At 22.9% G+C, this 143,333-nt stretch overlaps 8 protein-coding genes and 1 long non-coding RNA gene across 19 annotated transcripts in view; 4 read left to right on the top strand and 5 right to left on the bottom strand.

Annotated features, from left to right (window-relative positions):
• The first annotated feature begins 2,660 nt into the window (after positions 1 to 2,660).
• RpIIIC53 (RNA polymerase III subunit C53) lies at positions 2,661 to 4,671 on the top strand. The gene is made up of 7 exons (XM_011502867.1): positions 2,661 to 2,997; positions 3,073 to 3,184; positions 3,342 to 3,609; positions 3,686 to 3,763; positions 4,010 to 4,134; positions 4,214 to 4,450; positions 4,530 to 4,671. Exons 1-7 carry the CDS (start codon positions 2,708 to 2,710, stop codon positions 4,647 to 4,649), a joined length of 1,230 nt encoding a protein of 409 aa, XP_011501169.1. The 5' UTR covers positions 2,661 to 2,707; the 3' UTR covers positions 4,650 to 4,671.
• Positions 4,672 to 5,895: 1,224 nt separating this feature from the next.
• Positions 5,896 to 19,100, bottom strand: Srrm1 (Serine-arginine repetitive matrix 1). Its single transcript, XM_011502691.1, has 15 exons — positions 18,511 to 19,100; positions 18,244 to 18,333; positions 17,068 to 17,190; positions 14,890 to 15,060; positions 14,438 to 14,601; positions 14,000 to 14,188; positions 12,587 to 13,672; positions 12,242 to 12,379; positions 11,126 to 11,707; positions 7,793 to 8,015; positions 7,594 to 7,682; positions 7,276 to 7,514; positions 7,032 to 7,193; positions 6,439 to 6,938; positions 5,896 to 6,378 (listed from the first exon to the last, which is right to left on the bottom strand). Exons 1-15 carry the CDS (start codon positions 18,520 to 18,522, stop codon positions 6,166 to 6,168), a joined length of 3,981 nt encoding a protein of 1,326 aa, XP_011500993.1. The 5' UTR covers positions 18,523 to 19,100; the 3' UTR covers positions 5,896 to 6,165.
• On the bottom strand, positions 15,603 to 16,865 carry LOC105364698 (uncharacterized). The gene is made up of 2 exons (XM_011502690.1): positions 16,814 to 16,865; positions 15,603 to 16,259 (listed from the first exon to the last, which is right to left on the bottom strand). Exons 1-2 carry the CDS (start codon positions 16,840 to 16,842, stop codon positions 15,983 to 15,985), a joined length of 306 nt encoding a protein of 101 aa, XP_011500992.1. The 5' UTR covers positions 16,843 to 16,865; the 3' UTR covers positions 15,603 to 15,982.
• Positions 19,101 to 25,460: 6,360 nt separating the features above from the next.
• Positions 25,461 to 39,844, bottom strand: LOC105364700 (uncharacterized). 2 transcript variants are annotated; one of them, XM_011502692.1, is made up of 6 exons: positions 39,754 to 39,844; positions 39,442 to 39,531; positions 33,509 to 33,672; positions 32,394 to 32,557; positions 27,854 to 28,022; positions 25,463 to 26,074 (listed from the first exon to the last, which is right to left on the bottom strand). In XM_011502692.1, exons 1-6 carry the CDS (start codon positions 39,808 to 39,810, stop codon positions 25,879 to 25,881), a joined length of 840 nt encoding a protein of 279 aa, XP_011500994.1. In that variant the 5' UTR covers positions 39,811 to 39,844; the 3' UTR covers positions 25,463 to 25,878. The 2 variants fall into 2 exon arrangements, with proteins under 2 accessions (XP_011500995.1, XP_011500994.1); XM_011502693.1 differs by lacking the exon at positions 39,754 to 39,844 and having other exon boundaries at positions 25,461 to 26,074; positions 33,509 to 33,682; positions 39,442 to 39,516.
• Positions 39,845 to 43,008: 3,164 nt separating this feature from the next.
• Positions 43,009 to 47,521, bottom strand: Nopp140 (nucleolar and coiled-body phosphoprotein 1). Of its 2 annotated transcripts, none has more exons than XM_011502695.1 (5): positions 47,258 to 47,521; positions 45,503 to 46,972; positions 45,208 to 45,369; positions 44,926 to 45,006; positions 43,009 to 43,207 (listed from the first exon to the last, which is right to left on the bottom strand). In XM_011502695.1, the coding sequence occupies exons 1-5, from the start codon at positions 47,357 to 47,359 to the stop codon at positions 43,052 to 43,054; spliced, it is 1,971 nt and encodes a 656-aa protein (XP_011500997.1). In that variant the 5' UTR covers positions 47,360 to 47,521; the 3' UTR covers positions 43,009 to 43,051. The 2 variants fall into 2 exon arrangements, with proteins under 2 accessions (XP_011500997.1, XP_011500996.1); XM_011502694.1 differs by lacking the exon at positions 44,926 to 45,006 and adding an exon at positions 44,158 to 44,602 and having other exon boundaries at positions 43,135 to 43,207; positions 47,258 to 47,520.
• Positions 47,522 to 51,502: 3,981 nt separating this feature from the next.
• Positions 51,503 to 55,139, top strand: LOC105364704 (uncharacterized). Its single transcript, XR_912959.1, has 3 exons — positions 51,503 to 51,575; positions 54,843 to 54,935; positions 55,018 to 55,139. It is a non-coding gene; the product is annotated as an uncharacterized LOC105364704 (long non-coding RNA).
• Positions 55,140 to 60,336: 5,197 nt separating this feature from the next.
• Positions 60,337 to 70,578, top strand: LOC105364839 (patronin-like). Its single transcript, XM_011502868.1, has 4 exons — positions 60,337 to 60,548; positions 69,435 to 69,530; positions 70,257 to 70,472; positions 70,555 to 70,578. Exons 1-4 carry the CDS (start codon positions 60,456 to 60,458, stop codon positions 70,576 to 70,578), a joined length of 429 nt encoding a protein of 142 aa, XP_011501170.1. The 5' UTR covers positions 60,337 to 60,455.
• Positions 70,579 to 71,121: 543 nt separating this feature from the next.
• LOC105364703 (calmodulin-regulated spectrin-associated protein patronin) lies at positions 71,122 to 91,079 on the top strand. Of its 9 annotated transcripts, none has more exons than XM_011502696.1 (24): positions 71,122 to 71,574; positions 72,155 to 72,270; positions 73,394 to 73,507; positions 75,068 to 75,149; positions 75,727 to 75,952; positions 77,510 to 78,068; positions 78,328 to 78,494; positions 79,474 to 79,659; positions 81,477 to 81,607; positions 81,738 to 81,891; positions 82,087 to 82,279; positions 82,755 to 82,981; positions 83,967 to 84,117; positions 84,196 to 84,473; positions 84,897 to 85,181; positions 85,284 to 85,520; positions 85,929 to 86,106; positions 86,915 to 87,034; positions 87,598 to 87,693; positions 87,803 to 87,820; positions 88,288 to 88,386; positions 89,530 to 89,721; positions 90,198 to 90,480; positions 90,688 to 91,079. In XM_011502696.1, the coding sequence occupies exons 1-24, from the start codon at positions 71,126 to 71,128 to the stop codon at positions 90,830 to 90,832; spliced, it is 4,686 nt and encodes a 1,561-aa protein (XP_011500998.1). In that variant the 5' UTR covers positions 71,122 to 71,125; the 3' UTR covers positions 90,833 to 91,079. The 9 variants fall into 9 exon arrangements, with proteins under 9 accessions (XP_011500998.1, XP_011500999.1, XP_011501000.1 ...); XM_011502697.1 differs by having other exon boundaries at positions 87,610 to 87,693; XM_011502698.1 differs by lacking the exon at positions 87,803 to 87,820.
• An 8,241-nt stretch (positions 91,080 to 99,320) lies between these two features.
• Positions 99,321 to 143,333, bottom strand: part of wb (wing blister) — a 78,431-nt gene continuing 34,418 nt past the window's right edge. Inside the window, exons 8-43 of the mRNA XM_011502869.1 lie at positions 143,130 to 143,329; positions 142,829 to 143,063; positions 142,105 to 142,331; positions 141,831 to 142,018; positions 136,599 to 136,880; positions 119,533 to 119,667; positions 113,459 to 113,565; positions 113,028 to 113,211; positions 111,362 to 111,705; positions 110,907 to 111,104; positions 110,189 to 110,359; positions 109,959 to 110,119; positions 109,731 to 109,865; positions 108,802 to 109,057; positions 107,930 to 108,101; positions 107,267 to 107,488; positions 106,686 to 106,939; positions 106,498 to 106,609; positions 106,271 to 106,415; positions 105,891 to 106,192; positions 105,569 to 105,617; positions 105,363 to 105,501; positions 104,717 to 104,957; positions 104,398 to 104,571; positions 104,151 to 104,317; positions 103,917 to 104,075; positions 103,515 to 103,663; positions 103,123 to 103,410; positions 102,820 to 102,988; positions 102,323 to 102,745; positions 102,042 to 102,183; positions 101,580 to 101,907; positions 101,111 to 101,417; positions 100,549 to 100,987; positions 100,015 to 100,383; positions 99,321 to 99,484 (exon numbers count right to left, since the gene is read on the bottom strand). Of these exons, the coding sequence (XP_011501171.1) occupies positions 99,342 to 99,484; positions 100,015 to 100,383; positions 100,549 to 100,987; positions 101,111 to 101,417; positions 101,580 to 101,907; positions 102,042 to 102,183; positions 102,323 to 102,745; positions 102,820 to 102,988; positions 103,123 to 103,410; positions 103,515 to 103,663; positions 103,917 to 104,075; positions 104,151 to 104,317; positions 104,398 to 104,571; positions 104,717 to 104,957; positions 105,363 to 105,501; positions 105,569 to 105,617; positions 105,891 to 106,192; positions 106,271 to 106,415; positions 106,498 to 106,609; positions 106,686 to 106,939; positions 107,267 to 107,488; positions 107,930 to 108,101; positions 108,802 to 109,057; positions 109,731 to 109,865; positions 109,959 to 110,119; positions 110,189 to 110,359; positions 110,907 to 111,104; positions 111,362 to 111,705; positions 113,028 to 113,211; positions 113,459 to 113,565; positions 119,533 to 119,667; positions 136,599 to 136,880; positions 141,831 to 142,018; positions 142,105 to 142,331; positions 142,829 to 143,063; positions 143,130 to 143,329 (7,716 nt within the window). The 3' untranslated portion in view covers positions 99,321 to 99,341. The remainder of the gene's footprint in view (positions 99,485 to 100,014; positions 100,384 to 100,548; positions 100,988 to 101,110; positions 101,418 to 101,579; positions 101,908 to 102,041; positions 102,184 to 102,322; positions 102,746 to 102,819; positions 102,989 to 103,122; positions 103,411 to 103,514; positions 103,664 to 103,916; positions 104,076 to 104,150; positions 104,318 to 104,397; positions 104,572 to 104,716; positions 104,958 to 105,362; positions 105,502 to 105,568; positions 105,618 to 105,890; positions 106,193 to 106,270; positions 106,416 to 106,497; positions 106,610 to 106,685; positions 106,940 to 107,266; positions 107,489 to 107,929; positions 108,102 to 108,801; positions 109,058 to 109,730; positions 109,866 to 109,958; positions 110,120 to 110,188; positions 110,360 to 110,906; positions 111,105 to 111,361; positions 111,706 to 113,027; positions 113,212 to 113,458; positions 113,566 to 119,532; positions 119,668 to 136,598; positions 136,881 to 141,830; positions 142,019 to 142,104; positions 142,332 to 142,828; positions 143,064 to 143,129; positions 143,330 to 143,333) is intronic.

A 143,333-nucleotide genomic window follows, 5' to 3' on the forward strand; every position in this document is an offset into this window, starting at 1 on the left:
GAATTTATGAATTGTATAATATTTTACATATTAAAATTAGTCACATATTATACAGTATTATTGTTAACATCTTTATAAAATTTTATTGCTGTTTTGAATGATAAGCTTATTAAAAAAACATTGAATAATAAATTTATAAATACTTTTATTGCAACATTTAAAGCTAATAATAAAACAAAAATTATTCTTTAATAATTCTTATCAAATTACAAAATAAATTTGCTTGTTAATACACAATTATTGGTTTCACAAAATTTGGTATCGTATATTTTATTGAAATTGATAATTTTATTTCATAAAATTATTTAGAATAAAATAATAATTCTGTCAATTGTATTTAAGATTTAACCAATAGCATTCTATTTAAAATTTTATTATGAATTTTGTATTGTTTCATATTTCATACAAATTGATTGACGTTTAATTATTTGTTTTTGCCTTTTCTATTGTTTATAGTATAATATTAAGTCATATTTATTACAAATATATTTGTTTACCAAAATAGTTATCAATATTTGGCTTGGTATAATATTTTGTAAGAAATTGAATAAATTTATCAAATTAAAAAAATTTATAATTATTATAAATATTAATATTATTAATGTAACTATTATTTCATTTCATTTTAATAACAAATAAATATCGTCTGAATTAGTATGTTGTATAGTTTTCATTAATTTTAGTAATAAATTTTAAGTTACATAATTTATTTTATTCTGTAATAATTAATAAGTAATTTCAATATACATATCAATATATGAACTATAATTTACTTTAGTATATATGTTATAATATTGATTATTAAGTTTTATTTATGTATAATCATTTTAAATTCTCTTTGTTTTTCCTTTTTTCTTTATCATAATTACTTGTAAATCTTTTAAAAATTACAAAATATATTCTTTAGTAAATATTATTTTTTTAATTCGTCAATTTTGTTGGAATATCAAGAATTTATACTTAATTTTGTGTATATATATATATCATACAAACTATATATATATATATATATATTTATTTATTTATTTATTCATTTGTGAAAAAGTTGAATTTGTACATTTGCTGATAAAAATTTATTTTGTACTTAATTCATAAGTATGAAATCATATTATTATGTCTAAAATTTTAAAGTTGCATATATTAAATATTTAAATATTTTCGGAAATGTTTTTCTTCCATTGAATTTTACATATTAATATTTTTTAATGATACGAAATGTGGTAAAAATATTCATAAATGTTAAAAATAAAATTTTAGCAGTCTATAAATATTTTTTAAAATATGAAAAAATGATTTTTAATATTCAATAAATTCATGATATTAGATTAATGGAAAACACTTCTCCAAATATATATATTAATCAATTTAAAGTTCAAGTGTATTTATTCATATATTTATTTTAAAGTAAATATTATTATGTATAATAATTATAATAGTATAATTTTGTTTATTACATTACGTTTTTGGAAATATTAAAATTACAAAAAATTTTTTAAAATTATACTTTTTTGAAATTATTAAAATTGTGCAATTTTATATTTATCACTTGAATTTCTATATAAATATTTTATATTTAAATACACAAAAAAGAAATTGTATTGTATTTAGTATAATTTACATTGTAAACATAATATTTAAAGTTTATATGAATATAAGCTATTTAATGAGTAAAAAAAGTATTTTAATACAAACGAAGATGTCGAAACATAAATGTAGCTAATACTTAATTATTTAATATTCTTATATATAAAAAGAACTTTTTTTTAAATATATAAAATTTTGAAATCAGACATATTCCGAATATATTCTTATAGATGGAATGAATATTTTATAAAAAATTTTTTAATGTTTTCAAAATAATAGTTGCTTCTAAATGTAATTTAAGCGATGCATTTATAAACGAAAATCAAATTGTATGAATATTAATCGAATATATAAAATAGTTAATTAAGCTAATTCGAAAAAAGAAATAATTACAAAATATGTTTGAGGTATTAAAAATTTACTTATAAAAATTTTATTCTTTTTCTGATAAAACATATTCATTAATCATTTTTTTATTATTTTTAATCAGGGATTGTTAGAAAGAAATTGAAACTATACAATACAAACACGCTTTAAGAATAATAATACTCAACAAATAAAAGCATATTAAAAATGAAATTAATATTATGTTTTTTAATTATGATTATTGATTATTTGAAAACTATACAAATTAATCCTTATTACATAGACTTGTATATTTAAAAATAATTTTAGTAAATCAAAATTTTTAAATATTAATTTATATAATTCAGTTGATTAATATAAAAAAAAAATATATATATATATATATATGTATATTATAATTGTAAAAAATCAAATAATTTAAATATGAATAATACTTTGGAGTATATGAACTTTGTCATGCTACTTAGTAATGATTTTGGCTTTCGGAAGTTAAATATGTTTGTTGGTTATTTAACCTATAATTAAAAAATAAAGTTTTATAGTAAGACACATGCATTGAAAAATTTTGTAAATATATTATTAAAGTAAATTATTATTTTATCCAGTAAATAATTTAAAAAGATAATAGTTTTTATTAAATAACTAATTGTAGAAATATAAGTGTAATAATAATTACAATAAATTTATTAACATTTAATTGATTATTTATTTTATGTTATTTTAAAAAAAAAGTACAAAATCTTGTGGTAAATGTAAAATGATGATGTCTTCAAATGGCTCAAATATACCTTCTGAATATAATCCTAATATAAAGATTAAAGAAGAAATTGGAACAGTATCTACACCTTCTACATCAACTTCACCAATTACATTGAATGCAATGAAAACCGTTAAAACGGAATTTAGTTTTCCTTCTACATTAACACCAACTAGATTACCTTCATTTCGGGTCCCAAGAGATTTAACTTTAGGTGGAAATGTTAAATTTGAGAGGTCTAAAAAAGTATATGTACCAAACTTAAATGCTCAGAGAAATAAAAATAGAGAGTATATAATCATTCAAATTAAAATGGTAAAATTTTTATAAATTAAGAAACTTTATCTTTTTTATAATTATTTTAGAGATCAAAATATAGCTAATAAAAATGAATCTAATCCTAAAGTTAATAAAGGACGTCATGATAGAGGAAAATCGTATACAAGCAAAGGAATAGAAAGAAATAATTTATATCAAGTAATTTTTTACTATAGAAATTTACATAATTAATATAATATTTTTCTATTATCCTAAAAATATTTATTATTGTAAAAAAGTATTGACATATATTTATATATTAAATACATTTTTTCATTAATAATTTCATTAAATATTAATTATTGATTCTATATAGTCAACTGGAATATTTTCTGAAGGTATTTCTGATAAATCTACTAAAAGACATATTGGCGTTGTTAGTAGTATTTTTAGAGATAAAAGTTTTGGAAATGGTAAAGAAGCTGGAATAACTCTAGAAAGACCAAAGTTATGTATACCACAAAAAATTAATAAAGCTGAAGAAGCAGAAAAGTTAAAAGAATTATTAAGAGATGATTTTATAGATGATCGAGTAGATTTCGATTTAGAAAATGCTCCTGTAGGATTACCTATGATTAATGAAGGTTTAAGTTAAAATATAAATGTATGTACAATATAAATGCAATACATAAATTTTAATACATTCAATTACTTTATTAGGCAAAGTATTTAAAACTGAATCCAATCAATCAGTTTCGATATCTAAATATCAAAATAGTATTAATTTACAAAATGGAGGTTAGTATGCAGTTTAATTATGAAAATATTTTTAAAAAATGTTTTAAAATAATTTGATAATTGAGTTATTTAAAATTATTTTTAATTTATTACTTTTGTATTATGTACATTAAATATGGGATGAAATATAAAATCTATCATGTCTTGAATCTATCATATCTATGAATCATGTTGGAATTTTTTGTTTTAATTTTATATTGATATTATTAAAAAAATTTTTTTGAATATACACATTAATACACATTTTCTTAGTAAAGACAGGTAACAAAATAAAATTAATTACACCCAAACGACATATAAATGAAGGGCAAGTGCCTCTTAATGTAGTTCAAGTAATGGAAAATAAATCAAGTACCTTTATTTTGATGCAGGTTATTCAATTATTATTTGTATCATTTAATAAATCCTTATTAATATTTTTTATGATATTGATTATCAATGCTTTTCTAGTTACCAGATTGTTTACCTGGATTACAAACTGATAAACAAAATAATTCAAGATTGAAGGGAGTACCTGAATCCAATTCAAAAAGTGAGATGGAGAAATCAAATAAATTTTGTACTTTAAATAATTTAAAAGAAGGAATACTTGGTAAACTACAAGTTTTAAGATCTGGCAAAACAAGACTATTATTAGGTGAAAATGATCTTATAATTGATGTTGGCTCAAATCTTAGTTTTAGACAGGTAGAATTATATTATATGAGCAATAATTGTAATTAAATAAAACGTCAAAATTTTAAATTTAATTTAAAATAATTTACAGGATTTAATTGCTGTAAAAATAAGTGGTGATAAACAAAGTGGAAATTTAGTAAATCTGGGACCAGTAAATAGCACGTTAATTTGTTCTCCTGATTGGGAAAATATGTTAAAAAATATATAATTATAAATATTGTACAAAGATAGATGTGCATCATTTTAATTTTTTTCCAGATTTATAATTTATTTTTTTATATTTTATTTAATATAAATCTTACATTGAAGAATGAATATTATTTTATTGGTTGATGTAATTACATAGTATTGTGTATTGAAAATGTTTTAATTACAAAGCTAAATCCTTTTTTAAATTTTATATACAATTTCCAAATTCTTAAAATTACAAATTATTTTTTAAAAGGCATTTAGTTAATAAAACATGTTTTACTAGAGGTAAAAGTAAATTTAAATTTTATTATTTAATTTTAGTTATAAAAAATTAAATTTCAGCAATCTATTGTTCTAAGAAAAATTAAGTAAAAATCCAAGTTATTTTTGTGGTGTGAATAGATATAAATGTAGTAAATATATTTATGATTAAATTGTTTTCTATTTTAGTGAGCATTTTACTTTAAGGTAAACTATTATAATAATATATTTATAATTATAACTCAATTTGAATTTTTTAGTTGGAAAATATGTGTATTTATGTTTAAATTACAAAAAAAAACTAAAATTTGTTTGAAATTTTAAAATTACATCTTAAAAATTTAATAAAAATTGAATTTACTTTTTAATTCTTAAATATATTTATTTTATAGTATTTTTAAAATTTCTTTAGAAAAAAAGAAATGATAATTCTATCTTACAATAGTGGGCTTCCTTGAAAAAACAATTTTCCCTTTAATATCTAAATTTAACAATAGGTGCAGTTCTACATTTGTTTATTACAGAAATTATCAAATTTCAATTAAGTCTGTATTGAATTCTGTTTAATTTTTTAAAGTTTTAAATGTATTTTGAATCAAGATATTATTAAATATAAAATTTAATTTTTATTTCAATTGACCTTTTTCTGTATCTTTAATTTGTTTTCAAATCTGTATTTGAATTGAATGTGGTCTTTTTTTGTAATTAAATTATTACAGGTATAAATATTTTAATGAAAATAAAATTTATATAATATATATAATCTTTATAAAATATATATTTTATCATAATTACTTAAAATCTTTATTTTTAATTTAATAAAGTAAAACAATTGTAAAAATTGACTTTATAAAAGTATTAATATGAAAAATTTATAATTTTTATTTTGAGCAAAATTTTTAAATAAAAGTAAAAAACTGAAAAGATAATATTGAATGAAGAAATACCCTAATTTCAAAGTAAGAAGTGAAGTAAGGGTGAGGAATCAGTAAACTAAGAAGTATTGAAGAAATAAACTCTACATTTATTTTTATTACTACTAAATAAAAGCATTTACTCATTTGTGTATTTACGAGTAGTTACAGAAAAAAATTCATGTTTCGCACACAAGTCACATGTTTCTATGAAGCTACAATCATTTGTACAAAGCTTTAAACTTTGTATATCTGTCAGTAATAATAGATATCAAAGTATTAGTTATACACTTACAGAACTTTAGAGTAAATTACATATTCGAGTTAAATTTTTTTACAATTCAATTGTGTAAAACTTTAATCACTTCGTTCAACACTGTGTCCTTTTTTCATAGATTTAAGTGCTTTTTCTCTAAGTTTTTTTTCTAATTCTTCTGTATTTCCTTCACTAGCATCAGACTCTTCTGATTCAATTACTTTTTTTTTCTTATGTTTCCTATGCTTCTTGTGTTTTTTATGTTTTTTATGTTTTTTATCTTTTTTCTTCTTCTTTTCTTCGACTTCGCTTTCCTGAAAAAATTGATTTTTAGTTAAGAAATTATATTTTTAATAGATCTAATTAATCAATACCTCTGATTCACTTGTACTTGTCTTAGTTTTCTTTTTTCGTTTCTTTTTTATTTTCTCTTCATCAGTACTATCATCATTTTTTCTCTTTCGTCTTACTTCTTTTTCTCTTTCAGTTTCGTCCTCATCCGAACTTGAATCTCGTTTAGATTTTTTGGCCTTCACTTTTCCTTCATCATCGCTACTTGATTCTTTTTTTGATCTTTTTCCTCTAGGACGTTCATCTTCTGAAGAACTATCTTTTCGTTTACGAGACTTCTTTGGTTCTTCATCAGAACTGGAATCCCTCTTGACTTTTTTTGATCGTAATTTATCTTCATCTGTTTTACTTGATTTTTTAGATCTTAACTCATCGTCTGGTGAAGAAGATGGTTTTCGAGATTTCCGCAATTTCTTAGAGTCGTCTTCCTTTTGATCTTTTGATCGTTTCTTTAAATCATTTTCATTATAATCTCGTTTTTTCAGATCTTTTGAACGATCTTTTAATCGAATATCTTTAGAAGCTGTACCAATTTATAAAGTAAAAATTTCATTATTCATGATAAATGCAGTGATTACATTTTATTATGATTTAATATAAATATAATTAATGATACCTGAACGACTAGAGTCTCTAGCTTTTTTATTTTTATCTCCATTTTTTTTTTCATCCTCGGATCCAGAAGTTGATTCTATTCTACTCTTTTCTGATTTATCATCATCTGTAGAAGTTTTTCTGGATTTTCTCATTTTTTCAATCTTTTTAGTTTTTTTTTTATCTACACATATATATTTTTTTATAATAAAAATTTGTTAATGTATAAAACTTATTCAAGAAATTAAAAATTTTTATGCACATACCATCATTACTTTCATCAGAATCCGAAGATTCATTTCGTTTATCACGTTTTATTTTCTTATTGCTATCAGCAGCTTTTTTTACTGAAATGATTTCCGTATTTTTTTGCGGATTAATTTTTTTATCTTCTGTTACAGATTTAGTGGTGGATTTTGTAATTTTCTCATCTTTTTTTAACGGAAAAATTTCTGATGGTGCAACTGTAATTTCATTGCTTTTCGGAGATGCTATTTTATCATCTCTAAATATTGTTCAGTTTTTGTTATTGATACTTTTATTAATTATTATATGAATTTTTTTTATTTTAAACAATGTTTTACCTTATAGTATTCGGATGTTTAAGTTTATCTGCAATGATATCCTCAGTTTTTTTGAATGGAGATGGAGTACGAGATAAGCTTCGAGAAAACTAAAAATTCATTTATTAAATATTAAAAAAAAAATATATATATATATTTATTGAAATTTATTATTATAAATTATTATAAACGAAAATTAATGTAAATAATTTATTATTACTCTGTGTCTAGAAATAGGAAGAGCAGAAGTTGGAATTTTTTTGGGTGAAATAATACTCTCAGTCTTCTTTGAAACTAGAATCTCAGATTTTTTAATTTCTTTCTCAATGGTAGTTCGTTTAGAAGTTTCTTCTTTAGCTAATCTTTCTTTTTCTTTACGCTTCAATTCTTCAGCTAATTCACGTTCTTTTTTCTCTTGCATTAACTTCTGTTCAAGTGCTTTCCTGCAAATGTAGCGAAATATGCCACAATTTTTGTTATTATTATTAACACATTAATCTTGATTTTATAATTTTAAAATAACATTGAAACAGATTCTATATGTTAATATTTATAAATTATAATATTAATTTTATATTAGTTAGAAGATAATGATATCAATACAAATTTTGAAAAAAAATATTTTAATAAATTGTTAATTGATCACTTATAAAAGTTAATTAACAATTTTATATTTTTTTGAGAAATAATATCCTTACTTTACTTTTTTATAAAAAAATATTTTTTTATAAACATACATGCTACACTTACCCTACTGTATTAAAATGATTCGAATGGTACAGCAATAGCACATTTCTATTCGAAACATTAAAACAAATTTTTAATTTGACATTTTTAATTTATCTTAATTGAAACAGTGCAGAACTACTAATTACATTGTTTATATAATAAATATAAAGATTTTAATTATAAATATATTATATTGTTAATATATATTCTTGGTTGTTTTCAATAAATAGATTAGTTTTATATCCAATTAAAATTGATTTACAATTTACAAATTAAAAATTTATAGAAATAAGAAAACACAATTATTTATTTATTTTAGCTTTATATTTAAATTAATAAACGTTAAATTTATAGTTCAAAAATATTTTCAAATCGAATTTGAATCTGGTAATTCAGATATCGAACAATGTCAAGCAATTTCTTCACGGTTTCAAATAAGGTAAACAAAAAGAGGAGTATAAAAATTAGAATTTCCAACTAGAAATTTACAAAAGTAGAATTTTAAAATTACAATGCCCTTTTTATTTTTCATATTTTATACCCAGTTTTTAATTAATATGTACAATATAACTTCTTTTTGAAATTTGTCAAAATTTAAATGTTTTTAAATTAGTAATTGAACATAATATATACTACACATTATATATTATACCTTTGTGGAATAAAAACATATGTAACTTTATGGTTGAACAAAAAAGGAGAGAACAAAAAAGAATTTCAAAAATTAGAAAACAAAAATTTCGAAAAATAAAATTCATATAAAAAATTTGCCTCAATATAAATAATTTTACCAAAAATACGGTTTCGAAATTTAGGTTAACAAGGCGTATGCCCTAACTTTTGAAATTCTTATTTTTGACCTTTTTAAAATTTAAATAAATTAGAATTTATTTATATTTTACATAATTCCAATTATTAAAATTAATTTTTAATAATTACTAGATTTATTAAATATACAATTTATTGATTAGAATATACTTCTAAATGGTTACTCTAATATGTTATACTCGCCCACAAAAATTGTCGAATTAAAAATTGAAACGAACGATCAATCTAGATTATTGATGTAATAAATATAGATTTAATTGTATGCTTTAAAATTATTCCGATTGCAGCACTTTTATCTTAAGTTATATGTGACTCTGCGATCTCAAATTTCAATAACAACATGAAAGAAAGGTCAAAAATTAGAACATAAAATTTATATTTTATTTTTAATAAAAATGAATTAAAACTTAAAGACCAAAAATTTCGAAAAGACCAAATAAAAATAAAATTTATTTAAACAGATATTTAAAACATTAAAATTTTGAGTTTTCGAAATACTGGTCATTCCAAATTTTGATGGATTTTTATTTCATACATAAATAATATTTTACAATTTATTGTGGCATCGAAAGTTTAAAATTTTAGAAAAGTAAATACATTAATTTTTATTTTTATTACAGAAAACATTAATTTTTTAAAAACAACATTATATTTTAATGAATTATTAACCAACATGATTAATTACAATATATATATATATATATATATATATATATATATATATATACACACACACACACACATACACATTATATATACATTATTTAAATAAATAATTTTTTAACTACATTATTATTCATCAAAATTTATTTTTAAAATGATTACTTTTTATTATATATATATATATATAATATACATAGTATAACACAAATAAGTAAAAGTATTAATCAGTAATGGAAAATAATAAAATAAAATTATTAGCTTTATATCATAAATAAAATGTTTTTTATGAATATTAATTACAAAATATTAACATGACATTAAAAATTGGTATTTTCAAACATGCTAATACAATTTCAATAATTGAATATATCATTTTTAATTATATGTTCATTAAAGATATAAAAATTATGATTTGTTAAACTGATTTCTTTTAATTAATTATAAATTTTGAATGAATAAAAACATTAAAAATTATATTAATAAAATATTTTAAATTCTATAACAGAAATAATTTAAATTCAAGTAAGTTGACTCAGCCAATAATTGGTTAATCAAATATTTCTTAAACAGATAAATACGTATAGTATTTATAAATAATACTACTTGTTATCAATATTGAATCAAAATAAATTATATATTTTACTACAAATTGTTTTTTTGAACATTCAAAAGTTTAGCTCATAAATATCCATAAGTTCATTATGTCTAGATTCGCTTATATGTAATTATAATAAAATAATGTATGTATCATTATATAAATATAACATATTCATTTTATATAAAACTGAAATTTAGTTAATTGATTGTTAATTCAAATAATGAAAATTATTAATTACTTTTACTACGTAGGTACATTATACTTAGTGTTAATTGAAAAACATGATTGTAGACATTAAAAGAAAATACAAAAGATATAAAAAATACCCTAAGCTCTTTAAATTATTGTGTATTAAAATTGTTCTAGTTTGGCAACATTTTGAAAAAATTAGAATCCTATACAAATTTTTTATAACTTTTAATTTGTATTCTTAAAAGAATATAAAATATATTAACAAATCGTAAGATAATATCAATTTTTAAACTTTCTAAAGTGTGAGAGTTGGATGTTACATTGTTATTATATGATTAAATCTATTACAAATTGTGGATTTTTTTAATTGAATTTTTGATTTTCTAAATAGATAGTTTAATAAAGAGATTTAAATTAATAATTGAACTTATTTGAAATCTTCACTATTTGATAGACAACTTATTATTAGAGCTAGTGGAGACTCCAATACTTCAAATAATCAATTGGATCACTCGCATGCATATAAGCTTCAAGAAATCTTACCTAGCTATTTCGTCATCGTCATCAGTAGAGGAGGAGTCGCCGCTGCTGTGTTCGAATATAAAGCGTGAGCTGCTATTGGACCTTGACCTACCATTTCTGGCATCCTTCCTCTGAAGTTGTCCTGCTGCAGCCTGTGCTGCGGCAACTACAACCTGAGCGGCTGCCTGTGGAGGCATGGACAATATATTCGAACCTGGAGGCACGACCATGTCTATTAAACTTGATGATTTTTTGGGTTTGTCCTCCGAGTCAGCACGTTGCCGTTTATCTCTTGATGATGACGTTTCTTTATTGCTACTGCGTGAGCGCCGCCGACGATCTCGGGAGCGAGCACGGCGACTAGAACGATCCCGCGATGAAGATCTATCACGGTAGCGAGATCGGTCTCGATCAGACGAACGTCGTCGGGAATTCCGTCGGCTATCGCGTTCTCTATCACGATCACGGTCTCGGTCTGGTGAACGTCGCCGAGAGCGACGCTCGGATGATCGACGGCGACGATCAAGGGAACGACGACGCCGGCGATCACTTGGACTTGGTGAGCGTCTACGATAACGAACTGGTGATCTGCGTGCAGGACTCCTATAGATAAAAATTAGAATATAGATAGACCAATTTTGTTATAACAAAGAAATAAATTAATTTAATGATTAATAGTTTGAAAGCCGGCTGTGATTACTAAATATTGACATTTTTGATATTTTGCTATTAATATACTATACCATTTTATTTATTCAATTGTTATTTGATTGTTGGTCAAATGAAACAACGAAGTTCTTATTTACTTACAGATTACTAAATGTATATAAAATGTTTTTTATGTTAATGGCTATTGAATACTATAATAATTCAATTACATTAAAAAAAAATATATTTCTACACTTTTCAAAATTAATTATTTTATACCATATATATATTCTATTGTACTATATATTTTTATATGATTAAATAATTTGATTTTTCAAATTAATCTGAATTTGATATTAGATGAGAAACTAACGAGACTATACATCAAATGTAACGATTATAATATACACATTTAATTTAGATATTAAGACTTTTAATTTTATTTTTTAAAGTAACTCGTTCATTAAATAAACAAAAATTTTAAAATACCTTCGCCTACTAGGGGCTCTACGCACTGATGGCGGTCTCATACTACGACTACCGCTGTATCTGTCTCGACGATCACGATCTCTGTCTCTGTCTCTATCCCGATCTCGCCTTCTATCACGATCTCTATCCAAAGATCGCCTTTAAGAGAATAATTAGTGTTATATATAAATTGCACTAAAATATTAAAAATTGTTTTATATGCTTTGTATATTTAACGAAAATATAATTTGAAAATGATTTGTAATTTCCATAATTAAATCAATACAATTTATTTAAATATTTTTTGAAAAATAAATTTTTACTTTTAAATATTTCGTATCTAATATGTAATAAAGATTATAATACCTCCTATGTCTATCACGAGATCTTTCGCGTGATCTATCTCTGTCTCTGTCTTTTGATCGATCCCTGTCTTTTCTTGGAGAAGGGCTACCGCGCCTCTTAATTGTTGATTTTCTCTCTCTGCTTGAATCACTATCACTTGCACTATCGTTCTTGTTTGTCTTTCGATATGACCTTTTCGATTGAACACTATCCTTCTTTTTTCTAATCTCAAAGTCATTCTTATCTTTTTCTCTTTTATCTTCATCTGACTCCGAACTACTACTGCTTCCACTGCTTGCACTTAGAACTTTTCTATTCGTTTCTAAATCGATTTTGATTTTATCCAAAGATTTTGAACGCGATTTGCTTTTAGAATGACTCTTAGAAATGGACTTAGAACGTGACTTAGATGATCTTGAATCGCTGGATAACGTTCTCGATTTTCTCGATTTGCTTCTATCAATGCTCTTAGATCTTGATTTTTTTAGACGTGAGCAAGAAGTGGAACGAGATGAACGTTTTCCCGATTTTAGTGATCTTGATTTCGATCTTCGTGATCTCGAACGATCCAATGATCTCGTCTTCGATCTTCTTAATTTAGATTTAGATCTAGACCTTCGTAACTTTGATTTAGATCTTGATCTTCGACACTTGGATTTAGACCTCGATCTTCGTGATTTGGATCGCGATCTCCTTAATTTCGGGTTAGAATTAGATCTTGATCGCCTAGACTTTGATCGTGATCTTCGAGATTTTGAATTGGATCTCGATCTCCGTGATTTTGACTTTGATCTAGAGCGTCTCGTCGATTTTGAAGTAGATCGTGAACGACGTGATTTGGATCTAGATCTGCGAGATCTGGACTTGGAACGTGAACGTCGAGATTTGGAAGCAGGTGAACGCGAACGATGCTTATAAGATGGAGACTTGGAACGCGATTTCTTTGAACGCACGGAAGGGGACTTTGATCTTGACTTTTTTGTAACTTTATTATTAGTTTCCAGCGTTACTGCGATTTCAGGCGAAGGTGAACGATTATTTTTCTTCTTTCCATCTGCGATGCTCATCAGCTTTGCTTGTAACCGGGATATTGCTACTACGGCTTCTCTGTTTGGAAATTCAAACAATGCATGTGTAAATGCATGCCTATATTTATTTTATTAGTAAGTGTCGACACCATGGTTGTTTAGAAAAACTATTAAAACAATTAAAATACAATTAAGAAAATTGAAGATTAAAATTTTTGTATTTATTTATGCAAACATATTCGAGATCTGCATATGCAAATATTTGAATATCTGCATCAAATAAAGTATGACTATAGATTATATTTAGTTAGAAAAATGAGTTGCTTCGGATAATTGTATTTTCTTTAATAAAATTAATACAAACAATACAATACATCCATAATAAAAAATATTTTGCTTGACTTACGGTTTAGTTTTTAAAGGCATCATTGCAATTGTATTGTCAATTTGTGGTGTATCGTCACACTCAGTTTTCATTTCAATCATATCTTTGCTGTCTTTTACTGAACCTTTGCTTGGCGATCTTGAAGTAGATCTGCGTTTTCGATTAGATCGATCACGATCTCTATGTCGATCTCTTGATCTGCTTCTTTTTCTTAAACAAATTTTTAACAACTTTAATAAAAATTTAATAATCTTAATGATTAACTTAGAATTGTAATTTATTATTAATATAAATTTAAAAGCATTATAAATACCTATTTATACAAAACAATTTCAAGTACAAATTTGTACATTAATTTTTTTTTTAATTGTTATAAATGAAAATTTTTTTTTTCATTCATATAAAAATATCAAATAATATCAGGTTCAAAATTATTTATTATGTTATATAAGAACTAACCGATCTCTTTCGCGCTCTCTGCTGCGTTCTCTTCGATTTTCTTTGAAAGAGGTACAGTCTTTTTCTTCTTTTTTCATTTTGTTATCACTCTCATTATTGTCTTTATCTTTATCCTTATCCTTTTCTTTTTCTGCTAAAGATGCCTGAAGTTTTTCTTGTTCTTCCTATTTTGAAAAATTAAAAGTTCAAATGAATAATTATCGACTATTTTTAGTTGAAACACATTTAAAGTTCACGTAAACCATAGAATATTATAATAGTAAAACATTTTGTTAAATATTAATAAATTAAGTGTCTTGTTTAAAAGAATTGGCTTGTAAACACATATAAGTATCAATTTATTTTGTTTTTATTTAGTCCTTATTATTTACGTAATTAATTTACAAACTTTTAACCTTTTCTCATTTTCATAGGATTTATAAATAAAAATTATAATTCAATAAAATATTTACCAAACGTTTTTTAATTTGGTCTTTCTTTTGTTGTAAAAAAGCTTCTGGGATTCCAGTATCATTATCTTGTGCAGATACGAGTAAGTCCCACAATTCGCCCATAAATGAACGGGCATTTCTCCCATTTAAAAATCCCGTAAGATTGATCTGCATTTTTCGAGGATCAGGAAACTGTAAAAAAGGTTTAAAAACTAATTTGTAGTGAATAAGGACACGGTAATATTGTTGATTTCAAATGCGGTAGAATATCTCATGCAATTTATTCTGCTATTGCTTATTTAACTCAATTTTTTATAAAAATAATTAAATTTTATTTCGTTAACTGCTTTTCCCCCTCGAAAAGACAGTTTTTTTTATAATCATCTTATCAATAACAAGATCATAACTTACTGTGAAAACTGATCAAATACATAATCTCACTACAAATATTTGGCAGTGAATAAGGCATTGTTGACAAATTTGTTTTGTCTCCAGTTTACTGATTACCTTAATCACTGCATCATTAAATGTTGATTTGCTGTGCAATGCAAGAAGAGCAAACTACTTGCCTAATCGCACTCTGAAACCAAGGCATTAGTATAAAAAAAAGAAAAAATAATTTAATAAGATAGAGTGTAGTCAAGTTCCGTTGTCTTCATTGAATCATAAATAAGTAAGCGAACGATTATTGTCGTTCAGGAGCCAATAATCACGCAAAGTTTAACAGTACCTCCTGTTACGAAAAGTGTTTCCATTGCTCTTTCCCCGCGTTTAGCCAACTTCCCGATCACGGCGAAAGCCACGACAGTCTGTGTTCCCCCGGTAACAAGTTGCTGCACGGCTGCTCATGTGCGAGTCTGACAAGATGTATTGAAGGTAATCTCCAACTCTAATCCATGACCGCTACACTGGCTGATCACGGTCATCCGGTGTCGAAGCTTGCTGCCGCTGATTAAAGCAGCATTGGAACTGCCATGGGTGTTGAGAAACAGCATACCAATGATTTGGCATGCTGTTGCATGCACTGCTTTTGCAGTTAATTAGCAATGACGAAGCAGCCAATGTAGCTAGTGTAGCTACGAACTCGATGCAAAGTTGAAGTGATGCAGGAGCCTCACATGAGACTGTAGTTGTAGTAGCAGTATATGATGTGGTCGATGCAACGCGAATCACGTTTGAAGGTGACAGAAGTCGACGAAGAGCAGGAAACAGGTGAAATCGCGAGCACGGCGAGGAGTCGAAGCAGCGGCAGCTGGAGGAAGATGATTCGACGGCACGAATTGCTGACAGCTGATAGAAAGGCGGCCAATCGGATGTAGAGGAGTGCACATCCGAATGCCATTTGGACAAAAGGGTCGAGAACCAACAGCCACCAATGGTCTCTACTTATACTAACGGGGAATTCAAATACATAAGATAAGATTTTGCTGACATTAGATGTCAATATTGACAGGATCACTTTTCACATTATTGTCTATTTTGTGTAGTGTAATTTAGAAACATTGTACAAACTTTTGTTCATGTAAATTAAAAAAAAAACAAAAAACAAAATTTAAATGATAAAAATATCAACAAATTGTAATTGAAAAATATTCTTAAATCGTGTTGTTTCAGTGATCAAAATTCTAGAGTCAAGGTTTGCTACTCTTATTACACAACACTGAATGTGTATTGTAACAATATAATTTATTAAATCTACTCTTACTTACCATGTAATTGATCTAATTTTATACATTGTAAATTAAAAAAAATTACCTAATATTCGCCATTAAAACCAGCTAAACATTGAGTGATTTATATATTACAATAAATCGAAAAATTTTAAGGAAATTAACAAAAATATGATTTCAGAAATAAAATATAAGAAAGTTAACAAATTTAGATATTTCTTCCAAAATATTTGTTATGGTTCATGAGCAGTATAAGAAAAATTAGGCAAATTTACCATTTTACATTTCCTTGTTTCTTTTCCATTATGCAAATTCATGGCAAATTGCACAAATTTTTCTTGCTAAGTAATGCTAGTTGAACTAGGCGTTGTAAGCTGAAATAACAGGTATTTAACAAAGTAGTATAATGAGGGGAAAAAGCTGAGTGAACGTAAATTTGTTTTATCAACAATATTGATACCAGCATACATAACATTAATCTTAGTTAATACCATAATAAATTCTGCAATTATTAATTTTATTTCCTTACCTTTTCTTCTAGTTGATTAATAACAAATGCCACTACAACATCATCTTCCATTCCAAGGATTTGAGTAATTTTTGTTGTAATCCATGGTTTAATAACATCCAATTTTACTTTCTGCATGTCTACCTATAAGTTTCACATAGTGATAGTTTTTGCTTAAAAAAAATCACAATGTATAATTCAATACATCTTAAATATTATAATACAACATTAGCTCCTATATTTTTTTATATATTCTAAATGAATTTGTTAAATAATTTTAATTTTACTACTTTTTAATAAAACGAATAACAGACATGAACTGAAAAAAAATAAAAAAATCTTTGTAATGATTTTAATTTTATATAAAAATTATTGTCTTAAAGAAATGTCTTTATAATATAATTTTGTTACATATACTTTTAAAGGAAAAATTTAAACTTATTACTCCGGTTGAAGAGTTACTTTGATTGAGTACTTAGATTGTCCTTACTAATATTTTTTTAATTGTCTTTATATCATAATTATAAGAAAAAATCAAGCATCTTCAAATTTTTAATTTTTTACTCAAATAATTCATATAATTTCACAAAGCATAACCAAGGGATTGTAGAAGCAAATAATTTAAATATATTATTATTAAGTTTTGAATACTTAAAATTTATAAATTAATAAATAATAATTTAATTTTTATATAATTTATCTTTCATCAATATAATTTATCAAGTATAACGTTTTTCAAAAGCTCTAAGCATAAAAATTGATACTTAAATTTTATCATACCAAAATCTTAATATCAACAATATCTTTCAATATTATTAAATATGATATCTCTGTAAGATATCTGAAATTCTGTTTTCATATATATTTTTTTATACATTTGTTACAATAATATGCAATGCACATGTTTTGTAAGTACTTAATAAAAATTGAAAATAAATTTAATTTCTTTATTAAATTATATAATTTATAAAATCATATTTCATGGATGTTATTCTTAATTTAAATAATTTTATATAAAAAATAAACTTTTATTAGGATATGTTAATACAAAAATTATCACAGAATTTATATGTAGATTTAATTTTAACTTAATTTCATTTATTTTATAATACTCCTTAATAAAAATAATAATAAACCTTAATATTTAAAACAAATTTAATGGAAATGCGTTTAGAATAAATTGGTAAATAATGATACCTTTTGTGTCAATGAATCTCCGAATTTCATTTGCTTGAGTAACTTCTTTTCCTTATCACTAAATCTTGTATCCTGTGTAGTAGTGGTCCCCTACAATTACATGAGTAAAAATCCTTTACGAGGAAATATGACTACAAGCTATGCATATATTAAACTAAAGCATACTCAATAAATGACTAAACAATAAAAATTTAATAAAAATAACAGAACAATTTTTAAAAAAAGCAATTGTAATTAAAATTTGTAAGTTAAAAAGTTAGCTATTACCGTATACATCATCTTGAATGGCGTGGCTTTACAGCAACCGTTTATACGAAATTCTACTTTAGCAACAAATATTCTTCATCGGTCTTTTAGGTTGTTTTAACAATTGAAGTGTGTGGAACAATGTCCAGTCAGTTGTTTAGCTTCTTTAAAGAAGCAAAAAGAACGTCGATAACAGCAGGACTTTAAAGTTTGCCGGAACGCATAAAGAAGCAACGGCAACAGCGGCAGTGGCGGCGACGGTGGCGGTTGTGACTTATAAGATCGATAAAAGTGTATGTGCGTCCAAGCGTACCAAGCAGCTCGTATGTTTTCTGATAAGTCTCTTCCGTTCTTGTATGGCTGGAAAAAATAGCGCCACAATTTGACGTGGCAAAATTTAAGAGTTTCTATTGCAGTGTGATAAACTCCTACAGAGATGTTGTAACATAAAATAAAAAGCACGTTCTCTGCTCGACTACACTATTCTGTATTTACTAGTTGATTACTTCTCTTTCATGGAGAAGTGAAAAAATGAAAATAAAAAAAACAGTAGTTATCTCTTGTTGTACCAGAAGCTTATATCTGTCTTTTTCTACACTCTCTTTCTCTGTTAGTTCCTACGTTAGCATACACGTGAATGCGCATTTGTATTCATACAAATGCATTTATGAGCATGCAAATAAGAATAAACGATGAATAACGCGTTATTTTTTAAATTAATTTTTTAATTTATAAAAATATTTTATTTGAATTCAATATTATTTAAGATGCTATATTCACTTGAACCTACGTTTTATTTGCTCGTTATTACGAAATCTTCACGAAAGTAATACAATTACTATGATTTTTAACAACAGTGCACATACACGTTTGCATCGGCCATTTTTTAAATCATAAGACACACCTATCATAACCTTAAATTTTGTAGTTGCTATCGCTACTGCCATAAATTATTATTACAAATACACCACCGGTGTTACCACTGTAAAGAGCGAAAATTAGGCGCTTGAACGTACATGGCCTTACTGCTTTTAACAGCTTTTTTCAAATCCTACTTATATCAAAATAAGGCTGTTAAAAATTTGTACATTCTTCACTCTATGGTTTACAAATTGTAATAATTAAATTTCTTTTAAATATAAAAGTACCATAGAAGTTACAATTGTGCACAGCAAAAATAACGAATTGATAGAATTATTTTAGATACGACACCTTCCGTGTACAGTACGTTTTTCACAAAAATCAGCGAAAAGTGCAATCGTTAACACTTAAAATTCAAATGAATTTCTCCATAATTTGTTTAAAGAAAAAAATCAACAAATATTTTCAAAGTTTTAGATCAATTTAAATGAGTTTAAAACATAGAATATTTGGTTATATGATTGACAGTGTCGGATGATCGCGATTATTAAATTGCATTTCAAAGTGACGTGAACAGAGCTTAAAATTTTATTAAAAATAAAATGTTTAAAAATATATGTTTAATTTAGATATATTTTTATAATTAATAAATTAAACACCAGAAAAGCATTTTTGTTTAATGATTAATTTTTTACATGATTTTACCACTTTGTAAATTAAACATTATTTAAATTTTTTTATAAATACTGTTAATTAATTTAAATACTAGTTCATTTCATAGAAATAAAATATTAAAAAGTTAAAATGGTTAAACTTTGAAGAATAAAATTTGAACAAGATAGTATGGTTGATTAGTTTTTAATTGCTATATTAGCTCAATAATTTGAATTAGGACATTCTTTAGAATTATTCTTAATTGATAAATTGATTAGACATTAGGGTGATAATATTGAAATCATTAAAAGTCATTTTATGATAAAATAGTAGTAGTATAAAAGTAGTTTTTAATTTTAAAAGTCATTTTATGATAAAATAGTAAAATATTTCTAACTAGTATGATATTGAGGGCTTTTTTTTCTTATCTGAATTTTGTATATATATCAGATTATTTTTAATTTTAAAGGAGTAATTTATACGGGAAAACATAATTATGAATATGTTTACAAAATAAAGTAATCAGTTATACTTAAATACTACTGATTTTAATTTGATTATATCATTTTTTGTTAATTTAGTTAAATCTCATTTGGAATAGAACGTTAATTAATCAATAGCTTATATTATTAAAGACACTAAAAAAGAATATATTCAAAACAAATATGTTCTAAAACACTTGTTGATTATAAATAAGTCAAATACAAAATATTCTATCATTAAACCTTTATTTAAAGTATAATAAACATATCAAGTTACGCTAATATTATTGATATTACGAAGTAATATATAGATTTTACATAATAAATTATATTTTATAAAGGTAAGATGTAACTTTTTTTTTAATTTTAAATATTTTTAAATACAAGAAAACTTGCAAAAATTAATTTGTTTGAATTTTTTATTAAATTTTCTCATTACGTTACTTATCAAAAATTTGTTTGTAATTTTTATTAAAACTGAAATTTTTACTTATATATAAATTTTTATAACTATACACAATTTATAATTATATAAATATTTTATTATTAGTTAAATATTATTTTCATTTTACAAAAATTTTTTAAAATTATTTTTATTTTAAAAATTGTATAGATTAAATTCTGTACTATTATTACGTATTATTACGTAACAAATATAATTTGAAATTGAGTAAAGAATGTTTATATCTCTTTTTCAATACGTAATAAAATAATATATTACATTATACATAATAATGTATACTATAAGATTATTTGTAGAATTGCATAAGAATATTATTATAAATGTAAAATGTTTTTATCGTCATATTACATATACTTACATTAGAAAAATATTTACAGTTTATATTTATATTATAAAAATTTAGAAAACATTTTTACCAACTAAAGTAAATCTTGCTAATATTAGATAGAGATTACATTTACTCAACATACTACATTTTTTAAAATAATTGTATATGACGTATTTTAAGGTAATGATTTAATGAAACCTTCAGTAAAATTTTTAACACACAGATTGTCATATTATCAAGAATTATAATATAGATAATTTTTATTTGAGATTGCATTTTAATGAACATGATGAAAACTAGTTTATTTAATATAAATATATATAGAAAAGATATAGTAAATAAAGCACTGTTATGAATTATTTATTTATTTTTCTTTCTGTTTTTATAGTTGGTCTTGCAAATTTCATTTTTAAAGACTAATCTATATATATAAAATGAAGAAGTTTTTTGAAATTTGAATATAAATAGACTAGATTTTTCGATCCGTGCTTCCTAGCTTTATGGTAATTTGTAGTTAAATAAAATAAATGGATATTACTCTGAAATGAATCATGATTATCGATAATCCGCCTATATTTGTTTACTTACTACTGAGAAGAAAGCTAAAATAAATATCAGCCAACAGTAAGGATGTTAAAGTGTTAATAAGATTTAGATTATGAAGAATACTAGCTATAGAAATCGGAGTAACAAGATCTCAGTGAAGCAACACGACTGGAGAACACGAGAGATTGGTATAAATAAATTAACTGTGCGAACTTTGAATTTTTGAAAACACAATGGAATGCAATTTCATATAAGGTTTGAAAAGCATATACGAAGACTATCATGACTATTAGATAAAGATACAAATAAAGGCGACTGTCGTAAACGTAGCTTTTCTATAAAAACAGCTTATTTTCTTTGAGCATACATATGATTACACGTACACCGCACTTGACAAATAATTCCCTAACAAAATAACGGTATATCACACTCATTGGAATTCGCACTTGAACAGCAACCAGTTTATTGGGTAAGCGTCCGTCTATATATGTATTTATACGGGCGTTCAAAGGTAGTCCCCTATTTTATATAGTTCCTGTCTTTTAGATAGTCATGAGACTGACCAAGTTATTTCCATTTTTAATCAAAAATGATGTAAAAGATTTGAAGTAAAAGACAACTAATGATTGTTCATTACACAACGTAAGGGGGATAATGTTTTGTAATATTTGCATATTTAAATTGATATCTATTATGGTTACTTTAGAAATTACTTTAAATTTTTAACATTTATTGTATGTTACAATTAAAAGTCAAGTTGTACATAAAGGTTCAAATGAATTATGCTGCCTTATATGTACAAATAATGTAAAGTAATATTTTAGAATTTGATAGTAATAATTTAAATATTATTGAATTATGTTTTAACTTAGATTATTTAAATTAAATTTATTATTTATTTATGTATTCTTTATTAATCAACATTATGTTCACATTATAAGGCATTTATAAAATTATTTGGTTGTTTACTTGTTTAATTGTTAATTGACTTAATTATTCCATTTAATATATGTGAGGCTAATTTTGCTTATACAGTTTTATATTATATATAATATAAAAACGTCAATATACATGTTTTTACGATTAAACACAATGAAATTGTAGGTCAGAATACACAGATAAATAAGTAGTAAAATTGTCAATACTCTTCGTCGATTTTGTAATTATTTATAAAATAATGATATCTAGACAATAATAAAATAGATAATACTTTGTAATTTGCTTATGCAGTTTCAGAACCGTTTATCTTGTATTTAAATGTAACTTTATTTTAAAAACTTATTAAAATTACAAATTTATTAGAATAAATTTTCTTTTCTATCAGTAATAAAGATGTAATGATTGTCAGTTACATCGTGTTCATATATTATCAATTTATGTGAGTGAAAATATAAAGCTCTTGATTTTAATAAACTGCTAGGCTATATTTATTTCAATTTTTATTTTTAAAATATTAACGATAGTAATAAAGTAATAAAAAAATGTGGGCTATTAACCATTTTATTACTAAATTTGTTTTAAGCATTAAAATCTGTAACTAGTTTTTATATTGTTTAATAAAATATAAACTTCGATTACAGGTTATACAGCTTGTGCACGTATACGAGAGAAATAGAGAGGGAGAGAGAGAAGAGAAGAGAGACGTATACTTGAAGAAATGCTATAAAATAAAGAAAGTAAACGGATCAAATGGGGTCAATGACTCAGAAGTACTTGAAAAGTTTTTAGGTTGTCGACATCTATAAATATATATACATCAATTGTACGTAATATATAAATTTAGCAATTTATGAAACAATTGATTTTTTTGTATATTTTTATATTATAAGATATCTAGAATATTATTTTAATTGTGTCAGTATTTAAATCATTGTATTTTAAATTCAATATATTAAGTAATTCATTAATTGAATAATTATATATATCAAGAGTATATTATCAACTATTAAAAAACCATTAAAAAATTTTATTTAAACAATTAAAAATATTTAAATAAATTTAATTAATTTAAAATATTTATTAATATCATATTATTTCCTAATAATTTGTTGTATTAAATACGTCTAAATCATGATATAATGTTCTGCAAATACTTACGCTACACTTTACATCAATATTGAAGTCAGTTTATTGATTATAATTATTTAAATGGTAATATAATTTAACAATTATTTAAGTAAATTGAAAAGTCCAAAAATTTGATAATTCAATAAATACATGGAAATAAATATATATATGTAATTTATATATCACGAAATTCTTTTGAATATACCCTGAAAAATTGAAAAAGTATTTAAACTATGAAATATGTTTTTAATTACGTTATATAATGTTTAATTATAAAAAGATAATTCATACATATATAAATAAAGTATAAATAGACATTTTATAATTTACGTAACTATTAAAATTTTAAATTTATAAAACAATATTTTTTAAATTTAAATGAAGAAATTAAAAAAGAGAAAAAAGAGAAATTAGAAAATTTTCTTATAATATTACGTTACTGTATATTTTAATATTTATGTTTGTAAAATTTTTAAATGGTAGTAAACTTGTAACTAATAAAATATATGCTTATCATAGAATTTTTCTTGTATGAATTTTTGAGTTATCAAGTATTTATTATTTATTTATTTATTTCTGAAATTAAAATATAGTTTTTAAATGAGATATATGTAATCAATGTAATCAATGATATTTTTGTAAACACCAAATTGTTTAAAATTATATAATGTATTAAATATATTAAATCAATAAAATATAATGTTTATTCAATATACATTCTAGGAACTAAATTAATATTAAAAAAAATGTATGTGCAATTATTACATCTTAGAAAAGCTTCTTCATTTAGTTATGTTGGTTTCTCAAAGAAATTTTATTACTAAGAAGAGTGATTTCTTCAGTTAATGTATTGTTAAGAACTTAATCAAATTAAGTTCTTTCTAATCGTTATATTGACAACCGATAAAACTAGCTAAGAATATTCGTACATATTAGCACATACGATCGCGCTTTGATTTATTTGAGTTTTCCATTTATTCTTTTTTTTTATCATATATTTGATTGTTTATAGCACCTTTTTTTTCCATTTTTATTAAATTATGTACTTGTTCTGTTGTTTTATATTTGTTCTTCATATTTATCTCTTTTTTTAGTTTTTGCATTTTTTATTTAGAAATCTTATATGAATGACGCACTTTAATTTTTTTTACATAAACAATATTATTCATATACCTTGATTGGATTATTTATAAATTTTAATAGATATTATATTGAAATTTGAAATACAAATATTTGTTAATACAATTATAATTCTAATTAAATCAATAAAATATATTGTTAATATATATATATATATATATATATATATATATATATAGCATTATAATTAAATATATTAATATTTGTATCATAGGATTTATATTAATTAAATAATGTACTGCACTGAAAATAAATTATTATATCTAAAATTTCTTTAAGTGATGGAAATCAAAGTAATTTATTTTGTAGATAAATAATGATAACAATTTTAGATTTGAATTCTAAAAGGGTCATCATTTTTATCATTTTATAACAATACTTAAAATTTTGGTGGAAATAAAAAATCACACACAATGCGCACGAGTGCATTCACATATACGCACACAATTTTTTACTAACTTGTAAATAATCGGTTCTAGTTAGAAATTGACGTTTGTCAATTTGACAAAAAAATGAGAAATAATCAACTTTGTTAATTATATCACCAAATTTAATCTCTTCTTGCAATTGGTGTTGATGAAGAGTACAGTTCATATGTCATAATTGATATATTTATTCTTCGTCAAAGTCCCTCAATGTGATTACAGATGTATTCTTTCTTCTAAGTAATACTAATAATTCAAAGTAATATAAGCATCACTAATATGAACAGAAACGTGAAACATCAAATTCGAATTCATGTCGAACAGCGTTTGATTAGTTCTGTCCATAGATATGGCCAAAAGGAAGTATATAGCAAATAAAAAAGTTATGTACTTTGAATATAGAAGATTGGATAACAAAATTATCTAGTAGATTGGTACTGAAACACTTTCGGATAATGATGAATCCTCCAAACTATTCTTGGGTTTACAAACGCAACCGCTTTCAACAAGTACGTAGTCTTGTCCCGTAAGTGTTACGGGTCCAAGCGGAATCACCAAGAACAGGTACGGTACATACGTTTGTGTACACTCACCATGAACAATATCGCACTCCTTTGATCTGAAGCATATAATATGAATTTACAAAATTATTTATTTGTACTTTTAAAACATTCTATATCCTGCTATTTCTTCTTAAAATTATTATTATAACAATATTATAAACTAATATTAATATTGGTTTATTTTTATATTAGTTTATATTAGTTTTATTATTATAATAATTATATAATTATAATAATATAATATATATAATAATTAGGCTAAATATAATATATAGTATATAATAAATATAATAATTATAATAATAAAAATTAATATCAGTTTATAATTAATAATAAAATAACATTAATATTATAACAATATTATAAACTAATATTAATTTCGAATGGAAGTACACTTGAAATTTTCAAATTTTTATATTTACGCAATTAAATAAATATTTATTCATATATTTGAAATGTCATATCGAAAATAATAAATTTAAAGGCTATAGTTTTATTTTTAATATATACATGATATATAATTTCTGATAAAATTATTCGATAAATATATTTATATACAGTAAATATTTAGCTTTATAAATCATAATCTTTTGTAATCTATATGAAATGCATCAAAACATTAATAAGTTTCTTGAATGTCTGTTAAAAATTATGAAAGTGATTCCATATAAAATTTTTGCTACAATTTCCGTGCAATCTTTTAAATATACATATTTTATATATTATACATATATACAGAAAATATTTTATTTTAATAATTTTTATGAAAATTAAATAAAATTGAATCTATACATTCATCGAAATTTAATTAATTATAATAAAATATTAAAGTAAATTCTTTATTAATTTAAGATATTCTATCTACATCATAAAATGAAAATTTAAAAGTAATTTTTAATTTTAGTTAGTTAATTAAATGAGTAATTATGTACGGTATACATTGAAATAAAAATGGAAGTTTTAAAAATATTCATTATTAAATATATGTCTTTATGTATGAATGTGTAATAAAAATTTAATTTCATATATGCTATGGTCAATCACATTATGACGAAAACAAAAAATATTATTTGTAGAATTAATCCAAATAATGTAGTTCCATTTTATCAAAAAATAAATTAATACTATTTATCATTTAATATTTTTGTTCTATAAAAGAAAATAATTTAAATATCTAGTATTTTAAAAAAATTTAAATGTTATACATATTTTTTAAATTCAATAACAACTTATATTATTATTAAATTTTTATTAATACATAGTTATTAATATATTTATATTTTATTCGTAGTTCTTTGATTTTATTTATAATTATTGTTTTTTAAATACCTTTTAGAATCGAATATAATTCATAAATATAAGTAATACTATTATTATAACATTACATATTGATTTTATTTCATGATATTCTTGATAATGAACTTACTTATAAAATTAAATAATAAATTAATATAAATTTAAATAAGAAAATAAAGACTATTTTTTGTCAAGAATTGCATATTTTCTATTGTTTGTTTTTGAACATTAACAAGTTAAAGAAAAACCTTTTTCAATCAACTTTGTAGGTAAATTTTTTAGTTTTTATTAAAAATTCTTTTAAATAAAATACGTAGTATTCTTTCATCTTGCAAGTTCTACTAAAATTACTAATATGTCAATTCATTTAATTTTATATATGAGATATCACACAAAATTAAAAATAATTTTTATTTAATAATAGTTCAAATATATTTTTAATAATTAAATATTTTTGTATTCATTATTAAAATATTTAAAAAATATTTTAAAATATTTTAGTTAAAGCATTTCAATAAATAAAAATTTATCTGACTCACTCGCAAATTTCAAAGACAACTTGTTGTAAAAGATCTGGAAACTTTTGTACAATTGTTACTGGTTGCCCGCTTGTTAAACTTACGCCATACATTGGAGCTGTTGTATTATATCTCGTTTTGCATAAACGTGTTGGAGATCCACAAGTATTTTTCGTTGAAAATGATCGAGCTGCATTAAATAATGATCATTAGTTCACAATATTTAGTGGAAAATCAAATAAAAATAAAAAAAGATATATATTGGAAAAAATTATTGTTATTACTATTCAGATTTTCTGTATTTATTATAAGATTGTATTGAATTACATACCATATAGAAATATTTATTAAAGAATAATTTAATATTTAAAACACGTATGCTTATAGAAACTTTAGTATTTATAATTGAAAACAAAATATCTGCACTTTTTAAATTAAAAATAATACAATTCACTAGCCATATATGACAATTTTATTTACTTGTTAATGATTTTGCTATTTATTATAATTGAAAATTTTGTAATATGTGTTAAAAAGTATGTATCTTATAAATACAACACTATTTCAAAGATTAGCCTTATTGTAAAATAATTCTGAATAAATACATAATATTTAGAAATTAGACGTTAATAATTTAGTTTATTTACATAATTTATACATATTTTGTACATAATATATTTCTAAATGTCAAGTAGTAAGGAGATATAATTTTAAGATTAAACAATTCTATCAAGTATGTAATATTTAATAATTGTTATACTTTAATAATTTTTAATACAATTAACAATTTTTCTAACAAATATATTCTTTGACTATAACTTCTGGTGAGAGAACTAATAATATATTAATTTCTGTATGCCAGAAGCGATTTTCATTCTTTTTCACTATAAACGTGTACATATCGTGTTAGTGAGGTCGATGGTTTATAAACGTGCGCTATATCACATCTAACTATTTAATATAAAACTTACAAGAACGTCACAATATACATTTTTTAGGATGAAAAATTTGTAAAGATCATTTTTATAAGAAAGGTATTGTATTTCAATATTCCTAATAAGGGTATTAAAAAATTTTTATTGTCCAGAGAATTGATTAGAATATGCACTGTTTTTTTTATAAATCAACTGAGATAATAATCAAATTATTAAGAAAAGATTGAATCACACTTTTATATTACTACATTTTAATCTTCACAGAAACATCATAATTAATATATTATTAATTTTAAATAATCTTTTATGGGTGAAAGGCTAATAAGTAAAATAATTTATTTTTAAAAACATTGTTACTTATTTGCCATTGAAAATAACAATACTCATAATAGTAACGTAGAATATTCTGATTTGAAAGAGTCTTGAGTTAGATTTAAGTTGATTTATCAATTATTTTTTAATTTATTTTGGGAGAAAATATGAGAACATTGATTATTCATAATCGAACTGATCTAATTACTTGTACGATTTTAGCAATAAGAAATATAGAATATGTAAAATCTCGCTTGGCAAGCATAGCAGTTTAAACATAACAAGACGGGAATTACACTCGAAACTTGATTTTCCAATATCCCGTTATTACTTTATACGTTGTCATTTCGTAGTGTTGATAACTGTATTGATTTTGAGATGAGGAACCTACGTTTTAATCAATACTACATGATAGCTCTACTTTTTTCTTGAAACAAAATTGTTTTATATAGGTAAACACATTTCTTGTGAAATAAGTTTTATAGATTCTGTCTATTCGATTTATAATTGCTTTTATAGTAAAAAGCTTAAATTAATTTATTTTTCCTTCTTTATATGCTCGTGGTATAAGCAAATTACGAGTATTAGTTATATGAATTATTTCGTCGTATATGTAACTCATTCTACTCAAATTAAATAGTTGTTAATATTTTGTAATTCCGGTAATTCTAAATCATTTTTACGTTAATTTAAATTAAGAAACTATAGTTTCCTCTTTTAAATTATTAATATATTTTTAACTTTACAGTTTCACTTTGATTATAAACATTAAGTTAATAAAATCGTTCATTCAACGAATTTATCAGAATTAAATCTTTAACATGATTTTATTGAAACAAAATTAGAACAATATTAATTTTTAATCGGTAGAATAAAATGATATATTTTTATATATTAAATAATAGTTTTATATTATTTAACAATGCTATAATGTCAAAACAAATTAACATGTATAACCTACGGCAAAATTTAGAATTATATCTTATTAAAATTTTAAAGTATTATCTAAAAAAACAATTATTTATTTCTATTTTAAAATTTTTATCCAGTTAATTAAAAAAAACAGATCATTTATAAACATTATAACAAATCATTTATTAACAGATCACAATATAAAAACAAAAACTTTATAAGACCTATTGTAGTTCTAGTAAAATGTGCCATTTATATTTTAAATAAAAATAACGTAAAATGATGATTATATAGCTAATTATATATCTATAGAAACCTTATACAGCTAATTTATTAAATAATTTTATATAAAAAAAAGATAACAAATATTTACTTATAAAACGGCTTTGATTATTAAAACAGTGAACAAATTTAAAATAATCAAGCATAAAAATTGCTTATTTTTCATTAGAGTAATAATTGAACATTTTAAAATTAATTATAATAATGATTAAAATCATTATTTTTATTATATTAATAATAATTTAGATGTTTTTTTTAATGGTAATGTTATTTCTTCCACAAAAGACTATGTTTGTTTCATTATTCGTATATAAAGCTATTTCATATGTTATAAATAAATAAAATTATGTTTTTTTTATTATAATGAAATTATAGTTATTGATTTTAATTTGCGTTCAATTATAAAAATAACTCAATAATTTTTAATTTATAAATTATTATGTATTCTACATATTTAAAATAATATCGAAATTAAATTAATAAAACTAATTCAACTATTATTAGTTTGAAAATTATTTGAATGTGACGAAGAAATAAAATATTTATATTTTCCGTTTTTACAGATTGTTCTAAACTTTTTTTATTATATTTGAAATGCGTATGATAATTCTAACTATTATATAAATAATTTTTGTTTTATAAATAAAAATTTAATATTTATAGGATTCTCTGATAGACTAACAATTTCTTTGATTTTGTAAAGTAGTTTAATAAATCATGTTTTTATATTGATAGAGAGTGAATATAATGAAATTTTAAAAATAAAATACGTAAAACCAGAATTGCTCATATATAATTTTGCAATAAAAATTATTTACTGTATACATTAATGTCTCAAAATAGTCAAGTTAGATCTTTTTTACATAGGGCAATAACGTAAAAATTTAAACAAAATCAAAGATGTTTATTCACAGAAAATTGTTAGTATTTTATATCTGTATGATTTTTTTATGAGCTGTAACATGTTTAATTTGGAAAAAGATATATTAATAAAGTACACTTCATACATGTAATTATGAAAACACAATTTATTGAATAAGAGATAATAATCGGAACACCGAAATATAGTAAAGACTCTGTAGTGATTTTGTATATATTCGACGTCACTAAATTTCTGCGAGTGTTCATATGTATAAAAATTGTTTGCAGATTGAAAAGGAGCGAAACAGGTTTTCGTGTCACAAGGACAGAGAAGATTAATTATAATTATTCTGATAAAGTAAGTTTCATTTATTCAGGTCGTCGTCTTGAATTACATGACTCACTAGTCCCTTTGTCCCAAATAATATTAATTTTTAAGAAAAAAACGTGAACAGCAATTAGGCATAAGATTTTTATGTTAACTATCTACGGCATATCAATGTTTGAATAAAGTATCTTTTTTCTAAATAAAGTGTGAGCTTCAACTTAATTTTAGGCAATCTTCTTTCTTTATTCAAAAATACTGAAAAGTATACATTCATACAGTGGCGACTTCTTCACACAATATTTCTTTTTATTGTCTATCAGCACCAATGAACATACTTTTATTTGATAATTTTCTTTGTAGTTATCTTCAAATCTTGATTATTATAACTATTTAAATTATAATTCATAATTTTTATAAAAAATGAATAATTTATGTTTAATTTGAAAATTTTGTATTTAGTTGTTGTTTAATGCTAAATATATGTCAATATTATCAATTCAATATATGTACCACTATTTTATTCAACAAATACTTATATAGAATACTTAATTATGTGACCTAAATAATTTTATAAATTTAAGTATGTATATCCATTAGTATTTGATATGTAGCTATGCACTATTTCTGATACCTTAACTCAAGATAAACAATCTTCTAGCAAATTTAAAAAATTGAAATTGTACACACTAAACATTAATATTATGTGTTATAAATATGTAATGGCATAAATATCTTATAAATATCTTAAATAAATATAGGGAATTCGAATTTATATATAAAATTATTTAGAACATATATAATATATAAATATTTAATTTTATTTAATAAAATTGGATTTTCTTTGACTAAGAATGGAATAAAATTATAAATTCTTGTAACAATAATATTATTATTATAATTTAATATTAATTATAAATATTTGTATACTAACCAGATCGAGAATTGTTTCCAATACTGTATTCACCATGTGCCAATCTATACTTGTTTAAGAGCGCCTGCCTCGTTATTTCAGGATCTATTGTGCGCGTCTGATAGTGTCTAGCCGTCCTAGCGTTTCCTGACCACATATTTTTGAAGTTACGGGCAATTGAGGTGCTGCAAAATATCATATTGTAGTCGCATAATAATGTAAAATATAAAATATTAGTATATGTAGTGATATTAACTGAATTAATAATAATCCGAATAATCGTTTTTACTATTCATTCTTAGTAAACATGTAAAAACATTGTTTTAAAATGAATTATTTCTTTTTATTGAATTAAACAAAATGTTTAATAACAATATATCATAGAATGAACAGTCTTAAATTGATAGACTTATATGGAAGGGGTTTACAAGAAAAGGTTATATCAAAAGCTACATTGACAGCTTTTATAAATATAAATTTGAGATATTAAAATAAATGCTTAGTGAGAGTAGAAAAATACATTATTTTAATCTATCGTGGTTAATTTGTTTTAAAATGTTTCAGACCATTAAAAATGTTTAATCTTTTAGTATTTTATAAAATAATTCTATAATGATTCTATAAAATAAAATAAAAAATAATAAATACATATATGCTTCAGCATAAACCTCGATATAAATATTGTTGAAAAGATCTTGATTAAGTTTAAATAATTTGTTTAACATTTAATTTTTTAATAATTTAAAATTTTTTATTTTAATAAACAATAACAATAATAAAATCAATATAATAATAATTATATAAAAATTAATTTCTTGTTTTATCAATGTTCAGTGTAATTAAAAATGTTGTATTTAATTATTCGATTTATTTATCAATTTATTTGAATAAATTAATCGAAGATTATTTTAATTACATCACTATAACAAAAATTATACAATATGTGCATTGGTATAAATTACATAATTATTTAATTAATATTGTAATAAATGCATTAATTGGAGGCTTTCCACACTTATTGACGGTACACGAAATCTTCCTATTAGTAAGAAGAAGCTAACTAAATAGACACTTATTTCTATTAATAGAAAAAGAGCGTAGATGTAGTTTTAAAAAATAAAAAATTCTATACTTACGTTGGATACTGTAAATTGTTCGGTCCTAAGCAGTCAGTCGAATCGATGAGTGCGTCGCCCCAGATATACTTGAGTCCCAGGCCGGTTCCCTCGCACCTTTTGGCCGCATGAGTACTTTGACTTGCTGTCAGCATCAGTAACGTCAGTCGCAAATAGATAGACATCTGCAAACGTCTTTTTCTTTTTTTTCTACTTACACTATTTTATTTTTCAATATTATTTTTCAAAATAATATTACTGACAATTAATCGAATGAATTACTTAAGCGATTTAGATACTTTGAAGAAATAATAATGTGAAATTATGCGTATTGATGAAAAAAAGCTATCTTCCACAGTATTATACAATGTCATTAATGAAAATTTTTCAGTAATAATAATAGCTCGTATACTTATTTATTAATATTTATCTTATTGCCATTTTTCATTATTGAATATATTAATATAATTATAGGTAGTCATTACTCTCCAAAGTGAATAAAAAACAATTATAATTCACTAAGAATGAAATTTCCAGAAGTAGAATTAGTTTTAGTTTAGAAAAATTCCTTTTTTGCATTACAAATTATATAAAAGTTATATTTAAAGTAAGTTAAAAGGTAAGTTAAAAGAATTGTTTTATAATTATGTAAGAATTACATTTAAATTTTGAAATTGCTACCAAATAAGTAAATAAGTGAATGCTATAAAATAATTAATTTTTCAATTTTAGCAGATTTAATATACTAATATTTTTAAGTATTAATATTATAGGAAATGTTTTTTTTAGAAAATTTAATCTTTTGCGAGACCAATTAATTGCTGTATATAATCTAATGATTACATAATTTTCATATATGAAACAATAATTTTTTATAAAATTATCCAGATGATATGGATTAATATATTTTAATAAATTTTCTACTGAACAATTTTGCAATCTATAAATACCTCTATATAATGTAATAACTTAAAATTTGAATACATTTTAGTAATTACAGAATAATATATTATACATTTTTATAGAAATTACTATTAACACTTTTACCTCAATGCTCAATGTTAATAATAACATTACTTGCACGATTTTCGTTACCTTTCAAATATAAAATTTATGTAACGTTATTAGATATACTTATTAGTGTATACATATATTATTACTTATGTTTTTTATTATTCAATTTGAAAACAACGTGTAATATTGTTGTTTATTTTTAAATTTTGTAATCACAACTATTTTTTTAAATTTACGTTATGGAAGTATTTATATCGAGCGAATATTTTTGTTTGAAACTATTTCTGTATAGAAAACATTATACCGTAAGTGTAAAATTAATATATATTTTCCGTAGATATTTTCAGGTTTCTAGGCTATGATCCACATAAATTCCGTTAGGTTGCATGTTGAGTACGGAAATCTAAGGTGAAAAAAATGAGTGAAAGCATGTGCAATACAAGGAAGACATGATTGTTATTAACAGTATTAACATATACTTTATTTGAAATTTTAATCACTCTGAATTTGAATACATTTTATCCTTATATACATCAATTGTTTATATTTCTATAATTATTTGAAGTATTTTTTTAGAACAGTATATTATTATTAAATTATGCCGTACATTAATAATATTTTAATTTCTCTTAAACAATGCAATAGTTAATATAATTATTATATTATCTTTATATTATAATTCTATATTTTTTGGATTTTCTTGATCAAATTTTTTAACTTTAAAATTCTCATTCTTAAAAATTGTTATATTTATCTTATATTTTTTTTTAGTAAATAATTCTAATATCTCGTATGATTGTATCTTTAGTACCATTTTTACACAAAGTATTTCATATTCCGAACATTATTCAAATTTCCGAAACATTATTATTTTAAAAGTACATTAAATTTTAAATAATACTAATAAGATATTTAAGTTTAATGTTAAATATTGGTGTTATTAAATGTTGACGTTCAGTTTTGTTTTATTTCTTATGACGCTTCTTATAATATTAAATTAAAAACATTTTTTCAACTACCAGTTTTTACATACATATAAATTAAATATAAAATTTTAATAATAATTAATAATTGATATACATTCCTAGAAATGCAATTTTCTGAAAAATATGTTAACAAACAGCTATGATACCCTAGACTTGTGAATTAAAGCTGAACAATGACCATATAGGTAACATGAAATGCTATCACTGATAAGGGACACATATATTTAAGATTAAAGAATGCCAACAGTGCTTTGTCGGCATAAAGTCGCTATTTGAACCGAAAACATCTAACTCATCTTGATGATGTGTATATCTATTCTCAGTTATATTTTAACTTCAGTCCCTAACTGATGGCATAATAAAATTAAAAATTCACTTAAAGTCGATAGATTTTGTATGCACTTTGATCATATTTTTACACTTAGATGAATTTTACTTAATGAGAAAATAAGGCTTTAAAACTTTTACGATTATTACTTTTATGATTAAATAAACGTATAAAATTGTATATATATAATATATATATATATATATATATATATTGATTAAAGTTTAAATTACATAAGAAATATTTTTGAGTATAATAAATAAATAAATTTTCGGTGTATTCAATTTATGTTCGAATACAAAATCTACTAAACAGAATTATTTGAATTGATATAGATGTGTGCAATATTAAAAATGTAGCTTTATTAACGAAGGATACAAAAACCGACATATCAGACATATATTAATTTATGAAATAATGTAAATCAAACAATAGCAGCAGAAAATCTTGCGTACCCTTGTGCTCGATATTAAGAGTACAAATCTCAATCTATTTATCTCTCTGTATATTGTACATTTATATTTTTTGTATATATTTCCATTCTTACTATATTATATTACTAAATTATATTATATTAATTTATATCTGCTTTTATTTTGTATATTTTTTACAATTTTTTTTTATTTATATATTTATATATTTTCAATGATCAATATTTATACAAAAGTACACCTAGAAATTAAACTGTAAGTTGCTTTGTACCATAAATCATAACATAATAGGTGTGTTATTGTATAGTAGCTATATGGTTATATGCATATTTATATTCTTAATATGTTTAAAATTACGGATAATTTTACAAAATTATAATATTGATACCACTTACAAAAATTAGGTACCTATTAATTAATGTTATATTATTATAAAAATCTTGTTAAATATAAAATGTTAAATTTGTACGTTACTTAATTCTGCTTAAAAATATATATTTGAAATATTTCGACATTTGTCTAAGAAATTGTTTTAATATATAGACACCGTTTATTTGTGTAACGATATAAATTTTGTACCTTATGAACAAGTAATGCGGTAACGCGATATGAACACTTTTATTTAACTGTATAGCAATAAAAATTATATTGGAATGTTATAAACAAATAAAATACTAATTATTTATGATTAAAATATAAGAATTTAATATATACAACGAGCATTTTCATGTAACACATACAAATTTTCATACAGAAAACAAGTATTTTAATATAAATAACACGTTATATAAAAATGCTACTTAATAACAGTAAAAAATTGCTAACTTACAATTATTATTGTACCAAATTTTTATTATATTGATAGAATAAACTAGTTTATTAGAAAAAAAACTTTCTAATAGATTTATTTCGTTCTCCTTAAAAGATATAAGAAATAATATAAGTATATTTCTATACATTATATTAATATAAAGATGGAAATGCCAGTAATAAATCAGTATTATTAATAAATTTGAATGGGTATGAAATTAATTACTAATCGGATAAATTAAATTATGAAAATTAATTTATTCAGGTATTTGAACAATAACTTTCTTACATTCCGATAGCATTAACACATTAAAACATAATTTTCAATATATAAATAATTTAGTAGAAACATTTTTATGGATATATATTTAGTTTCTACAAATGAAATTAAATATTAAGTAATTGTAGTCCTTTGAATATTTCAAATGATGATAAATAAAAAGGTTTTACAATATCAGTTTTAAATATATAAATCATCTATCATATTAATAAATTTTTTATGAATTAAATATAACATTACTTATTTACATTAATTTATTTTTACAGAAATTTTTTCCTGCGTAATATTTGTTAAGGCTCATTTTTGTAATATTTACAATACGTATTAAATTATATTGAAAAATAATTTTAATATGTTTTGTTTTAATAACAATATTTAATAAGGCCATATATTTTTAATTATTAGTAATTCTAAAGTAGTGAGTATAACTAAAATATTCTAAGAATATTAAATTTAATTCATCTAACTTTATTTTCAAATATTATTTGTGTTTATTTTTAATATTTAATTAAAATATAATTTTTATATTTTGAAATAATCGTATTAGCAAATAGAATAACTTCTTATATATAATAGATTTTTAAACATTTTTATAAACATAAATGAAATATTTTTATTGATTTCTCATATGCATTGCACAATATATTAAATGAACATCAGCATTTAGAAAATAATGAAAAACAAAATGAGTATTTTTGATTAACAAATTTTTTTTATATTTACAAATTGTTGTATTATTTATATAAAATTATACATTGTATTAATAGAATGATAGGAAATAGTTTGTATTTAGTTATTATCGTATTACGGTATATTTTAATGTAAGGACTACAAAATAAAATCACAAAACAAAATTTTTATAAATTATAATATAGTATTTTATATCTAATTTATAAAAATAATTTTTGTAATGAATAAATAAAAATGTAAGAGGGAGAAAATTTATAGAGTAGAATATATATAAAAATTGTTTGAAAATTTCGTTCAGTAATTTTAAAAATCTATTGTATTATATTAGTTGCTTACAATTTAATCAATATAAATTAAGATAATATCAGGATCATTAAATTATAGTTCGTATTTAAAGAAATTATTATTAAGATTAGTTATTTATTTATAATTTAATTTTAATGTAAACGATATACAATATTTCAAAATTTTAAATATGAAAATAATATTAAAACAAAGTAGTAAAGCAATTTCTTTATTTACGATTTCACGACAAACTTATTGAATTAATAAAAATGTGTATTAAAATTTTTATTTTAATCTAACATGCATACTTTTTCTTACAACGATAATTAATTTAGTAACGTACTTAAATTCATAAAATTATTATATTTTTGTAATAATAAGTTAACCTGTAATTAGCAGTGACTTTTGAAAATTTCAGATATTGTTGCTAGACATAAATAATGAACTCGGTACTAATAAATGGCAATATCATATATCGTTTTTGATATTCATATATGTTTAACAATTATTAGTTCTATATACGTATAAAGTAAAATATAAATTTATACTAATTTTTTATTTATTTATCAACTTTACATTATGAAATAATATTTTTATGATTAATCATATAGGAAAATAATAGAGAAATTTTTTCATCTAGAAGATATTTCTGTATAAATTCTCTTTTATCAATTCTATTAAAATTATATATTTGAAAGTTCTTGTAATAGATTTTATATTATTAGATCCTTTTGATATAATTTTATACTATTTACTATTTGCATATAATTCAGTTCTTCATTTTGAAGTAAATTTTTGTTTAACATTTTGAATATTTTACTAAAAATAACTAATATTTCATATTAACTATTCTAAGTAATATTATTTTATTTATGTCATTAAATGAAAATTTTAGTATTGTTATTTAAAGAATTGGTATTTTTAATTTCAAACAGTTATTGCTATACTCGGGTGTTAGAAGTTTAACTGTTATTTAGTATTTTATTTTGAATTTGGCTGTTAATTTTATAAGAATTGTCATGTCAGGAGTATTAATCCGACATTAACAACTCTTATTTATATCAGAAATGCTGTTTTACCTGCATTATAACAATAAAAGATGAGTTAATGTAATAATGATTGGTGCTCACCTTTAAGAATCTTATCCTCAACATAGTACAGTTTTGATGATCCAACTTGTCAGCCTGCCGCTGAACTTGAATGTTTCTTTTTTCCATAAACTTTGGATTGAATCACGTGAAATAATAACGAGTCGTTAAAAACAAAAACGTAAACATGAAAACAAATAATTTCAGGAAATGAGAAAGAGAGAGAGAGAGAGAGAGAGAGAGAGAGAGAGATAAGTGTGTCATATAAGTATATCGTCAGTCTCACGCAAAGCTCGTATCACTGCACCAGTTTGCTTTTTATCAATGCGCATGAATGCGTAGGGGGTCCATTACCTCTGTGTTTCGATCCTCGCAGGTGGATGTCCAGAACTTGACTGGTAGGATGTGCATACAAGTGAGTAAAATAAGGAGTTGGAGTAGTTTAGAGAGGCACTCGCTCGCATTCTCTCTGAGCCGTGGAAGGTAAAGAACATTTACCGGGCACTCAATAGCAAGAGCGATATAAGTGAGAGAGTAGCTTATGAGGGGAGAGAGAGACATAAGAATAGGTGACAGAAGAAATTCCCGTTGGATCTTAAATACCTTTCTGTTACCTAAATGCTTCATTTTTTTTACTCTTAATACTTAACCATGTAAATATATACTTGTTCATAGTTGCTAACTCCGTATTCATTTGTTTTATAATAATTCGTTTATTTTGAAACATATTTAAGAAATATAGCAAAATTAAACTTATAGAATTTTTTTCATAATTATTTTATTACAGTGATTTCTGTTTGAAATAAATTTAATTAATAATTTTTTAAGATTATTTGAAACTTATATTATTACTATTATTAAAATTAGTAAAATAGGTATATGCTAATTGATTTAGATTAACTAGTAACAAAATCTAGAGTCCGAATAAAAATTCATTTAAAATATTATTTTATACATGAATATTAATAATATTTACTTAAAGTTAATAAGTTTGTAACCAATAATTTATTATAAAATATATAAATTTTATATTAAACATTTGCAACGATAAAAATATTCACATTATTAAAAGATCAATAGTTTTACTTTTAATTTGATTTAAACAATTAAATTTTATAGTTTTTATACTATAATATATGTTATTCCATTGATATGTATTATGATTGTATTCAAATGTGGAAATAATTACAAAATATTAATGAATTATTATTTAATATATATTAATATAAATTGTTAACAATAAATTTTAATATTAAAATTATATTATTAATATATGTGTAATAATAAATATTAACACATACATTATACCCTAGATTTAATAATTATTAATTCTAGTTATAAATTAATACAATATAAGTATTTTTTTAAAATATATATTTATATTATTTAATATTAGAAGAATACAATTAGAATTCATTTTAGCAATTAATAACATTTATTTATTATCAAAATGCACTCTACAATGTTTTTCTAAAATATATTCAGAATTTTTTATAAAAAAATTTATTTTTAATTTATTAGTAAAATACGAATGTTTATAGCTTTTTAAAAAATACAATACAAACTTTATGATCTTGTATTTAAATAAAAATATTAATTATTTAAAAATACCTTATATAACCTTTTCAATTAGTAGCATAAATAAACTATTTAAATTATTTTTATTTTATTTCAAATCATCTAAAAAGCCTTTAAATATTATTTTATATAAATGTTATTAAATTAATTCTTTAAATATATATTTAAAATTATTTAGCAAATTAATATATTCACAAAGTGAAGTAAATTTGTATTCATATTTTCTTTGTTTTAAATTTTTAGATGTATATTGATAAGGTATTAATAATTATTGTTGTAAATTGTATAGATATTTCTAGAATATATTTTTTAATTTTCCTGTGAAATAAAAAAACTTTTGAAAAAAGAATATATTTAAGCTGTTACAATTTAATTTCAAGTAACATTCTGTTAAAATTGTTATACCAATAATATAAAATTAATTTTATCTATGTTCCAATCTTAATTTAACTATTCTATACATTTTCAAAAAGCAAATATTTTTTATCAGTATTTGTAAACCAGACAATGTAAATAATATGTTTTACTAAATATTTCGTCATTATTGAATTATATATGTCAAAAATGAAAAAACTTTTTTTTTAATTATAAATAAATATTAATAGGAATATGAAAATGTTAAAATTAAAACAACAAAATTCATAAATATTAGAAATTTAGTTTTACAATAAACAGTATCATTTTGTTTAGTTTTAGTATCAAGTTAAAGGAACCTGTGTTTTCAATATTTTATATTCTATGAATTGATAATAGTGTACTTTTGAATATCATTGTTAACATTTTTAAAAATAAAATTATAATTCAAAGTTGTTATTTATGCCAATTTACAATATATATTATCTAATAAACATTAATTATGAAAATCATTTTCTAAAAATTACTATTCAAGTAATCTTTATTCCACTTTAAAGTAATGCATATTTAAAATAATATTACTTATTTCTATTGATAATTTCAAATAAATCTTTTCACATAAGATTTATATGTATTGACATTTGTTATATTTTAATTTTTTTAATTATTATAAAGCAATCTTATTTTATTTACATTTAATTTATACATATAAAAAAGATATTTCTGTTTTTATTGTTTAAATTTGTTAGTTTTAAAGTTAATGCAAGAAATTTTAATAATGAACAATTTAAGAATTTTTATATTTTATCATTTTTCTATAATTTTTACTTATCTCTTCAAAAAGTTCATTTATTTCAAACTAATTTGCATAGCACTAAATTATATAGGTAATAAAAAACCTCTTTGATGTAATTATCTCATACGAAAAATTTTATTAACAGCTTTATTACACACAATTACAATTTTTCTTGCATTTAATAGTATAACTAATTTAGCAAACTCTATTTTATATTTCTCTAATTTGAAATATTTTACATAAAAATAGTATGAAATAAAAAATATATATTACAATTAACACATCAAATGCAAGATTTTAGAAATGTTTATCTTATATAAATGGATTATGTATTATAAAAGTTGTATTAATAAATTTGTAAAGTACTATATAATATAAACTGATCTTTTTAATCTTTTTATAAAAATTCAAAGCATTTGAAAAATTCTTCAAATAAAGAATATTGAAAAATATATAATTTGTGATAAATAAAAATTGATTAGAAAAGAAAATACATATCATTTATATATAAATAAAGTTAATTGATATAAACTTTAGAAAGTAGTAGATTGATGAAATAAATGCCTTGCTTTAATTTTAACTAATTATACATTTTAATGAAAATGAATTATTCAATATATCTGTTATTAAACTAGTTCCAATTATTTTAAGAATAGTTTTGTATGAATATATATATATATATATATATATATATATATAGATTGTGTGTGTGTGTGTGTGTCTATAAATAAACTAATTGTATAATATATATTGTCTGCGTAAACATGTTGGAATTCTTAATTTGTTATATAATAATAGAACAAAAATAATAAAAAGTGTCTGTGGTGTAAAATATTTTTCTGTACAATATATGTAAATGTATTGAATGACAAATTAAATACTTCTAAAATTTTTTAACAAATTTGACATGAAATTAAATATCTATTAATATTCAAATTTTATTGAGTTAATACTCGTATCTATTTGTCCGCCTCGATAACTACCACGTTTTTTTTTAGTTTTTTCGTGGCGAAAAGATTTACCTCTCGTGAATTTCAAGTCCAAATTTGCTTTTTCGCCCCAAGATCCTCTTGCACCTTTCTATAATTAAAATACAATATTATAATTTATTACAAGTCTAAAGTTTCCTTTCTATTATTATATTTAAAATATTAAAAATGATCTGCTATTTTATGGGATTTTTTTTTTTATTTTACAATTCATATAAAAGTAAAATGCATATATTTCACAGTATAGTTTATTCATTAAGCATAAATTATAATATAGATGAAATTATAATTAAATTGTTTGCAATATAATATTTTTAATAAATTGGTTAAATAAATGTTAACAATTAAAGGATCAATAATAATAAAGTAATCATAAGTAAATGTGATTTTATATTTTATCACCTAAGGCTAATATTTAGTATTTCAATAATCAACTTTTAAATTATATAAAAAATTCAAATAGTATAAAATATATAGTCAATCAAATACATTGCAGTAGGTAATGTAATAACTCATTTTGAAACAATAAATTAGCAAACATACTAATTTAAACTTTCATACCTTCAATTTAGTGGAAATTAACTACTATAATATTGTGTAAATCTTTTTTAATTAGATTTTAAAAGTTATTTTTCATGATTTTTAAGAAGCGTTGAATTGCGGGCTAAAGAAAATTCTTATAGTTATTCAAACTATTTTTTAAAATTATTACAATTATATTTTTAATTATTTATATTATCAAATTATTTTATTTAATAATTTAATTATTTACACTTTCAAAATATACACTATAATTTTAAAATCATTCGAGTGTATAAAAATCAATCATAAATAATTAAAATATTAAAAGGATATGATAATTACAAATTAAAAACCACTGTAATGTGTAAGTTGAAATACAGAATTGTTAAATGCCCTCTCAAAAAAATATCGAGTTATTGTATTGAACAAAAAAAAATTTTTTTATACAAATTTAATGATTTTATCTAATAATGAAAAACAGGATAACTATATAATTATCGCAAATATTCACATTCTTACCCTAAAATAATATGTATTACTCTTTCTGTGTTCAATCATCAAAGGTAATTTTATTATTCTGTGGTTTTGCGTTATTGTTCTCAAAGCTTTTTCGATCGTTATTATCACCCCACGATTTTCTAAATCCATCACCCCTTGTTTTACTTCGGCTATCATTACCGCCCCAAGATCTTCTATTGTCAAAAGCACCTCCCCTGCCACCTCCACGATCACCTCTGAAGCCACTCCCACGACTCCCTCTACCACCTCTAAAACCACCTCCACGGCCACCACTGAAACCTCCTCCGCGACCGCCATTGAAGCCACCTCCACGAGAGTTACCACCACGATTACCGCCGAAACTACCACTCCCACGACCAGTACCAAAACCACTTCGATTACCCTCATTATGACGGAAATTATTTCCATTATATCTTTTAAAGCTTCCATTTTCATCTTCATCATCCTAGAAAAGAAAGACGAGAAACAGTAGGTCATGTGCCGCCTTATGCATGAAAGTTTTTGAAATAGTTTAAAAATATAATTCTTTTACAATCTTTTAAAGTCTGAAAATGAAAGTTTGTTATAAATTTATTAATAATTTTATAAATGATTATTTTTGTATATCCCTAACAATGGTGAATGCAAGGAAACTTAGTATATATTTTTGAATGTGTATATTATAAAAATATACACAGATATAAATATATTAATTTATAAAAAAATGTGATCTTTCAACAATGTTGGCAAATGACCTACGTCCCGCTCTTACTGTTTCCAAGCATTTACCTTTGCTTCAAACGAATTATTTTCCAACATAGGATTTATGTCCACTTCATCATCTTTAACCCTTCTAAAAGGTGTATTTTTCTGTAAAAGTGAAAAATTTAAAACTTAATAGTCTTTTTGAATATTTAAAATTTTTAATATATCATAAACATACTATGATTAGAATTTAATATATCATAAACATACTATGAAATTTAGAAAACCACAATTATTTAATGTTTAAAAGTTTTAAATAATTTATATTTATATAAATTTAGTTTGAAAATTTATAAGTTAAAATACCTTTTCTCCATTTTCTAGATTATTTGCATCATTACGATATTTTCGTTTACCAGGTTTAAATGGATTAGAATTGAAATTATTTTTTGTTGGTGAATTCATATGTTTTATCTCAATTGATTCTTCAAAATCATTATTTGAAGAATTTTTGGTTACTGTTTTTGACTGAAATAAAATTATATAATAATTAAGTATTTATTAAATGCATGTAGAATGACACTAACAATTTGAATTTAAATAAAATGGTTGATTTAAGTCTTATCATAAAGTAACTAAAGATAATTATTATGTTTTTTACATTGTTAGTAATTTTTGTTGGTGCTTTGACTGATTTAACATTTGCTACTTTTGGATTATCATTAGAGTCATCACTAGAATCATCACTTGAAGAATTTTGGTTCGTTTTTACTTTAGAAGATTTGGCAGATAATGCAATTTTTTTGATAGGTGGTTCATCACTACTACTGTCATCTGTAGATGATGTTTGTTTTTTAATAATTATTTTAGTGGCTAATTTTGCAGAAGTAGATTTAGATTTTGATATTTCATCACTATCTTTTTTATTGTAAGATTGTTTCTGTAGTATACTTTCAGAAGACTCTTCACTGTCAGAAGAGTTACTTTTATTATTAGATATGGATGTTTTTACATTACTTTTAGCAACTGATTTTACAGGTATTTTTGTTAACGAAGATTTAACCATACATTTTTCAACTTTTGAACAATCATAATTTGATGATTCTTTCTTTATTGATGCTTTAATGTCCTTTTTTGTATTTTTATCGCTATCTGAATCACTGTCTAAAGAATCTATCTTTCTATCAATAGATTTAATATGAGATAAAGATTTGTCTCCTTGTTTTTCATTCTCACTAGAAGATTCTTCTGACGATTGTTCTTTTTTGGCTAATGTCTTGACAGGTGTCTTTACTATTGATTTAATTGTTTTCTGAACAATAGATTTAGCATGTGAATTTTCAACTTCACTAGAAGAGTCTTCTGACGATGATTCTGCTTTTGTTGTTGGTATCTTACCAGGTAAATTTACTATGGACTTGACTGATACCTTTTGAGCGGTAGGTGTAATTGATGGTATTTCATTTTCACTAGAAGAATCTACTGATGAAGATTCTGTTTTATTCGGTGATATTTTAGAAATAGGTTTTACTGTAGTTTTGAGTGATGTCTTCTGAGTAATATGTTTAGAGGATGGAGTTTCTTCTTCACTTGAAGAATCCTCTGATGATGATTCTGTTTTTTTTAATGGAGCCTTAGTTATTACTTTTTGTGTAGGTCTATCAATTATAGTCTCATCTTGGCTTGACGTATCCTCTGATGAAGATTCTGTTTTAGTTGCTGATGCCTTAGAAATTAATTTTATTTCAGTTTTTACTGGTACCTTTGTAATAACAGGCTTAGAAACTATGGTTTCATTTTCACTGGAAGAATCATCTGTTGAAGATTCTACTTTATTTGATGATTTAATTGTTGCTTGGGTTTTCTGGTTATCAGATTTAGTAATCATTATTTTTTCTTGACCTGAAGATTCTGATGAAGATTCTTCATTTTTACCACTACCATTTGATTGTTTTGCTAAACTTCTACCATTAATGAAATTAGGCTGCTTAACCACTTCTTCTTCACTCTCTGAGCTTGAATCTGAACTATTAACTTGTTTTATATTTTTTACAGAAATTTTTTTACATGAAAATTTCTGAAAATACTGAAAAACTTCCATAATCGTAGGACATCCTTTTGTAAGTGTAGGCTGAAAAAATATACAAAAAATATATTTGAATTAATGGAGAGCACGTGGATTCGGAATTACCAACAAATATTATGCGTCAACACAAAATATTTCATATATAAAAGGCTGTCTTCCTATTTCAAATACATATTATGAAATATTTTTAAACTGAAATCGCAATTTATCGAAATTTAAATAATGTAGATTGTGCGTAATCCACGTGGTCTAGTATATAAATGGCCAGGCATTGGTTGTACATGAAACTGTCTTTTTCAGCACAACTAACTTATATAAAAATTAACTTACCGCATTTGTTTTTTTTTGAAAAACTTTCGCAAGTGATAAATCCTTCTTTAATAGATAATCATAAACGAGTGCAGAAATATGCAATTCCTCTTTGGTAGCCATAACGAAACCGTATCTATTTACGTTTAAAAACTACACAAGTGCACGGCGTGGACGTTAAATAAGTGTAGACTTAGATTACAGCAATGGCAATAGGAGAAGAATGAAGATTCGATAATTTGAAACCCAAAATACCAAATATATTATGGAATGTAACCAATCTAATCTTTTTAAACTTTTCTTCCACGTTGAGCCTGCGCAGAAAATTTGATATCTAATTGGATACTTATTCAGTAAAATTCTATATAAAAATGTAGTAGAATATTTATTTCTAATAGTGACAATCTATCTTTTTCTCTTTACTTTTTATTTGCTAATACTCAAATCAATATATTTTTCCTATATGTTGTAAATGGACAAAATTTTATTACAATATATTCTAATTTAACTTATTTGAAATAATTTGATATTATTTTACTTTGGTCTATAAAAATCCATGTTAATATTTTTAATATTGATTTCAATTTAGTATTGGTTAGTAACTAAAATTTAAGATAAAATATTTTATAAGAATGGATATTTAAAATAAAAAAAAATTAAAATTTTGTATTTGTATTTTATTTTCTGTCAATGATAGAGTACTTTATTAATACCGTTTCTCTATTATGTAAATAAAAGTATTACAATATTTAATTAAAAATAAATACTTTTGATATATTACAAATATAATATAAAATTATGTGTATTTGTAAAAGTTAGTACAGAATTAAAATTCTCCTAGAAAATAAAATTGATTAAAGTACAATTAATAATATAATAATTTTAAATTTTGTATTACAAATAATTATGTATTATATTCACTATTAAGTATATAATAAATATTGTTTTTTTTTAAGTTATTTGATTTATAAATTATTTGATAAAATATTAAATTTTGTAATTTAGAAATAAAATTTTGGATATGATAAATTAAAAATTAATTTTTTAGCAATTTGAATCCACCGCGGACATAATAACGAATGAAAATTTGATTTAGCTAATAAACCAGAAATGTAAAATAAATTATCAAAAGCAAGTACAGAATACTGTGAAAAATATTTAAATTTAATATGATTTGATATTTTCTATAATGTTATTTATTTTGTGTATATATTTTAAAAGCATCTTTTAAGTTAATAAAAATTCTTAATTTTGTAAATGCATAGAATGATAAATTATTTGATAAAATATTGTATAATTAAAATGTTAGATGTAAAATAATTGTTCTGTAGAATATAATGGTTAATTTTGATTAAATGTATGTATTTATTTATTACATTAAATATTTTCATTAAACATATTGTTAGCAAGATACATATACGAACAAACCTTACAAGTATGTTCAATAGTGTTTACTTATGATTTTTATTATAGTGATTACAAAAAATTTAATAAAATTTATATTTTTACAATGTTTTATGATATTTTTTAGTAATTTGACATGTATAAAAATAAATAGAAGCATTAGAAATATAGAGTAAGAAACAAATATAACACTGGATAATCGTAAAGAAATTGACAATATATATAATGACCGTCATATTTTGAAACAGAAATTGAATGGGAATACACTGTTAACGGGAGGAAAATAGACTGAGGGGATATAGCATTGAAATAGTCGCTAATGAGGACCGAGGATACATATTTCAATTATATAGGAACATTTATGAATGTGCATAACGTGTTTCGTTTAAGCGTAGACTTTTCTATCAATGCATACGCGAATGCGTACAAGCCCATACGTATGTACATTATCCTGGATAGTTGGTGTGTTTGTGGTAAATATCGTAAAGGGGCGCGGCGCGCTCGCGGACAGAACGTGTAAAAAAATTAAAAAATATTTGAGCCGAGGATGACGTTTGGACAATTTTAGATGGTGATAAGATACTCACTTTTATCTACGTAACAATTTTTCAAGTTGTCTGTGTGCTTTTGCATGTACACAATATTAAGGGAAGTTTGGATATTGTTTCTGAGAGCCCTGAATCCATACTCGAAAGAAAAAGAGAAAAGGATATCCTGGCGCGCGCGTGTTTCTTCATACTACGTACAAGGTGTGCAGAACAAGTAGCAATATTTATCTGCAGAGAGCTATAAATCTGTTTTCTGTGCTTTTACTATATCATTTTTCTCTTATCCCCGTCTCTATCCGTCATTGACTTTTTACTTCAATACTCACTTTTGAAACAAACTTGGCATACATACATATGCATGTGTAAACTTAATTTATCTTTAAATCAGAGAAAGACACGAAATTTGAATTAAAAAGACGAAATAGTTTTAACAATAATCATATTTTTTTATGTTTAAAAGTTCAATAGTCATATATATGCATGTAAGTACGCAAACGTTTTTTTTCGTGCATAGCGAATGTAGTGGGTATGTTTCGCCGACTGTCAAAGCGCCAGTCGATAAACTTGTTTTCGCTGTTGTGTGTGTACACGAATCTACGCTTTAGCATTTTGTGAGTGCTTTACATAGTTAGAGAAGATGATCACTTACGAGAAATATGTAATTAATGAAATTTACATTCATGCACAAGCGCTTAAATAACTTTTTTATTTATTTAATTTTTTTGCTCATTTCATAATGTAGGAAGATGATGTTACCTCATCGATAAAGTACGATGCCAAAATAATTTTAATCGATTAAAATAAAATATGCAGTGGAGATTTGCGATACTAATTATTTTGTCATTAAAGTTTATAGATATTACTTTGATACTCTAAATTTTCGGTACGTTTCATGTTGTCTTTGCTTAAAAAAAAATCGATACAGCACCATATCAAAAGCACGAGTTTTTATCACGCGAGTGCATATGAATGTGTATCAGTTAATTCCTTTTCTGTAGCTATTCTTTTCACCGGATGCTCGATAAAGAGGAAAAAAGAGAAAGCAAGAGAGAAATATGTATGTAACCAGTTTTGCCCTATTTGGATGATAAAAATAGCTACGTTGGAAAGGTTTACTATAAGCAATATCATTGTCTGGATATTGCTAATTAATTATACTTATTGTTTATTTCTTTATATAGTATGCATGTATTAAATGAATATATTACAAGCTGTAAATACTATTTACTTAAGATTGATTTAAAATTGAAAAAAGAGTTAAATTTTTTAACTTGTTTATTGTTTTTTTTTATTGCTTCTATCATTTATTCATATTATATTTATATCACATCAATGAGTATTATTAAATATTTAATATCATTTTTTATTTTTATTGTCCATTTCATCATAACTCATAATCAATGATTGGATTATTTATCGATTTACATTAAATAAGATTGAATTTAATGAGCTTTAAAATAATGTTTAATTGTACCATTAATATAGTTAATAAAATAATTAAAAATTGATATTGTTATGTGCTAATATAATTAAATTTTTAGATTTAAAAATATTAAATGTATTATATTTTAATAATGTATCAATTGACTTGTAAAATACTTGTTTAACAAAAAAAGAAAAAGCAATAATTAAAATATTATTTGCTAAATTAATTATAAGCCTTTTAACAAAGTAAATTATTTATTAATTTTATAAAATTATTATTATTTAATATTATTATTATTTAACATTATTATTTAATAAACACTATTATTAAATGATAATTGTAATATTTTAATATATGATGATTAAAGCAATATTTAATTAATAATTAACCATAATATATAAGTAAACTTAACATAACGAATTGAATAGGTAATTAATTCAAAACAAAGATTATTGCTATCAACAATTTGTTTATATAATTAATAGCTAAAAGTCTTTATTAAGTAAAAATACTGGGTTATTAAATATAAGCAACTTTTAACTAAATAATTTTTTTAACATTAATAAAAATCTTTTTAATTTTTATGTGTTTTTGATTCACAGCAAACTTAATTTTTCAATTTTTTTGTAGGATCCAAAGACATTTGTGAAGAACTTTCATAAAATATTAAAATAAAAATAATAGACATTAATAGACTGGTACAACTTGCATTTTTGGATTTGGTGTTTCTTGAATAGTTAATTTTGTAATAAGTTTAGTCATATGTCTTAATTATAAACATTGGAGAGTAAAAACGAAAGCCCAGCAAAGAGCTGCCAGGGCCAATATAGTTGTCAATGTTTTCAATGCAATGGACCGTATCGCGATTGATGAAAGACAAAAGATACACGGAATTTCGTGTGACCAACATATTAGCAGTGCAGATTTCGACTATTCATCTGATTGCCATTACTATCGACAGGTAATTAATTTGTTATATTTTTATTCTAACTACACTAAACAAAGATTCAATAATTTTGTGAATAGTATAATAATGAATGATAATCAATTTAATAATATATTTTTACATAGAATATTGTAATTATAATGATTACAATTATAATAAATTACAATAATGCATAATAAATAATTAAGATAAAATTATAATATTTTTTATGCTGATTATAATCATTATAAAATATTGCATATAATTTCCATGGTTGTTGTTTAAAAATTGGTTATTTGAAAAGTACAACCAAAGAGTAAATAAAAACTTAACAATTAATTGTTACTTATATTATAATTATATACAATTTTATAAAATATATACTGTACATAATATTTATTAAATACAATGTTAAAAATTGAAATAAATATCAGAATGTCTTCTTAAATTCAAAAGTAGCAGTTATATTATTAAAAATATTTATTTTAAATATATTTTTAAATACTAAAATTTTAATGTAATATTTATTACTACTAATAAATGTTTATTTAATCAAATTTTCCTATAATTTGGCACAATTTACATACACAAAAATCACTTGATAAAAGTAAAACTTTATTATTTCTAATAACCTTTAATAAAATTTTAATAGAATATATAAAGTGCTATACTTTATAAATTTATAACTTGTATTATTTGTGATGCGTCATCCTGTTTTGTAGCAGTTGCATCCAATGAATCTTGGTTATGATGTGACTTATGAACTGTTTACTTTGTATGATTGCTATTCTAAAAATTTTTATTATTTGGTTGATTTTTGTTTATATTTTATTTTTTGATAATACAGTTGAATTATACAACATTGAAATGTATTTTTCAATGTTTTTTTAAAGATAAAAGTAGAAATATTTTTAATTCATAATTATTAAATTTTTTATATGGAAAATATAGATATATTTCCATCTTCTTAAAGTATTGAAATAAATTGTTTGAGAATGATGAAATAAAAAAAATGTTAATTATTCTAATTTATTGAGTTAGTTGTATTTTTTATAATAATTACATAAAATTTACTTGTTATAATTTATAATTTTATTTATAATTTATACTTAATATATAATTTTTTCCTTATATAAATATTTTTACATTTCTGGATTATTATTTATTGTCAATAATAAGTTTTCGATAATTACTGAAAATAAACTAAAATTTTATGGTTCATAATATTAAGTCATTAGTATATATATGCGCAAAAAAAAATGTGTCCGATTAATGATGTTATTTATAAAGAATTATTTTAATTACATCAATATTTACACTCTAAAACAAATTGGATTCTTTATTAATATTTGAACAAAACTTTTTTATCTATAAATTTATTAAAAAATTCTTGGAATATATGTATATACTCAGATATGAAATATATTTTCATAATTCTAATTAAATAGATCAATTTATGATATCACTGGTTTAAATAAAATCGTATAATGGAATTAAGTACCTCTTGAAGGCAAGGCAATAACAGATGTTATAATAATTAAAAAAATTACATTGTATTAATCCTTTTTAGTATTAATTAGTATCTGTATTCCAATATATTTCATAATTATTAAGATTTAAGATAAAACATATCATTTTTAAATTGGTGTGGGTTATCATAGGTTTACAGTTTAATGTATTTTAAGGGAAAATAAATTAACAATTTTTTATCATCGTTATATTTTATTTATACATAATATTAATGCCAAATAAATCTAAAGACATTATAAAATAATAGTTTTTTCAACGTTTGTATTATTCGCATTTAGATAATAAGATAACATATTTATATTTTAATAAGAGTTGAATAAATCATTGACGTAGTGTTAAAACAAATTAGATCGTACTAAAGCATGATAATACAGACTTTAAAAATTTGTTAAATTTCCTTGAGTTAATTGATTTAAAATATTTTCGGAATCTATTGTCCAATTATTAATCTTGTATCATATAACTTTAATAGTATTTCTATACCAAGCATTTTTTATTTCATTCTTATAATCTGTAACTAAAGTAAATTTGTGAAAAAATCTTGAAAAATCTGAAAAAAGTGATCCTAATCTTTAAAATTTAAAACATTGAAACAATAAGATTTGATTTCTGTCTTCATTTATTTTATTTACATTAATGTACATCAAGTAATACGTTACATTATAGTAATAAAAATATCTTTATTTCATTTTCCTTGCAGCTGTAATAAAAATTATTACATTTCTTATCTTGAATATTTATGTAAACGAGTACATGAATTTGCAAATGTACTATACAAACATATTTACAAACATAACATTTGCTTATATTTTATTTATATATAGATAAGCACATGATTTTATTCAAACAATTTCTTCTTCCGTGTACAAGTAAGGGGTAATTTCATAGCGATTTATAAAACTGAAATGGTACTACATAATAAAATTGTGTTGAATAATGTTTATATGATGTGTTTATATGATATTGACCTCAAGGAATATGTACATATGAACTTGAAATTCATCGTGAGTCAACAACATTCTTTGTTATTTTATTCATTTATTCTATTTATATCAAATTTAACATATTTTGTAAGTTTTAACAAGAGACTGTCTAAGTACTGAAATATTATTAGTTATCAAATTGAATAAAACATTAAAATAATTAAAGTTATTTAATAAATTTTACATGTATAGTTAAAAAAATATTTAAAGAATTACAATAATATAATAAAATAAAAGAACTTAAAATGAATTTTATTCATTATTCAATGAAATTATGAAGATTATCAAATTCAATTATATATGTTCTATTTCTGATATAAATTATTTAAACGATTAAATTGTATGACATTATTATTTAAATAGAAATTCTTTGAATTTTTTGAATTTTAAAACTCATTATCGAAAAGGTGAAATTTAAAATAGAATACTAAATTCTTTTATTTTACATAGAAATAATAAAAAATATATAATTATAATTTTTGTTTTTCAAAACTATTAGTTTTAGATTATTATATAATAATTTTACCGTAAATAAAAAATTTAAATAAAAAACATTAGCTTTACAAATAATGTTTATTACTGCATAAAAGTAATAATTAATTCCATGATTAAAAAAAAAAAAAAAAAAATCCAATATATCTAGTTATAACTTTAAATCATTTTTTTACGATAAAGAAATATCCGTAAATATAAAATACTGAAAGGTCAAGATCAAATATAAGATTAACTTTGCTTCTGAATCTATTGTTACAAAAGTCTATCATAAAATTCTTATTCTCGTGTTGGCAAGGTCGGTAATTACAACTTGTAATGAATCGGTCGCGCCTTCATCACAAGAAGGAATACGACGCGCGCACCACTTCCATCGAAAAATGTACCCCAGGTGAGTGAAAGTACTATTTTAGTTCGTGTGGCTTGCTTGCATTATAACAACTTTTAAGATCGTACGCTTTTGCCTTTTTAAGAAAAATCCAATAGGCGCACGTGGGTGTTCACAAACGCGGGAGTGTAAGCGTTAGCATTATAAATGTATATGTTGCCTACCGACCAATTTATGCGATCAATGAGTCGGGTGATAGAAAATGATATGGTAGGTTTCTTCTTTATTCATAAAGAATTCTGTTTATTAAAAAAATTTTTTTCATTTTCATATTTTTTTTACTCTTGACATATTGGTATGTTAGAATATATACTTATTTAATTAAGGTAACTGGTCCACGCAGCTCAATTCCTCTTTGCTTTCTGCTTTTGTAATTTTCAATAAACGATAGTACATTTGTCTATTTATATAGTTTTGTTAACAATAAGAATATTTATACAAATCATAGTAACTTCAATTTTTAATACATGCAAATTTATACTTCTACTTTTCGAAGTATTTAAGTACTATCATTGCTTGCGTTTAATAAAAAAACAACGTAAACGCTTTTATCCGATTGAATACCTTATTCTAGGTTGTTAATTAAATCGTTAAATATAAAAATACAAAAGCGGTCAGAATTATTTAAAAATATGTTCAAATAATTTGTTGTTTATAAAATATAAGAATTTTAAAAAGTTGTTTGTCTTTCAGGAATTATTAAAAATCTTAAATTACGATTGAACAAAATTATGTTACCCCAGAATCAATTAAAACTAATTTATATATTTTTGTATTAACATCTCTGACTTTACGGGATTAAGGTATGATATTCGAAGTACGGTATGAATTAATGAAACTAATAAATAGTATATATTTGTTAATGTTTATTATTAATTTTTACTAAATTTCGTTGAAAGTTATGGTTTAAAATACAAAAATGATATTTTAGATATATTATTATCTAAGATTATATAAGGATATTTACTTTTATTAGTATATATGAGGTTATTTACATTATTACTAGTATGCTATAATTATAGAACTACTTACTATATATATTAGTTAATATACCGATTAAAGATGTGTTATATTTTCTTAATATTTTGAATGAATGTATTTGTGCATACTGCAACGATATTATTCATTCATGACTGATAAGCAATTTATTTTTTAATAACATTAGATTTTTTATTCTTTTTCATTAATAGTTTTTTTAGAAAGTCATTGTTTATAAAATATTTAAAAAATTTAATTGTACACAAATGCTTTAAAAGTTGATTTTTCAAATTCTTTAATCGTTGTACAGCTAATAATTTACTTTTCAATTTTTGTTATATATAATATTAAATTCTTTGCAGAATATTGCTAAAAGGAAAGTTATTAAAAGTATTATTAAACTTATTATTGAGGAAATGATTAAAATACTTAACTTTTCCACAAGTATTTCCTTATTTTTACTTTAAAATTTTTAATAAATGTCAAAGGCTAATAATGTTAATTTTTAATGATTCAATAACCCATCGTTGCACACGTTGAGATCTAAAAGATTTTTATAATGCAATACAAATCGAAATTGTAAAATCACAGAAGGATAACAGTTAGTGTTATAAAACGATATCCTTTGGGATCTACACATGCACGCGAATTTAATAATATTATCGTCAGTAGCTCGTGATTAGCCTATTAAAACAGATATAGATTTGACTGATTATTCCGTATTCTTTTGGGTAATTTGCATGTTAAAATATTGACAGTACTGATATTATATCGATGTTACTACGTTCATGGGTACATCATATAGTAATTTAAGCCCAATCGAATAGCATGTAACTACAGATTCTTCCGATTTCGTTTCTTTCTCCGTTTGTCTTCGTTTTCATTTAACTACGTCATTGGTGATAAGCAATTCACGATTAGATTTTTTTATTTAGGATTTATGCACTTAAGTAATTTAGTGAATTTAAATTTCAAATTGTTATATGTGCACATTTTTTCAAACTATATTTTATAAGATAATATATATAAAATCTGAATCGTAATCAGCTTATTAATTTGTCTTTATTTTAATTTAATAAGCAATTGTATTCCAGAAATTTAATAAGTATACATATATTATAATTAAATATATATATATATATATATTTTTTAATTCTTTAATTATTATTCCAATAATGAAATAGTGGAAAAATAGTTATATCATGTAAGGAGGAAATAAAATTTTTTATAAAGCGTTGACCACTGTCACGGTCTTTTTCAAAATAATTATGGAATTAACAGACATACAATTTAAGATGTATAATTGTCTTTTTTAATCAAACTGTGTCACGACAATGTTTAGCTAATAATATTGAATTTTCTTAGTGCTATAAAAATTTATACTTGTACAAATATATTTTAAAACTTCAATCGTTACTATTTGTATTTCATTTAAAAACATCATAAAATTTTACTTTATCATTAATGCATGCATAGATGTATAATTTTAGAATTAATAAAATTTAATAAAAAAGTTAATTGGGTAACAGTATAGTGTCAAAACATACATATATATATTTAATTTGTATGTTAAATAATTATTGATCTAGAATAAAAAAATTCTTATAATCAACTTAAGATTACTGACTGTTTTTTAAAGTTAATTTTTTTAAATAATTTGTTTATAAATGACGAAAGTAGAAAGTGAAAAGTATTTTACAATATATATATATATATATATATATTCATAACATCTATTAACAAGTTTATCAATTTAAATAAATTATATACATTATGCATTTTTTAAGTAATGAATAGAACAATGACAATTTTTATCTTAATAAACAATTTATCTTTTAACTATATATACTAAGATTTTATTATATATATTTATTAATTTAGATATTATTATTAATATTAATTTTAAGTACTATATATATTAAGATGTTTCTTTGTTTAAGTATCTTTTTTGATGCCTTAGTGTCGTTTTTTCAGAAAATTTAGACAACTTGTTTCTTGAGGTTTGAGGCTTGAGACATTTGTATGATTACTCGATTAGTTTTATTTACAATTGTCTATCTCTGCTGTCCTTTTAATAATAGGATCTTCATTGATATTCACATATCTTAATATCATTTAATTATTTTTAAAAATTATAATATTATTAACTATATCTAATGTAAGTTTACTTCTCGGCGAGGTATTTGATATTATATTTCAAAATATGAGATTATATTTTTTTGCTATTATTTTCCTCTTAAACATTATTTCTATATAATTTATTTTTTAATTGAAAGTAGAAGATAAGATCATAATATTAATAAATTATTAAGTAAAATTAGTTGGGAAATTATGTCGTATATTAAAAAATTAATGTAGAATAGAAAAGAAATTTCAAGTTAAGTTTTAAACAATCCACTGAATTTGAATGTATCAATCATTTTATCCGTTACTGAATAATTTCAATTTAATTATTTTTTTTAGCCAACCTAAAGATTAGTACTATATAATAACATATGTACAGAATACGTTAACTTATTTCGACTAAATCTATAAAAATGAGCTTTAAATATGAATTTATTATTAGATTGTCAGTAAAAGATTCTGCAATATTTGAGTGGAAATAATGTATTTGAAATATTTATATATATATCAAAGTACTATTTCATATTCAGACAAAAAACGACAAATGAAATTCTACTCGGAGCGTTCTTGGGAATTATTTTATTTTGTAAAAGGGGAAAACCGTTCATAGTATTAAGTGTTGCAAATAGCGCCTTCGCGTAATCTTGATAATTCAAATGTGAAATCTCTTGGAGTCTTGTCGACAGCAATTCCACTTATTCAGACTTGTGGCTCTTTTCCTCCTTATCTTGATAGCAGGGAGTGAAAGAGGCAACTGAGAAACGAGAAGGAGAAAGAAAGAAATAGAGTAGAGAGGGCTTGGTTGGTCATACGTCTTGTTTCATCATACTAGCAGCAGTTTATGATCTCTTGCAGCGTTCATATCGGCTCTTAGATTGTCAGACCGAGAATACGGGACAATGTGCGTGCAATGTCTTTTGTCTCCGGAAAGCCGAGATTTCTACCAGTTTATAGAGTGCGTCTGTGCAGTGCTGTTGATTATTGCAAATTCCAGCAGTTTGCAGTGCGTGATTTTAAAAACTGGAATCCACTTCATTGTTTATCTTCATTAGATCTTTTCTTATTATGCTGTGTCTTCTTTTTTTTATATTTTGTAAAATTAAATTTTATCTTTCAAATCAAGTGTCTTTACCAAAATTTACCAAAATCGAAATTATAATCCCTGAATATTATGTTTATTATTATTTGATTTATCAGATAACTTTTGAAGTTTATTTATTGGAAGTGGTGCAGAATTATATTATACGATATCTTCAGTATTTTATAATTATCAATTATAACATTTATAGTAATTGTGATTTGTATTATTTTATTAATAAATCAATATTGTACCTATTAAACATCTTATAATCAAAAATCATTATAAAATTTTAATTTGTTTAACATTCGTAAATTTAGTTTTTCTTTAAAAAATTTTATAATAGTACAAATACGGAAGTTCTTATTTCCTTATAATGAACTATGAAATTAAGATCGTTTTACGGTATTTATACCATATTATTTATATTATACGTATAATTTATACTAATATGTCTAATAAATATAGTATTAATAAAATAGTTTTACTAATAATTTTAAGTTAGAAACAACTGATAAATATTGAAATCATAAATTAAACAGGAATTAGAAATAAGAATTAGATTTCTATTATTACAAATTTTTATACAATACAATACAAAGAATTTGAGAAAAAATTGAAAAATTTATAAATTTAAAAATTGTCAGAAATAAACTGAGATTTGTATAGGTATATAAAAATAATGAAAAGTAAATCAAACCAAATTCATAATGTAGTATCTTAGATAATCATAATGATAATACGATAGAATTCCTATGAAAATTGTGCATACGTAATTAAATTAATATTTATAAAAATTAGGTAGTTGTATAAAAATCATGTAAACAGAACCTATTAAATTTAAATTATATATAAGAAAAATATATTTTTTAAAAACTTATGCGTATTAAGTAAATTTGAAAAATTCAAACATCCTCTACTGATAAACTATATTTTTCATAAAATATCTATATTTAGTATTATTTAAATTTATTTATTATTATTATTTAAATATAAATACTTTTTAAGCCACCAATAGACTTTTTTACATTTATTAATAACATATATTGACGGTTTTCTGATATTTACTTACTGCTTTAATCAAAATTTTCATCACGATAAAGTCCAGTAATATCTATATTATTATAAAACAGATATTGTATACTTATAAAAAGCGTCGTATGATAATAAAAATGCAGAAAGTAGTGTAAAAATAAATAAATAATATAGGGATCAATGAATAATATTGTAGTTCGCCGTTTAAAGTGAAGTGTTTGGCAACATTCTTAAATTTAAAAATGGGGCCGTATGCGTTTAAGGTGTAGGTTTTGAATGACATCACAATTGGAAGCAACATCAACGTCATGCTGGCATTAACGACAACGCATCAGCCTATTAGGCTTGAAACTGACGACGTCAGAAACATGATGAGAAACATCAAAGTCACTACCATATATGTGAGTTATTTCACGTGATTTGAGAAACAATCCATCGATTTTATCTATTATTACTTATTAATTACACAAACACATTATAAATCAAATTATTATAAGTCCTTGTATATATGTATATTTTTTCATTATTAATAATATAAATTTGCATAAAAGGCAATAAATTTGATAAATAATATAAACCATTGTATTATAGATGCTACATAAGATATTTATTCAATATGTATAGATAATTATTCTAAACAAACCGTAACTAATTATTTAATAATAAGAAAAAACTATGATTAATTAAAAAAAAGTTACTTTAATTTTAAAACTGTTAAAAGTATTTGCATATAATTTGCTTATATGTATAATATAATATAAAAAACTTTGTGAATGAGATAAAAAATCGGTTCTTACTTAAAAATTCCCATAATAAAATTATCAACAGTTAAGAGTGAAGCTATAAATATTATTATATCTTTGTTTTTATAAATTTTCAATTCTTTAAATATAAACAAAAAAGAAAAAACGGAAAGAATAATAAAAATATCTGATTCACACAATTCTCAATATAATATTTTACTTAAATAAGTTATGATACAATTTTTAATTTTTTAATATTTTACTTTTCTTTAAAGTATGGTATAGAATATCATTTTGAAAATAATACATACTTATTATAGTTAAAAAGCCAAAATACAAATTGAGAACAAATTTAGAAATACAAAATAGAAGAAATTTTGACGAGGTCTGGATTTTGTTAAATAAAATTTTAAAATATAATATAGAAGGAAGATCGTTTATTAAGTGATGTTTAAAATTTATATATTTCGTATTACAATATTTTTTGGAACTATTATTTAGATTTTGTTTAAATGTAAAATTTTATTAAAGTTTAAATATAAAATCTAAATACTTTAATCGCTATTTTTGAGACGAATAGTCCAAACAAATTCTTAATGATTACTAAGTATATTTAGATTTGCAATTAATTATACATACTTATCAATAATATAATTAATGAATAATGTATGTATTTATTATTATATTTTTAATGTAAAAATGTAAAAATGTATTTAATAACTTAGAAATAAGTTAATAATTAGTTTGATTAAATGAAGTAATATATTAAATTTATAATAAAATTATTTAAAACAATATTAGTATTATTTGCTTGATTTAGGTAATGTATAATAATTTTTATACAATTTTTATGTTTATAATTATTTATTTTATTATATATACATAAATGTTAAAATTATCAAGGAATTTTAAAGTATATAAAGATAATGCAATATCCGAATTTCTTATAGTTAATTATATTATATACCATATTTTTTACAATTACTTTCTCAAATTAAGGTATTATTTACTGTATGAATATAATTTGAATAAATCTTATAATTACATAATTTTACGTTGAAATTGTAATATTTATTATTTTTATAATGTATCAAAATTTTGTTGATTGATCGTATAAAATCTGAAAATTATATACGTACACAAAGTATGAGCTATAAGGTTACAATATTTTTTATATTTTTATTAAATATTCAAGCTATTAAACCATAGTACTAAAGTAAACTACTAAAGTACATTTTATATATAAAATCCAAGATGTTCGATACTTATTATTATTGCGTAAAAATTATAAAAAAACCTGAGATCATTTGAAATCGTCATTATCTTGTATCAACTAGTCAACTTAAAGTAAAACATGAATAATAAAATACTCGTAGGTGTATACGTTCGAATAAGATCGCAATTCCAATCCTACGCAATTTTGACCATTCCTTTGGCTACCTGTCACACATACATTTAGAAAATATTACGAATCAAAATGAAAGAACGTCGTTAATCGCACGATTGTCAATTCAAGCGGTCAATAATAGTGTTATATTGATTTTCATTATTAATTTATGATTCCTGAAAAAAATTGCATTCAATATACAATAGTATAGAATATAATTTTTCATGCATTTATTAAAAAAAATTTCAATTACAATTATGTGTATGCAAGCATATGTACGTACAGTTTTACGAAATAATATAATGATAATTTTACAGTTATTTTAGAATCGAGTTCCTTAATTAATATACATATACTTATACACAGGTTAAAATGGTTATGTAACCATGTGCTATAATTATAAATTCAGTCTATTTATATAGTTGTGAAAAAGTTTTCAAATAATTTCTGGTTTATATAAAAAAAAATTCAAATGCAAATTTATTATATTTTACTATTTATATATTATTACTTATTTAAAACAACTTCGAAAAATATTAATTAAAGAATACCATTATAGAAATAATTAAGTTATAATTATTTGATTTAATTCTAAATATTTCCAGTATTGAACACTTTGTAATGAAAATACTGATTAATAATAAAATGATTTTAGTTTTATTTTTTATTTTAAATTTATGTTTCAAATTATTGTATGTTACAAAAGTAAAATAGTCAATAAAATAATTAATTTTGATAATTCAACCTAATTAATTAGTACATGTAATCAAATGCTGTAATTATTTATATCTTTTGTTTACTTTCACAAAAACAATTTATGTAGCTCTATTATTATATAATTATTATAATATTATAATATTATATAATATTTATTATATAATTAATGACACATCGATTAAACAATATTTTAATATTATAAATATTTGTTTAATTATAAAGTACTAATATTCATTACAGTAATATCTCTTTTTATAGATTTAGTATATATATTCTTAGTATATATCTATGTTTGGCTGTGTGTATTTATTTTATAAAATTTAAACAAAATTTTATAATGCAATATAATTAAAACAATCTAGAAATATTCATATATGCTATTTATTAAGAAAATTATTTTCAAAAAATATCTTTTCATAATTTTGATTTTATATTTCCGTTGATGACAACACACACTTTTTCTTAAGATTAGTTTTAGATTGTTTTAGTAGTTATTTTTTTAGTGAAATTGAGAAATTACACTTTTCATTAACTAATAATTATTAAAATTTTAAAAATAAAGATATTAAAACTTAAGCAAACTTTATTATAGAAATAAAGTTAAATAATTTTACTAGAAGACTATCAATTGATAACAATTGTATTGTATACATACGATGAAAACTCGTATTGTAAAATACTAAAATAATTCCACAGATATTTAAACAATTAAATTTTTTCCACTTTTATAGAACAAATTTTTCTACTTGAATCTTTATTTTGTACCATGCTACTTCTGCATGTAAAACAGTTTATAAAATTATAATTTCATAAAAATACAGACAAATAAGTAGATATTTATAAAGCCATACACTATTTTCATTAATAATTTTTTTTAAATAATACTTATTATTTTATGATGTGTCATTTTTGTTTTAAAGAATTAACCTTAAGCCTGGATTATTCACTAATTCTTTCTATATAATTCAATTCAGATACATTAATATGATTTAAAATATATCCTCCTAGTTTCAATCAATGCTTAATATTATTAATTTTTACATAATATACGTATGTATTTTTTCGCTCGTTACATAATATATAGTGAATAATGTATATTATAACAAGTATATTGTATTAGATAAAATATAAAATATTAGATATATATTAAAAAATATGCTGTCCATTAATAGCTACAAAAATAGCATCACAATAAATAGAAAGAGATGAAAGAAAATCAGTATAACGTGGAATTGTGAATAATTGAATAGAATCTGACAGTTCATCATTATTCGTATATAAAAAATTATAAGCAATTGAATACAATTAATTCTGTAATATACATATAATAATAAGTTATAAAGAGAAGGAATTTATAAGAATATATAAGAAAAGGATAGCATTAAATATTAAGTTTTACTTTAAGATTTATAAGAATGAGTTACTTGTATGCGTCCGTAAATATATATATCATTTATTTAATTTTATTTTAAATACATTATTATATTGTAAAATCATCTTAAATCTTTCAGACGATTTACATTTTTTGAAATATATTTTTAAAAATTATAATAATTATTTATTAAATCCGGTTCAAATGAAAAAATAGTTAAAAAAATAAAGTATTTTTAACTATTAATTGATAGAAAATAAATTATTAATTATATTTGTTAGCAAAAAGGTATGTAATGAAATTCGATACGGAAAAATTTTGATTCCAAATAGAAAAAACTAAAAATTAAATAATAATGATTAAACAACAACAAAAAACGCATCATGCGCATATTTAATAATTAACGCAATTATCGATGCGTGTCTCGCGATCCACATACGAAATAGTGCAAATTCTAGTAGCCAAAGTTCCAATCACGGCACTATGTAGTATATTCTTTTGCGTTCAGCCACCAGTAATCGCGCTTATTTGACACCTTATTTATATAAGTATTGCACTTTTTGTCAGTTTAGCGTTTATCGTATTTTTTTGTTATTGCATTTTGCCGCCGTACCAGCCATACATTTTATTTCCATTTTCTAATTTGTTTAGTATATACGCTCCAAAAAAATTTATTTGAATGTGCTATATTTCTGTTGAGTTGAATTTTTTTATAGACTAATTTTATAATTAATTGTAAATACTGATTATTATTATATTTATTTATGTTTATATTTCGAAATCAATCGAATTTTGTGAATTTTATTTCAAAATAAGAAAGAATAGCAGCAAAATATGAAATTGGTTTAAGATTTAAAAAATAATAATAAAATAATATTAAAATAATAGAAATAAAATTAGATTTTAACGAATTTCGATTTTACATAAATTTTATTTTAATGATTATTAGTAATATAACATCATCCATATTTGAAGAATATAATACATCATAAAAAAAATTTTTTTTAATATAAATTAGGTATATTTAATAAGCTTTCATTTTTATAAATGTTTATACAATTATATAATTATATAACTTTATAATTATATGATTGTATAACAGAATAAGTATATTTAATCATAGGATACATTTTAATATTAGTTTTGATAGTAACAACTTCGATATTGAATCATTAAATAATACATAAATTACTATATTTTTACATAATTACAATATTTTAATATAATATGAAAATTAGAATATTCATAAAATTTAGAGATGGTTAAAGAGGAAGACAGCTCATATTTATAAAATTCTGAAATAATATAAATTTTATTTTGTATAATAGGAATTTTTGGTATATATATATATATATATATATATTAATTGATAAAAATATTAAACATTATTTAAATTACATTATTGTTAGTATGAAGGTTTTAATTTAATGTTTATTATTGAGCCCATAACTTATATTGTAATTGGCATTTTGAAGTAAACATACAATTAATTGTGTTTTTATTTCAACAATTAATTAAAATAAAAATTTTTACCAAATGAAATATAAATAACAAATAGTCTGAATGTATTTATTTTTAAATTGCACATTGAAAAAATTAAAGGTAATCAATTAAAAATGCGTCTTAAAACCAATTAAAAGATACTACTGTTTAATAACTAATTATTATTCCTATTAAAAAGAGATACAAACGAAATCTTCTTGTATTTTATTCTGATAGCAATTAAAAAAAATTTTGTTTAATCTCTATTTAAAAACAAATAATAAATGAACTGTTTTATCTATAAATTCCTTTAAATATATGTATTTTTATTCACTTGTTTACAAATTTGTAATTATTAATTTTTTGTATTTAAAGCTTTATCATATGTTGAACAATTTTTATTATTTTCAAACAATATTTGACATACTTTAATAATATATAGAGAGAAAGGTAAAACTTACAATTAGATACATTTCTATCTATCATTTAATTTTTATGTTATAATATCAGTGTTTTCTAAAATAGAAATTCTATATAACGTTGTTGATAATGTAGACACAAAAACCTAAGGAATTCCAAGAACATTGTACTAGGCTATTACAAAAGACTATAAGATAATTGAATTTGGAACAGACAAGAAACCAAAAAATATAAAAAATTAATTATTTTATTGCAATCTCGTATATTATTAAGCGGTCTTTTTTTTAGTAATATTTCTTTTTTAAATTTATAATTTAAGCTAATAATTTTATATATTATAATTTAATAAATAATATACATTTTCAATTTACTTCCATTAAAGAAAATTCGTTTAATAAACTGTTTCTTCGTATTATACCCATTTTTTTATTCATTCGGAATTTTATATTGTAAGTACAGATCTAATTTCGTATCTATTGCACTTTTATTGTACATGCTATCTATGTTATCAATTGAATTTTATGTATATGATCACTTTTAAAATATCCGATATAAAAGAGTCCAATTTAAATTTTTGTTTACGATTACATTTTATTTTTTATATAGTGCAACGTTCATCTTATTTTTTATTACTTTATGCGTATTTTATTATTAATATAGTACATTCGAATTTATTAAATTTGTTAATAAATATTAATAAATGTTAATAAATTTTAATGATTTTTTTTATTAAACACCTGAGTATGAATATATGCCTTTTTCATTACTTATACAATGTCTACTCGATTTGTAATAAAAACTGTCAGTATTTTCTGTAAAATATAACGTCTGAATAAAGCTTTATAATATAATAGATTTTTAAAGAAAAAAGATTGCAATAATTATTAAATTACTCTAATTTACTCTAAAGGAAAATACTTGGTGCAATGTTATATATTTCAAGAACAATTTTTAATCTTTCATTATACATTAAGATGATTTTATACATGTTTTTTTAAAATCATTGCTAAGTTATTCTTCATTATTTATTATGTAATTTATCAATCTCTTCAATTTATGAATTTAACAACCATACAATATTCTTCGTTATCCACTGAAGTTATAAAGCAAAAATATCTTTATTACATAAGTCTGTTTTCAGTGTTTTCTTTATTCAATATATTTATTTGCCATTACTAAATTGTTAAATTTTATATTTGCAACAATTTTTAATTTAATATTTAAAAATTCGTATGTTTCATTAATTACTATGTAATCTATTTAATTATGTTCTAAATATTTTATTTGTATTTGTATTTCAAATAATTTTTATAATTATTTAAGTTTAATGAACCCTATATTCATAGTATAATCTTTTAATTTTTATAATTACTATCTAAAATTGTAATCTTATTTTTCTATTAGTTTTATTTTATCATTGTAGACGTTTGCTTTTGGTAAATTTATTTGCTTTTGTGCCCAAGAAAAATCCAGGAATGGATGAAGGCCCGGAGAGAGAGAGAGAGAGAGAGAGAGAGAGAGAGAGAATTAGACCTAATCATCTTGCCGTTATAATGAAATGAGCGATATTAGATTAAGACTTCAGTTTTTCGAATTCATCTATATTAACTACATTAGATACTAATGGGATATTCATTCTATAATTCATTTTAAAAATTTTTATTACTTTCTAACATATTGCTGTTATAATAACGCCAGATGTATAGATATATTAAGTACATGGAATGTTTTGAAATTTTCATTTATTTTATTTTTTATAGATAGTTCGATACAATAAACACAATTTGGAAAATTCTTTAATAGCTTATTGTATTTTTTAATAAAATCATACAACTAATTTTTTAAATGAAATTTTTTTAATTTTAAATGAAATACATTTTTTAAAATTAAATTTACTTTAAAATTTATTTACCTTTTAACCCCAAAATTGTTTTATTTGAAAAGTATGAATCATTGTCGATATAATCTTTAGATATATCAATGTTTTTATAAAATAAAAAACTAAGGAAATTCTAAAATTTTATCTTTTGAATTATATTTTGATATAAAAAGTATTAATACCTAAAAAAAACCACATTAAGAAAAGCCTGAAACTATTAAAATTGATAAAATATATGATTTGTATTTTCACAAATAAAAAAAAATTTAATAAATATATTTATAATATTAATAAAATATAATTTCACGTTTAATGCTGTTATTAAGAAAAAGGCTATTAATTTTCTTACATGGTCCACCAGTCACTCCAGTAGTATCGTTTCATTATTATCGGATAGGGAATCAAACATTATCATATTTTTTTTTATTATATTTTACTTTTATTAAGTTATGTATCAATTTAGTGATTAATTCTGCAGACGGATGCAATTCGAACATTTACAAAATATTCTTTTTTTTCACTATTTTATATGATTATATAAAAATAATATTGTAGTATCCATATAGTGTATAATAAAATTTAATATAATGAATATAATATAATACAGTATATTGCTACATTTAAAATTCATTTTGAATTAAATAAACAATACTATGATATATTTTATAAATATTGATGATTAATATTTATTCTTACTTGTAACGTACTTTTTTTAAAACAATGATATACATATTATTAATATTCTAAATATCATTAATAGTTTAATAAATAATAATATAATACATAAATTCAAAAAATTGAAGGACTTTAATTATGATTAAATTATAATTTCTGAAACATATTGACGCTATAGATTTTTTAATTAAGTAATTATTTAATTAATAATTTAATTAATCTCTAAAACAACATAAATATATTATAAGAAGTCGTGACAAAAAAATTAAAATGCACTTCTCAAATTATAAAGAAAACTATTAGCAGTCAGGTTGAGTAAGAGCGTATATTATAAAAAACCGAAGCAAGAATAAGTTTAAGGAAAACTTAAAAAGTTCTAGCTATTTCAATACATTACAAAATAAAAATTCAAAATAATATTTCTATTTTAATTTGAAAATTAATAAAAGTATATTTATATCATACATATACCTGTAATAATATGATTTTAACTATAAAATTAAATCATCCCAATAAATTGCTAATACTTACTGAAATAATTGACAAGTTAATTTTTAAAATTATATTATTTATTTTAACTTTATTAATAAAAAATATTTACTCTTGTTTTAGGCCAAACAACGTGCCTCTGTAAAATGGCTTTTATCAAAAGCTTACAACAATCGTGTTCCCGAAAAACTAAGGGAGCCTTACTATCTTGATCATGGGGTAATGACAGTATTTTATAATTATATGTTTGATATATTTAATAATTTTTCATTGTTAACATTTTAAAGCGATAATGGTTACGATATAGTAGTTACTATGAAGAAATAATTTTATATGAATAAATAGTCATATATAAATATATTACGAGATGTATATGTGCACAAACAGTTACGGAATATATAATAATTGAATATATAAGTTAAATATAATATTAATATATATACACGTGTCTTCATATAGATTAAATACATTAAAATGTAAAACTTATTGAATTTAAAATTAAATTAGTTTGGTCTTAATTTTAAAATTGTAAAATTCATGTGTAAAAATAAGAGAAATGGTAAATATTTTCATTTAAAACTTTAATATCAATACTATTATCACTACTATTAAAAATAATAATTAATGTATAACTAATGTAGGTAATGGAATAATTGTCAATAATTAATACTAATGACTTGAACAGTAATTTACTCTAGATTTCAGCTAAATGATTGAATCTAAAAAAAATTTCATGCTACATACTTTAATTACAATTTAAAATTGTATATTTAAATTTATATTTCTATATTTTAAGGTAAATATTGAAGTTAAGTATAAAAGATATTTATAAAATAAGGAAACTACAAAAAGTTACAATATAATGTTGAATTATTAAATAATTAAATAATTGTTATTATCATTATTTAAATCGTTTCATGTAAAACAAAATATCGTATTTGACAGGATCAAGAACAATTAAAGCCACAAATCGTACATGCACTCTCTAATGCTGAGTTATACTGCTTGGCTTTGGCAAACATTTATTCAGATCCTAATTACCATAATCAGAATCATACTGGCATCCTTCAAGCTCTTGCGAGAAAAGGCGTATTCGTTACCGAATCAAATAGCACACCACTCACCGAAACGATTCTTATTCAAAATTCGCCAGTTAAAATGGTAATCTAGTCTTAATCTAGATTTTCTTTATAAATATTTGGATATTATTTACTTCTATAAATCTTTACTAACACTTATTTAGATGTTACTCTATGATTTTTACTAAATTATATTTAGTAAAAAATATGATTGCCTAAATATGCCTATTTTAATAGAAGTAATTCTTATTCAATTAAAAGTATTGATACAATAATTGAATAATATGTGTGTTTTAATTAAAATAAAATTAATATATTATTTATGGCTATTAATAATAAATTATCAGGAAATGAAAGTTTGGTTACACCATCTCTTTGTTACTTTTACAAAGTAAATAATTTTGATTAAAAATGATTAGAAAAAAAATTTTTTGTAAAACGTGCTTTAATTTATTTTATTTATGAAAATCTACTTACTGTTAATATTTATAAAAAAAATGTTAAACGTTTGTTAAATCAATTTGAATAATCATGTTTATTTTAATTACGTTTAGAATAGTTTAAACTATAATTGCGTTCTTTTAATTTGAACGTATTTAGTAATGATGTATTTTATAACTTTTATAATTTCTTTTGATTTTAAATATATTAAAAAATTTCCATTCTAAACATCTTAAATATCTTGCCATGAAACTAAATTAATGAAAGATCATTTAATGATTGCAGGCTGCGCATATGGCTGTGATAGAAGGCCTTATGGTCTTGTATGTGAAGGAGGTGGTGACAAGTGAGCGAGTGGTTGCAGCTATTCAGCGCTTTAATCCTCAGTTACATAACGTAGATGCACCTCAAGATCACGAAACGGGTCTTTTACTATGGATAAGTCAAGCGTGTTCAGCCCTTATTGTGAAGATCCAGGCAGAGGAGATTTTCAGTGAGAAGAACCTACTGCCCGAACTCCCGGCGGCCAAGGATCTACAGTCGCTGTGCGATGGTGTTGGATTAGCTGCAGTCGTAGCTTATTATTGTCCGAGCGAACTTAATTGGATGGATATAAGAGTGTCCAAAAGACCCTCTATTGGCGATGCCCGTCATAATTTGGCCCTTGTACATGCTTTCTGTCTTAAGTGTTTACCGTATCCAATCTTCCACATGCAACTGGAAGACGTTAGGATTATAAGAGGGTATGCTCGTGTTTATTAGTTTTTTGTCATTGTACGCTTATTAATTATATTATTAATTTTATTATTAGATGATCTAATAAAATGATAGTTCAGTATTTTCTAACCAAGATCTCTTGTTATGTGCTTATTATGTTTAGAATATTTATTCATAAACTATTTTTTTTAATCTTAATTGATATTTTCACACACCATGCGTGAGGGCATACGTGTAAAGAGCTGCTTTTGAGAGCCTTTATTATTAGATATTAGTTAAAATTGTAGGTTGTATTAATTTTGAATTTAAATTTTTACCAGCATATTTTTTATAGATTAAAATTCTTTTTTCTGCGTTTATTCATCAAATTTTTTTAATATATTACATTTCCTAATATAACATACATTTTACTATTTAATACTAAATATTATACTAATTTACGATTAAAATACATATTGTATTTTATTTTATTATGATTATTAATAATATATAATTTTATACTGTTGATTAATGTATTGACATTTTTTAGTATTAAAATTATACTATAACTTATTGTATATATATATTTGATAAAAATATAATTTAACATAGAAAATTTTATTATAGGAATATGAAGCAAAATTTCGTTGTTTTTTTGGCCGAAATGTACAACGTTTTGGAAATCCATCCCGCTAAATGTGTGTGCTACCCCGGTGAAAATAAGGCACAGCAATATTTGGATGGTGAGTAAAAAGAGTATACTTGAAAATATTACAAATATTCAATAGTCTTAGGATTAGCAACTATCGGAAAAAGGACGCCTTATTTTATACTCCACAAAAATCTGTTTTTTTTTTGGTGCTGGGATACAAACGAATGTATTTACAAAATGGTGAGGGTTAACCAGCTCGAGCGTTTGAAACCATATTTGCTCTATTTATTCCTTTATTCGAATTTATTATTTGTTTTGTATTCACACTGATCACAGATAGTTTGTCTATTTGTTGTAATTCTCGGATTTTTTTATTTTAATTGTTTAATTGTGAATTAAGGTGAATAAATTTATTTTTAGAGAAATATTAAAAATTTAATAAACTCTTACACATACTTTAAAAAGAAAATGGAAAATAGAAAATGAGTAAGTATATCAATTACAAAAATTATATTAAAATTAAATTATCTTTAATGGAACATTTTTTAATCATTACATTTCATTAAAAATTCTTATTTTATTTTTTATAATAATATAATTGAACATTACTATTATTAATTTCGTTTAATATTCATAATTATTCTTAATGATTTATTTAATTATGTAATCATTTAGTTCTAATAACATAATTTTCTAATCTATAATTTATTAAAATTAATATGAAATTTTTATCGATTGTCTGCAATTCAAAAGGGTATTACACGCCTCATTGACGTTGATGTATATAAAAAAGAAACATATGCATAAATACATAATATATATATATATATATATATATATATTTACTAAACATAATGCACGTATAATGTATAGGCTTGTATTTATTTCGGAACTTACTCATTTATATACATGCATGAATTCTAAACATATATAATTTCTACTATGATATCTTTCACCGAACTTAGTTTTTGGAAAAATCGTATTAATATAAATATAAAAAATAAATACGACGATGAATAATAGCAAGAAAAAAGTGACAAAATACAGCAGAAAGAAAACAAATGCAATATTTTGTAAGGAGTGTAATGGAATTGATTAAAAATGTGTAATATTTCCATATATCTTTTTATGGTGTGTCTACACTCTCACTATCGATGCTTGACTATGTGAACGATGTCCTTCCTCGCAATCTTCGTCTTGACGAACACATTAAGCAGCGTGCCCGCGCAATAGTTATGGGGTAGTTCATAAGCGCAGTCTACCACAGTCTGTAACTCCGATACCCGATTTGAGAAGCAACCTATCTGTATCTGCCCCGGGTTTCACAGGTATCCGTACGTTTTAAAATCAACAGAAAATTCATCGAACATCACTAAGTGGTCCTGTGTATTTCTCTATCTTCATTAAAAGCTACAAGAGTTCTTGGCTACGAAGCATTAAAGCAACTTAAATCTGTTATTAATTTCTTGAAATTTTTTTGTACGCTTTTTCATTAGAATATATATCAAGTCCTTCAATAGGCTTAAGAGGAGGTATTACAATAATAAGCAACTGATTAATAAAAAATATTAAATCGATGTACTTATTAAAATCACTTATTTTGTCAATTAGCAATGCATTATTGCTATTACAATATTTGATAAATAATTTCTAATAAAGTATTATTCAAATAGATTTTGATCCATTTTTCTATCAATAATTTTTATAAAATTTATTATTAGAAGAAAAACTATTAATTTAATTAATGATTACTTTTTAATTATTGATTTTTTAAAAATTAATTGGCTGGTAGTAAATTTACATGAATTTATTAAGAAAATTGACAGATATCTATAGTTAATTTTTATAATAAAACCTATAAAAATTAAATTTTATAAAATCTGTGAAACCGTGGTTTTATTTTATGAAGTAACCAGATAAAATATTTTAATTATGAAAATTAATAATGAATTATGATTACATAATAATAATAGTAAAAATGTGATTAATCATGAAACTATATTGATAAATTCGTCTATTTTTAAAGTTTATATGTAAAATCATTTTTATGCTTAAAGTTAAATAAAAAATTGAATATTTAAAATTATTGGAATATAGTTGCTCAGTAAAAAATCAGAGATAAAAATAATAAAGAGAAAAATTTTCAAAAATTAAATCTGTTTTTAGACATCTTCTTTGAGCACTGAAACGTCATTAATGCTTGCTTTATCAGTTTACATTATTTTTAATTTTGCATGTTTTTATATTTTGCACAAACTATTTCGTCATTGTTGAATTAGGAGTTTTTATTTTGTGTCATATTTTTATTTATTTTTCTACGGTGTATCGTAATCAAATGTAATATTTAACACACTGCAATGTTGTACATATAAATAATAATAATAAAAAAGTTTCTTATATTATTTTCATATTAATGCCCTCGAATTTTTATTTCATATGTTTACTAATCCTTTATAGAATTCGTAAATAATTAATAAACAAACTTTTTTACTAATTATACAATACTGTTTAAAATATAATTTAAGAAAGTAAAATTTATATAAAGATAGATTTAGTATTATTTCATGGGAAGAAATTTAAAAAAAATTATATTTTATTAATTTATTCAGCTATAATAGCTTACATTTATATGTATTTATATTTTCATTCAAGTTTTGCAATTAATCATTTTAATTATTTTGGTAAATATTAATAACAATAATTAAGAATTTTAATATAATTATGCAATATTTCAATGAAAATAATTATCTAAGATAATAAACGATACGAAATTGAAAAGCTTTATTGGTATTTTTATTGTGTTGTAATTTATTTAGAGAATGAGTTGGTAGTTAGCAGTTAAAAGCTATTAAATTAAATGAAATATTAAAATATACAATTTTTTTTAGTTATGAAGACAATTGTGCAGAATACAGTAAAAAAATCGCAATCAATGCAACAAACTGCAGAATCTCATCTAGGTGATGAAAGGTATTTCATATTTATTTATATTCGATATTTATGCTAAGTAGAATATAGTTGAAGTACTTATAATAATTAATCATAAAGTTAATGAAATTTATGAAAATCTATAACCTGATATTAATTATTATAAGTACCTAAGCGTAATAAGACAAAAATATTAAAATAAATTAATTCAATAAGAAATATATCATAAATATGATTCGAAGAATAAGACTTATATTATTATTTAGAACTACGTAGTTAATTAAGTATATACGTATAAATATATGTATAACTATATGGTATACGTAAAAGTAAATTAACTATTCATAAGAAACATTCATATATATATATTAACACATAAAATAATTGTATTTTTAATGCATTTTGAAAATAACCTTACCAATTGACTATTGTAATCATACACATTATTTTAATAGTTTTACTAAAATTCTTCAACATAAACAAAATATAATATTTTTTTCTATTATATGTTTGTAATTATTATATATTTCACATATATAACAATTTATTATTAATATATATATATATATATATATATATATATAGTATTACAATAACAAAAATATGGTTTTTTTTTCAGGAAAACAATCAGTGATGAATCATTCGTTTTACATCGAGGCAAAGGAGTGTCGACAATAAGTTCGGTTTGTGATGAAAAAATGTTAATAAGAGCGGAGGCTGCTGGTCGGCCAAGTAACTGGGAAGACCAAAGACGGAGTTCTTATGCCGGTCGAAGATCAAGACGGAACAGCATCACCACTGCAGAAGATTCGCAACTAACTATTGAAAACTTCGGAGGGTCCCAAGTGAGAAAAAATCTTGTTCACCAGACCTTATTAAAAAAAATTGAAATTATTAGAGTAAGACTAGGAATTATTTACTTATTATTATAGAGCTTTGGATTATTAGCATTCAGTTTTCTTCACTTTTTGTACTGTATAAATAAATGATAATATACATTATAATATTTTATATTTGCTGCCTTACTAATTAAAAAGTATCAGAAGTAATATTTACATCATAATATTTTTAAATATTTGTTTAAAGAACATAATTTTTTATTGTAAATTAATAAAATATTTTTTAAAATAACAGAAACTAATAATAAAAGTATTTCGTACACATGAAACTTATTTTCAAGTCATCTAATGTATGTTTGAAATTTGCGTATACTTAAAGGCAATAATTAATAAAAATAAATAATATTTAATAATTAAGTGTAAATAATTTAAAATATTGTAAAAATAAAATTTATTGAATATATATGGTAATATATGATATAAGTTACCTTTTTTTACCTTTTTATTATTATTTATTATTGAAAGTATTTATCGTTTTCCAAAAATCAAGTAAACTTCATTTTATATAAAAATTGCTGCTAAAAATTTGTATATTCCCCCTTAAATAATTTAAGTTTAAATATTTTAATAATTAATTATGTATCTGTACTATATAACAAATATAAGAATTATATAGAACATAAAAATAATAATTTAATCACAACATTTTACTTTATTACTCGAGAAAAAATTATAATTTTTTTAGTATATAAAATTTTTCTTTTCTGTGTTATAATATTCAAAATATAGGCAGTAAGTAATAAAATATATAATTGATTTCAAAATATCGTTTTATATATATAAGATTTATATGAACAAAATATATAACAGTATTTTTAGAGAAATAGTATTTTAAAATATATTAATTAGAAAAATGTTATCAAACATATAGTATAAAATATAGTTGCAATAAAATATAGTGCAAATAAAATAAAATATTTGATTCAATATGATGTCATTATAATAAAAATAAATTCACTTCTATTATCAATTATCTGTGATGTTTTATTTATAAATGTGTTTCAAGTAAAATATTTTATAAAATTATGAATAAACATATTTCTTTATATTAATTTATTCATTTCTTCATAGTTTATATTATCTTTTCATTAAAACTAAAAATAATCAAATGTTAATTTAGTCTTAAATCATAACAATATAAATGAGAAACAAGTAATTCGTTATATTTTTATAAAGGAATATAGTAAATTTTACTTTTTATGTTATAATAATTAAAAGTAATTTAATGATAATAGTAATTCATATTTAAATTCTAATTAATAACTAATTTATCAAATGATTACTTCAATGTTCAAATTAATAAAAATGTATAATAACATAAAATTACAGTAGTATTTATTCCATTTAAATTGTCTGTTCGTATATATAATTTTCAATAATTTAGAATTTCATAAAATTATATTATCAATCATCATTTGGAGATTTTATTAATAGACATAGCAGCGGGTAGCCGCTTAATAATAGTTAACATATGCGAGGTGTGTTTTTTTAATATAATTTTAGGATAACTTACACAACATCGGACGCAATCCCGTTAAAGTAGTAGGCAAACCCGTATCAAGGCATCCACGGCTTGTCGCAGAACCTGCACAACCTGCGCGATCAAGCATTCAAGATGCCTATAGCAGCGGCGTTCATCTCATTCTTGCCGACAATGGTCATATGAGTGAAGATATCTTTTCGCCTCCTTCGCGACTTAGGCGACAGAAATCCAATCCAAATTTAAGCCATCATGTTTCTCTTAAGAATATTCTACATTCCTCAGAGAATGACAATATAGATGGCGAAACTACATCACCTGGGAATATTGCTACCAAAATGGCAAGTTTTGCAAATCTTAGTAAAAGCTCAGAAAAAGGTATCAATCTCACATACACGGATCAAGAGAAAGAGAAGCAATATTCGAAGCATAGCGTAACAACCAGTAGCAATCGAAAGTATGGTCAAATTAATGGGAATGGATTCATGGAAAAGAAAACAACATTCCCAACACTGCCGAATATGACTACTTGGCAGCAACAGAGTAATCAACAGAATCTGCATATTGAGCGACATTCAGGAGGTTGATTTCATTTTTCATATTTATTGTTAGACAAAACTTTATTTTTATTTACAATATATTTATTTTTCATATTTTATTATTGTGTTCAAGAAAAAAAAAATTTAAATGGAAATGTAAAAAGAAATATTATTGTTTTAGTTTGTTTAAATTTTTTACTTTATAAATATATATTTATATTATATTCATAAAATATAATAGCTTGTATGCAGGTAAAAATTAAATTAATAGATTCATTTTATTAATTAAATATTTTTATTAGATGAAAATAGTGGTAATGCGGTTATGGCAACGCAATTGAATAATATTAGATTAAAATTGGAAGAAAGAAAACGACATATTGAAAACGAAAAAAGAAGAATGGAAATTGTTATGTCGAAAAGACGTCAAAAAGTAGGAAAAGCTGCATTTTTACAAGCTGTTACAAAGGTTAGTTATATTTTGCAAAGTTTGAAGTTATCAAAGTTTATCAGAGTATCAATTGGTTAATAAATCTATATATATAAATTTTTCATTTTTGATATACGTTATTTTTGTTGTTGTTGATGTTATTATTTTTTTTACAAGCCTTTTCTTAGTTCATAAGCACTTCAATTTTATTTTTATAATCGATTTATTATTGTAGAAATTTTTTATTTGCTAATATTTAATACTTAATATTTTATTTCATTGCATGGAGCATATTCTATTTATGAATAAATATACTATTGATTTTTTATTTATTCAGGTTCTTTAAATTTTGCATGCATTTTTAATAAACCCGATTTCATAACATCATCTATTTGTGTTTATACAAATTATGTTTTCGTTTAATTAATTTCACTGTATCTAAACTTTATTTAATTCTAAGAAATGCTATAATTATTAAAATTAAATATACTTTTCAATAAAAATTTTAGAATAAAATGTAAGTTAATACATTTATATTAAAATTAATTGGCTAATATTATTTATATATTTATTTATTTGGAATTGGTTCAAATTTAAAATACAAGTATAAAGAGTACAAAGTAAAAAAAAAATGTAATATAAATAAATAATATTTTTCAGTATATATAAAAATTAATTTTAATTAAATTGAATTTATTATAATTTTGCTTTATTTCTGTTAACTAAAATCTATAAATTTATAAATATTTGAGTAAAAATTTGAAGTAGAAAAATGCTCACAGACAGCAAAAACATATTCAATATTTAAACTTGTGTTGTGAGTTCTCACAAATAAATTAATTATTGAGAGTTATTCATAAATTTTGTAATTTATGCTAATTTGATTTATACATTGTAAAGATTAAAAATCAAAAAGCCAGCTATACCAAAAAACAAAATTGCCCAATGGGTGTTATGGATTAATGGTGGTGGATTGTGAATACTTAACATGGCACGCCTGTGGTTGGGATCATTGCAGGGTAAAGTTAAGTCCCCCTCTTCATCGACATCTGGTGGAGACAGTCCTGTGGAGTTGGGCCCCCCTACCCCGATAAATTCAGAACAGGCTGGGGAAGTGAGCATTGCCGACGAGTGCTCTCCCTCATCTATAGTAGACACCCACCAATTGCCTCAAGAAAAACCGCAACGACCTTTCTCTTTAAAGGTATGGATCAAAGCATATGTCACATGGTGATAAATTTAATGCCATCTATTTATAGGGCATGACCCGAATTTTATATAAAGCTTAACATATAAATATATTTAGATGATAATTACAAATTAGAAAATAAATTAAAATTGTTTTTCAGAAATCATTATCCTATAAGAACTTATATATTCTTATATATGAGCAGTAGATGTAATATAAAAGTCTTGATATAAAATGTAATATTTCATTGTTATAGATAAATTAATTTTAAACATTTTTTTTATTTAATTTATAAAATATATAAAGATATAAAAATATTACATACCTGTTGTGAATGTTAGATAATTATTTTTTATGTTAAAATTCATTTTCATTACTTCTTCCATAATAAATGTTGCACATATTTATTATTTATCTTACAATAGGAAATTTTACGATATTATTTCAGAATAGAAGTTATTTTATTTAATGGATAATAAATAGCTTAGTTTTTTTTGTAATTTTCATTATTTTAAATTTCATAAATTATAAAAGACTATATTTCAGATGTTATTGTTAATATTTGTTGTAAAAATTAAGTTCTAAATAAATTTAGTAAATTTCAAATAATAAAATTATTGAAACAATTTTTTTTAATATATGCTATTAAATCTTATTAATCTAACTATCTGTTATTTCATATTATATTTTTGATATAAAACAATAATGAATATTAAATATATTTTTTATAAAAAAAGTTAATGCAATACCTATATATATATTTTGTTTATTTATTTATTACAATTTATTGAATTACAGTTTCTAATTTGCCGCTTAAGATAATAAAATTTCTATGAAAGTTATTAAAATTATTAATATTATTAAATCCTTATTAATAACTTACTAAATTATTTTTATTACATATTAGTATTAAGCATATCAAAAATTCATTCAAAATGTATATATTTATACTTTGTTTTTGCATAATAATTTAATGTGTAATTATATATTTGAATGATTATTGATTTGCTTTCATTATATTACATAGCATGTTTTATTCATAAATATTTCGCACTTGTGAATTAAAACTAATTTCTTGATAATAATTATTTATTATGGTGATGGTATTAATTATTTAAAATAAACTTAGATTAGGTTATTTTGTGGTTATATATATTCTACAAGTGGTATAATTTTTACTATTAAATATTTTTACTAACTCTATATTTTGCCATATCAATTGACAAATTCGTTAAAATAATAAATAGATATAGTTAATAACTGTCACAAATATAATTCATGAATATACAGACATATGCTGTAACAATACAATAAAAGGGAATTCTCGGCATTTCATGTAATTGCATAAAATATTCTATTGATCAAACAAAAATCGAGACAGAAACAACAGAAGAAAGATTTTTACTCTTTCTGGTTTAATTATATTAATTATATTCTTATCTCAATATTTAAGTGTAATTCCTTTTGGATGTTAAGATTTTTATTAATCACTAAGTGATACAAGTGTTAGTTTTAATCTAGTATATCTAGTAGAATGTTACAAATATAATAATATAATATATTATACAGAAATAGTTTGAAAAAATTTATAAATAATTGTTTATCATAGTTTCAAATGATTTTCTTAGTCTTATTTTTTTTATTTATACATTCATAGTTATATAAACTGAATATAATTGAAAAGAAATTATTGAAAAGCTTCTAAATATTTATTTTTTAAAAAAATAATCATAAAATTAATATTATTTTAGTTTTTAGGAAAATTAATTTTAATATTAAAAAAAATTTAAGTAAAATTAAAATTAATATTGTAATTACACAACATCGTACAGGAAATCAGCGAAGATGTACGGGATGTGGAACACAAATGGTTGGATCAGGAGAGTGCACCTTTTGTTGAAACTCGACGAACGCCAGATATTGAAAATATGGATTATGATCAATATCATCAATCGATATCACAGTAAGTACATTGTTATTTTTGAAATTATATATATGTATAATTTTATTAAATAATTCTTAGTATCTAAGGTAATGTATACATTCTTGTTTTTATATAAAAGTATTTGTATGATTAATTTCTGTTTTTCTAGAATGAATAATAGCTTGAGCGAAATTCAGCAAGATATTCAACGCTTAGCAAATCAACAAAATCAAATACAACAGCAACATTTAATGACACAGCATCAACAACAAATGCAACAACAGTTACAACAGCTTCAAAGCCTCAGTCATCAACATTTACATGTAAGCTTTAAAAAAATAATATTTACAATATATTACAATTACAAATATTTTTTATATATATAAATATATATATTTATGTAATATATTTTATTTATTATTTAAATATAATTTGTTTGCTTTGATAATTATTAGTTTAATAAAATTTAATATTAATTTAAAATTACTTTCTTTAATTTTTACTTTATATAATTAAAGACATATGGTCTGCCACTACAAAATCAAATAATTTCGAGAGTACATGAATCTCAGCAATCACAGTTTTATCTTCATGATCAACCACAAGTGCCAAGACGTACATGGGGTCAACCGCAGCCAATACAATTAGGAAATGAAATCCCTGCTGTTCCACATAACCAGTCGATGAATAGTCATTATGTTCCTCCTTCAGGTAAAATGTGATTATAATTCTGAATTAATTATTTTTATAATATTTTATGTTAGATGAAGCATATATTTCGTGATAAAGTCTTAAAAAGAAAGATTAATTTATTTTTATCTTTTATAAAATTTTTATAATTGGGATTGTTAATAGTTTTTATTTTTTGTTATTTATAAGTAGAATTTACAAAATGTGGTAAATATTATGACTTAATAATATGATCTTGAAGTCTCCAGTTTTCGCAGTTTTTTAAGCTTTTCATAACTTTCCAAAATGGTTACAGTATTAAATAACATAATTATTACAATTGAGAACATACATAACCATAAGTAATAACTATTTCCAATATAATATAAAACTTAATAAATTATAATATTTTAAAGATTGATATATTAAATTTTCTATAGGAATTGATTCTATAGGATTAATAACATTTTTAATCACTTTAATAGTTTAAATCTTGTATAATTTGAATTGCTTACAGTGTATCAACAAGATCCATCTTTGTATCAAGAAACTCGATCATGGGGAATGCCCATCTCTCAACAGAAGGGATTTGTTTTACATGACATATCAAAAGAGCAGAGATATCTTAATGGTGGAGAATACAACCTCTCTAGCAATCAACATCATATGTCTTCATACCCAGTTGCTCAATCACTGTTTAATCAAACTTCATCTTCTTCAGCTAGTCCGCAGCATCATAACGCTGTATGTTTTTATTACAATAACATAAATTAAATTTAATTCTACAAGGGACAGTGATATTTAGATTATTTTATACGGATAAATTCTACAAAACAGAATTCCAATTTTAAATAATAAGGTTTTATTAAGTTTGAGATTTTAATGGTAAATGACATAAAACAAGTCAAAAACTTTATATTAAATTAATAATATTTAAAAATATAAGTTCATATTATTTCTTTATAGATTTTTGTGTAAATTTCAAATAATATTATTGTATATTGTATATTACCAATTAAGGTAATTTTCTATTTTAATTACGTGTATGTAAACATATATATATATATATATATATATATATATATATATATAGTTATGTATTGTTGTGTACATTGTGTATATATCATGTTATCTACAATTCGTTTAATTTCAGAGTTATTTACTAATATTTATAATGACAAATGTATTTAGTATTTCATAACTATGTACTACATATATCTATTATCTTAATGTGATCTATTACAGATATAATTTATCTCTTATATGATGTATTATATACAATATATATTCTATTTAAATATCATCCATTACACATATGATTTATCACTGCTATGCATAATTTCAATTTAAAGCATCTCAAATAGTAGTCTAATTATTGAGTGGATGAGAAATCAAGAAAAACTCCGTAACTATATAATTAACACCTGATCAGAGCATGAATTTTAGTCAAATGTAAAATATATGTTTTATTTATTTATAATCAATATTGAAATTAAGATAAACAGTTTAATATAATAATCATACAAATTTAAATGTTAATAAAATCATGAATTGATGTCATAATATGATGTAGGCACACATATGTTAATAAAAAATTTAAGTTACATACTTATTACTGATTTTTAGTTTTAATTACAAAACAAACATGTAAAAATTATATTTTTAAATAACAGAAATTGTTATATAAAATCAGAATTAATTAAAATTAATTTTATGACTTATATGACAGGTTCATCGAATAAGTCAGTTAATGAGTGATGGTTCAGATACAAAAAGGCAAAATGTGCATCATATGCCATTAGCATGTGAAAGTATATTAGAAAAAAGACTAAGCTCTATGCCTTTAGAAGAATTGGGACCTCAAAATATATCTTATTCAGGTAATTACCAATTACTTGTTAATAATTGACTGTTAAATATTTTCTTTATTGTCCATAAAATCAAATTTTACATTTCAGTTAATGAAGAAGATTTCAGTCAAGGAATTCGAAATTTAAATATCATATCTGGTAGTCGAACATATAGGATACCTTCACCAACAAGACCGTCAATATCGAGGAATTCATTTCAGCCTCATGTATCATTGCACGAAACGACGCCATCGCCATCTGATAATACATTAGAAATTGTGCCATTAGATACAAACGATGGAGAAAAGGGATTTTATATTTCATTTGATGATGCACCTAAAAAACCTAAACCATCATTAAGACTTAAAAAAGCTTCTCCTAAAAAGGTAAACTCAATTTTATTATTAATTAATGCATTATAAATTAATTTATATATCGAATAATAAAGAAAATAATTTATACACAATTACACATTTAATGAAACTAATAATTTTATGTAGTAATATTACGTAATTCAATGATTGTTTAAAATAATTATTGATCTAATTAATGATTATTTATATCTATTACGTGTGAAGAACTAGGATTATGTAATTCATTTTTGTTTTTTAATATATGTGATTGAAAGTGTACATACAGTTAAAATATTTTTAATTAATAATTTATAGGGTTAATAATATCAAATTTATATCATTTAACATTATAGAATAATTTTGTAAATTCTGTATCAAATATACTTTAATTATTTTGTAATAATAATTATATAAATACACATTTATATCCACAATATAATTATGAATTTGTTATAGGAAAAAAATATTTCTACATATTTAAACGAAGATAATTTTTCGTCGCAATACGAAGCATCATCTACTACTATAATCGATCGTCAACGCCAAATTAGAGTACAAAGAGAAAAACAAAAAGAAAATGAAGAACAGGAACAACAGTTGCAGGAATTAAAGAATAGAGAGTTACAACAAGAAATTGTTATGGAACGACAAAAAGAAAGACAAAAAAATGAAGGACTTGATGATCGTCAAGCAAATAGTGTTGGTTTAATCATAGGAAACCAACTATCAAATCCAGATCCAGTAAGTAAATGATTAAGTTAGAAGTTCAATTTTATTACTTTACAAATTGTTGTTAAGATACTGCATCAATATTTAATGATAATAATAAAATAAATCTTTTAGAATTCCATTGATGAAATGGAACGAAAGAAAGAGAAAATAATGCTTTTGTCTTTGCAACGAAGGCAACAGCAAGAGGAATTAAAAGAGCAAAAGGAAGCGGAAGCACAAGTTCGTCGAGAGGAAGAAAAAATAAAAGAGGAAGAAAGAACAAGAAAAAAAGATGAAGAAAAACAACGAAGAGCAGCTATTTTAGAGCAATATAAATTAAAAAAAGCTATAGAAGAAGCAGAGAGAGAAGTATGCTTTATTTTACAATCGAACAAAAATAATCTTACAAATAATATTCATAATTGGCATTGCTATTATTCTTAAAGTTTAATTTATAAAATGTTTAATAAATCTAAATTAAAAAATTCAAATATGTATTTTTAAAATCAGTCTATTAAATTATTTCTATATATCTAGTTAATATCTATATTATTATTATAATATATATATATATATATATATATATATAATTATAATATCTATAATATCTGATCTAGTTTAAATGATATAATATATAATTTTGTATCTGTCAAAACAATTACACAATCAAAATCTAATTATTTACTATTAAAAAAGAATACTATAAATTTATTTGCAAATTGTTTATTATATAAATTATTATATTATAAAAATAAAAAATTATGTTTGTTGATACAGGGTAAAGTTATCGATAAAGAATTATTGAATGCTTTAAAACCAACTAAGCTTCGAAATAAATTTACACCTGGTCGACCGCGACCGAAAACAATTCATGTGGATGTTGGCACGGAACTAGATTCGGGCGTTATGACGCCTAGTAGAGGGAAAAAGGGTTCATCATCTAATCTCAGTACAGGTAAATTCTACAGATAAATAATGGGAAGATTCATTAATATTTCTCGAAAATATTTTACGAAATTTTAAAAAATGTATGGATAGTATTGATTAAATAATTTCGAGAAATAACTTTTAATTTTTATGATTAATTAAATTGTCTTTACTTATAAATGTAAATAAAAGTATTATTTTTAATGTTGTTAATGCTTGCTGCATGGCACAAAGTTTGTAATTGACATAAATTTTTTTAATATTACATTGCATTTTCAATGAATTTTCTTGATATCTGTTTCGTGAATTTTTATTCACTCTCAACACAAACAAAATATGCTCAGAAAGTTCTGTCCAGTGTCTAATTTAAATTATTGTTTAATTTATAGAATTAATTTCTTATAAATATTGATTATTATATTATTTCAAATTTTAATGAGACATAAAATTTAACTGTATAATTATTAACGTAGATTTGTTATAGCATCAAATTATATATTAACGAGTTTATATTCGATTATAACTAACACGTTAAAATATATTTTAATAAAATTATATGAAGTAATAAAATGAAATAGTATATCGCTAAACTTTTAATAAAATAGAATATTTCATAAAATTTTTGTAAGTTAAAAAATTAAACAATAAAATATAAATGAAACTGTAATTATTGTCTTTTCAAGTATTAAGCGTGTATCAAGTATGATATAAACCCATAAATAGTTATGGGTTGTATATAAAAAGAAATATATATACAGATATATAAGATAGAAATTTTGAGTTGATTAACATTTTTTGGCACTTGAAACTATTGAAACAATTGAAACACTATACAGCGTCGCTGACATCGCCAACAATGAGGAGAGATTACTACCGAGGTTCTCAGGATAGCCTTACTACGGCGCATCTAGATGACAGACGTTCCAATTCCCTTTATCGAGGTGGCAGCCTCAGGGGTATGCGCACACTCACACATACGCAAACACTAACATTTTCTAAGATTATGCATACAGAAATAAAACATTTTCAAACAGTTTTAAAATTTCTGATTTATACTTTTACCTATATATTATTTTTATCGAGAGTGTTTATTTTAAACTTTATTAAAAATGTAGTGATAGATGCTTAAATGTAGTATACAGTAAGTAATAAGAAAATTAACATACTCTAAAATTTATATAATAAAAGTTTAAATTACTATAAACAATAAAAAAATTATTACAGTATATAAATAATAATAATTAATTTATAAATAATGCACTAGTGATTCAATGTATGAGTAGCAGTTAAATATTTAAATTAATAAAGTCTTAAAAGAATGAAAATCTAATATAGCAACATAATGCTTGTTATAAAATTTAATTTATACATTTGACTCAGCACAGCACGTTTATCATCTGCAGTACTGCTACATTAGTAGTAATAATTATTGATCACATATGCATCAATTACGTCTTCTATCATAATATAGTTATAAGGCTTTACTAATGTACTATAATAGTTTGTTACCCTATTTTAGTATCTTCCATAGATTCACCCGATGATGGTAGAGGGTCATCGCCATCCAGAAGTGGTCACCAATTAGGACGACGTAGCTCTTATAAAACGTCACGGGGTGAGTTTCTTATGTAACGGAGGTTTAAATGTATTCCGTACTAAAATTTTAATTTTAATTTTATCTTTATATACTGAATTTAATGTATAGAATTATTAATTTCTTGCAGGAGTACGTACACATGATGGTATGCGTATTTTATTATACATGTAAAACAATTCATTTACTTTAACAACAGTTGTTAACAACAAAAATTAACAAAATTGTCTTTTCATTATACTATTGCTATTGTTATCACCATCCTCTTTCTCATCATTATTAGCACCACCACTATCATCGTCGTTATTATCATTACTGTTATTACTATTATTATTACTCTAAATAATCTAACATAATTATATAGTAATAATAATAGTTTATATTGTGTATTTTATAGTTAACATAAATCGGAACGCAAGGTTTTGCTGCATTAAAACCGGCATTAGTTATGTGTATCTTATGAATAACTTGAGCTCCAATACGGGGCTCGTAACTGAAATTGACTTATTATACAAATTGAGAAGCATCTTCCATTATCTTTTATATAAAAATTTTTATTCGTGACACCTTGTACGAGAGAATATAATCCAACGAAAACGTTGCATATTATTGCAGATGCACAGGAACCTCAGCTACAGGTTAGAGGCAGACCTAAATACCCAAGTTATCAAAACTTTAAGGGAAGAAAGTCTAGTTCGTTGATGAATTTGTGCGGTAAGGAGCGCTACAGTGACTTGGAAACATAATTTAATCCCTTGAATATATTTCTCCTATTTGTGTCTTGTGCAAACTTTACAAATTTTTATATTTTTATACATTTTTATATATTTCTAGGCCTTAGTATTACACATACAAACACGTAGTCTCGCATGGTGGCAGGTTGCAGGAAAACTAGTTAAAGGTGGCAGTCTAAAAACATATTTTACACATATGATACTTGCATTCATAACAATACATCAAAATTTCATCAAAGTTTTTCTAACTAAATAGATACGAATATTTTATAAATACTTTTTGCTATGAAAAGATTATATATTTGCAAAATATTATTGTAAAAATAAGATAGTTTTTAATCTAATTCAAACTTAAAAAATTATGTCCTTATATAATTGTGTATACATATAGTTTTATATATCGTAATTAGTAAAACTTTGAACAAAGGCATAAATAAGTAAAGTACTGAAATTACCATTTTAGATTAATATCGAAGCTTATTCAGCTTATTGTATAGCACTGGTTATGGGTCCTGATATTCTCAGTGTCTTTCAGATTGCCTGATCGAATGGTTCCAGTGATTCATTTATTATTGCTCATTTGCTACATAACTCAATCTTAGACTTCTATTTGTTAATTTTACTATTATTGTCAGAAATTGTTATTGATTAATTTTCAGATACATAGATGTAATGTTGAAAGGTATAGATGATATTTTTTATAATAAATATTAGTATTTTATCACGTGTGCATAAAAGAAATTAAAAAATCAAAAAAAATTCTCATTTAATAAGATTAGTTTTTAAGAAATAAAATAACACATTTTTCATAACATTCGCCAGAAATTGCATAATCGTTTTAAATATAATATACAAAATACCGAAAATATAAAATAGAATCAATTTAAAGTAAAAGTGACTAATGACTTCTATAAATAATTTAAAATGGTTAAATACTGCATTGGAAATAACTTTAGTGGTAATGGTTCCTATTAACTTTGGTTACATTGATTTTAAGAATCCAAATAATACATAAGGCATTTTGTGGATTGCTTTTTTCAGTTAATATTTTTTAAATATTCAGTCATAGTTCAATGTATAATAAAATTTCATAACCTTTAAATTGTTATATGTTTACATATAGATACAGATAGTGGATTGGGAAGAGCAACGCCCCCTAGAAGAGCACCAAGTCCAGGTGTGGGAAGCATGAGACATCTTCCTTCACCATCCGGACCTGGATCCTTACCACCAGGTCTCATGACGAAGCGAAGAGTTTTTGATGATGGTAGCAGTGACATCAGCACTACAGCCAGTTCAATGATGGAATATAATGGTAATGATTATACAGAAATAATATTCAATTAATGTACAATTTAATAAAGCATATTAAATTGTTTAAAAAAATTTTAATTATTGTATAGGGTTCATAGTGAATGATAACTAATAATATATTTTTTATTGATAACTTTAATAATAACTTATAATATTTTTTATTCCATGTTTTATAAATTGATAATTTGTTTCTTAAAGTAATATTTTTTAAACTTTATACAATTGTATTTTTTATTAAACTGTTTTTCAGTGCAATTTGTAGTATGATTTTTTTTATTTACTATATAATTAAAAGTGTATGAATATATTTAAGATGAGTATCATTTATTTATATTATTAAAATACTTTACCAGCTTAGATATAGATTAATATTTTTTCGTGAAAAAAAAAATTTATAAATATTAAAAATGAAAATTTTAAGTGCAAAGGGAATCATAAAAAAAGTCCATGTATAGTACAATTTATTTAATATTATAGGTCCAAGATTATACAAGCAGCCAGCAACAAAGTCAAATCGAGGTATTATGTTGAATGCTGTGGAATACTGTGTATTTCCTGGTACAGTTAATAAGGAAGCGAAGCATAGAGTATTAGATGAAATTTCAAGGTCGGAAAGTAAACATTTCCTCATTCTTTTTCGTGACGCGGGTTGTCAATTTCGAGCTCTCTATTCATATTGCCCAGATCGAGACGAAGTCAACAAATTATATGGAACTGGACCTAAACAGGTCATAGATAAAATGTTTGACAAGTTTTTCAAGTAAGTGTTATTTTAATGATAGGTTTCATATTTAGTATTTAAACAAATTGAAATATTAATTTTTTTTGCAAATTAATACATTATTTGATATTATTGATATATTATTGACACTTATTTAATAAATAAAATTATTTTTAATTGTATAACTATACTGATTAAATAACTTTCATGATGAAAAAAAATATAATTTCTTTGTACAATTTGCAGATATAATTCTGGTGGAAAATGCTTTTCTCAAGTTCATACAAAACATTTGACTGTAACCATAGACGCCTTTACGATACATAATAGCCTCTGGCAAGGTAAAAAGGTGAATCTACCGAACAAAAAGGATATGGCTCTTGTCATATAGTTTCACGTTAAAAACAAGTTATTATGCTATTGTGCCCTTTGTTGTTCATAGTTACTATTTTAATACAAGCCCATATTAAATTATAACACAGCGTTGCATTCTTAGTCAGTTTTATATTGAAAAATATGTAGGCAAAGAAACTGAAAAATAATACTTGTCATTGGTCGATGCTGACATCCAGGTATGAATGAATAATTATTAGAATGTGTATACATTTTCGTATGCTAATTTTTTAAGAATATGTTATTGACACTTTTTAATTTTTCACGATGTGATATCAGCATCGACTTTATTTCTATAAAATTATCGATATTTATAATAGGAAATGTTTATTATCAGCTAATGTGCTAGCGACTAACTCATAAATGCGACATTTCATATTGTTATTACGCATAAGATTATATATAGTTAGTTTATTCTATCTGTACAGTGCATAAAATTTTTACATTTTCTCCTGATTATATTGACGTCCTTCATAGCAATTAAAGTTAATTTAATTTACTATATCGTAGTACAATATAGTATTTATTTCTAATAGCCTGTTCGAAATATAATTATTTCTTATTAAAATTCACATAAATATATTGCTTTTATAAACATTTAATTTTTTCTTTACCTATATTTGTCATCAATTTAATTTTGTTTAAGTTAAAAATGTTCTCATTCGGTTATATCTTCAATGAAATTCCTTTATAATTTGGTGATTTCATTGATTTTTAAAGATTTTATGTTAACTAAAAAATTTATTTGATTTTCATACATTTATTTTAATTTAAAAATTTTACTATGTTAATTTATATTTTTATACTTGACATTAAAATTATGTACTTAAAGTTTCGCTTTAATAGAGATATACTGTACTATGGCATTGTTTTTAAATCTTGTTTGTATAATTTCAGGTTTCTATATAATATTTTACTGTAAATAAAAAAAATTAATTTAATTTTGTTTGATAATTTCATATATGATAATTGCATAACATTTACCTTTATATATCTCGTATGGTGAAAAATTACTTGTATTCTATCATTGTTATTATTTTATATAATTGGCATAAAATATAATGTTCCTGTTATGAACAAAGAAATTGTAATTAGAAATAATATAAATGATTTTTTATATAGATTTAGTTTAATTTTAAATTATGTGACCATTGTTCAGATGTTAACATCGCTTTAAATATAAAACGTTTAATGTGTTATAATGAATAATTTTTATAATTAATAAAATATTCACATAATTAATAATTTAAAAAATAAGATATTGTATTGTAATAATTGAAAAAGTTAGAGGTATGTTTCAAAAATAACTACAAGTATCAATTTTCGATCATCATAATTTATACAAAATTATAATGATTATTTTTTATTCTTAAATATTGAATGCAACAACAATATTTATACAGTAAATTAACTAATATCTTCATGAAATACCTTATTTTTCTTTAAAACTTTAAATGGTATTCTATTTTTAAATTATTTTTATTTTAGTTTTTTTTTATGGAATAATGTAAAAGAAACGTATTCTGAGTTTAATCTATTATAACTACTTCTGATAAAAATTGTATATTTAAAAGATTTTTTTAATAAATAAAAAATATACCTTTTCAGAACAATTATAAACAGTATTTTTACTAAATTAAAATGTTCTGTATTAAATTTTCTGTGTTTCTGATATACCATTGGATTTCATTTTTCATTTGTAAAAAAGTTAATTATATTGGTATTTTACATTACTATATTGACATTCACTATATAAGCAAAAACTAAACGAATATCTAAAACACAATTGTAATTATTGATGTAATTAAAAGTATTATAAAAACGTTTTTCTAAGAAAAAATTTTAAAAAATAATATATAATTTGTATATTTTTTTGAAATTTTATACAAGTTTTCTATAGTTACTGCAAGATTTTCTTATATTCTAATTTATTATATTTATTAAAAGCATTCAGGAAGTTGTTGAGGAAGAAATTAATAAAATAGCAATTTTTCATGCCTTAAGTAAGAAGGCTAATCAGTTGTGCCTAACAGAAATCTGATTTTAAACGCTAAAAATTTACTATAAGAACTTAAAAACCATTTCATAAAAATTTTATGAATAACAATTTTAACAAAAATTTATTGGGATAAAAATGAAATATCTTATGTTTGAATTGCATTCGTGTTATATAAAGTTGTAATAATCACTATAAAGGATTCATTTGTAATATTATCAATAATAATAGCATTTTAGAATTAAATGAAACATATTGATATATCAAGATATTTGTATTTTGAATGAAGCAACAGTTACAGAACGCTGTGATAAAGAATAAATATTAATGAAAAATAAAATTTAATTTAGGTATTAATTATTAAGATCAGTAATTCATAACATTTTAAACATACAAACTGTTTTTTTTTGCATTTAATATTTATATTATTAATGAAATTAAAAAATAGTTCTAGTATTGTGAACTATTCAGTTAATAAATAGTTACTTTCTAAATAAAAGTCTGAAATAATCATGAATATTTTGAAGAAAACATGAGATATTTGTTTATATTGATTTATTAAAAAATAAATCACCATTATTAATTAAATGTTTATTTAAACATAAGATACTTATAATTTCAATCAAAACGTAAAATGTAAAATTTCTCTGTGATTTATATTATAAATATTTGTTTTTGTATAATGCATATAAGTAGAAAATTTGTAGTTAAATATGTATATATACATTAATTTTTATTAGCATGATGTAATAGATTTTAATAATAAAGATATATAATAAAGAAATCATAATATAGAACAATAAAATATAAAGTTAAAAAAATATTTTTACGAATATAATTTAATCATTAAAAATTAATATAGAATTATATTCAAAATTTTAAAACTAACGAAGGTTTCCATATTGTTTTATGTAAATTAATTACAGTAATTATTAGTTCTTGGGAAATGAAATTTTTAAGTAAAAAATAATTCAGTATATCGTATTTTTAGACGTATTTACGTAAGATTTAGGGACTGTTTCAATACAAGTTGATTTGAACACTGAGAACATTTATTACTTAAAAATTAAATTGCTTTAAATTTATTCTTGCAGTTTTATTTTCTCAGAAAAATCTATTATTTGGTCCATCGAAGTCTTATTCCATAATTTCAAGAGTACAATATAAAAAAATATTTTTTAGGAATTAAAAATTTATCAGTTTCTAACAATAATGTTATAAGGTTTGTATATTGCTTATAAAACTTGCCGCTAATAAAAAAGAGATTATTATTTTTATAAGTTATTTTTATTTATATTGATTAGAAATTATTATTTTTAGATAATGATATAGAAAAAATATACATAGATATTGTGGGCAACTATTTACTTTATGTTTAGTTTATATTCTTGTTTTTCAATATTTGTATTGAATATTTTATCTATCATAGCTTCTTATAATATCAAAAAGACCATATTGTATATTCTTTTTAAATAATAGTCAGCAATATGTTCAGAGTTGAATTTAATTTTAATTAAATCTCATATTAGAAAATAAGATTTCATGTATATTGTTATAAATTTGACTAAAAGTAGTTTAATTTGAGTACGAATTAGGTAAAAAAAGATATGTTACAATGCATCGCAATAGAGTAAGCGACATAGTACCACACTTTTTGTAATAACTATTATTTTGCTAAATTGTTATATTAAAATATTATAATTAATTAAAATATAATAATATAATAATTATATTAAAAATATACAAGCGCTATACAAAATTTAAATTGATATAATAATATGAAATTTACAATTATCTTGAATGTTTGTATTACAGTAAATTTATAAAATAAATAATTAATATTTTTATTAATCTAAAAATAATAAATCCAAAATATTAACAAACACAAATAAAAATAAAAATAAAATTGATTTCAAGTGAAATAATAAATATTGTAAAAAAATCTTTAATTATTAATATTTATAATTAGATAAAATATTAATTATAGATGATATATGAGTAATAATGATTTTATTTAACAATTATAATATATTTTTTTCTTAATATGAAACTTGAAATAGATAATTTAAACGAAATTTATGAAGTTTTTTTTTTTGTTAATAATATATATTAAAAAAATGAATTTATAATGATTTTATAAATATTATGTAAAAATGATTAACTGATTTTAAGCTTAAACAATATTTAATAGAGTATATTTATACAATAGATTTTTATTTTACATAGGTCACTCTACAAGTAGGAACTTCTTTATAATTTAAAATTAAATTTAAAAATTGCAATCTTCTCTTGGCATTAAATATCAAATTATAGATAAAAAGTACTTTAAAAATACAGATATTGTATTATAGTACCTCACATTTCGTTAGACATATTAGGAATGTTTTATCGATGTCCTTTGATGTACAAATGCTTTTTTGGAAGATATACAAGTGCTTCGGTTATCAAAAAAATTATATCATATTAATAGATTTTTGACACAAAAATATATTTTTTTAAAAAATATTTTACAAGACCTAAAGGAAAAAGCTGATCCGAATTCTGAAATTTACTAGATTATAATTTTGAATACTTATAATTATCACATATATATTGTAAAATTTTCTAATATTTCAGATAAAACTTTGAGGAAGGTACAAAAATAAAGACTGATGAAATCCATAAATTAAAAAAATATGACTTATCTTCTACTATATAGCCTATTACCCATTTTATCAATAGTACATTATTCTTCTAATTTTATATTTCAAATAAGAAAAATTCTAAAAATTTTATAAAAATATAAATAAAATTTTTGAACAATGTAACACTTGCATTCTTATCTAGTATTTTTAAACTATTTACGCAAAATGAAGACATTTCTAAATTAATTGAAATCCACTAATAAGAATAAGTAATAATCATTATAAATAACATATATCATCATTTCTTAAGATTATATAAACCAATTAGTAATATTATAAAATAATTTTTAAAGAGCTGTTTTTATTAATTGTATTAATAATAGATATTAATACTTTTGGAATAAAAATATTAGATGTAAATATATTTTATGCATATTTCTATACATCATTTCAAACTATAAATTGTTATTATTTCTTCTTTGACATTAAGTTTAATAAAATGTTTTAAATTTATAAAAGTACTTAATAGTATCTTTACACAAATTTTTGTCTACCTCAATGAGATTAATCTGAACATGACCTTTATCTTATTTTACTTTACACCTATACTCTATAATAAGAACCAAATGTTGTTATTAAACCTTCAAATACGTTTAATAGTTTAATTATAATACAGATTATTCTTATGAGTACTTATGGGTAACTGTTTTTAAGTACTTATATAATGCTTAAGATACATTATTAAAGCTGATTTTTTCACTTCAACATTCAAATCTTCAATTTAATTCATTTAAAAGATTTAAAGAAGATTTGATTTATTAAATGATAAGAAACTTAATGAAAAATTCAATAATATATTAATTTATTCAATCTATATATTAAAAAATTAAATATTTAAAAATAATTATTTTTTAGTCTATTTTTGGGATGTAACTTTATTAACATTATACAAAGTATAATTATCTCTTTTTTTAAATAGCGGATATTAAATTATTAATATATAAATATATTCATATTTTTAATTTTTTATATATTATTTTAAGATTTCGTATTTATTGAGATATTTCAGCTTTTTTAATTTTTTAAAATTGAATTATGTTAAAATAACTAAGCATTTACTTATTTAAGATACGTTTAATGTTAATTATTAAAACATTATTAGGTAAATTATTACTGGATTTATTTTATAACTATGAAATCAAGCGTTTGAAAACAACTCCACCAAAACTAAATTTGATTTACTGGAATTTATTTATTAATTTTGTTATTAATTACTTATTGATTTTTAAAAATATAAAAGAAAGCTACATAAAATAAAAAAATTTTATCGCTATATTACTGAACGAGTAGTTAGTGTTCGACTTCTATGTAATAAGATTTCTCTTTTAAAAATAATAGCCGTATGGAATAATCTAGTGAGTAATTGTACATATAAAATAGTTAATTATTGTTTAATCTTACAATTAATATAAATTAACTTTGCCAATAAAGAACACAATCCCCATATTAAAAATTAATAAACTAATTTGAGTAGAATCATTTGTTTCGCAATTGAATAAATTAAAACTATCGAAATTGATTTCTACTTATTACACTTAAATATAAGTCCTAGTAAATAAGACGTTTTTTTCTCGGATAATTTGGACAATTAAAGGATATTTTATCTATTAGTGATTAATTTTAATTAGTATTAAAATTAATAAATAAACTATATTTTATATACTTAATTAGTTATATTTTAATCAAAATTTATCAGAAAATTATAGCATTAACTTAAGCTGTGGAAAAAATGATCTTGGTTATATAATAGTATTTGAAATTTTTATTTTAAATGTAAAATCACGTAAAATTAATATATCTAAATATAAGCAAGATTAGAATTTTAAGAATCCATTTAAACTATGTCGCTTTAAAATAAAAAAATATAAATATATTACATAATTAATATACATAAAAACAAAAAATCATAATGTAAAGTAAAATATTCTTTAAGAAAGTTTTGAATATTAAATAACCATATTTAATAATAAAAAAATATGTCATTCATAATATTTAAAGTAAATATTGTAACCATATTTTTGTATCAATGTATTACTTTAAAATAGATATTTCATATTACTTTTCTAACGTTTAAACAATTTTATCATCGTAATAGTACATAGTAATTTAGACCTTTGATAATTATTAAATAATACATACATAAGATATATTTAAATAAGTTAAAGATATATATTAAACAAAATTATTATAAAATAAATTTTAACCTCCTACTTTTCACAAATAATAATATATACAATAAATAAAAAATAGTAGAAATAATAATTGAAATAAAAATATATTTATAATTTAAAAAATAGAAATGTTTTCATAAGGAAATTATTGTAGTATTGAGAATATATTAAGTAAAAATAATAATACCACTTCTCATATTACTTAAAGGTAACGAATAATAACATAATATGAAACTATTTATTAGTTGAATAATTAATATACATTACTTATTAATGAAGAAGGTAAAATTAAAAAAGTAAAGAAATGATATACAGTAATTTATTCTTTCTTTCATCTTATTCTAATCTTCAAATAAAATCTAAATTAAATCTTTAAATTAATTTATATTCGTTCAAATTCAATTCTTAATTAATTCTAAATTTTATAAAATCAATTATAATAAAATATGATTAACTCTTGATATGTAGTTATTATTAAGGTAAAGATTTATAATATTTCAAATTTAAATATTTAAAATATTTTTAATTTCGTTTAATAGTTAAATCATATTAACAAAATTTGAAATACTCTTTTATAATATATTATTTATTTAATTATTGGTAAATAATAATTTAAATAAATTATTATATAAAATGCGTATCTAAAGTAGAAATTTTTAGTTTAATTTACTGTAATGTATTATTTTATTAAAAATTAGAGTATACATTTTTAAAATCTTAATTATATACCTGTATTACATATATTTAAGTTACATAATAACATAAAACTTAAAGTATATTTAAAATTTGTAAATTTATTTTCAAAATTAAGATTGTATTAATACGATAATACAGTACAATTTTAAGTTAAAATTTTTCTATTGTACTGAATAATTGGTTTTTATAATTAAAATAAATAGAATATATAAAATTTAAAAATATTCGTTAGAATTATATGCATATAAGATAATCAAAAGTTGAATTTAGTTTTTTAGTTTAGAAATACTTCGGGTGTCCATTTTTAAAAATATTTTGCGGTTTTTAATTTATTCTATTATAGTATTGAAGTAGGATAAATTTTGCTTTTTTAGAACATATATTTTAAGATAGAATCCATATAATTATTATTTTTATTAACATTAAGTATAAAACATATTTCTTCGTTATTACATTAAATTTTATTTTGTGACATAAATTAAGTTATGAAGAATAAATAATATTAAATACCGATATAATGTATGCTTTACTAGTTTACTCATTACATGGTTGTTATAATATAAAATGGCAGTGTTGTTGCTACTTACACGGAAATATTTTATTTTAACATTTTTGTTCTATATGGTTGTATTATATTCTGCATTTATTTTATCGACTTAAATTTATTGATTTAAATTTCGATATTAAGAAAATTCAACTAATATAAGATTATCATTTAGTATCATTCGATAATAGATAGTTTTCTTAAGTGCCAAAATAAAAAAAAAAGTTTTTTTCAACAGTATTATAATATTTGAGTTTCTTAAAAGTATAACAAAATGATATTTCCTACTTTTTACAAATCAACGATTCGATGCATTCAGTAAAAATGTTAATTACACTCTTCGGACACAGTCTTGACTCACAGTCTTTGGATCTGATCAAGGAAATATATCATCCTTAGTATTTAATAATCTTTTGTTATTGTACAGGACAAGAGTTCAAATGTATATTGTGAAGTTCAGACATATCCGTCCAATCTCGTCGCTCTCCTCCAATCATAACATTACGTATGCAACCGATGAAATGATCTCGTGTTAGTAAAGTTCCTTTATGAGCCGTAACTAAAAATAAAAATAAAAATTATGGATTTCGCAAATTATATAGAACTTTGTATCTAACTTTTGTAGTGAATTACAAATATACACAAATATGTATAAAAAATATAATAAGGTAAATATAAAAAACTAGTATAAATTATTATTTATTTAGGTTCAAATTTGAATAATTTCTCTAAATTTTGAAACTTCATAGCAAAAATATTACAGAGATGAAATCTTACAAATAAAATATCTCAGGGATAAATAAAATAACTTGCATTACTACGATATTATGTATAACTAAATAAAAATTGAATAATATTAAAAATTGGTATTACAAGGTTTATACATTATTCATTTTACAGATATTTAATGAAAACAAAAAATTAATTTACTTTTAAATTAAATCATATTTTGAAATTTAATACTATTATAAACATTTAATTATTAAATATAAGATAAATTAAATTAAACATAATAACATTTTATTTAAAAATTTCAAAAATAATTTTGTTTATAATCAGTATTTATAGCTAATTAATTATATCTATTACCTGGTATTCCACCAATGTAAAGAGCATTAGTAATTATAGATCCTATAAAATGTTTATTGATGTTTGCTGGTAGTCCATATTTCTGATCCATTTCATCAACTTTTAGAGCAAGCTCTTCATTATTGTATATTGCTTGAATTCTATGCCATTTATTATCACAGATTGTGTAAGGATTACTGAATTCTTGTTCTACATAAAGGGCTTGATTATAACCAAAATCACTAGACATAATGATTCTGCCGTTATGTAATTCTAATGATAACGATTGTGAGCCTTCAGGTGTTGTTATGGATAAAAGTATACCTGTTAATTCTGATGTACGGAATTCCAATTGTAATTCTAGAATTGGACCAAGTTCAAAGTTCTTTTCTATAAATTAATTAAATATGTCCATTCAAAATTCTTTTCCATATATTATTTGCAAAGAAATAATATTAAGGAGTGATAGATAATAAGTATCACAATTAATTTACTTCTTTAAACATAAAAATTTCGATTAAATTTCAACACAAATAATTAAAGAAAAATAGTTACTGTAGATTGCATATGCTTCATCTTGAAAATATGCTCCACCTTCTATATTAGGAAAGCATTGGCCAACATTATAAGGACGACTAGTGGAACCAACCATATCATAAACGTTTCCATTGACTTTTAAACTTCTAATACAACCTTTGAGAGTTTCAACTTTAGTAACAACTTGTTCTGGAAGAGGTGTTCCACTTTCAGGTATACCACCAATATACATGACATTTGTTAATCCGATTTTTTTTGGCACTTTAATGGTTATAGGAGTTTGCGTATCAACAATCATTGTAAGCTTCCTGCCTCCGTGCCCAATTGTAACATGGTGCCAGTTACCATCATTGAAAGGTGTTCTAAATAAAATTTCCTTTTTTTGTTTACTTTTTATTAGAAGCAATAGTTGTCCGTCTCGAATTATAACTGCTAGGTAGTTTTTTATACGAATACCCTGAAAAAGCCATAAATTAAAAATGAAAGATTCTAATAAAATTTTTATTCTATTTAATTAGTTGTAATAAAACATACGTTCAGAATAAAATATTTATATTATTGTTAAAATCAATTTTCTTACCGGTGTTATAAATAATAAACCATTAGGGTAATATGTTCGAAAATCAAATTCGATGATTTTTTTTTGAAACCAAAAATTTTCAAAATTTAAGTACAGTTGAGTATGGCTTTGTGGTTTATCACCAAACTTGAGTGCACCGGGTTCCAATGAATAATAGGGAATTTTTTGACATCCTTCTGGTTGAATGGAGAGTCTTCTAGATGAAGCTGATAATAAGTAAGTAAGAGAATCCTTACCCATATGAGGACCCCTTCGACCAATAAATGCATGCTCAAACGTTATAGCATTTTCAAATCTTAGGATTGTGCTGTAACAGAAATTATTAAAACAAATAAAATTTAATGATAGAAATTAAAAAAATTATAATTATTGATATTACAAATCAAAATAATAATTAAATAAAAAAAGAAAATTTATTTGACAAAAATTAAAAGCAAATAATCTATTTATTTATATTAATAAAACCTACTCTTCATCAAATATAACATCTTTAATAGTTCCTTTCAAAGGTATATTAGTAGATACTAATTTTGTATTGTTGATTAAAGAAGGAAGTCCACCAAAATAAAGTCCACTCGATTCTGGTGCTTTAATTGCTGCACCTGTTGCAAGTTTTTTGCTTGTTTGATAAGCATCGTCAATTCTTAGTTCTACATCTTTTCTCTTTTTAGAGATTATAATTATATGGTATTTTCCGTCATTAAAAGTACTATTCGATTCAAGAATAATTTCTCCTTTACCATTGTTGAGACGAACTTGTATGCGTCCTTCTATTACAGCTATAGAATAATAATTGTCTTTCTGGAAATATTATACATATAAATTTTTATTCTATTAAACAAATTTAATTTTTAGTTATTAATATTATGTTTTTGCAAAATACTTATGTATATGTATTTTTATATTTCAATGAATTATTAAGAATACTAACAATTAATTGAAAATGACAGTAATAGCATAGAATTATTTTGTAATGTTCTAAAAGAAAAGCTGATGGAAGATGATATTTTACGAAGTTGAAAGCCTGCATGTTCTATATATCCATTTCCATAAAAGCCAACTATATGCATAGGCTATAATCAATAAAGAAAATACAATTAATAAATACAAAAAAAAACAACTAAAATAATAAAAAAAATTAGAATAAATATGTTACTTTATATTTTGCCTATGCTTTTAAAATAAATGTGAAAATGATATAACTATACTTACTTTATTTCTACAACCTAGCTCAACACCATAATATTGCTCAGCCATTGGATCATAGCCCTCTTGTACAACGATATTGGACATACATCCCAGAAATGATATCTCCGTTGGAAGAACAAAACCGTCTATTCGAAAAGTTGGAGGCACACCCCCTATGAAGTATTTGGCGTTCGATAGATCAGGTATGTCTTCTTTTAGAGGCTGAGGTGTAGGAGCACCAATCTTTTTGTCGTTTTCTCCATTAACACTGAAACTGCACTTTTCAGTATTTTTGCGATCTTGATACTGTCGAAATGCATCGATCTTTGTCCAATTACCAGTATTATAACGAAATGATGAGGACATCTCCATACTGATATTATTACCATAAACAATGTGTAAAATTACATGACCTTCTCGTAGAAAAATAATGATATAACTGTTTGGCTAAAGCATACAATGAAAATTTTTTTTTAATATTTTTAGTATGAAAATATTTTTAAAGCTATAGATTAACTTACATTGTCAGGATCAATAGCAAGAAAAAGTATCGCATTTTCATCAAAAGTTTTGAAATTAATTGATACTCCAAAAATATATTTATTATACGGACCCGACATTACACGAGTTCTTACTGCATAACCATCACCATTAAAACTATAAGCAACATCGTTATTCAGACTTTCCACTCTACAAAAAATGTAATATGATGTGTTCATCAAATAATTTAATAATTACATGTAAATAAATTTACACACGTGCGTATCACACACGCAGAGTTCCATACAATAACATGAATTATAAGTCACAATTAATAATATTACCCTTCTACGCAGGGCTCGCAAGCATTATCAGGAGCATTACTTATAAAATTCCAGAGTCCCAACGGCTTATCATTTAATATAACTTGATGTATACAACTTGGTAGGCCATTAGAAGCAATTAACTCAGGTGGTCTCATTTTTAATTCTGCTAAGCCTCCGAGCCATACGTGATCCACTGAAGATATATCGAAACGTCCAAATTCAGAACTAGTTTTATTACTCACTGGCGAGTACTCATTGGATTTTGTTAACTGCTTGCTTACACTGAGTTTTCCTATATGTTTAATTCTAAACAATAATTATTAATAATTTAATATATAAAATTTTTAAGAAGAATCGTTAAAAATAGTAAAAATATATAATACAATTTTAATTCACATTTTATGACATACCTTTCTGCATTGATTCGATACCATAATGTGTCGTCTTCAGGATTTCCACCTTTGAGGATCTCAGGATGCGTTATTATACCAGTACCACCACCAATGTTCCAAATGAATCTTATTTTACGTTCAAACATTTCCAGTGCAACATAGTCATCCTAATTAAAATAAATATTATAAAATATATTCATAAAATAGACACATAAATAATCATTGCCATTATATTAAATGTTTAAAATATCTTGGACATTGTTTTGCAATATATTAGTTATATTCAAAATATTGCATAATATTTTAAACGCTAATGAATTATCTATAAGCAAACAATGTTGATGAAATTTTGAAATAATGAAATTTATTTTTATATAAACATTTCAATTTTAATTACAAAAATGTTAAATTGTTACGTACATTTATAATACTAGCAAGGTAAAATAATATGCCTTCTTTTTCATTATGAGGAATAGAAATAGTCATCATTAATGTTGTAATTGAAGATGGTTGTATATCTTTTATTCTATAAGATCTTATACATTTTTTTCCTTCTGCAGATTTTACGGAAATACGAATCTAAAAAAGATAACATAATTTAGTTAAATACATTCAAATAGTTATAATTTATAGATTTAATGAATTCTTAAATACGCCATCTGCTGTATTTCTTGCTTCATTGATTTTATCTTTTAAAATTTGTAATTTAGAAGCTAAAGTTCCATTCCACTTATCAAATTCTGTTTGACGCTTTATCGATGCAAGTGCCAAACTTGTCAGTTTTGCATCTGCCCATTTAATGTTGCTTTGGGCTTCTGCAACTGAATCAAAGCAAATAAAATAAATTTAATATTACATTATTTTATTTTACAAGATTCTAATCAACTTTGCTTTCCCTTACGTTTTTCACTAGCAAGACTTATTTTTGAATCACCTTCACGTTTCAATTCTAGAAATTTTGGATTTAAAATCTCTTTAATACCTTGCTGGTACCTTTCAATGAGTTGTTTTGTTTCGAAAATAGAACTGTCAGTTTCTATATTTTCATTTAAAATGTCATTTAATCTTGTTTGTACTATAAATGTATAGAAAATTATTTATTATTATTTTATTAAATAGCCCTATTTGGTACAACTAAAATGTATGTTAATAGATTAAAAATGATTTTATTAAATTTATAAATGAAACTGCTATATATAAGTTTTAATTTTTTAACTTACAGTTACGACTGCCACTTTGCAGTTCTCGTAATTTTACATTAATTTGATTGTCCTTGTTTCCTGTAGTGTTTAAAGAATATTTTAACTCCGAGACTGATTGCTTTTGATTTTCTAATTGATTTTTTGCTTGTGTGATTGGTCGATCATAATTTTTTGTCATTTCTAATTGTTCAGATGATCTTATTTCAACACCAAAAGCAATATCTGGTAATAAATTTGAATTAGGACCATTGGAATATACCTTTAAATAGTAAAATAAATTCTCATAGTTAATTAAATAAATCTAATTTCAATGAAAAAAATAACGATCTATTATTATATTTTACGAATTATCTTGATTATCTAGAATCTTAGAATCTAGAATTATCTAGAAAAATGTTTTCTAGTTAATAAATCGTAAGTTTCGATAAATTAAAAATATTGTATTACTATTTAAAATGATTTACTAATATAATAAAATTTAACAATATTTATATCAAAATTCACTAATCGATTATTTAAAAAAAAAATTTATTCAATTATTTCCGCAAATTCTACAAATATTATTCGATTATTTCCGCGAACTCGAAAAATATAATTTTATTAATTATTTACATTGATTTTAACAAAAACTGATAATTAAATGTAAATTCAATAAAAATGATACCATTTTAGTTACATCATCAATAATTTTGTTTGCACTGTTAGCAGTTTGTTTTGCTTCTATTAATCCTTGGACAATATTTTTATATGCTTGACTTGCTTTAAGAGGATTAGCTGCTTGAGCTCTAGTTTCCGAAAATAATCTAAACAAATAGAAGTTTTTTCTTTTAATTAAATTATTTACAATAATTTTCATTATAAAGTACATACCCAACGTATTGATCTACATAATCAGAGAGACTTTGTGCATGAATTATAGCTTGAATAACATATTTGTTTTTATATTCATAATTTAATCGGTATAAAATTTCTTCTTTTGTCGAAAGATTATTCGTTGATTGTAAAAGCTTCTCTTTGACTTTCGGAATGCTCTAAATTTAAATAAAATATTATACTTTATGTTATAGAATAATTTTATAATATTAAATTATATAATCTTATAAATATTAGATAAATTTCATAATTAATTAATAATATGATTCATGTTAATTTTTATTGTTGTTAATGAAATTAAAATGTACCTTTAAATTATTTTCATTATTAATAATACAACTTCTTGCTTCATCAATAAGAATTGTTTCTTTATTAATCGATTCCATAATTGTAGTGTTTATTTCGGTAATTTCCTCTCGTTGATATGACAAAATATCATAAGTCATATTTATTTCATTATATAAGGTATCGTAGGAAAACATCGTTTCCATTGTGTTTTCTATATTGTTCATCGTATCTTTTAATTTAAGCGAATATTTTTTACCTTCTTCTTTGACTTTTGTAATGGGTTCCATTGATATAAGTAGTTCATTAAACCAATCCAAAAATTTTGAGCATTCTCTGTTATAAAATAATATATCTTTTGAATAGTAAAATAAATTTTAACAATTATACGAAAAAGATTATTTAACTATGTACTTATTAAAATTTTGAGCAACCTCCGTTCTTTTTGGTAAATCAAGAAATTTCATATTATTTAAAATCTGCTTCGTTTCTTTAAAAGTCTTTGTAATTTCAACTTTTTTATCGTCGTTTTCATAGTATATGAGTCCAGAAACAGTATCTATTAACGCAAAGTTTAATTCATAGTTTATAATTTTAAAAAGGATACATAATAGCTTTTAATGAAAGATCTATAATTTTACCATTTAACGCTTTTTGTAATGATTCAATTTCCATTTTCAAACTATATTCATTATTTTCTATATCACCGCTTTGCCACTCTATAATTCGTGCCTCATTTGTCATCTCGATTGTCTATAAATATTAAAAATAAAAATGTTGAATAATTATTAAAAAGAGAAATTATTAAGAAGAGTTAACAAATAATTACATTAGTTAATAAAGTTCCAACACTTTTGGAAAGAAAATCATAATTTTCCCAAGGCATATTTTTTAATTTTTTCTCAATTTGAATTTTCATTTCGACTTCTTTAAATAAAATTGTAATATTATCGTCGTAGTAAGCCAGTTCTTCCCAAGGAGGTGCAATGTAACCATTGAAAACATGTGTTGTTGCATTAATCAATTTATATTTCAGCTCTTTTATATCATCCAAAAGTAGTCCAGTGCAATTGTCGTTGCATGCTATATATTGAAAAAATAATTATAATGAAAAAGCTAATGTCAATGATAATAATTTTTAGCATTAATTTGTATACCATAATATAATTTTAATATTTATAACAATAAAATTTCAATATATATAATATAATTTAAATATATAATAAATGATTAACTTTGCTTAACATAATTATAATATATTATATATTAAGTTAAGAATTTCCAAGTTTGCTTTTTGAAAATTTTTTTTGTTTGAAAGCAATTTAAAGTAATGTTGTAATTAAAACTTGTTTTAATATAACACTTATTTTTTATACTTCGTAATAAGAAATAAGAATTTTTATTCCATACACATGCAGTTAATGCCGATAAAAACGTGTCGCTTTTGAGTACATTGGGAACAATCCCGACCCGTTGATCCGGGCTTGCAATTACACTGCCCGGTCTCGATATCGCATTCGTCGCTCGCACTACCTGCGGTGTTGCAACGACAAGGCGTGCAAGTACCTCCAGGTATTGTTGGAAAGCCGTAGTGACCGTAAGCGCAACGCTCACAACGTGTCCCGGTATAGCCTATAATGAATGTAAGGAAAGCATCGTATGAGTAAGAAAATAATCGTAAAACTGATAGACATCCTTTTTCTCTCTTATATTAAATAATATTATTAGTTTTTGCATCTTGATGGTAATGGTAGCCAATCGGCCTTATATGACTTCAGAGCGCTTTAAAACTTGTAGACCACATTGTATTGACGCTCGAATACTTAATGTACGTATAAGATTGCTAGTATTTTATAGTATTATGAATATTAAAAAAAAAATTGTAGCTGTAGTAAAGGGCACTGTTTCATTTTGAAAATATATTAATTTATATAATCATATATATAATTATAAATAATTAAAAATTTACTAGTTTTATGCAAATTATTTAAATATTTTTATAATTGAATTAGGTATTAAAATATTTTTAATATTTTCTAATTTATAATGCTGGAAACAAAGATTTATACTAACCTAATTTACATATACAAGTGATTTCATTATCTGATTCTACAATACAACTATTTGAAAATTTTTTATCAGTTTGCGGGCATGGGCATTCCTTGCAACTACTAAAATTTGGATCGCCATAGAAACTTTCTGCACATATGTCACAGCCAAAGCCAGCTGTATTTTCTCTGCAGTTCTAAAAACATTATCTTTATTTGTTTATTTACTAGGTTTATTTAATGATAATTGTTTACACTATTGTATATTTCGTATTGTATATACACAATAATCATGTTATGTTTATATAAAAGCATAATATTTATAATTATGCTAAAATAAAGTCATTTAAAAATAAGTAAAAATACTTATACAGTTGTTAAGTATTTAAAAGTAACATTATTAAGAACAACGATCATTTATAAATGTAGATATATTGAATACGCGTACATACATATGAGTATTTGTACGTATTTAGTTGCACACATTTTTTATTTGTATGCATATATATTTATAAGTAATTTTATTAAATTGAATTCTTACTTTTTAAATATTTTTATAAATAATATAATTTATATTTAAACATTAGCTTAGAAAATTTAATAAATAACTATAGTTTATAATTGATCTCAATAGAAATAAATTAATATTTAATATAAATAAACTTGTATTCTAGATACAGTTAGTAAAATTTATTCTATAAACGTCATAAATTTGGAATAAATTAATTTTATTACATTTTTGTATAACGTATGATATAGACATTAAATATACAATAACATACAATTTATTTATAATAATTAGCATACAATATATGAAAAAGAAGTTATTTCTAAGAAGAAAATAATGGCTTTTAAAATAACAAGTAAATCAATTGTTACTTTACTATAAACAATTACCAGGCAATGTCCCGTTTCGAGATCACAGATTTCAGTTCTTCCATTACATTGACAGGGCTTCGCGAGGCCTACAAGCTCAATGTAGTTATTTGTATTTGTGTTGTTATTATTGTGCCATCTATAGTATCCCCAACTAGGGTTCTGACATGATGTACCATTATATTCTTCAGGACAGTCACATTGTTCGATACCGATGGCGAGTGGAGGCGAATGAATAGCTGTTGGAACAGCAGCGTCCATTGACGCTTCTAATAAACTAAAGGGATTACGAAATTATCTACTTCAGTTTTTTAACTAATTAATAATTATTTTTCATTATCCATGATCGTTTATTTATGATTTTTAATTATTTAACTTTTTTAAAATACTCATTAATATTGAGATTAATGATATAATCCAATCATATTTCTTAGATTGATAGGTACAATTATTGAATTAACCAATTTTTAAATCTTACTAATGTTTATAAAAATGTTGAAGTATACTTTCTAAATATAGTTTATAAAGGTTCAATCTTTTCTTGTAATACAATGTTTCTTGCACTTATATTTTTTTGATAAATATTTTTACTTATGAGTAATGTTTCATAAAGTCTAATTAATAAATTGTATTACATTAATTGCCCAAAAGATTGTTATTATCATTTAATGTGCATAAATTCATTTCCTTTATATTTAATCAAGTTTCCTTTTCAAGTTTATTCTCTTTATAAATTATAATTAATTTAAAATGTTTTTGCTACGAGTATTATATATAATATTATTTATGCCACAATAAAGTACTATAAAAAGAATACAAACTATATTACACATAACTACTTTTACTTCTATATTCGCTATACATATTCATTTAGTTAATAGACGTGATTCTTAATAATATTTCATGTATATGTAGGAGATGGATATAATATGAATTTCTTTGATACTTACATTGCTTTTGTAAAGTTTGTAAAGTCAGATACTTTCACAAAAATATGTTGTATTTGTTGCAAAACTATCATTAAAATTTCTCTGGTAATTTTAAAATCTGGTTTGTTTTTCAAATGCCACAACGATTCATGAAACCTTTTAGAATATCGTGTAAAAAATTATAAAATTCAGAATAAATATTGAACTTCACTTTATATGAAATTTTATGATACATAACGAACTAATTACCTTGCAATGTAGTAACTATCATTATTTGCTTTAAGTGGAAAATATTCTAAAATAATTCCATTACCCTGTAACTGAACTTGAGGAAATTTGAGTCCCGATCGTAATATATATCCACCTTCGGTTATCGTTGTAAATCGAAGGAATCCATTATATGATATAATCTTCAAAAAAATGCACATACTTATATCTCTTTATTTTTAATTTAATATTATATAATAGTTCATCCTTACTTTGTCTTTAAAAAAGGATTCAGGTAGTTCCCAATAAATAGGAAACTCACGATTAAAAATTATGGGTAAAGTTACATTTCCATCTGTTCCAGGAATAACAGAAAGTGTATTTATTTTATTTAATTTGCTGATAATGGATGGTAAATTTGCTGAAGATCCATAATTGGTAATCTATAACAAATTTTACAAACCTGTTTTAAGCTATGTGTACTGTAGTTTCTATTATATATATTAGAGTGATTGTAAACCATGTGTATTATTAATATTACATATTAATATTATAAATAGGATTTTATAACATTTTCGTCAAATGATAAATTAAAAAAAAAATAGTAATAATAATAATAATACTTATTCTTCATTGAATTAGTAAGTATTTTCTTATTTATATATTTTAATGAGTATTTAAATATACTAGTATCTAATTTTAAAAAGTAATATCAAGTAATATTTTAATTTCAACTTTTATAAAAATATTTTTTATTCTATAAATGTAGAAAAGATATTGTTTAATCTATAACTTATTTTTATTTTAAGTGTTGTATATTGAATGTCATGTTTTTTATTTAGAGAAAAAAACTCCATAATCAAATTTTTAAGATTCATCTATATGAATAAATAACTTAAAGATAAATATGATAATGAAAGCTAAACATATTGCTATTTTAAATACAATTTTTTGAATTTTAAATAAACGAAAGATCATGCACTGACTTACAACAGCATCGGTAATAGTATCATTCATGTAAATAACACGAGGTCTTAGTAGTCTTCGTTGTCCCCAACTGAGATTAGCTTGTTGACATATACTAGTTCTGCCGAAGCAAAAGCATTCGGTGCATCCTTTTGAATTATTGGCTGAGAGTCCAAATGTTCCCATCTTGCATTGATTGCAGCGTTGTCCAATTACGTTAAACTTAGGAAAAATAAAATATTATTTTTAATTAAAGATTATGAAATTAATATAAATATTTAATTATTGGATAGTATATATTTCGTGTTCTGTATTAAAGATCATGTTTTATATTTTTAATGAAAAAATTATTTTGTGAATAATAAACTTATCAAATTATTTATATATTATTTGCATATAGTTTATGTATAATAACAAATATTTTTATTTAAGTAAGTAAACTTAAATAAATTTTACGTTTATAATATCCTCAAATTTACCTTGCAAGGACATTGACCCTTATCATTACACTCGCCGAGTGAGCCCCGAGGATCACAATTGCAGGGCTTGCAGCGAGGGTAATCATAGTGTCCAGGTGCACAGCGATCGCATCTTCGACCATTAAAGCCCTCATGGCAGGGACACTGACCATCGAGTTGGAAACACTGTTGCTTTTTCGAGCCCAAAGTACTACAGTTACAAGCTCGACAGCCTAGGCCCGGGCGCAGATCGTAGGTACCTGGTCGACATCGATCGCAGCGCTCGCCCAAGGTCAGGCTCGGGCAAGAGCAACGTCCGTTCTTTGGATTGCATACATGCCCTGGTCGATCGCATGGCTCACATCCTGCAATTCATGTTAGTTCATGTAAATTTAAAAAATTCTGAAAATGATTGAGAAATATCTCCGGTTTGCCACTTGTCTTATAACCGCTTAAATATTATTATTAAAGTAAAAGAAAATTTATTTTAAAAGTTATAAAATATTCAATTAAATTGTAAAATACATAAAATATCTGATTTTTATATCCTATTTATGTTGATTATATTCAATCAAAGATAACGTAGTTTCAATAATGAAGCCATGTATTAGAAGTTATAGAATATATGTAGTGACAAGCAATAATTCTATTTTTAACTATTGAGTATAAATGAGTTAATAGTAGCTTTTTTGTTTTAATTAATTGTCTTATTTTATTTGTTATTACTCAAATTTTCTCACTCACGTAGAATATTTTTAATCTATAAATTGTATTTCTACAACCCAAAATCAATCAATATATCGTAAGCTTTTATAAGAGATAAAGTAAGGTATTGAAAGATTGAACAAAATAAAGGGCTTTGAAAATTATATAATTTACGTAAAAGAAATTTGCTTCAATATAATACAGATAATTTATCGTAAAATAATTTTAAGTCACTCGAAATATTTTTTCGTTTTTATTACTCTTAACTTTCGACTAATAAAATTTGTACTTTAAAAATAATTTAAATATAGTGTAGGCATCTCACTATACTAATGCATTTTTATTATATTAGAATATATTTAAAAATGTTATTAAAATAAATAAATTATTATGATAAATAATCAGAATAATACAAAGTATTTACAAATTTACATATAATAAAAATCTATTTAATATTATTCATACCGATAAAATTATTTTTATTATATTAATGTTATTTATTATTCAAATTTTTATTATATACGCACACCTTTAGGTATTATATATATTCACAACCATTTCAATGTGTAAATGTGTAAAAACGCAGCTTCTACGTATGCAAGTTATTCATTATCTTACGAATTTTTTCTTGTACATTTTACACCTTATTTTTAATATAAAAACAAATTTATGTACAAATATATTATTACAATATATATATTTTTTAATAATATATAAACTATCATATAATTTTAGTAATAAAATTACTATGTAAATAAAAAACATTTGCAACGGAATAGTCATTATAATTTTATAATTCTAATAATAATATTATGCACTACAACCATTTCATATATGATGAATTAATAATTATACTAGAATATTAAATTATACAATATCCAAAAAATAATTCGATTAAGCAGTTACAATGCAATATAAATGATGTTCCACTAAGTAATAAGTGTAAGGATAAGAATAAAATGATATTTGTGTTAAAGCTTACGTTGACAGCCATTATGAGAAAATCCAAAATATCCTGAAAGACAGGAATCACAATGTAGACCACCAATCCCAGGTTTACAATTGCATTGCCCCGTGAGATCATAACAAGACTTGCCGTATGAACCCAAAGAGTCACACTCGCAAGGAGTACATCCAGCTCCAGTGGTCAAACCCCAATAATCCGGCTGCAAAAATCAGTAAAACTAATTCAAATGATGCTATTGAGTAACTTAAGAATTTATACTTGGAAATCATTTAAACAAATTTTAGAGATGTTTTTATAAAAAATAAATAACTATATATATATATATATATTATAGTGTGCATTATACTATATTATTTAATAATATTTTTAGAATTTTTTTATACAATTAACTGAGTATGAAGTGAGCATACTGTAATAGTAATTAGTAAATCAAAACAATTACTTACTAAGCATTTGTCACATTGTTTACCGATAACATTTACTTTGCATAAACAGTTTCCGGTAATAATATCACAGGAAGAAGACGTTGCTCCTAAAACATTGCATCCGCAGACTGTAATAAATGATTAAAAACAAATGAAATAATAAATTTAATTATTTATTGCTGTGAAGTAAAATTAGATAATTACAATTCTTAATTCAATTTAGGATTATATACAGTTCTTAAATCGTATATAACGATAATAAATCAATTTGTAAAATTCAGATATCAGTAATATCTAACAAAGAATAACCTTTTAACTTCTATTTACTAATACTATTAAAGACTAATAAGTAAGGGTTGACTAATATTTTAGTAATTTATAAAAGGATTATTTAGAATATTTTGAAAATATAAAATAATATTTAGTAAGTTTTCAATTTATAAAAGAATACGTTATTATAATTAAATATCGTAAATAATATGCGTAAAGAATACCATGTTATATTAATTGTTTTATTTAATCTCATTGATTAGTAGTAATTAATAAGTTTTGTAAAGTTAATTATACTTTGTTAATTATTTAAAAATTTGGATTATATTCACGAGAATCCAGAAAATTTGTTTTAAGTGGATATATGTATAAAGTTCGCAATTTCGAAAATGTTTATATTATAAATGAAGAAGATCAGCAAGAATATGGACTCATACAGAAAATTGTAAAAGAGAAACTGGGCAGGCGGTAAAACGAATCTCAGTATCGTTAAGAAACCTTAAGTCGTTAAACAATGGCAACATAATGCTTATTCAAAAAGTTGTTTAGGCAATCGGTAGAACTAAACTTAGTATGGTATCACAATGTAAAGGGAATGCTTGCAAAACTTTATATTTGAAATAACATATGATATTGAAAAAATACTCAATGACAATTATTGAAAACCGACTCATTAAATCTCAATTTTTACGGTAGAATCACAATTTCTATATGTATTTCCTTATTAAGGACTCTCTTAATCAATTATTCTATTATGTTTCAATATTAAGACGTGACTACACTAATTAATATATAAGTACGATCAGTTTTACCGATCAGTAGCGGTCGGTTTTATCTAGATCAAAAATAATTTCTCTGAATCGGCATACCAATTAACTTTTATCTCTGCAATATATCTATTGGTACTTTTGGTTCTAATATATTTTCAGCGTGTTAATTGAAACGAAATATAATTCATGAATAATAAACTTCATGGTCAAACGATGCTTGGTACAGTATTTCCAAATTACTTTGTTAAATTATTTTTGTAAATAAATTATACTTTGTAAATTATTATTAAAGATCAAATTATCTTTATTTTGGTAAAAAAAATACATTGTTTAGTTTGATATACAATTATTTTAAATATATCTTTATATTAAATTTCATTTTATTCATTAAAAGCTTTTTTTAAATTTTTTAATTATTATCATGAAATAAAGTTGATATAAAGTAAGGGTTTGTTTTATGGGTCGAACTGCCAATTCAATAGGTCAGTGGATTAGTCTCTCGTCATGATAACTTAAAAGGAAATAATAAGTGGAAGGGCTGAAAAATATTATGTATTATGTATTTTAGTAAAACAATGTTTATTATTTTATTAAATATTATAATAATATTGCACTGTTATTAAGAGAGAAGATTATTCTATTGTAGTAATGAGGGTGTTTCCTTGTGTTCTTGATTATCGTAGATTCTATGGATATGACTGTGTATCTTGAAAGTTGAGGTTATGCTGATGTGAACATTAGCTGTGTAGTCAATCAAACTCACGAAGTAGCATGAGAAGATGATGTTTGAAATGAAGTATGCTTGGTGAAAAGAATGATCATACTTGATTGAGTGTAAAGTCTTGATTGAAATTGGTGCGTAATCAATTAAGTCTTTAGTTATTTATGGGAGCAGTAGAATGGTTAGTCATACTGACGAGTCATGATTACAAGCCTTTGAGCATTGAAGACTTGATGAAAATGTATTTATAGTCGATTATTCGAGAAATTGTTGTCTGTCCTTGACAACGTTATTGACGTATTGCGTCACTTCTCTCGACTATTTGAGCGGCTGTACGGTGTTCGAAGTGTTAGTTCGAGATAGCGTAAGTTTACCCGTGTGACTAGCTTTATATTATTTAATAATATAAAGAAATGTACCTTTTCAATTGCCGACAAGGTATGTTGAATTACTGCGTGGCTGATGTCCCTTTTTATTACGATTCCAATTGGTTTCACTGTAAAATCACTACCTAATCCTTTCCTTTTTCCTTTCCTTTTAGTAATGCACGTGTAATTTTAGTAGGCTGCCGAATATGTGGCCACGTGTCATTGTCACAGTATATACTAAAACACTGAGGGGTAATAATAGTTAAGTGAGCGCGAGGTAGAATTACAATGAGCTTTTATGACTTTTGAATACGCGCACGAAGGCTTGATCGTTCCGTGGCGGCTCTGCTGAAAATACCGACCGTTCCATGGCTGTCCTGCTGAGGGCAGAGCGAGACCAGTGCTATGGCTTCTACTGATAGAGGGTTAGATCGACTCACTGCGACCGGGTTACGGCAAGATGTTAGCAGCAAGCGCAGTTCAGTAAGTGGTAGCTTCAGCAAGGGTGGTTCGGCAAGAGATGTTTAGCAAGAGAGCAGGGTACGCCGCGTGCTTGCCTTATATATCCACGCGGCGGCTCACTTAGCTGGCAACAAGGTATCGTAGTTGCTGCACTGGAATCTTATATGAGGCGTAGAAAGAAAAATCTAGAAGTTTCGAGAATTTGACGAAAGAAAAAGTAGGGCGTAATACATTGACACCTCAATGTGTCATTGGTACCTAATCAAGTATCTTCTTAAAAATTAATGTAATGTAAGTGTATAAAAAATATTTTCTGCTACTATACATAATAGAGCATTTCAGTTATTTTACTGGTTAAAGTCATCGAGATAAATCGATTGCGTGATTCAGTAACTGTACAGGGGACAGTTTTCGGAAAGTGAAATGATAATGCGCAAATTTGAGAAAATAATTAATAGACAATCTTTATTACTCTTTATTACAAACTTTATTCATTAATATTTGTATTTATAAATGAACTATTACATTAATTTGAAATCAAGACTACATTTTATAAAATAATTATTTCAATTCCACATATGCTTAGCTCAATTTTTCGAAGTAGGTATTCAACTATGCTGAATTTAGATCAGATTTTTATATTATATTAGTAACAGATATTGTCTGAAAAAATTATTAAATGTATTTTAAAATTAAGTAATTTTAATAAAAATAATAATTAAACGATAAAATAATTTTTATATAAGATATAAAAAAAGCTATGCAGAATAATGCAATTTTAAAGAAAATTATTAATACAAATTATAATTCCAATATAATTTTGAAAAAGGTGAAAATCTTTTTATAAATCGCTTGTCAAAACCGTTTATTAGTACTTCCAACACATAGCAAAGTAATGTCTTGCGTGAGACTTTCAATGTACTTAAAAAATAACAAAACAAAAATAAAATATGAGTAAAGTAGATAAATATTCAATATATTAAATTCTTTTGGAATTATATTACAATCTTTCTTATGATGTTTTAAATTTAAAATACAAAATAAAATGTAAAATATTTTTTAATATAAAGAGATATAAAACGAAGATAACTTAAACACTAATGATATTTAATATTTATACGATAAGAATATTAAATTCATATTTCTACAATAACAAAGTGACATATTTTTCAATTTTAAATATGAAGAAACTTCATTATATAAAATCTTGTTCTAATAAATTCTTATAAAAAATGAATATATCAATGATAAGTGTCAAAGGATCATATGTATAAACACTTCCTTAAGCACTTTATTTGATAAATATTCAATTACCGATTTTGAAAAAAACATTTTTTATATACAATACATTTATAATTAAAAAAAAAATTATTCATTAAAAGAAAAAAAATGTTTCGTTATACTTGAATCTATTGTTGTTTATTTATTGTAATAGTCTGATATTAAATCAACGATCTAGTTGCAAATGGAATACATTTATTGTATACACGTATTAGTAACTGATATATGTAGAATGTACATATAAATCATAGATTTTTTTTATTTTATCAAATATTTGGATGCTCATCGTTATAGAAATTAAATGAAAATATGATACCAATAAGATTTTATTTTAAAGTTTATTGTAAATTAATAAATGAATTATTAGATTAATTTGGAGTGAATCACATTAATAACCTATTATTAAAGCCAAACTAACTCATATATAGTGTAAAATGTTGATTACTTAAAAAAATTTCCCCAGAACCTTGAGAATTTGAACTGTATTTATTTAAATCTGATCGTTATAAGATTTTATAATAACGCATTCTTTATTAAATAAAAATTATTTTTTGAAAAAGTTTTTTAAGAACTATATTTTAGATATTTTATAAATAAAAAAATCATAAAATTCCAATTAAATATAATTATATAAGGTTTTTAATTAAAGTGGAAGAGTTTATAACAATTTTTCATTTTTCGTTCTTTCTAATTATATAATCAATTTTAATGTATACCGTACACACACACATATACAAAAATTTGTAACTTGAATAATAAATTAAATAATATTCATTTTTTCGTTGTTTTTTATTATTAATTATAAAACTATAATTTTTTGAAAATCGTAAACTAGTATATTAATGTATAATATACATATACAAAAATAGAGTCAATTTCAATAAAAAATGTTCTTGAATTAAATAATAGACAGAAAAGATAAAGTTTATTTATTATAAAAAGATATTCATATAAACTAATGTAATAAAAATAATTATATATTCTAAAAAAATTATACGAACAAAATTATTTCTCAACACTGTAGAAAATATGAAATATTTTATGGGTTTCAATAGATTTTTATTTTAATGCGCACGGATTAGAATATTTTTGGTTATGATTACATGAAGTATTAAATGACATTATTGTCTGCAGTTTGTCATATTAACTGAAATATGTAATTAGCTAAGACGTGACAAACTAAAATTAAAACATATTAGTAAAATGAAAGTGCATATTCTGAATAGTTATCATTTATTGAAAAATACATATTTTCTTTAACTTTGTTATAAATTGATAAAATGAATAGAAATAAATTAAATAACATGGAATAATCATATTTCTATTTAATTTATAATTCAATTACATATATTTCTAACTATATCATTTACACGAAGTATAAGAAGAATGTATAAGTTAGTAAAAAATAATTTAATAATAAATCAAATTTAGCATAGTATGTACTGTTATAAAAACAATTAATAAATGCAATTGATAAGTATACTACACTGAAATAAATTATAGGAAAATATCAATGTATAAGTTATATGAATCATTTTTAAATAGAATAACAAATTTAAGCATAATTAGCATTCATAAATTGTATTATAAAAAAGTATACACATTACATTTATTCAAAATTAAACTTTTTAAAATTGTAACTAATTGCGTGATTTTTAATAACTTAGAGAAATTTTAATGAAAAAATAATGGAACTCGAAACAACTAACTTTAATTAGAGATTTAATGGAATAATCATTAAAAAATAATAATCCTAAAATTATGAATTAATAGGAATTGTTTTTTAATTATAATTTAATTGCATATAAATACAATTAAGACTTTATTGTTTGAATTTACTACAGTAATTATTGAATTATATGTAAGTTTATGTTATTCATTCTCCAATTATGCTTTATCACAACTATTTTCAATTTGATCGTTGAAATACTACTCAAGTATTTATGGTTAGTAAGACGTTTAAATTCATTTTTATAATTAAAAACGTGAGCTTTTAACATCGAAACATGTGGTGTATTTTATTGAGAAATTATAAAATACTATTAAAGATATAAATATATGTATTTATAATTTTGTAGAATTTGTAATTATATTTTTGATACTTTGAGTTAAAGCAAACGTTTAAGTTGATGAGTACTTTAGAGTAAAGATTAGATGAACTTGCGGATGATTGAATCTTATAATTGATTCGATCATCATACACCCAAATACAGCGTAACTCACATTTCTGATGGACCCCGATCTGCATCTTTAGTTGAGGTTTTAAGTAGATGTAAGCCTTTGGCTTTATAGAAGCGGTATCATATTCCTTTTGAGTTTCGCCCCTAAGGGATAGGACACGATTAACTTGATTCAGGTCTGATCGTCAACGCAGAAAGACGTTATTACCTTTGGCATAGCGTAGAAACCCCCAATATGAGTCGACATTTAGAAGGCTCAAAAGGAAAAGCGCGAGGTTGAACGCAGTACGGCTTAATACTGATTTTTGATGCAGCATAGTGAATTTTCCACATACTCAGTCGATTTGCGCTATTTTTAACGCATTTGTCTTTAAAAGTCGTTACCTTATTTCCATTGGCTTTGCTCATTTCTTTCTCGATTTCATATATTTGAATTTTATAGAATTAGGATTCACTTCATCTTAAATCCGAAATTTAACTATTTTGAATTTCGCATGTATTTATGAATACACTATTATCAGAGGATCATACCGTTAAATTTACGCACCATAATAATACCTGTGTATTTTAATTAAAGCATTAATGCAAAAACATTCTCATCATTTTACCTTGTTACATTTTACATTATTAGTTACTAGAAATGTAGACGCAACAAAGTTAATAAAAAATTAATGAGACATTATTTTGTTCACCTTTTTGGATGCCAGATATATCAATCAAGAGGATTAATTCTTATGTAATTGCTGCACATAATAATTTACATATCATTTACTTTTGTATTTTATTTTTTCGTTTCTGCATATGTAAATTATTATCTATTGTTAGAATTTATAATTTAATATTAATAAACCTTACGTTTATTATATATAGTTTTAAAATATTACATTATCCGTAAATTTTAAGGTTTTTAATTTTGTACTAAAGTAAACAAATTATTTCTTGTAGAGTATCACAAAAGTGAGGTAAAGTAAAGTACTAAAAGATCATCAGAAATATAACTATAAATCTAACGTAATCTAAATTAATATAATTATTACTGTATAAACTAATTTTTTATAATTGTATAATGTTTTAACTACAAATATTTATAACTGTATAAATAATTCATTGTTAAGCAGTAACAAAATAATATTTGTTCACATATTTACTTAAATGTTATTTTAAAAAGAAATATTATAGAATTAAATATTTATTTATCAGTTAATATTATATTATTTTGTTAATTTTAAGGTTATATCTAATTCTACAATAATGTATATACATAATCTGCAAGTTGTATTATATTTTATTTATCTTTCAATCGCGTTACTTATGGAAACTTTAGAAACAATTTATTGGATCGCATTAAAAATATTAAATAATTATTATAACATATAAAATATATATGTATTTTAATACTTAAATTTTTTTTTTCATAATTGAATTGTGATTGAATTACATCATCACGAGTTTTAAAAGTCATAATATCGTGTACTTTTGTATAAAAACGATTTAGGTAAAGTTTATCAGTAACTCAAGATTATTTAATTTATAATTTGAATATTAACTATTGTTTTGAAAATTTGATTTTAATTTTTTTACAAATTACACTTTTCTTTAGGTCTTTACCAAAAATATTATTTTATTATGATCTATCTTTAATAATTTATTAATATCTATATTGAATAATTTAAAATATATTACAAAGAGTTATTTCTAATTATTTATAGTTTAAATATAAAAAATTTAAAGATTTAAGCTTTAATTCAACAAATTATTAAAATAAATAGTATTAGTAGTTATTAGGTAATATATTTTACTGATTCATTATTAGAATAATGTACAAAATCTAATTACACCACTTAGTTCACATGGACATTATATTTAAGTGTAAAATTAAGTAATATATAAGTAAATAATATAATATTTTCTAAATATACGGTTATAAAAATATTTAATTATTTGACTATATTGTAATTGATAAGAAAAAAGTAGTTAATATCAACAATAGAAAGTCTTATTAAAATTTATATAATAAGTAATTTTTTCTATGATTTTTAATTATTTATCTTATATAATAATGTTAAAATATCAATAAAATTATAATACAAAATGCAAAGAAACACACAGGCAAAAATTTTTTTTAAAATAAATTAAAAGTAATAATATCAAAGTAATTAATTTGAAATAAGAAAATACAACTATTAAAACAGTTAATGGATATAAATTTTATATAAATAATAATGTATATTAATAACAAGGGCATGTATAATTTTTCAGTTATATTTTTCCTTTCATTCACTCTTTTTATAATGTACGTTTTGTGATAAAGTTAGATAGTTTTGTAAATCATGAAAATTCTAAACTTTTACGTTAGTACGACCATCGTTTATACTTCGTGATATGAAAACTGTCAAAGATTCCTGCATAAAAATCCTTACTACGTTTTATTCCTTTCTGGATATTATGTCATTGTATTTCGAAGATATACATATACAGATAATTAAACATACAATAATTATTATTAATATACAGCAAAATATGGTAAGATGCGCCAGTAAAATATTAATTAATAACGTACAATTAATATTACTAGATTGAAAATGAATTTTTGTAAATCTATTATTATTGTTCTGAAATTTTAAAAAATAATATCGTTTTTCATTGACTTTCATAAATAAGAACTGACTACATTAAATATAAGAATTTTATAAATTCAAAAATAGTAAAAAAGATTATATAATTAATAAATTCTTCATTTCATAATGTATAAGTTCAATAATCGGTACCGAAGCATAAGCGACAATGTCAAATGGTCAATTATCTAATAATTAGTCAATTATCTAATCTTGTACAATATTGATTTTATTTTTGATATATATATTAAAATTATAAATTAAAACCTTTAAACTTTAAATTTAGCAATTAATATTAAAATATTCATTTCTTTCAAGCGAAAAACAAACTTGTTTATCCTGTAATTCATATTAAAGTAAATAAAATTAATTTTGATATCCAAATTTATTTTTTATATTTACTTCTGTACATTCATTAGTCTATTCAATATTGTAAAATAGTTAAATATATATTGTATAACAATTTTGGATATCTGTTTTAAAGGTTAGCTGTTTTAAAAATAATAGTTAAAAATAAAATTAATGTATTTATTTCATATTTTTACTTCATAATTATAATTGTATATATTTAAAATTTCTTATAAAAAATTTTGTGTAAAGTATACACATTATATAAATATTTTTGTAATTATAATACAGAATTATTGTTAAGAAATATTTGTTTGAAGATAGTAATTATATGCATTAAACTTTTCAGATAATTTGGTTTACATAATATCATAACGGTTGATCCTGGAGGTCCTACTAAAAAGTTATAGACATATTCAGTTAGTTAAATTAATTCATAAAATTTTCAAAATTTGAAAATTTTTCAATAAACACTATCATGTTTATGTTTTAGAACATTCGGTTAACTGTAAGAGTTTTATCGATTCGCATAAATTAACAGACGTATTAATGTGTTTTATTTTCGAGGTTCTGTATTTGTGAGACGGATAAGCTACTATCAATTCATTTTATTTCTTCCTTTTTCCTACTCATTATAATTATTAATTTTTATCAGACTTCTTTTAGGTATTAATTATAATAAAGTATGATTAAAAGGTTTCCAGAAAAAGATGGACTTATCTCATTTGGCTTTTGAGTATGAAAAAGATTAATCTAGCTTTACATGTGCCATTATACTTTAAAAAAATTAAATAAAATTCGTTTCTGTTTCTTTTTTTTTCAAAAGTTCTTAAGAGTCTAAATTGTCATTGTGTAAACAAATAATCAATACATATTATTTCTGGAAATATTTATTTAATATTTACTTCAAATATATTTAATCATTGTATCTTTATAATAATAATAAATTTATTTATAATAATTTATAGCAATATTATATACAAATATTCACATTCGCCGCTATAGGTAAACCAACAACCAGATTTGTTATGTAAAGATTACTAATTAGTTTTTCGTACGACATTGATTGATCTTGATTAACTTGACTAATAGTTCAGATGTTTGAAAAATATCATTTGTTGAATACATAGTCTTATATCATAGAGCATATTGTGTTTCAAAATCAAAACGTTTTTCTAACATAAAAATATAAATTAAGAAATCATATCCGATATACAGAATATCGAGGATTTTATATAAAACTTAATATACTAGTAAAAAAAATCAAATTCGTTCCAAATCAAATAAATTCATATTATATATTGTATATATTATATTTTTATTATATAATTACAATACACTAAAAATATACATAATGGAAACAATCGAGTGTTATATTGGTGTAATCATTTTAAAACTAAAATAAGAATTAGTAGCAGATTTATCTGATATATAAATAAATATTTAGAGCAATTAAAGTTAGAATTTTTAAGCATTTCACAATCTATACAAGCATTTTAACTCTCAACATTTCTTTTATCTAGCTCCAGTTATGTTTTATACATTTTTAGTATTTATTGGTTTTCATACAATTGTAAATAAAAGAATGAAATATATAAAATGGAAATTTTTAATTAACTTTAAGATAGTGTGTAATAATTAATAATTAACAATGTAAAAAATTTATAATTAATGTAATTATTCTATAAGAGTATTCTAATAATCTATATCTATAAGAGTAGTTAAACAGTGATTCTTTTTAATGTATTTATATATTATTATTAGTATTTTTTTTTTATTTTTTCATTATGAAACAAATCCGATTTATGATTATACAATAAAATATATGTGTAATGCAACGACTTGTTAATAAGAGAAGTTAAAAAGTTATGAAAAAAGGAAAAAGAATAATTTATATACTTTTAGATATTTCTATGAATTTATTTAATTGCATAGTTTGTAATTAGATTTGAATATAAATAATAAATAAATATTATTTGATTTATATGGCTTATGAGAATAATAAATATAAAAAATAGAAAATAATTTGTTAAAAGTATTGCAATAAATATATCACATATAGATATGCATAGTCAACGACCATGTACGATTATTTATACATGTATTTAATTCCATATGTAAATAGTACATTGATTACATATTTTAATTACATATATTAGAAAGGTATTTATAATTATATTTATATTAATTTTATTTATATTACGTTCTAGACTTAAAATTTTACTTTTGTTTTTGTTAGTTTTTATTCATTCAAACTTTTAATTAGCTTATTTAATCGATATTTCAAGAAACATTTTTATTTAGAAATACAAAATGAGAAAAATTTGGATTTGTCGAAATGTTTAAAAGCATAATATTTACGTAAATAATATGAAATCACCTAACAAGTACAAACTTTTATACTGCCAGCGTTCAATCAGTAATTCATGGGAGATTCCAAGAAACTCAAAGTTTTACGTACTGTAAAGTGCGTAGCTTTACGCATATTCGATCGGTTCGTGCTGTGTGTTTAACCAGTATCTCATTGTAAGTTCCTTTACTTTAAATTTTATGCGATGTATAGAAAAAGAACAGCGACACTATTTGTATAGATCATAAAGAAGAGCCAATGGGACGTAACGCAGATCGATGGAGCATGTGGTATTGGACAGCGTGGACTTTGAACTGCAGGCTATTAAATAACATTTGTCCAACGATTATATGCCAATAGCCGTAGATTTATATTTAAAGTGTACTTCCAATTATTTGCATTAAGAAATACTTTTTTGAGTATTCAATAAATGAAATAAAGAAGATATATGTACGTTTAAAAGTTCGATTATGTCAACTAATTCTTCAAAAAACTTAAATTCGGAGTTTAACTATTCCGAGGTAAGTACTTTTCGCTTATAATTAACTACCTTTTCGGCAATAAATGCAGTTTCATTATGTTTACAAGTGATAATTGATATATTACATAAAAAAAAGACATAATACTTCTTTGATATATCTTTTGTTCTAATCTTAATGCATTATTTGAGTATATGATTAAATTTAATCATTATTATTTTTATTAATTCAAAAGCTCAGATTTTAATAGTTATAAATTATAATTTAATAATTAAATTAAAATTTACTTTTTTCATGTTTAGAGAAAATTTACGTAATAGAGAAAAAATGTAGAAAGATACAATACTATAAATAGTTGTAATATGTATATGTAACAAATATAAATCTCAAATTATACTATAATTCCAGGAAGTGAACTGTATTGTGTAAAAATAGTAAAATTTTTAAGAAAATTTATTATACATTTTCGTAAATAATAAAACTTATTTAAAATTTTATAGTAACACATAGAAATTAATAAATAAATATATATGTATGTGTTTGAGTGTGTACGTGTGAATTGATAAAAAAATTATCGTATTAATAAATTTTATAAAATATTCTAGAAAAAAAGTATGAGTTAGTACTTTTGAAATATCACAAGTCAATTTATATAAACTAATATTTATTAAATTATTGTTATATAACTATTTCGGAAGTCTACGAGTATAATTTCATTTCATCATTGCTGAATTAATAAAATTTTTTTTAAAATAATTATTATAATTGAAATAAATACGTTTTTCTACTTATAAATTAATCAATAATAAAGCTTCTCGTATTTGTATGTGATTAAAATGATTACGAATTGAATATTAAAGAATATTCAATATATTGAAATATTTCTTTTAATTATTTTACATAATTATATCCATTTGTTTGTATGTTACTAAATGTAACAGTAAGATTATTTTATAAAATCCCTTTTAGTATATAAATATGTTTAATGTAATTTGATTATGTATTAAGTAAATTAGAATTTTATTTTATTAAATATAATTGTTAGTAGAGCAGAATATAATCATTATTAAGTTTATATATTTTATTAAGGTGTTATTGCACTTATATTTGGAAATTAAAACATATTGAATTATATATAATTTTACAAATTATTGATATCAATAATTCTTTTAAATTTACAGTTTAGTTCAAACAAGAAAGATTCAATAAAATATAAATAAATACTGTAATTTAATTTTACCAATGTATATATGTATAGATACATATTATATTTTAAATAATAAAATATTTGTCTTAATATTATATTTTTGATTTTGTATTTTATTATTTATATAATTATAATTAAATTATTATTTAAAATATATATACATAATTATACATATTTTTAAATAGTATGTTTAATATTTAGTAATATAAAAATATAGTTTATATTATGTTCTGCCTTCAATAATATATAGTTAAATAATTAGATAAAATTTATTTATGTGCTTAATTGACATACATATATATTAATTATAATGCATGTCCCTCATTTATATTCGAATGAAATATTTTTTAATTATGAAAATGTTGTAATTTCAGAACAAGATACAGAATGATTCTAATTGTAACCTAATAGTGCATCCGTTAGATTTATCGACGGCTATAACTCAAGATACGACTGTACCATCAAATTTAAAATTGCGAGTAGGCATACCAAATTTTTTAAATGCACCAAGAAATACTTTTATGAATAATGTATCAATTTATAAACGTCAACATTCATCATCTACTTCCAATCAAAATTTTGTAAAAAAAAATACAATTCGTAATTTTCAAGATATATTGAATTCTAAGCCTGAAGATCTATCTATATCTACATTTACAACTTCTCAAATTATAACCTCTCCTGATCTATCTATAGAAGAGTCAAAGTCACGGCTTACATTGCGTTTTATGTTAAAAAAATCAAAAAAATTTTGCGGAGCCATTCGGTTTTACATAAGTAAGTCAGTCACAGCAAACAGTAGTAAATTAAAAAGCATAATGTCCAGTATTAAAAATTCGGTAAAAAGCACCCTGGAAAATAGTGTACCATCCTCTAAGTCACTTAGGCAAATTACTGATACATTGGTTAATACTTTGAAAGGCCAACGATTGCCAAAATGTTTACGTTTCCGTGGCTTTTCGTTTACTCCAATCAACAAACGTAAAAGGAATAAGTACCAGGAGGGTCCAATTTTACCAATGTATTCAAATAATAAACCTATTCTCGGAACTTTCTTAAATCCCGCTAAACAACCAGAATTTCAAGATCCTGGTGGGTTTCAATTTGTTAAACCCAAATTGTATGAATGTGGATATTGTTATACTAGATTTTATAAAATGACTCTTTACTTGAAACATATTAGAAGACATGCAGAAATTATAAGATGCGAAAGCTGTGATAAGGCTTTTCTATCGATTATTAATAAGCGACGTCATCAAATTCAATGCCGTAAAAGACCTATTTATTAAAATAGATACTATAGGGAATATTTGTTAGTTTTTAATGGTAATCACTATGAATTTTAAATAGATATATATTTTGAAATTAATATTCAAATCATAGTTAATATGATTACAGAATAACTTATGCAGTCAATTCTAGATCTTATTGATTAATGAAACATATTTTAATTTTTGATTTTTGAAAATCATCTATGATTCATACTACAGGTATAATGTATAAGACTAACTAATTAAATATGACTTTTTTTTTATTTTTTTGACAATTAATTACTATTACATTAACTGATTAAATTTTCAACTAATAAGGATTATATTTTATTGAATACAATATAAATATCATTTTATATAGATTGAAATTTAAATAAATTTAATTTTAACTTTTTCCATCCACTTTTAAATTACAAATATAAAAGTTTTCATAGTTTTATTGTTGTATATACTTTATTTAATAATCAAAAATTTATATATTTATAAAATAGAATAATTATTTTTAATATCCATTTTTTATAAAATGAATCGAATAATTATTAAATTTTTATTTACCTTTATCTTAGTCAGTCATATAAAATAGAGTTAATTTAAAATTCTTAATTGTATACACAGTAATAAAATGCTTCTGTATAATTTTTTAAACCTATCGTCCATTAAAATATTATTTCATTGCGTATATATTTATAAATCTTTAATTATTGTTATATATGCTTTAATCGAACTTCTGTAAATATTCGAATAAATTAAAAATAATATTATTAGTTATCTATCAGAACGGTTTTTGCATGAAATGTAAGGGAGAACTTATGTAAATATGAGTTATTCTTAAGATTTTGCTTCAATGCAAAAACATAATAATATGTAAAAGAAAATTTTCAAACCATTTAGAAATATTTTCCGTTCCAAACCCGATGAAAATTCTAAGAGTGAAAAGTATTTCGATTTTTGTACTTATCAATATTATTAAATTTATTGTAATAAAAGTAACATAGTAGTAATTAATTGTTTCAGAAATTTTTTTTATGAAATAGCTAATATAATTATTGCCATAAGTAATAAACTTCAAGAAATTATCACAGTCTCAGAAGAATTTATTATAAAAATAAAATAATTACTTTAATCAAATCATGTTTATATTATAATAATAATTATAAGAAGTAAACTGCAAATATAAAGTAATACTTAAGTCACAAGAATCACTATTTGTATGAATAATTATAATAAGGGAAAACTGATATTTTTATTTCTTATATATTAATCTAATAAGCATCAATTTGATGTACGTATGGAATTAAATATAGAATAAATAAATTTTGTTTGAAACTAATTTTTATTTTTTAATTATATTAAAAATAACATATTTATATATTTATTATCTATACTTTATTATGTCTTATATTAAAATTAATACACTAGCTAGAAGAAAGAAATAACACGAAGTTTTTTTTTAATTTAAGGTTTATATTTTATATTAATCCTGTTTGATTAATAAAATATTATATATATACAGTACAAAAATCGAATCAAAGTCATATACAAAACTTGAAAATTTTATAGCCACGAATAAACAATATCTTCTGCTTTCAAAAAATAGTAAAATTAAACTCTCATAAAAATTGTTTTAAATATATTATGTACAAAAAATAGTTTGAATTCCAAATTCTCAAAACCATATTTACATATTAGAGGATGAAAACTTAAAATATTAGGTATTTATAATAATTAAATATAAACACTGATTATTGATGAAAAAAAAATAGAAATTAATCATAAAATCTAAATAAATTGTTAAAAACGTGACAGGAACCAATTATATTATACAAAACAGTGATGATAATTATTATAGAAATTTATGAATATTTCTTATTTTTTAATAACAATAAAGCCAGCAACATTTATCTTTTAATTTATCTATAAATTGGCATGATTACAATACTTCTTCTAATTGTAAGATTCCTTTATATAAAATGGGAAGTTTTTTAAGGATTTTAAAAATCATATTTTATTATCTCCAAATAATTTGATTTACAGTTCATCAAAATTTACTGTTGAATTTAAAGATTCATTCATGTTTTTATTTTCATTAATACTAAAGTATGATTGATAAATTTTATTCTTTTTCGTCAATACATTAAAATCAAATATAGAATGAAGATATTTATGACAATCAATATTTAATACATTCAGTAGCTATTGAATAAAAGAAATGTTTAAAAATGATAGTTATACAAACTTCAGTCTAATATGTTGAAAATGTACACATATATCCATTAATTCTAATTAATATTTAGAATATAAAAAAAATTTAAGTTTTAATCATGAATACTAAAATTAATTAAGTATTTCACTTATTAATATATAAAATATAATATTGAAAAATTCTATAAAGTTCAAACACACAGTAGTATTTTACGTAGATGTAATTAAATAAAATATATTTTTATTTATTTAAATATTATTTGTTCTCATTATAAACTATTAAAAGTATTAATATAAAATATTTTAGAATACTTTAATTATGAAGGTATTATTCCTATTAACCACATTTAGATAATGTAATTCAAAATAAACTTTAGGCCTATAGAATAAAATCGTCATGATTAATATATTATAATTAATTAATATGATTTTATAATATTTACATATAATCAAATTTACAGATATATTAAAACTTTTAAAATACTTGCAATACTTATATAAATTTAAATTCAAAGAATTTCATAAAATACGGTTAAAAGAAGCATTTAGTTTTCAATAGTTGGAAAAGATCACTATTAATTATAATATTACTGTTATTAATTACCTGTAGTTTTCTAACATAAAATCATTTTTATTGCATGGGATACGATTTTTGTTCATTTAATAAAAGACGAATATTATATATTACAAATTCAATGTATTTTTAAAATTTCTGTATACTTCGTTTAATCTCTATTTCAGTAATATTGAGCTTTAATATCTGAGATATCCTATATGACTATTGCTTTGTTTCAAAATGTTATACATAATTGTGTTGTATAAAATTCGAAATATTATGATAAATAATTCAGTTTTTGAATTTCGTACTGTATAAGAGTATACCCATGAAAATTTTCACAAACAATAGAACAAAAAATCAATCAGAAAACACAGGAAAAATGTTTTCTGGAGGTTTTAAGATTATTTTTTTTATAAAAATATGTAATATTTTTAAATTGGAATAAGACCGTGAAGCTTATAACAATATTTATACTGATTTTTCAGGTATAATATAATAATAAGTAATTTCAATAATAATACTATTAATGATACAATTTTTGTTGCAAGTTAACTAGTGTTATTTTCATTTATAATATATATTATCATATATAATAATATAAAATATATATTATAATAAAATTGTTTGCAAGTTTTATTCGGTTAAAGATAAATTCCAATAATCCAAAAAAAGTATTTTCATTTTAAAAATTTTATTTTCATTATTTTCCAAATTACATATTATATAAATCGATATATTTATGAACAAATTCTTATTTGTAATTACATAGTTAAACAGACAATGGTTAATATAAAGTAACTGAGTACATATAATTTCAAATATTCACATCAAAATTTGAAATATTTAATATCAGAAGTTTTTTTTTATAAAAGTATCATTTAATCCATTGTAATTTAGATTTGGTGTTCTAATTTGTCGTTTTAAAATAATAAACATATGTAAAAAAATAAAATAATTTGTTTTATAATTTTTATAATGAAAACAATAATTATTATAAACATTAAAAATATTTTTCTTAAAGAATTAAATGAGTCGATTAAATATTTTATACGTTGTATTTATTTCAGTTTACAAGAATATTTACAAACGTTATGCTTTATTCTAAAACACTTGATTAAAAAGAAAATAGAATTTGATTATAGATGGAAATTTAAAGATTATTGTGAAATTTGTATTTATTAATTTAACTAACAAATTTTGCAAGCAAAAATTATAGAAGTTCATATAGTAATTTTTAATATTTGTTTTAATGTTTTTTACTAGAATCAAAAGATATTGATTTATATATAATCAAATGCAAATATATTATATTATATTAAAAATATTGAAGCTATTACAAATTTATATATAAAAATAAATCAATAAAATAATTAAATTTTTGTTACTTATGTGTAATTATATAATGCATAAATGTTAAATAAGATTTAGTATTTCGTAAAGTTATTTTAATACATTTTTTAATGAACATATGTTTCTAGTATTTTACAAGATGTTGAAATGTAATTCCTATAATTATTAGTTACATTCGTACTAATTTGAAAATTATAATTATGTAATTATTACTTCTAAGTATAATTTATCATTCTTTAATTATATATATAAATATTTAAATATATATTTAAATATATATATATATTTAGATAATAAATTAAATTTTTCTTTAAATATAAATCAAATTAATTAATTAAATTACTAATAAGAATAATACTCATTGAATTGGTTAAATTATATATGTCATTCAATGTTTTTGTAAATTTTGCAAAATAAGTTATAGAAATAGTTAATTAGAAAAATAATATTAATTAATCATTACATAATTATTAATATAAATATTCGTAATTAATTATTTATTTCGATTGTATTTCTATTTATATAATTTTTCATAAATTTTAAATTATTTCTTATTCTTTAAATTTAGTTTTAAACAAAAAAAATTATAAAAAATTTGTTTGTAAATATATATAGTATTAGACAGTTACAGGGAGAAAGAGAATGAAAAGATCAAATAAAGCTTATAGTTGAGATACAAGATCAGGATGTGATTTGATCATGTAAAAAAGTTAATGCATATTGGGTATGATAGAGCCTTCGAGCCTTTATATTATCGACATCTATTTAAAGACAAAAGTTTGTTCTGTATGTGCATTTTCATGTATGTACATATAAAATTAATTAAAAATGTATCAGGTGGTTATAGGTGTGCATAAATTGAGATGTTGCTTATGTATTCTAATATCATAAAATAAAATTATTGCTTAAACAATTGTAAGGGATATGTAACATCTAAAAGGTGAACACAAACAGAAATTTATTCATTTATTTATTTCCATTTATTAAATCTTATGCGTGACTGTACAGTAAGAGTTAATAAAATAGAAAATAAAAAAACATGCTTTATATAATTTAATAGCTAACTTTGATAATTTGAAAACAAGTTAAAAGTTTGTGACAAAATTTATGAATAACTATATTACGAAATATATTTGAACTACATTTGAAAATGCAAAATATAAATTAGAGCTAATAACATAGTTTATTAAAATTTATAGTGATTTTAAAAGTTATATTTCATAAAATTATGTTTGTTTATTTATTTTTTATTTTTATACTATTAGTTCAATTTTTTAATTTTTTAGATAATATTTATATTTATACTTTATTAAATTAAATTTTATAATATTATAAAATGAATTTATATAATTTAAGATTAAACTATTTCTTTAAAAGTATATGATGATAGATAAGCTAAGTGATAGGAAGTTGTCTTAACTGAAAGTTTTTTTTTAAGTGTAATATTTTTGGTACAAATATAATGTTTTTTTAAATATATATTTTTAGATGCGGTACAGACATTAATTAGAATTGACATTAATTTTTATTATTTCGATGTACAAGAACTCACCTTTTATTTTCTCTATATTTTCCAAGCAAATTCCAAGATACTCTATAATTTTTTCAGGATTTCATCTCTTGACCTTTTTTGCATTTCCATTTTTTTATATTTACTAGTATTAGGCCTATATTGCATGTTACTAAAAAATAATAGAAAAATAAGAAAGAAGATAAGATCTTAAACGTTATATATTTGCAAAGGAACATAAGATAGTTTCAACTGAATAATATAGACTATATCATATAACATATATATTTAATATCTATGAATGTGGATTTGTAAAACGTTATTATGAATTATTTGGAAAATTCATTCTTAAAAATATTATTACTTATAATATTAGATTATTGGTCTTACCCTATATTTAAAAAAAGAATAATACAATTAGTTAAAAAATTGTTGTGTACCAAAATTAAAGTCAAATAAAGTTTATTAAAGCCTTCTAAATGTATTATTACAACATTATATCAATTAGTTTTAAGAAGTTTCAAACATATAAGATAAGTTTCTTACGTTGTCTAATAAAATATTAATACATTCTTATAAGTTTGTTTAGATCCATTCATTAACTATATTTTACAAATATATTGAATAATGTAAAACAAATTCCTTTTTGTATTTTTAAATATAAAATTAATATAAACTTGGTTAATATACGTAAAAAATAAAAATAAATAACAAAATGAATGTACGAAAAGTAATTTTTAATTTTAATAAATTTAAATTTACAATTATATGTAACCTTAGAAATATACATATTTAAAAGTATATAAATATACGTTGACATTTATTTTTTTGGATAATTTTCAAATACATGTAAAATATGAAAAAATTTTTTACAGTTCATTTTTTTAAATAATATTTGTAGTTGAAATATATATTAACAATCAAACAATAAATTATAAAATATTTATACACATGCTTTTATCAATATGTATGAAATATTTTCATAAATAATCTAGATTAAGAAAGGAATGACTTGCAATTGACAACAATTATAATTTATTTTGAACAGATATACTATCGATTATATTTCGTTAACTATTTAATAATAGAATTAAATAAAATAAAAAGAAGAATTAAGAAATTAATATATATGAATAAATCGACACATATTGTAATTAAATATTGTGAATTAATTATGTTTAATTTTGAATCAGCAATTATTAAGTAAACAGTTCTTTAAAATTAAATTAAAGTAAAATATTAACTAATTTTGTAATTTTAATTAAATCATATTTACTTACAGGTTTTATTATTCTTTGGTTTAAACAATTGTTTTAGGACAAAAATTGTATGTCTCTTGATAAAATAGAAGTAATAATAGAAATTTATATAGTTTCTAAGGTTAAGTTATTAACTTAAATTTATAAAACATCTTAATAAACTCAATTAATCAATCAACATTAAAGTACGTCGAAAATTCAAGATTCTAAATGCCAATCAATCAAATATCTCCTGAAATGAATATTTGTTTATACAAATACATGTTTGAAAACTTGTATTTATAACCACTTTCCCATTATTATCAATTTTACCTAAACGGATATCTAATTGCATCAAAATGTAAGGTTTTTAATTCAATAGAACTATTTATTTATTCCTGGCTCATGATCTATAATGGAATTTAATAACAAAAATAATAATTAGTATGTTTTGGATAGTAATATTATAATAATAATAAATATAATAAAAAATAAAGAGAAAATTATTTCTGAGATAATTTTAAATGTTAAATATCTATAAAAAAGTTTTCTGTTTTATTTATAACAAGGAAACTTATCTCCTTATTTTAGCTTAACTATAAATAAATAAATAAATAAATAAATATATATATATATATATATATATTCAAAGATAACAAAGGGTTAATTAGTAATATTACATAATTCGACCTAATGGTGGTCTCGAAATAGGTGTTTAAATATCATACAAACTTAGCTTTTAATTAATCGTTATTATTATTTTTTAAAAATTGTAATAATCCCACATAATAATTTCATAATAAACTGTAGTATTATATCTCAGAGATTTCAATTATACATTTAGAAATTCAAATTTGCAGATATAACAAAATTGTATTAAGAATTCCATAGTTATTTATTTCTATAGTTGAATTATCAAATCATGTTGAAATAGTAAAAATTTCTGGACAGTAGAAGTCTATAAAATTGTGTTTTTATATATGTGTTAGTCAGAAATAAATAGTGAACTGTTATTTTTAATTTATTGTAAATCTAATCTTATAAAAAGTTATATATTTAAAGCAAGATAAAAATATTTTAATGTAGTTTTTTATTACATATAAATTTATACATAAATCAGTATATAAAATAAATTTACCTTTTTCTTATTCTAATTTATAGTTAACTAAATGAAGAATACATTGCTTCAACTCCAGTATTCGATAATGTTTTTTTAATAATTATATAAGATAAAAATTGTTATCGTTTAATATGATTTTTTGGATTTCCACAGTGGTAATAATGTATATAAATTTTAGGTGCTCGAAAATTCTTTTCTCATTAGTTTGTAAAGATTAATAATGCGATTATCTAGATATAAATTTGAGAAATAATACTATAATATGTTTTAACGAAACTAATAATATAATTAATATAAATAAAAATTTAATCTTGCTAATATAAAACAATTACTTTTTTATAGTATAGAATTAAAATTTACATTTTATTTACAACTTGAAAAGTTTTGTAGTTCTATATACAAACAGATAAAATAATGAAATATTTTCTAATCACATTATAATTATAGAAATAAGTAATATAAATTATATAAATTATTTATGAAATATAGAGATCTATAGATTTTCTTTATAGCAATATAAAAAAAAACAATTCCTTATAATATATTTAGCCAATTATAGAATTATTTTTCAGACCACAGATAACATAATTAATTGAATTAAAAAGTTTTATAATTTTTTAAAATATTTAAATTTTATAATAATCAATTTTTACTAATTGAACATTTATTTAGGTAACAGTTAAAAATTGAAAAGATTGTATTAAAATTGACCTTGTTTCTAGAAACCCAGTCGGCCTCTGGAATATAGTAGATGAACAATTAATTAGTTCTCTTTGCATGTCTACGCAGAACTTGGTGAAAACTTTCTTAAAATACATAAACATTAAGGAAGAACGGTTGATTGAGTATAACTGACTTACCGGAACAGCCGTCAGAGGAAAGGCCATAGTGGTCGAGATCGCACTGATCACAGCGATTTCCGATGGTTCCAGGACTGCAGTCGCAAAGTCCAGTTATAGAATCGCATTGGCCGTCGGCTGCACCAACACTACAATCACACTCAACGCAGCCCGCTGTAACGTTGCCGTAACCTTGGATGCAAAGTGAACAGTCGCGACTGTCAAACGTTGGGAGACAGTAGCATTGGCCGGTTCGAGGTTCGCAGTTTCTAGATGTACTACCCACAGGATTACAATTGCAGGCTAGGAGATCCATGAAATATTTTATGAAACTTTAATGGATTTAAGGCAACAGATTTATTGAGCAACACATTTATTATAATAATGAATTACATAGATCTATATAATTATATTTTTAAATTTTTGATATTTAAGTAGATTTTGTTTACATTATACAAAGAAATTAATTATTCACCGTAAATGATAAATATTCATAATACATTTTTTATAGAAGTTGCAGGAAAAATTTCAAATTTTCATATACTTCTAATTTCGCGGGAAACTGTATTTTAGATATATACAAAAATTCTTTATAGAATATAATAATTTAGATAGATAAAAAATCTTAAATTTTATATAGGCTAATATTACTTAAAACTAATATTCATTATGTTAATCGCTTTTGCCATTGCAATTAATGATCGCAAAGTGACTTCAATTAATTATTGTACACAAAATTTCAAATATTGTTATAATTTTTAGTTTTAATAAATTTTAATATAAATAAGTTAAATCTGAGTATGTGCATATGATAGCTATTAGATCGAATATTAACGTAAGCATAAAATTTAAATTACCATTCATTTTGATTCATTTAATAATTTTATTTTATAAATTTAGTATATATTTAAAAAATAATTTATTTACAATTATTTTAAATTAAAAATGGTTTGAGTAAAACATTCTAAATTCTATATTTATGTATAGAGAATTTGTTTCTTACTTATTTCGAGTAATTCATAATGCTTTAAAGTTGAAACTTATTGCAAAGGCTTCTGTTCGGAATTGAGCAGTTTTTTAATCCAGATCTAAAATTGGGATCGATTCCAGGAATTCTTCCCACTCCATAGCATCTAAAATGCGACAATACTTCCGCATAGCAACATCTTAATGGTTCTTAATCTTAACGGACATCGCAAACTATGTGGCGAATATTTAAGAGTAGCGCGTCACGCGCCGCGCCATTGTACGTTTAACATCCATTAAGACACTACACATCTGGCTCACGGGTTTTTCTACTATCAATTCAGTTTAGTGCTCATTGTAATTCTACACCTCGTATATTAATTGTTATTATTATTTACTGCATCTCACATCAGTGTCACTTGCATGAAAACAGTCATGCAAACTGTTCATTAATTGCCATCGCCATTGCAGAATTGCGATCAGATAACATAACTCGACAAGCTCGACTTCTGATTGATACAGGCTCGAAACTCTCGTTCGTAGTCCAAAGCCTCGTTCGAAATCTACATATTCCAAAGAAGGACTCCACCACCCACGTGTATGGAATTGGGGGAATTCTCATGACCAAAACTCAAAATGTCGTGTCATTAACACGTTATTCGATACATTCTAACTATTATTACAATACAGGCTCACATCCTCAAGTCATTGACCAAAGTGATACCTTCCTCCGAACCAGCAGTGCATGATTGGCAACATCTGAAAGATATACCTTGAGCAGACCACCAGTATTTTGTACCTCGAGCAGTAGACATTATTCTGGGAGCTGATATGTATAGAAAAATAATCAAGCCTCAAGTCATCGCCGATTCTCCGCATTTACCGATGACTCAATTGTCCATTTTTGGATGGCTTGTGTTGGGACCAGTAACGTCTAATCAATATTCAATGGTCACAGCATTTCATGTATCCTGACATGATGATGAGGAAACACTACATGAACTATTCACAAAATTTTGGGTCTTAGAGGAAATACACTCAAACGAAAATCCTAAGCTCACGCCAGAAGAGCAGGAGTGTTGGGAACATTACAAGAACAATTACTCACGCACATCGAGTTGAAGATACATAGTACTCATTCCGTTTATTTCCCCCGCTATTGGTCTCGGAGACACATACGAAACCGCGCGTCCTATTTTACAGAGCCTGGTGAGAAAATTCTAATAGGCAGACAATTATCAACAACAATACCAACAATTCATGATGGAATATAAAAATCTTGACCATATGAGACAAGCACCTCAAATTCCCAGTCATCAAGTTCAATACTATCTGCCACACCACTGATTGGATTGACGCAATCCATCTTGGGACTGATTCCCCAGTGACATTAGCATGGATAAGTTTCCATCCGTCAAGATGGAAGGAATTTGTAAGTAACGGGGTTTCCTCTATTCAGAAGCTCACTCCCAACGCTCAGTGGAAATACGTCACTGGAACTTCAAATCCAGCTGATTGCGCATCGCGAGGCATTTCTACCTTCCAGTTGCAAGAACATTCCCTTTGGTGAACTGGACCACCGTGGATGACAACACCGAAATACTGGCCTTGTTAACCAACCTTGAATGAAAATCAATGCCAATAGGATGCGCGATCGTTCACAATACTAGTCATCACCTCTTTCAAACCACAATACAAGTGGGATCTAATTCATAAATATTCAAATCTACAGAAACTCCTACGAATCACAGCACTCTGCATCTTATGCATAACGCGACTACGGATAGCTCAAAAGACCAAACGACCACAGATAGAAGAGAAAAGCCAAGAATTTATTGGGTAACGGTGACCCAGGAGGCATACTTTCAGCAAGAACTGAAGACATTGCTGGGCAGAAATCAACTGCCAAAAACAAACGCATTCAGTCTACTAACAGCATATGTCGATACTCAAGAAGTGATTAGAGTCAGTGGAGGACTTAACAAGGCCCAAATCAAGCAAGATAACTAGCACCCTGCCATTCTTCCCCGACACTCGACCTTTACAACGCTCATCATTGATTATGCCCACCAACGAACTCTATATGGAGGCACTCAAATCACATTGGCATACATCCGCCAATAGTATTGGATCATAGGCGGAAGGTACCCGATAAAATCTTACATCCTGCGCTGCGGTGTGTGTGCACGACAAAGGTCCATTCACGCGAAACAACTAATGGGACAACTACCAATCACAATAGTGACACCAGCCAGACCATTCACTCACACTGGCGTGCACTATTCCGGCCCTATGTCGTTGAAAACAAAAAGGGGTCGAGGTGCGAAAATATATAAGGCCTGGATCTGCACTTTCGTTAGTTTTGCCACTTCAGCGGTTCACATAGAATTTGTTTCCGATTACACAACTGGCGGCTTCATTTCCGCATACAGAAGATTCGTTACTCGCCAAGGGATTCCAAGCACAATCTGATCGCGGTACTACCTTCATAGATGCAGATGCTGCTCTAAAAAGGCAATTTATTCAAAGCACCCACGAACAGCAACAAATTGAAGGTATTATGGTGCAAGACAACACTAACTGGGAATTCAATCCACCCTCAACACCCCATATAGGGGTAAGTGGGAAGCGGTAGTAAAATCAGTGAAACATCACCTCAGACGCACCATTGGAGACACCTTGCCTACCTTTGAGAAGTTCACTACTCTGCTTGCTCAAATCGAAGCCATCCTGAACTCCAGATCCTTATAACCACTCAGCGACGATCCAGAAGATTTAACCGCACTCACTCCTGGCCATTTCCTTACAGGAGGTCCGCTGACGGCTCTTCCTGAACCATCGCTCCAAGAAATACCCATGCCTAGACTATCTCGATAGCAATACATCCAACAATTTTGGTCACTCTGGTCATCTTTCTACCTACAAAAACAATCAATATCGAAATGGCATCACCCACGGAATGATATCACTGAAAGAGCAGCGCGCCACGCCCCGCGCCACTGTACGTTTAACATCCATTAAGACACTACACATCTGGCTCACGGATTTTTCTACTATCAATTCAGTTTAGTGCTCATTGTAATTCTAGACCTCGTACATTAATTGTTATTATTATTTATTGCATCTCACATCAGTGTCACTTGCACCAGCACGAACTTCAATTGAAATCTCCGACAATCAAGAACACAAGAAAGAACTCGCACTATAATAGAATAATTCTCTATCTCAATAGAAGCAACCAACAACGCTACAATATTATAATTCATAAGTAGAATAAATAATAATTGAACTCAAATATACTACATTATACTTTTCAGCCTTTCCATTTGTGCCTTCTTTCTTCTTAATCGCTATGGCGAGAGATTAATCCACTGAACTATTGAAATGGCAGTTCGAGCCATAAAATAAAACATTCATTTTTGAACAGCTTCTATTCATTAAAGTTTTTATTATTTTTCATTATGTGTTTATAACATACATTTCATTAAAGTATAGAACAAAAGTATAAAAACATAGTGACTAAAAGTTATAATTTAAGTAAATTTACTTAGTTCATTATTAAAAATATTAAATAAAAACTCATTCAAATAATTTTATTTGAATTAAATATTAAAAATTTTAGAATTATTGAAAACGATATTTATAAAAGATATTTATCTCTTAATGATTATTCATACAACTACAACAATAATAAAAATAATATTTATAAACTTTTATTCATTAATTTTATTTTAATTATTGATGATAATCTTTGAAGGTGATTGAATTTATAAGATTAAATTATATAGTATTTTTCTGTAATATATATTATACTGCTAGAAAATGCGATTTATGGTTTAATATATTTTTATTTTTTAATGAAGTGAAAAATATATGTATTATAAATTTCCTATATGCTTTTATATTATACATTACTTTGAGTAACTATCAAATATAGTAATAGCTTGTTATGTAACATTTCTATTGTACACTATTAATGTTAATCAAAATAAATACAAACTTGATAGTTATTTTATTATATGAAGAATTTATAAGTAATTATAAAAGTAAAATATACATTAATATTATATTTTATTTGACAGGTGAAAGTTAATGCCATAATTGTAATACTTTACTATTATTGTTGTATCGATAGATTTTATGAAACCATTATAGCTATATGTCGCTTTATAACTACATATTGCTCGAATATTAAATAAATTTTCATAAAAAATATATCCTCGACACTTATTTAGTATTACAATTATAAAATATAATTTATGGAAACATTTAAATATAAATACTTACGCATGCAATTTAGCTCTGCCGGATTACCAAAGTAAGCTTCTTTGCATTTTTCACACTTCCAACCTTCTGTATTCCCTCGACATTCTAGACATTGACCAGTTTCTTGATTACAGGGTCCTCCATAACATAGACAAGGCTCACATGTTTTTCCCGGAATAAGGGGATTTCCAAAAAAACCCACATCGCACCTACAAATAATATAGAAATTCATTATAAATAATTTTCAATTATTAATTTTAGGAAATAATTAATCAATGATACTAATTTTATATACATTTCACAATGATCGCCAGTATATCCCGAAGGACATTGTGTGCATACATAATTGTTTTGCAAATTATAAGAATTATCAATCTGACAATTCGGGCTAAAGTTATTTGAAGAAATATCCAATGGACAAGCGCACTTTAAACAATCACCAGGCGTTCCTTTAGTGGCGTCACCATAGTAACCGGCAATACAACGATCGCATTTTGGTCCAATGGTGTAGTGCTCACATATCTAAAATTCGTAAACACATTTCTAATGTAAATATTTATAGTATATCTCTCATTAATTTACATAATATTATAAATTGTAATTAGATAAAGATTAAAGTATCATTGTTTGGAATGTTATTAGGATAAATTGCAAACTGCAAACTATTCTTAATGTTATTATATTGGTTATTCTATAGAATATATGGATATTAGATAGAAATACATTTTTCCAAAATTTATGATAAAAACAAGCTAAAGATAAGGCATTTCTTGCGATATATGTTAACTATTGTAATATAAGACGAAGACGTAATATTATTCAATATATTATTAATTCATTTATAATATTTAAATAGGCATGATTTCTATATATTATTTTATATTGGTAATTACAATTTTATAATATGTAAAACTTTAATAAATTAAATTGAAATATAAAAAGTATTATTTGTTCATAATGTATATTATTTTTTTTTAATGTAATAACAAAGAAATTTTAAAAAGATAAAATGGACTTACACCGCATTCGCCCATTATAAGATCACAAGAGCCGGCATGATTGTTACAATCACATTTTATGCATTTATGATGATTCTGATGGTCCGAGGAGTTTATTTGAACTTTGACATATCCCCAGTCACATGATTCACAAGAGAGACCTATATATCCAATTGGGCATGAACAATTCTCAACAACGCTCCTTTTACCATTCTCCATTGATATTTCACCAATTGGTAAAACAGCCGTTTTTAAACTATAAGAAACAATAATTTATCAATATTGTTATTTCTTAACATATTTTGATGAAAATAATACGTACCTCCCCTCAATTTGTTCTGTATGGTATTGGGCCCTAATGAGTACATATTTGATATCAGCAATGATCTCTAACATTTGCTGACGTGTAACAGGATCACCTCTATAATCTGTCCTGCGGAATCTTGTTAAATTATCGATAGTTTGAGACCTCACTAGAACGTGAAACCAACCTTGTTCCTGAATCGGCACGGAGATCTCAGCCTCC

This window comes from Ceratosolen solmsi, unplaced genomic scaffold (genome assembly GCF_000503995.2).
Source record: "Ceratosolen solmsi marchali unplaced genomic scaffold, CerSol_1.0 scaffold15, whole genome shotgun sequence".
Taxonomy (NCBI): Eukaryota; Metazoa; Arthropoda; class Insecta; order Hymenoptera; family Agaonidae; genus Ceratosolen; species Ceratosolen solmsi.

Coding starts and splice junctions, on each gene's coding strand:
- RpIIIC53 (XM_011502867.1), top strand. CDS start 2,708: ATGATGATGTCTTCAAATGGCTCAAATATACCTTCTGAATATAATCCT. Junction 3,185..3,341: donor AAAGAAATAATTTATATCAA/GTAATTTTTTAC, acceptor GATTCTATATAG/TCAACTGGAATATTTTCTGA. Junction 4,135..4,213: donor GTACCTTTATTTTGATGCAG/GTTATTCAATTA, acceptor ATGCTTTTCTAG/TTACCAGATTGTTTACCTGG.
- LOC105364839 (XM_011502868.1), top strand. CDS start 60,456: ATGCTGGCATTAACGACAACGCATCAGCCTATTAGGCTTGAAACTGAC. Junction 69,531..70,256: donor CTTACTATCTTGATCATGGG/GTAATGACAGTA, acceptor CGTATTTGACAG/GATCAAGAACAATTAAAGCC. Junction 70,473..70,554: donor AAAATTCGCCAGTTAAAATG/GTAATCTAGTCT, acceptor ACACTTATTTAG/ATGTTACTCTATGATTTTTA.
- LOC105364700 (XM_011502692.1), bottom strand. CDS start 39,810: ATGCACATCCTACCAGTCAAGTTCTGGACATCCACCTGCGAGGATCGA. Junction 39,532..39,753: donor GCGAGGATCGAAACACAGAG/GTAATGGACCCC, acceptor TTCAATCCAAAG/TTTATGGAAAAAAGAAACAT. Junction 32,558..33,508: donor AACAATTTACAGTATCCAAC/GTAAGTATAGAA, acceptor GATATTTTGCAG/CACCTCAATTGCCCGTAACT.
- LOC105364698 (XM_011502690.1), bottom strand. CDS start 16,842: ATGGAAAAGAAACAAGGAAATGTAAAATG. Junction 16,260..16,813: donor AAACAAGGAAATGTAAAATG/GTAAATTTGCCT, acceptor ATTCCCCGTTAG/TATAAGTAGAGACCATTGGT.
- Srrm1 (XM_011502691.1), bottom strand. Junction 11,708..12,241: donor AGAGCCCCTAGTAGGCGAAG/GTATTTTAAAAT, acceptor TTTTATCTATAG/GAGTCCTGCACGCAGATCAC. Junction 6,379..6,438: donor CAAGTACAAGTGAATCAGAG/GTATTGATTAAT, acceptor CAATTTTTTCAG/GAAAGCGAAGTCGAAGAAAA.
- Nopp140 (XM_011502694.1), bottom strand. CDS start 47,359: ATGGCTACCAAAGAGGAATTGCATATTTCTGCACTCGTTTATGATTAT. Junction 46,973..47,257: donor TTCAAAAAAAAACAAATGCG/GTAAGTTAATTT, acceptor ATATTTTTTCAG/CCTACACTTACAAAAGGATG. Junction 45,370..45,502: donor CAACAAAAATTACTAACAAT/GTAAAAAACATA, acceptor ATTTTATTTCAG/TCAAAAACAGTAACCAAAAA.
- LOC105364703 (XM_011502696.1), top strand. CDS start 71,126: ATGGCTGTGATAGAAGGCCTTATGGTCTTGTATGTGAAGGAGGTGGTG. Junction 72,271..73,393: donor GGCACAGCAATATTTGGATG/GTGAGTAAAAAG, acceptor GAACACATTAAG/CAGCGTGCCCGCGCAATAGT. Junction 79,660..81,476: donor AACGACCTTTCTCTTTAAAG/GTATGGATCAAA, acceptor AACATCGTACAG/GAAATCAGCGAAGATGTACG.